Source organism: Sinohyriopsis cumingii, chromosome 8, assembly GCF_028554795.1.
Source record: "Sinohyriopsis cumingii isolate HCF-2022 chromosome 8, ASM2855479v2, whole genome shotgun sequence".
Classification (NCBI taxonomy): domain Eukaryota; kingdom Metazoa; phylum Mollusca; class Bivalvia; order Unionida; family Unionidae; genus Sinohyriopsis; species Sinohyriopsis cumingii.
In genome coordinates, this window is record NC_142968.1 from 21,044,084 (window position 1) to 21,169,062 (window position 124,979).

The window sequence follows — 124,979 nt, forward strand, 5'->3', positions numbered from 1 at the left end:
AAAGTAATTTTGTAAATAACCTTATGCATGTTAGATCATATGAATATATTATTATTTTCAATACAATTGTCACTTATGTGGCCTGCATCAACAAATCGTTTTCAGTGTTATTCATTATGTTCAAATTCTTACTTTCCTCCTTAATTTTGTTATCCTCTCACACACACTTCATCACAAATGGACATATTGAATGTGAGGATCCGGCAGCATCATCAATCCCAGACATTGGAGACAGTAGTGGAGCTTCGGAGCATATAGACATTCAGGAAATACCAGGAACTTACCGTCTTTCCGGGAGAAAACACTAAATGCAGAAGAAATACTCAATATAATTGTGAGTGACATTCCGACTGTGAAACAAATTCCACCTGGAACTAAACAAAATGCCTATGTGGTTCTGGATAATATGAACAATACAGAGAGAAGAAAAGCACACAATTACAAGCCTGCCCAATACTGGGATGACTGTGGTGTATGGGACTCAAAGAAGTCCCGCGTGTGTAAAACTAAATATCTGATTAGAGTAAACGGAGAAGATAAGAAACTGTGTCAAGTTCTTGTCAAAGACGATTTGATTTACACAGAAACACATGAAGCGGGAACAAGGAAAATAAAATTGCTGCAACCGCAGCCACCTAGGTCAGAGCTAATTACATTCGTTAGGTATTGTGCAACACTGAAGAAAAAAACAAATTACAAAAAACGTGTCACATGGATAAACGGTTTAAAGTGTAGAGATGTCGCCATAGTGGAATATACAGGAGACTATGACGTTACGCTGGTTCAACATGGGAATGCAAAAATCTGCTCAGATGGTTATGAAAGAACGAATCCACAGGTTATGGATAAAATTAGAGAACTTGCAGAACACCAGAAACCGACAGATGTGTACGCCAGGATGACTGATCCATCCCATAATATATCGGTAGATTATCCGCGTGATATCAGACAGTGTCAGAATATTAAAGCCGGAATAAAAGCGGAGAAGATAACCAAAGGAAGCTCGCATAATGTCGCCGACGAGTTACTGGATGTTTTGAGAATGATGAGTGAACATCATCCCTATGTAGCTGAAGTTATTCATTCCTGAGACAACGCTGTTCCTGCAATCATATGCTACACAGAAGCACAATTGGCCGACTTTAAATCGTTTTTAGAGTCCGGAGCAGATGTGGTTGGCATTGACAGAACATTTTCCCTCGGGAAATGTTTCGTAACAACCACAGTATACAAATCGCATAAAGTGCTGCGGAAGATAACAGGCGATGCGCCAATTTTGTTGGGGCCATTGATGCTCCATTGGGACGGTCGTCAACAGAACTATTTCCGGTTCTTTTCCCATCTAAGAGGTGTGCAAGGTATTGAACTTAAAAATGTGGAGATACTAATGGGGACTGACGATGAGAAGGCAATGGTCAACGCTATTGATCTGGCTTTCCCTGATTGCAAAAGAAAGCTGTGCACGAAACGCATCAAAGACAATCTTATCCGTCAAATGACAGAAAAGATTCCCAAAAACATTAAGGAGCGGACATGTATCGTTGAAATGATCTTTGGATCAAATGGTGTTGCCACAGCTAACGACTCAGCAACTTTTGACGAACGTAACCAAATCTTGAAAACTAAATTGACTGAAAATAATCACGGAGATTTTTTGGTCTATTACGAAAGATACATTCAAGAGAAAATAGCAAAACATCTTGTATCCGGTGATGACCAACTTTGGACTAATAATAATACGGAAAGCATGAACAACCGGTTAAAGGTCTTACTCAATTGGCAACCAAGGAAAACGAACGAACTCATAGAAAAAATATATGAACTGATCAAGGTCCAGCTCATTGACCTTCGCTGATCTCTTTACGGGACAGGCAACTATATCCTCAACACAAAATTCTCCAGATGTAAAATAATTAAATTATCATGGAATTCCAAATCTGAGGAAGAAAAAGACGATATATTCATGACATTTTTGAAGAAATCACACCTTAAATTAACAACAGCGGTCACGTCCTCTGACGGCATGTATGCTGTGTTGAAAGCCCCAAAATTGGCAAAAAAGCCAAATAAAAAAACACGGTGCCGGGCGACAAGGACTCAGAGAAAGAATTAGAAAATGTTTGCTTTGTCTATGATCGTTATTTCTTATTTATTATCGATTTAACTCAGCGCAAAGGAACAGTTTAAAATATGTAACCAGTTTAGAATCTGTGATTATTCATTGTAGATTTGATTGGCCGTTGCCAAATCCATGTTAAGCATTTTGTACTAAATAAGAAGACATCATAAAAATGGTATTTCATAATTTAAAACAATTTAAATATGACATAAATACGGAAATATATGTTAATTTGGCTTGTTATAAATGCCTTCTTTATTCTAATATACGATTTCTTCTTTTCTTCCTTCTCCTTCCATCCTGATCTCTTCCTGTGCCACTTCTTATGCTATTATTTTCTCAGCTTCCCCTTAAGAGTTTAGTGCCATCTCGACGTGCGCACTGGAAGAGAGAGACATTTGGCGATTTTAAATATTTTCTTTTTTCTTTCTCAAGATAATTAAAATTTTCTACAAATAATAGCAAGGATATAATATTTTGTTTTGGTATACCCATTTACGTAAGTTGTCGCTGTTACCAGCTGTAATTATTATAGTGTTGTTTCTTTGACTATGGGCAATGTCGCGCCCAATAACATTCGTCCCCAAGACGTATCGGTCCTACTAAACACAGCAAAGACGCGCAAATACATATATAATTATTGTGAATTACGTTAAATATTAAATCTTGCATTTTCTCAAATATTTTCTTTTTATTATTTGTACAATATTGTAACATTCTAAAAATATTTTATAATATATAGTGTTGATACATACTTTATGTCAATAAATATAACATAACTAGAAAATGTTTGCTTTGTCTATGATCATTGTTTTTTTTAATTATATATTTAACTCAGTACAAGGAAAGAAACGTTTTTAAACTTACAATAAACATTTTACATACGATTTTCTTATTATTCTAATTCGAACTTTGCCGCCAAATTTTATTGGCTATTTAATTTGGCATAATTATGTTGAAAACTAATCCTTCAGTTTTGTTAATTTATTCATCAATATAATTTACAATATAAATACACTTGTCTAAAATGACTTTTATGACTGTCAGGCTTTGTGAGGATTTGTTACGCTTTGTATGACTTTGTCTGGCTTTGTGTGATTAGTAAACATTGAAAAAATTGCACTTTCTTTCGATAAGTTCAATGAACAATGGATACGGTAATAAACAGTTTACGTAAGATTTTGTCATACTTTGCCATTATTCAATTTTGAATTTGTACTCTGTCTTCCAATTTTCGGTCATATAATTTTGCATAAATATGTTGAAAACTAGTTTTTCGGCTTTGTTAATTTATTCATCAATACAATTAAAAATATAAATACGCATTTTTTATTTCATTTGACATGGCTTTGTATGGCTTTGTTAGGCTTTGTCTGGCTTTGTTAGGCTTTGTCAGGCTTTGTCGGGCTTTGTCAGGCTTTGTCGGGCTTTGTCTGGCTTTGTCGGGCTTAGCAGTATTTAGTAGGACCCGACTGCCTTCATGCAAGGAACGTGTCAAACAAAATCCACTGTGTTTTTAAAAATAATAGTTTTGAGATACAAGGATGTCGATATAGAAAATTTACCATCTGAAATAAAAGCACAGACGTTAGATCAAAAACTGAAAAGGAAACCAAACGCTGAACTGACTAATACCATTACAAAGGCACTTGATGGATAAGAAGGTTGTTAAGCGGAAGTAAGAATCTGGAAAGTTGAAGGGGAAGATGCAAAAACAAAAATCATCAAAATAACTTTGTGTAATGGGTTCTAATGCCAAACGGAAAGAATATTTTAAAACAAGGAAATGCGTGAAAAGAAGAATGTCATTTAGCAAAATTCTCTCTCTCTCTCACACACACAAACACTGGTTACCCTGTTAACTGGTTACAACAATCAGCCGTATTATTTATCAAATTTCAGATAACCGATACAAATGGAGAAAATGTGTTATGATTTTGCCGCTTACTAGATTCAGATTTCTGATTATTAGAATTTTTTTTAAAAAAACGTAATATTTTTAAACAAAGAATGCCACCTGAGATACTGGTTTCAAACTGATACCTGATATGTAAAGTTTACTGAATTGCCTATGACAGTGGTAGTTCAGTCAGTAGTATCTCACTAGTCTCTACAACAGCCTCTTAAAATATTATGACACATCAAGCTCTGCTGAGACTGGAGGCATGGGGAAGAGCTGTGATTGTAGAGACTTGCGTTCCAGTCTCATATATGATTAACAAAGTATCCCCAACATATAAAAAAATATTTGTGAGACAGAAAACGGGAAGTGTGAAAGGTAAAACGTGATCACTGATTCTTTCCTGACACCAGTACTGCAAGGTGTATAATCTGCACAGGTCTGATATTTGCTATCAGTAGTTTACTCAAATCTTGGTGTCAATCTTCACTGACCGAAGAGAAAACATGTTTAGAGACTTACTTAAAAAGAAAGACACCGAAATTGTGAAATTATATAATAATAATAATAATAATAATAATAATAATATTAATATTAATATTAATATTATTATAGAACAGTCCTATAAAGCTGTCTTTTTTAACCCAGGCATTTTATGTCCTGGTCCTTTCTGATGTGTTACCGGCTTTTCTGGACCAGCCTTTTTAACCCCGGCCTTTCCATACTGGGTTTTTCTGACCTGACACCGACAGACAACTAGTATCTTAATTTCTATCTAGATTGGAGTAATCCGTTGTCTTGTTTGTGGTATACTTTCAAATGTCACTGTTACTCTCTGACAAGAAGGGTCATCTATTTTTGACTCTTCCATTTCTTCACAGTCTGAATGCTGAATGAATATGTACTCTTGAGGTCAAAAGCTCTCTGTATATGGGTATAATGTGTGCATAACTAAGACAAATCAAAGTTTGGAATCAACGATTAAACTATTGCATTTTTTCAGTCAAGAAACTATAAGAAGAATCCAAGAGACAATGACGACTTCTGGTGTCGCCTCAAAGCGTTAGTACAAGTGCATGCCAGTGATACCGAACATGACATGACTGTGCCTAAACCAATACCTTCTACCTCTAAAACAAAACCAAGAACGAGTCCAGATCTACCAACAACAAAAAAATAGCACCTTACAATTACTTTCACATTCAAAAAGTCACTTCCAGAAAATTTACAACCACTGCTTATACGTGCACAGTGAATTTTAAGGAGTTCAAGTCTCGTGCCACCAGAAAAAGTAATTGCATTCTTTGCTGATTTGTGAGATTCATTGTTAAGGGACATTAAAAAGACAAAATCAAGCTTAAGATTATGATCGTTTGAGACCCTCCATCAATCACAACAGTTCGAAGTGTCCTGTCTGGATTGAATTTAGTACACCTGCATAATTAACACCTTCCAAATTTATCGAAAAAGTTCAACACATTCAATAATCCAATCAGAGTTTGACGTGACTGAAGGAAAAGCCACTCTTCACACAAACCATGTTTCACCTCACAGAGGTAGCGGACCACACAGACAAGTATTACTGGTAGATTATATTAGTACTATCGAATTAACAACTTTTTCAGTCAAAGTTTGTCTTTATAATTGAAGGGTTGTACATGCAAACGACGCCTGAGGTTAGAAACTGAAGGATGCCAAGTGATAGAAATGTGGGAGCACGATTATCGTCGACATTTTAAAACTGATCCAGAATTAAGATGCATTTCAGATGAGTATCATGTGGTGGATATTACATCATTGAATCCACTCGATCGATTGGCGGACGAAGCAAAGCAACACGCTTGCTGTACGAAGTGGACGAATCTGAAAGAAAAGAAAACAAAGGCATTGATGCGTGTTCCTTGTATCCCTAGGTGTTCAACCATCAGCGATTCCCTATGGGGTAACCTGAATATGCTGACTGAAAAAATCGATGTCGAACACATTCACCAGTATAAAAGGTTGATTAACTGCAAAGAGTTACCCCCTCCCCCAAACTTATATCATCCTGTCCTGCCTCATAATTGCCAAGGACAACTTAGGTTTTTATATGACTTTGATGTGTAACCTTGTAGCCACAAGAATGAAGAACGCGTTTTGACAGAAATTTGGGTGTCTCCGTGTCAAATTGTTCCATGCTCTCAATCGTGTATTCAAACAGTTCAAAGTGCATCACATTTGGCACTTTCCTACCACAGAACATTGCCAAAAGGACGATGACTCCATTGAAGGGATTTTTTTCAGACTATTTCAACTTGGTTCCAAACATGAAAGAAGAAGCATTTGGCTATTCTTCTTTGTGTCAGATTCCAGAAGACAGCATGATATTTAAAGGATGTACCATACAGAACACAAGAAGGAATCACTTTGGAACATTTGAGAAAGAATGAATGAAGACGGTTGTTTGATAAAGTCATCATAAAATGTTTGTGGGAGAAATCAGAGCATTAGGTCTGATACAAAATATTTGGTATTTAAGGTATACAAGATCAAAGATGAAATTATAACTTTGTAGATCCAAGTCGTTACTTTCAATTCATGAACGACAAAGAAAGATAATGAAACACGTAGAAATCCTATGTAAAGAGTAATGGTCTTTTTAAATTATGAAAAAGTGACAGAGTTCCCACCCCTGGCGAGTTTTGAAATGTCATCATTACAGTGTACGTGGCAGCCAATACCTGTTTAAACTTGTTTGATGCCTTGGAACGTCTAACGGTTGGAGTCCTCTACTATGATGCGGACAGTTGTATGTACATTGACCACTTTGGTAGCAATCACCATAAGATTGAAGAGGATTGTTTAGCTCATTGAACAGACAAAAAGCACAGAAGATGCTATCATAAGTTTTGCTAGCGGTATGGATACCTGTCCATAGACTAACATGGACAAATGTATACCAAATGCAAGGTTAAAGGACTGATACTCAACCACTGTTCAGGTCAAGTTGTCAATACTAGTAGTGGCAAGATCAAGACCTTCACATGAAAACATTTAGATCCACACAAAATTGCATACTTATGAAACAACCTTCAAACAAAGTCTGTCAGACTGAATAACAGAAACCAGTGCGACTTCCAGACCGCAACACTTTACCGTACGCACATGCTGAGCTACAGCATAAAAAGAGGAAAGTTCCAAGACAAACAATTAATTCCGAATACAAATGCTGACCTAGAAAGATGAATCATTTAACACATTAAACAAGTAAGGGGCCCACTACAGACTCCAAGTTCAATATTGAACTCGATTGCGATGACGTGACTTGCGACCAGAGCGATGACATATTCTAAAGCTCATCTACTATAAAAAATGATGTCTTTTGTGTGTATTGCTGCTCTGCTAGCGAAAGTGATGCAACATGACCGTTATGCTTTAACGCGACAAGTGACGCCGTGTGCGTACCTATTTATTGATCTCATCCATGCAGTCGCGAGCCAATCTGGATAGCACCAACTCATCGAGATATAGAAATCAAAGCAGAATACATGTTCTATGTGCCTTTGCCTGGCTATTGTGACTTTGAAAGTTGACTCAAGATATTTAAATAATGGCCTAAAGATCTGGATGAAACATCCATTTGCTAGGAGCTTATACAGATGCAAGTGAAACAGAAAGAACAATCGCAAACTTTACAACATCTACTTTGAAATCACCTGTATCTGATTGCAATAGGAGGGTGGAGTACTTTGCAAGTATTCAAATGTGCACCGATCAACTAGCTGCAGCTCAGAAGAGGTTTGATGCCATGGCTTCTGGTAAAATACTACAAAGAATTCTTCCAAAAGGACAAAAACTTTTAGGATTATAAAACACGTTTAAAAGAAGTGTCACTTCAAAGCGAGACTCAACATGTGATGTGTTAGTGACTCAAAACATTATTTTCAACTCTTTGCCAGTAGATAACCTTCATAAATGAGCATGGCTATTTCATCAAATAAAAACATTGCTGTCAAGGACGAATATAAAAGCTTGTCATGACACAACTTTTGTCTTTAATGTTACAACAAATTCCATGTAAGGAAGTTAGTGACAGTGTTCATGACATAGAGGATTACTAATTCCTTTTACAAAAACTTTCTGAATTTTGTACTACGTATGGTGTGTGTGATAGTGGCTACTTTTTCCTGGGTTTTGTTTACCATCATATTTATTGATGACCATGTATTAACAGTACATGCAACAACAATATGACCACGAAATCTTTATATGCGCACGAAATGCAAGCGTGTTATAGGTGCAAAGAACAGCGATGAAGACAAGTTGTATACCTCTGTGTGAACAAGACATTCATCATACTTGGTCCGTGTTATATAATTTGCCAATACGCACATAGAGCTACTTAGCTGCACCAACAAATTTATGATTGGAAAGAAGTACGTGGCTGGATAAGTCTTCAGTGCTTGCATGCAAGAAAGTGGCTCATTATGCCTAAGACATTGTGTGTCATTGATCCAAGAAAGAATTAGAGTTAGTGATAGACAAGACAGAAGAGAAAATGGAATTAAAGACATGTTTGAAAACTATGTTAGAAGAAGAAGACCCCTGTATAGAGTAAGAAATACTAGTAGTGAATGGGGGCGATTGCGGGTCTAGGGGACTTACCATTAAAAACAGGGTCTCGGCACTATAGGGTCTATGTAAATTTAACATGGGGAAAACTAGCCCGGCACTATAGGGTCTATGTAATTTAACATGGGGAAAACCAGCAAGACACTATGGGGTCTATGCAATTTAACATGGGGAAAACCAGCAAGTCATTATAGGGTCAATGGGAATTGAAATTGGGGAATACAGGACCGGCACTATAGCGTGAAGGGGAATTTAACAGGGGGAATACAGGACCGGCACTATAGCGTCAAGGGGAATTTAACATGGGGGAATGGGTCTGTTGAGGGTCAAGGGGAATTGAACATGGGAAAATTGAATAGGGCGGGTCTGTATAGCGTCAAGGGGAATTGAACATGGGAGCACAGGATATCGAATATAGCCTCAAGGGGAATTGAACATGGGGGAATGGGTCTGTTGAGTGTCAAGGGGAATTGAACATGGGAAAATTGAATAGGGCGGGTCTGTATAGCGTCAAGGGGAATTGAACATGGGAGCACAGGATATCGAATATAGCCTCAAGGGGAATTGAACATTTGAATAGATCGTGGGACTGTCTAGCCTCAAGGGAAATTGAACAAGGTGGGACTGTCTAGGGACAATCGGAAATTGTATAGGGCCTGTCTAGGGACAATGATGGTAGAGGGTCAAACACAACAGAGACAGAGACAGACATACAATAGTACAAGCCGGAGATTTATATATAAAGCATTACCAAGACCTGAAATTTGGCTGGGGTGTTCAAAAATGTTCATAATTGTAATGATGCTATAAAATAGCTATAATCAAGGAAAAGCTCAACGACAAAATGGATGTGACTAAAAGTAACGCTAAAATGACGAAATTGTCCCAGAATAAACATATCCCCGAACATTAAGTTACAATAGTTTAGACTAAAATGGATAAATTTAGTAACTACTTACAATATCAACTTGTGTGACGATCGTGGATAAACACCCATGTATCTATTTATAGCTATAATCAGCTGAAATTCCTATGAAATCTCACTATCTATTTATAGCTACAACTTGTGGGTTATTCCTTTGGAAAACCCCACTATCTTTTTATAGCCTCAGCTTGAGTGACGTTCCTGTTTATAAACTCTAGTACATATGAATAGCTACAACCTGTGGAAAACCCCAAGTTCATATTTATAGTCTCAAAATTTCCAGCATCAGTGACGTCACTGTACTGAACACTAGGGGATAAATGGCAACAGTGTTGCAAGTGGCTGACCTGAATACGCGCTACTGTAGGTAGGTAGGTAGAGTGTATTTGATAGGGATAAAGTGAGTTTTATAGGGACAAATAGAGACCAATACATACACACACACATACACACATACGTACTCGCGCAGACATACGCACACACATACTATCCATACAAACGTACGCGAACGCACACAAACCCCAAATATACTATCCACACAACGTCGCTAACGCGTACAAACCCAAAATATACTATTCACACAACGTACCCGAACACACACACACACACACACACACACACACACACAGGGAAGAGGAAAAAAAACAAACCCCCATATATACTATCAACACAGAGGGAAGCGAAAAAAAAACCCAAGATATACTATCCACACGGAAGGGAGGGAAAACAAACCCAAATATACTATCCATACAAACTTACGCGAGCGCATACAAACCCCAAATTTATTATATGCTCATTTTTTCACCCGTTAACTTTACATTGTCTGAATCGTTCAGTATTCCCCGATACTGAACGCGCGCGACAATGCACATATAGCATTCACGTGAATAAAGGAACTACTTTCTATTGTAAACAAACAATGACGCAGACACCAGCACTTTTGATTTGTAAACAAATCATATACACTTGCGTAAGAGGCTCTTTACGTTGTGGTTATTTAAATTTGTTTCTGAATGAACTAAAACATGTTTCGTGGACTGCAAAAAAAACCCCAAAAACAGCTGTTTTGGCACATTCCGCCTTGATACAATGTTACGGATTTAGGCTAGCTACATTATATAAAAGACGGACGAGTATGTCCTTACAACTAACATACAATTGACAAGGAATATACTGTATTCTTTATCTGGTGATAAGAATGGCAAAATAAAATATACTTAGAGTTTTACATCCTGAATTTCCTCAAAATGTTTTTTCTTAATTCTGCAAATCCGAATTACATGAGTCATGTCATAGGTTTTCAATCTGGATTACACATTTCGAAAGTGTGCTGTAATTTCGATGATAAGTGCAATTGCATCCTCCTTACTGCACTCAAAATGAAATACACATTAAATTACATAGCGTCTTTTTGAAAATTGCAATTGAAAAACTTCATATTTTCCCACGTTATGATTTCAAACATTCAATGACAGAAACAGAAACACATTTGCAGACGTAAACACGCTTCTCCCGCGCCACTTCAATCCGATGTATTTCATGTATAATTTGCACAGATGAATCCAGTCCAAAATCACAAACCTTCGTCGAATCGAAACAAAATACCAAAATAGTCCTTGCAATGCGCAATCATTCACAATATGACTGCAAATTTCAGTTTTAACTAGACACGCCATTTTCTTTCGAAAGTTATGTCGACCGCGCGACTAAGTTCAAATTTATCTGGGCGGAGCTATGTGCGCATTAATAATGATGTCATTTTGTAATGTCAAATCTACGCTTGTGTATTTAGTTTGGAATACGGCATTCATTCATTTACATTGTTTCTTGTAGTGTATTCTGTTTATATAATTAAACCTTAGGGAGAATAAAAAAATGAGCATATAATAAAAAGGTTACTGTATTTGTTTGTGAAAATATGAACTCGTTTTGTCGGAAGGATATACTGCACTCACAAGTTCGTGCATTATTCATTCCGAAAATTCGTTCATATTTTCCCATACAAATGCAGTAGCCTATACATACTATCCACACAACGTCGATAACGCGTACAAACCCAAAATATACTATTCACACAACGTACGCGAACACACACACACACACACACGCACGCACACACACACAGGGAAGAGGAATAAAACAAACCCCCAAATATACTATCAACACAGAGGGAAGCGGAAGAAAACCCAAATATACTATCCACACAGAAGGGAGGAAAAACAAACCCAAATATACTATCCACACAACGTAGCTAACGCGTACAAACCCAAAATATACTATTCACACAACGTACGCGGGCAGACATACGCACACACACACACACACACACACACACACACCCTGCAGTGGGTGACAATAGAATGGGTAGTACTTTAGTCTGTAGTGTTTTGAGAAATGGGCAGACTTAACATTATATTGGAGAACGAAAGAAAGAATGGTAAAGAAAAAATCGTAGGACACCATTTTTTGTTTGTTATTTTTTGCGGTATTATAGGACAAAGATAACTAAGACAACCTCACATTCTATGTGAGAAATGTTCATTGTTTTCATTCATTCATCAATTTTATAAAAAGGTATTGTAATATCTATTGTCAACTGACTGCTTAACATTTTGCTGTATATCTCAAATTTAAGAGATGTCCCGTGTTTCGTAGCACACGCGACTAACAATGTTGAAGAGTTTTCGCATATCTAAGGCGGGGAGAAAAGCAGCACCAAAACGCGCCCTGTTCTAGGAATCACGGTACTAATTCAGTCCCCATAGTAAACCTATGCAAACCCCATGATCTTCAAAGTTCAATAACTTACAGCTTTTGAGTACTCATGATCAAACCTATATTAATCAGTATAGATGAAACCTGGATGTCAGCTTCTGTGTAGAGGAAAAGATATGACCCGCGGCATTTTCTGGACCTGCATTTGTTTGAAACACGTGCTTTCAATTCTGCACCAAAGAGTCAGGTGCTAATTTTAGTAATGAGTGATCCAAACTCAAGAATGTTAAAGGACTGAAATTCCATCAATAAAACAATGTCTCTATTTTTTTCACTTACAACTAAGATAACCTCTCAAAAGGTTCTTTTTCCTACAACATAACTTACATTATTAACCAATCCTGTCAGCCTAACCCATATAAATACTTTATTTTAGGCAGGCTGGTTCCCATTTTTCCATACTATTAGTACGTATGTCCTCTATCGACAGTCTAAACTCAGAGAAAATAGGTCGAACATTGGTAAATTTGTTTCTGAACGCATGTTTTGGTTTTAGAATTCAGAGTTAAACATAGGTAGGGTCATACAGTGCATACAGTGGAATCACACTCGCGTTATTCTTTAAAAAGTCATGTGTTTGTTGCCTTTCTGAGAAGAAAAAAAAACGGTAGACCTAATGTTGTAAACTTTTACGTGACACATTGCAGTGCCAAAATAAGGATAAAGATAAGATACATGAATTGTCCAAGCTCGTCAACTTAAGATTTTACTTCATCCAACGATTTACTGACAGAAAAAAAAAATCATCGTTATACAATTGTTAGGGTGTAAGTTTTTGGAAAAAATGACATGACAAATGGAACAGCTCACCTATTTATGGTAACTACTGATTACATTTTTGGAGAGGCATCTTCAAAATGAACAAATACTATTAAGATTTCAATAAAAACTACTACAAGAGAGAGAGAGAGAGAGAGAGAGAGAGTATGTTATTCCTACTTTAAAAAGAATTACGATAATTATGTTTTTTATGGCATATTTTCCCTAAGAAATTTTCACGGAAACACACATTACACTTAGAAAATAAAATCCATCGGAAAAAATCCACCATTGTAAAATATCACCAGAGTGAGCTGCTGACAAATGCGACTAAAACGTACTCACAGAATAGTACAATTAAACATCATTCCTTGGTGTATTTTGCAATAAGACTGATACAATTTCCATGGGATCGCCCATGGTACGATTGTTCGTGTATTAGTTTAGTTTTTTTAAATATTGTTTTATATATAAATAGTCTATAGGTTAGACCCAGTAAAGCATGACCATTCTCGTCACGGTGTGAATAGCTACTCAAGTCAGTTCGAAGTGAACGCGGTAAGAAAATAAGTATAGCCAATGAAATGGCTTACAAGGGGTGATGCATTGTTTTGTTCTAAGGCTGTGTGCCAAAAGTGTGTGCGTGTTTTGGAAAATGGTAACAATCGGATATTCAATTTTCTCGTGACACTTATAAAGTGAAGAGTCTGTGCAAGTGTCAAAAGCCAAAGTCATATAACTTTTGTATTTTGTACGGCTTGTAAAGATTTCCACTTTAGAAAATGTGAAATTTCACAAGTTATTATCACAGACACAAGTGGTACATAGGGGCTTGCAAGAAAAAAAAAACAACTCAGACAGTTGGTGTCATCAAGAGTTCTAGAGACGGTACCCGAACTTGCTTGCTTGCTTACTTGAATTAAAGTGATTTTCGCTCCAATGGAGCATGTATCACTGGTTTAATCACGCACCGCGTGATTTTTAATTACTCCTGGGGAAGGAAAGAGAGCCTCATCCCCCAGGCCTTTATGTACTCACAGAGTACTTTTAAATTTAGCCACTCAGGTGTAAGACTAATTAGTCCTTAACAACCTGACTGAAAGGCTTTAAACATGAGTGGGAATAGTCTCACCACACACTCATTTTTTTAGTTGGATTGAAATGCCTCAGGTGTCAACCCAAGCAGTATGTAACGCCCGCTACGATTGGTCGGCAGCGATGACGTCACATTCCACATTCTGGCACGTGTACGATGTCCGAGCTGGTAAAGGAGGGAAAAGGTGCTCAGCAAGCCAGCCATGGATGTTAAGTACTCCCCAAAACGCCAGCCCGTACTTATTTCAAATCAAGTCGTGTCACCAAAAAAGAAGACGTGTACGACATCGAAAGCATTCTCAAACGCAGAACCCGTAAAGTGGGCAACGACGTGTCAAAGAAGTCAAAGTACGTTGGAAAGGATATCCACCCAGTTTTGATTCTTGGATCGACGCTTCGCAAGTCATCGACTATAAAAAGAAGTGACCATCATGCCCTTTCACACAGATTCAGCTACTGCGACCACTCCTTCACCCAGTTCTTCTCTGCAAGATTTACAGAAACAACCCTTGTGGGTGTGGTGTGGAGAACGTGTGCCTAAAACGCAAATCGTCTTTTTCTGCCAAATCTTCGTGGTGTATTGTGTCATCGGTGCAGCCATTGCCAATTTAAGTTTTCAACAAGGAGACAAACAATTGTGGACCATTTTACTGAGCTGTTGCATCGGTTACCTGCTTCCCAATCCCTGCCTCAAATTCTCCTCGAACGGGAACCCCGGGAACCTTGTGTCCAGTGCCAGTGCCAGTCACCACTCCAACAACAACAACCCCATTTTAGGCGGAGACACTCCTCTGACTTCTAGTAACCCCTCCGACAGCCACAGAACTCTGGAATTATGAGTCACACTAACCAATTTTACTTAACCTTATCCAGTGACAGTTCCATGGAGGTGTTTCCCAATAACACTTTGTGCTGTTACACGGCCAAATTACCTCAGATCATCCAATTAGATCAAGAAGCCCATTGGGAAGTGGCTTTAGTGGAAATAATTCACCCAACACAAATCAAAAACATCACCGAAAAGCAAAACACTTTCCAGGTGGAAATCCTGAATGCACAATTGGAAGAAGAAATCAATAAAATCGGGTTTTTAGGGGACACAGGACCAGCCAGCAATCCAGCCTTCATTATCTACACCTTGAAAATTCCTTCTGGTTATTATTTTAGTGGTGAACATTTGGTGGACACTATTGCGGACAGGTTAAACTTAGCCTTTGGCAAAGCACTGAACAGAGCCTAAAAAAGTGTGAAGAATGAGTACCATAAAGTGGCTCATCGTCTCGTGATCAAATTTCAAGATACGGACACGTTGTCCCTCAGGTTCAATGGTAGTTTGCTTGAAATTTTGGGTGGACATGCAGAAATGGTAGCAAACAATTTGAGCCCCAAGATCAACAGTAATATGGATTTTTATAGAGCTTTTGGAAACCCGGTAGAACTGAACCAAGGACTGAATTTGATCTTTGTGTATTCCGATGTGGTGGAGTACAACGTGGTGGGACACACCTCTGTGCCGTTACTGCGTGTCATTCCTTTCAAAGTGGATAATACCACGAACAATGACTAGGAAGGTGCAAACACCTATCACGTACACCGTGAATTTGTACATCCTCACTATTTGCCTGTCAGTAAGTCGTATTTGGACACTGTCAACATTGCTATAAAAGGAGATCTGGGACAAAATATTCCATTCTTCAAAGGGAAAGTTACAGTGAAACTCCGTTTTCGAAAACGGTTCTCTAACGAATTTTAAGTGAAGACAGCGACGACGGACATTTCCACCCTATAAAATCCAGCCAGATTCGTGTGGAACTTCAGTTTGCTTCAAATCTAACAGAGACGGTGAACGTCATCCTGTATGCAAAATTTGATAATACGATAGAAATCAACAGTTTGAGAGAAGTCATTCTAGACTATTAGAAACCATGGAAGACTGTTATCCCTCTTTACCTAGTGGAGAAACTTTGGACATGGAATGTGAGGAGACCATGAAAGAATAACCTTAAGACAAAGGCGAAGAAGTCTCATGATGAAGTCCCGATGGCCAGAACAAGAAGCCCATTTAGTCTCCTGTTTTGCTATAGTCTTGGCAGAAAAAATGAAGGAATTGATCAAGAAAGAGTGCTATGGATGTCACAACGATCATCCCAGTCAAATTCAACACGACAAATATCTGATGTTGAGTCAAGAAGAAAAATTGGACGAATATCTGGACGAAGCTTGGGGTCTCATCTCGGAAGAAGACGTGTTGCAACAGTGGTATAAAGGTTTGCGTGAACATTCTTGTCCTCCATTAACAACTCAAGAGATCCATCGCATCGAAGCTCTCTTGGATCAGAGTTGGGAGACGAGGCGAAGAAAGGTTACTTGTCAGACATTTTTAAGCAAAATGTCAGGATCGAATTGATCACTTATCATCACCTGTAAAGAAAAAAAACACACAAAACATGGATACCTGGGAACTTTATTACCTTTTGAATCACAGTTCGTACACTGCTTCTTGGAATCCTGTCGTATGTGCTAAAGATGAACTCCCTCATCGCAAACCTCAAGACCATCAAGCTTATGTGATCAACACGGACGACAGTCATCTCCCAGGAACCCACTGGGTAGCCGTCTACTTTCCTCAAGAAAGATGTGTGGAATATTTCGATTCGTATGGATTGCCTCCTCTGGAAGACGATATCACTGACTTTATGAGAAGAAATGCTCATTCAATAATGTGAAATTACAAGGCACAGATTCCTTGGTGTGTGGACAGTACTGTGTGTACTTTCTGCATTATCGCAGTCTGGACTATTCTTTAAAACATTTAGTGACTCATTTTTATCCTCGTTCTTCTTCTACAAACGACGTGAAAGTAGATCGATGGTTTTGTGACCATTATACTTATCTTTTGTTTCAAGCTAGGAAACGTAGTGTCAATCAATGGCCTAATGACTTCCATCAGTGAAAATCACAATTTCATTCACAACGTTGTCAGCCTTGTCCAAAATAATGTGTTAGTTAAAAAATGTTTGTGATTTGAAAAAAATGTTTGATGTTAAATTGAATAGTTATTGTTAAAATGTTATAGTTACTTGTTAGTGTTAAGTAATTTTGAATAAAAAATGTTGTGTTTTGAAGAAAAATGCCTTTGTGGTTTGTTTTGCTATAGGAATCATGATTCATGCTCTTTGACTTCTTACTATCCCTCTCATGACACTCATTGAACGTTCCGACTCGAAAACCGTGGCGGGATGTTTTCCTTCACGTCCGCGCTTTGACAATAAAACCGGGGCAGTCACCAGTCTAACCATCCATTATCGACTCATCCTCCTACGAAGATGTGCTCCAGACTAGCTAAGCTAAACGAAGCCTACGTGAATTTGCATAGGGTCAGACACAGTCTCATACCGAAGCCAGAAGAGGTAGAGAATGTGAGAATGTTAAAAGTCACTGAAGACCTAATAGAAGAGCTCTTCAGAGAAGAAATGAACAGGGAGAAAGAAGAATGGACAGAGAAGTACAGACTTCAGAAACAGCAGAGAGAGCAGCAACAGCAGCAGCAGCAACCTGAACCTGACAGAGGCTTTGTCGACTGTCGTATCGACACCAAAGAGTTCTTCTTCTCTTTCCGAAGAAGCAGACCTTATCCTGTGAGAAAGCCTGTCGTCAGAGGAGGCCGCCATCTTAGAACCTAAAACATCGCCATAGCTTCAAGTTCACAAAAAAAAAAAAAAAAAAAAAAAAAAAATTGGGGTCAGAGTTCACCCCCAATTCTACAGACAAGCCTACAATGGATACCCCCTCAGTCAACTGGTAGAAGCCGCTGCTTACAGTGCCGCCCATCATAGCTACTCATTTCCTGATATCAAGAATCATGAGACTAGGAGTGCGGAAAAGATCGTGAGGGCGAAAGAGAGACGTGGTACCTTCTAGCAGAAAAAATAGTCCTTTTTAGGGCTCCAAAAGATTGCCTTTTATTAAATCGGGAACCATATTTGGCTTGGTATCCCTCCTTGACTAAACTATTCTCGAAACAAACTTGACCCATTGGAACACCGCAATAAACTTTACTTGTTAAACCTAACAGTGACAAAACTTTTATATGTCGCTTAGACATATTAATTTAAATAAGACCAGTATGGCTATATTTATGTACACTAAGTACTAATATTAGATAGATACGTTAGGAAGTAGGAAATTTAACAGAATCGTTAGATGTGAACTAATTGCACAGGTGGCTAACACATTATTGGTACATTTTATTGTCCATTAGCAAAAACTGGACTTGATTTGAAATAAGTACGGGCTGGCGTTTTGGGGAGTACTTAACATCCATGGCTGGCTTGCTGAGCACATTTTCCCTCCTTTACCACGCTCGGACATCGTACACGTGGCAGAATGTGGAACGATTTAATGTGACGTCATCGCTGCCGACCAATCGTAGCGGGCGTTACATACTGCTTGGGTTGACACCTGAGGCATTTCAATCCAACTAAGAAAAATGAGTGTGTGGTGAGACTATTCCCACTCATGTTTAAAGCCTTTCAGTCAGGTTGTTAAGGACTAATTAGTCTTACACCTGAGTGGCTAAATTTAAAAGTACTCTGTGAGTACATAAAGGCCTGGGGGATGAGGCTCTCTTTCCTTCCCCAGGAGTAATTAAAAATCACGCGGTGCGTGATTAAACCAGTGATACATGCTCCATTGGAGCGAAAATCACTTTAATTCAAGTAAGCAAGCAAGCAAGTTCGGGTACCGTCTCTAGCACTCTTGATGACACCAACTGTCTGAGTTGTTTTCTTTCTTGCAAGCCCCTATGTTCCACTTCTGTTTGTGATAATAACTTGTGATACTTCACATTTTCTAAAGTGGAAATCTTTACAAGCCGTACAAAATACAAAAGTTATATGACTTTGGCTTTTGATACTTGCACAGACTCTTCACTTTATAAGTGTCACGAGAAAATTGAATATCCGATTGTTACCATTTTCCAAAACACGCACACACTTTTGGCACACAGCCTTAGAACAAAACAATGCATCACCCCTTGTAAGCCATTTCATTGGCTATACTTATTTTCTTACCGCGTTCACTTCGAATTGACTTGAGTAGCTATTCACACCGTGACGAGAATGGTCATGCTTTACTGGGTCTAACCTATAGACTATTTATATATAAAACAATATTTAAAAAAACTAAACTAATGCACGAACAATCGTACCATGGGCGATCCCATGGAAATTGTATCAGTCTTATTGCAAAATACACCAAGGAATGATGTTTAATTGTACTATTCTGTGAGTACGTTTTAGTAGCATTTGTCAGCAGCTCACTCTGGTGACATTTTACAATGGTGGATTTTTTCCGATGGATTTTATTTTCTAAGTGTAATGTGTGTTTCCGTGAAAATTTCTTAGGGAAAATATGCCATAAAAACAAACGTAATTGTCGTAATTCTTTTTAAAAGTAGGAATAACATACTCTCTCTCTCTCTCTCTCTCTCTCTCTCATAGTAGTTTTTATTGAAACCTTAATAGTATTTGTTCATTTTGAAGATGCCTCTCCAAAAATGTGATCAGTAGTTACCATAAATAGGTGAGCTGTTCCATTTGTCATGTCATTTTTTTCCAAAAACTTACACCCTAACCATTGTATAACGATGATTTTTTTTTCTATCAGTAAATCGTTGGATGAAGTAAAATCTTAAGTTGACGAGCTTGGACAATTCATGTATCTTAGCTTTATCCTTATTTTGGCACTGCAATATGTCACGTAAAAGTTTACAACATTAGGTCTACCGTTTTTTTTTCTTCTCAGAAAGGCAACAAACACATGACTTTTTAAAGAATAACGCGAGTGTCATTGCACTGTATGCACTGTATGACCCTACCTATGTTTAACTCTGAATTCTAAAACCAAAACATGCGTTCAGAAACAAATTTACCAATGTTCGACCTATTTTCTCTGAGTTTAGACTGTCGATAGAGGACACACGTACTAATAGTATGGAAAAATGGGAACCAGCCTGCCTAAAATAGAGTATTTATATGGGTTAGGCTGACCAGGATTGGTTAATAATGTAAGTTATGTTGTAGGAAAAAGAACCTTTTGAGAGGTTATCTTAGTTGTAAGTGAAAAAAATAGAGACATTGTTTTATTGATGGAATTTCAGTCCTTTAACATTCTTGAGTTTGGATCACTCATTACTAAAATTAGCACCTGACTCTTTGGTGCAGAATTGAAAGCACATGTTTCAAACAAATGCAGGTCCAGAAAATGCCGCGGGTCATATCTTTTCCTCTACACAGAAGCTGACATCCAGGTTTCATCTATACTGATAAATATAGGTTTGATCATGAGTACTCAAAAGCTGTAAGTTATTGAACTTTGAAGATCGTGGGGTTTGCATAGGTTTACTATGGGGACTGAATTAGTACCGTGATTCCTAGAACAGGGCGCGTTTTGGTGCTGCTTTTTTCCCCGCCTTAGATATGTGAAAACTCTTCAACATTGTTAGTAGCGTGTGCTACGAAACACAGGATATACAGCAAAATGTTAAGTTGTCAGTTGACAATAGATATTACAATACCTTTTTATAAAATTGATGAATGAATGAAAACAATGAACATTTCTCACATATAATGTGAGGTTGTCTTAGTTATCTTTGTCCTATAATACCGCAAAAAATAACAAACCAAAAATGGTGTCCTACGTTTTTTCTTTACCATTCTTTCTTTCGTTCTCCAATATAATGTTAAGTCTGCCCATTTCTCAAAACACTACAGACTAAAGTACTACCCGTTCTATTGTCACCCAATGCAGTGTGCGTGTGTGTGTGTGTGTGTGTGTGTGTGTGCGTATGTCTGCGCGCGTACGTTGTGTGAATAGTATATGTTGGGTTTGTACGTGTTAGCGACGTTGTGTGGATAGTACATTTGGGGTTTGTATGCGTTCGCGTAAGTTTCTATGGATAGTATATTTGGGTTTGTTTTCCTTCCCTTCCGTGTGGATAGTATATCTTGGGTTTTTTTCCGCTTCCCTCTGTGTTGATAGTATATTTGGGGGTTTGTTTTTTTCCTCTTCCCTCTGTGTGTGTGTGTGTATGTGTGTGTGTGTGTGTGCGTATGTCTGCGCGCGTACGTGTGTGTGTGTGAGTTGGTCTCTGTTTGTCCCTATAAAACTCACTTTATCCCTATCAAATACACTCTACCTACCTACCTACAGTAGCGCGTATTCAGGTCAGCCACTTGCAACACTGTTGCCATTTATCCCCTAGTGTTCAGTACAGTGACGTCACTGATGCTGGAAATTTTGAGATTATAAATATGGACTTGGGGTTTTCCACAGGTTGTAGCTATACATATGTACTAGAGTTCATAAACAGGAACGTCACTCAAGCTGAGGCTATAAAATGATAGTGGGGTTTTCCAAAGGAATAACCCACAAGTTGTAGCTATAAATAGATAGTGAGATTTCATAGGAATTTCAGCTGATTATAGCTATAAATAGATACATGGGTGTTTATCCACGATCGTCACACAAGTTGATATTGTAAGTAGTTACTAAGTTTATCCATTTTAGTCTAAACTATTGTAACTTAATTTTCGGGGATATGTTTATTCTGGGACAATTTCGTCATTTTAGCGTTACTTTTAGTCACATCCATTTTGTCGTTGAGCTTTTCCTTGATTATAGCTATTTATAGCATCATTACAATTATGAACATTTTTGAACACCCCAGCAAAATTTCAGGTCTTGGTAATGCTTTATATATAAATCTCCGGCTTGTACTAGTGTGTGTCTGTCTCTGTCTCTGTTGTGTTTGACCCTCTACCATCAGTGTCCCTAGACAGGCCCTATACAATTTCCCCATTGTCCCTAGACAGTCCCATCCTGTTCAATTTCCCTTGAGGCTAGACAGTCCCACGATCTATTCCCATGTTCAATTCCCCTTGAGGCTATATTCGATATTCTGTGCTCCCATGTTCAATTCCCCTTGACACTATACAGACCCACCCTGTTCAATTTTCCCATGTTCAATTCCCCTTGACCCTCAACAGACCCATTCCCCCATGTTAAATTCCCCTTGACGCTATAGTGCCGGTCCTGTATTCCCCCTGTTAAATTCCCCTTGACGCTATAGTGCCGGTCCTGTATTCCCCAGTTTCAATTCCCATAGACCCTATAATGCCTTGCTGGTTTTCCCCATGTTAAATTGCATAGACCCCATAGTGCCTTGCTGGTTTTCCCCATGTTAAATTACATAGACCATCTAGTACCGGGCTAGTTTTCCCCATGTTAAATTTACATAGACCCTATAGTGCCGAGACCCTGTTTTTAATGGTAAGTCCCCTAGACCCGCAATCGCCCCCATTCACTACTAATACTACAAGTCCACGAGAGGAGTACAGTAGTAGTATTGTACAGAAAAGAATACGGTAGAAATGACATTCCAGGAGAAATCATAGACAATTCCACAGAGACTATAAGGACATCAGAGAGTGTACATAAGTTTAATGACACAGATCGAGAATGTTGTACACTTTTTATATGCAGCTGCAATGATTTTAATTTGTGAAACGCTGATGTATGGAATCATTTATTCCTTGTGCGGTTCTGTGTTTTAATTCTTGTACACAGACAAGTAAACACATTTTTGCTGTTACACGTTTTGAAAAATGTTAAACATGTGTCAAATGTATAAATATTATTTGTGCTGTTGATGGCAATCATAGAATTCTCAATACCATGGCTGTGGCTGCATCATCCTCTGCTTTGTTCTCAAAGTGATTGACAAAAAGGGAGGCATTGTATCTTCACCATCCCTTGAACATGTTGATTGTTGGACCCAGTGGTTCAAGGAAAACTGACTTTGTGGAACGTTTGACTAAACACAAATCCTAGTTTTTGATCGTCAACCACAGTGTATTACAAATAGTGGCAATCGGCATTACACATTACTCTCAGACAGTCAAAGAGAATCCATTTCATTTGCAGAAAGCTTTCTCGGGAACGCGATGGGTTTTTTTCTGATTTGAGTCAAACACATATTGTCATCTTTGATGACATGTTACAAGAATAGGAAAAACAAATTAAACTTTGGTTTACTTGAAAAGAAAAACGTCATAATACTAGTACGTTTTACATTAAAATTTTATTTCAACAAAAGTAAAGCACATTGCACTGGTTGTTTCAGTGCCCATTATGTGGCATTGTTTAAACTTCAAGAGATAAATCTCAGGTACAGGTGTTAACCAACGGTTAGGAAGACCTTGGCTGAACTATGGTTATGAAAATATACATCTCCCAATTTTTTGAGGTTTTAAACCAATGTATTTCAAAATTGGGCCCAAGAAAGAGGTCATGTTATTTTTGCTTTTCTGAAAAAGAAAAATATCGTAAACATCCTTCATTTCTTGCCTTTCAAACATTATTCAGCAGAACTCCCGCCAAATTGATTTGTGCACCGTATGCAGTCAGTAGCGGAAACATAAAGCATATATACGGTCATATTTGTTAGAGGCCAGTCTGACAGAATTGTTGCGATGGTTTACTTTAAAAACACGCCACTAACTCCAGGGTATCATGAAAGAACACTTTTTTAAATAACATAAAGTATTTTTGTAATAACTGGCAGATCCAGGAATCTGTACTCGCACAAATAAAAGGTGGAAAAACAAATTTGAATCCTGGCGGATACGGTTCTCTTGGATGTCATTATCCGTTCGCTTTTAACATGTCATCCTAATGCCGAGCTAAATTAAAAATAAGCTATATCCCCACACAGACAGAGGACCAAAGGAAGAGTGGTGGTGGTGTAGCACGTGTGTGTGTGTGTGTGTGATTTGGATTTTTAACGTAGCTTTAACAATTTTTCAGTCATATCGCTACGATGTCTGCAGTGTGAGTTTATAGTGATGTCTAGCACTTGGGCATCATGCTGCAGACATGTAACATGATGTCTCACCCAGTCACATTATCCTGACACCAGGCCAACTAGTCCTAACACTAACCTCTTAATGCTGAGCGCCAAGCAAGGCAGCTGTTAGTACCATTTTTTTAAAGTCTTTGTTATGACTTGGCCGGGGATCGAACCCACGACCTCCCGCATCCGAGGCGGACGCTTTAACCACTAGGCCACCGGAGCGGTCAGGTGGTGTAGCAGGTTTGCACTATCACAAGAAAAGAAAAACCCTAGAATAAAATCTCTTGCCAGCAGGAGAGGTACCACTGCTAGGACGCTGCTCATAGACAGTGTCTCCTGCTACTTTTATTTCTTATTCACTGTTCCTGATGATGCCTGCCAAACTTGATTTAAGACTAGTGTTTCCTCCTTTGATGAAATTTTGTTTTTAAAACCTATTTCTAACTTGTGTTTCAAATCTTTTTAAACTAAAAGAGAAATAATCAACTACTGCTGCAGCTAAAAAGTGACTTCTCCTACGACACGAGTAAAAGAGAGAACAGATGTGCTAAGACACGAGTACAAGAGAGAACAGATGTGCTAAGACACTAGTACAAGAGAGAACAGATGTGCTAAGACACGAGTACAAGAGAGAACAGATGTGCTAAGACACGAGTACAAGAGAGAACAGATGTGCTAAGACAAGAATACAAGAGAGACCAGATGTGTCACAAAGTTGACTGGATTTATCCAAGCAAGAACTGTTACAATTCAGTCCATTGAAAACACCTGATTGGTGTCCATAGTCAAGTTGATACAACGTGCTGACAATTAGTGGAGATGAGTTCCAGTAAAAAAAATAAGTGCTAGATAAGATTTGCTTCACTGTTATTGAAACAAAAATATCAAGACGCGCACACCACCATCCTCATCATCATAAACACAATCTACCTCTGAGAAAGGGAAATTAAAGGGCTTCCTCCTCATTTAGCTCATTTTTTTGACATTTTTATTAGTACTGACAAAATCCAGTACTGACAAAATCTTTGAAACAGCACCGACAGAAATCACTGATACTGTGTGTGAATGTTGTATGAACAATTTGAAAGGAACGTACTTTTTCTCCAAGATATAGAAACAATAATTAGGAAAATCTTCAGATATCCTAAACATGCTCAGAAAAAGAATAATGAAAGCAGAAGAGCAGGAGCAGTCAGAGAATCAACATTTTTGACAGGTGAGAATTGACATTTTTTGTCAGCTGAGAATCAACATTTCTGACAGCTGAGAATTGACTTTTTTGAAGCTGAGAATCAACATTTTTGACAGCTGAGAATTGATATTTTTGACAGTGAGAACTGACATTTTTGACAGCCTAGAAAACAAAAGGAGAGAATGATGCACAGACTCTTGCCATCTTCCAAGTCTGAACTTCAGCTGATGTAGGTGCAGGAATCAAAATGTGTTGCATTTGTTCGTCCTGTGTTGTCTTTGACTATCGCAACCACTATCGAACTGAATTCAAATTTAGGAAAACCGAAGATTTCATCAATCTGAATAACAGTATGAAAATCAGTTTTCAGCGTGGACAATGGCAACCCACGAGAAGATACATATTAGCTCGTGTCCACAATTTCATGCGATTGCTACTCAGTAAAGTGAACACGCACCAGAATAGCAAACCAGTGTTATATGAGTTTTAATTCTAACATTGATCATCCATAAGTCAATTATATTTGTTTATAAGCTCATTTGGTTGATTAGTGTTGATAGCTTCTTTAAGTTACATGTTCATATTCATTTCAGCTAGTTAGGAATGATATCATGTTCCTTACATTGGTTGTTTAACTCAATACACATCATTTTATTAAATCCATTGTTGGATTTTATGTACAGGAGTTTGGTGTCAGATTTATTCCCTTTTTCAAAGTCAAATTTTACATAAACATATCATTCAAAATCAAATCACAACTCGGATGATCCTTGTGTGATGGATTGTACAGGTGTGTGCTGGATTGTAGATAAGAATTGTAACATTACATTTTCCCTTGTCACCTTAAACTGTCGACCCTTTTAGTTTCGCCACTGTAATATTACATTTGCCCTTGCCGTTGTAAATACTTTTGTCACACAAACACTGTTGTCTCCATAATATCATTCCCATGTTAAACATACAGAAAAATTCAACATACTTTTTCCTTTGTCACTATAAGCCCCGCCCCCACCCCCACCCCCCAAGGTAAACTGCCGTAATATTAATCTCAACTGCACACCCGTACAACTAATGACAACTACTGCCCTAAAATAGTCCCATGTCGCCTTTCTATTTTGACTGGGTTGTTGGGCATCATCAATGAATATTTTCGCCTTTAATTTTTATTTTGTTGACCTTTTTTATTACCTCAGTTCTATATCCGTTTTACGAGATTTTATCCTCTCTGTTCTATTTTGCCTCGTTTTGCATTGTTTGTACCCCACCCCCATTGTTTCCTCTTTACATTTTATTTCAAATTGTTTGTTCCTTTTCACCACATTTAAGTCTTCTCTTAGCCTCTTTCATCTTATTCATGATACAACACCTTAATGTGCTTAGTGTACGTGTCTTTTCGCTCTTTGCACCTCTTTTCGGTATTTAGACATGGCGCTCTCTCCTTGAAAAACATGAACAAACATGCAGACCTAACGTTCAGTTCGAGGCAGTGACCTAAAACGGGTTAATTCAAACTTTGGCGGCGATATTAAATGCTTTTGAGCCAGGTTTCTAAATATCTCATTTGGAAAATATATAGTTTTTAACTATTTTTTGGGGACAGAAACTCTTATAAAACTTTTGTCAATTCATGTTTGTCGGGCAAGTTCTCATGTTGCCAAGGTATCGTAATCAGATAGCCCAGCGCAGGGTGTAAACAAAGGGTATAGAAACACGTCGCAACTTGTCTCGGTATGTTGACACATGACTTAGCGAAAACAAAGGTCAACAATACACCTCCACACACGGCCACAATTGGGTGTTGTTAAGTAGTAAAGTCCACCCGTTATTCTGTTTCATTCAGACCACCTAATTTTAGTAATTTGAGAACACATTCCGCATAGCCGACTCAGAGTAACGGGATTTGAAACATTACTGTGGTTTCTATGAAGGTAGTCAAGTGTGAAAATGACAAGTCTTGGCATGTCTTTTGTTGGCTGTTGCCAAGGAATGTCGACCTTTGTTTATAACAGTACTGGACGTTGATCTTTAACATCTGATTGTTCCATTAAGAATAATATTATGATGACCTTGATCATCATCATCATATTGACTCCCTGGTGAGAGAGCACTACATATTGTGCAGAAAAGAACAAGGACCTATATGCCGTTCATGATTCAATGGGATTCTCTTAATTTTATGTTGAGTGTTCAAGGAGAATTTCATATCTTCAGAGTTTAATCTTTTCAGGATTTATTACTATGGTAAATCCCTAACATTGTTTAATGTAGTGCATATTACAAGCCATCAACAGTGGAACCCATAGATGAATAAATATTTGAGCAAGTGAAGGAAGTAAAAATTACCCTTGGATTTCATGATTGCAGTTAACTCATTCATCACTTCTGAGTTTTGTGTGCCAAAATGGGAGATAAATCAGATGATGACGTTGAACACGAATCAAATGAATCAATTTTTATGCAAATTAAGCATCTAGAAAAGCAAAAAGCTGATTTGGAACGAAGAAATACTGAGAGACAAATGCTAGAAAAGAAATTTAGGGAACTGAGAAATAATGTTAGTGGTCAGCAGCTGAGCCCAATTTATGAGAAAGGAAGAAGTCAGCCATCAACATCGTATGCTGAGGATAGTATTTCCGTTGGTCGCCTCATTCAAGAAGGTCGTGAACAATTACAAGCTTTACAAAGTCAGCTTGCAGCAAAAATTGAGGGGGCAGGCAGTGAGCTGGAGTTAACAGATCATGAGGCAGAAGAGGAGGAACAGAAAACAAGTAAAGAATGTATGTTATCTCTTTGCAGGGGTCAGGCTGAGACTTGAATTTTAAGGACAAGTGACTTCTGCTATAGGACAAAATAGGGAGAAAAGAGAGCTGAAAAGGGAGAAGTGGAAGAAAAGCAAGAAATTATATATGTGTGTGTGTGTGTGTGCATGTGTGTGTGTGCTTTCATGTCAGTAATTTGATTTAAAATTGGTTTTGAACAATAACAATACTTTTTTTCAGGTAGAAAACTTTCTGTGTTGTATGTATATTATAAGCCCACTTTGTACATGTATAAAAATTATCATATTCAAATGCAGTGTATTCATCCACGAATGTATATGTTTGGATGGATAATAAAATAAAACAGACAAACAGTCATACATATAATTATATTGTTATCAAGGATATACAAGATATCAATTTTATTTTTTAAAAATTATACAATTTTATATAGTGCATTGCATTAAGACCATTAGGATACAATGTATCTACTGTATATACTTGTGTATATTAGCCAAATGATTTGGGGATAAATAAAGGCCTGGAAGAAGGGGGGGTCAGCTTATCCATGGGCGAATGTCTCAACTTGAAAGTTTTTAGGTCTTTTTGTTGACTACTGTAATGGTTGTAAATCTTGGGACATGAAACAATTTTTTCTGTGTCCTATGACATAGGCATGTAAAAAAAAGTAACTTTCAGTGACTCATCAATTATTAAACTTTTATAAAATACTATAATTGATCTTGTTATTATTTTGCATGTGCATATTTTCTGATTTCTCCAACATTAAAGTAAATAAAGATAAAAATAGACTTCATAATTCGCTGGCCGGTTGACTATAAAATACAGTACTTACACAGTGCAAAGCGTGCATAACATCATTTAAATCCTTACTTATTTCCAAACATATTAGATGCAGATTTTGCTTTATTCATTGTTTTGACCAAATTGCATTCTTCAAAATAACATTTCAGCCAGTCCATAGCTGTTTCACATATGTTGAATCATGTACTCACGAGTTACTCATTTTCAATGATATAAGCGATCCTACAAATTGAGGCAATATTTTTTTGTACAAGGCACATATCCATCAAAATTTACATGTTCACGAAGAGTGGTAATAATAAAGGTTAAAATTCTCATAGAGATCAACTAAGATCAACATCAATCAATTTTAGTTTTGTGTTTTAGCTGAACAAACATAACTTTCCACACAATGGAAAGCTTGATGTTTCGGCATCTCCTATGTTGGTAGTTGGCAAATTTGTCTTTCATTTTGGAACAACAGTACAGGCCAGCTAATCATTAAAACCCTGAAACTGGCTTGTGATAATAGGGAATTTTGACTGGTAACTGCACCAGTACATTTATGTGTAATTGCCTTTTATTCCATAATATTAGCACAATTACTGTAGTTTTGTAAAATGGGATGTAAGGCATACATATGAACTTTTCAAAAGCCAAGTAGTGAGACTGAATAAAGAAAGAGATTGGGACCTAAAATTGGGAGGTTTTCCGTGGCATTTTTAAAGCCTTGATCTTTCTGGTCTAATATGCTGAAATTCGCAAAAATACTCGCCGTTTCTCCCTGTGACATGCCCTATTTTCCCCCAGGACGTGCCATATTTTCATATTCTGGTCAGCTGTGGTCAAACTGCACAATAGCTAAAGATTAGTCTTAAATAAACAAGCAAGAAACCCAGTGTGACTAATTAAAAGTTAATCCTTATCCATGCAACTATTTTGTGAAACGATTGGCCCTCCATTGTAATTCAAAGAAACCACGTTCTACACTATTGTGTGTTACGTGAGCACCAGCAATTGAGTGGAAAATAAAGGATTCCCAGTTTTGTTGAACTAAAGGTACCAAAATAGCCAGCCTCATAGTGGCAGCTATTTTCCCCTCTTTGTATATCAGACCTTATTCCCGTACAGTCAACTCATAAAGCATTTAGTATTGTTTATTATAAAACATGTATTCTGAATTAGTTTTTTGAGGACACATTTGCAGTCTGGTATGTATTTTCATTCCTTCTTATAATTTAACGATGGTAATATTGGTATATACAGTATAAAAATGCCAGGTGTTCACTTGTGTAAGTTTCTTTCATGGGAATGGCGCTATAGCATATGGAGTTACAGCATTCGTAGTGATCATTCTTGGGATTGAAATTAATTGTGGATGATTTTATTGTTGTGGTGTATTTTTTTGTTGTGGTTTATTTTTTTTATTTTTGCATTATTGTAGAGGTAAAAAAAAATCATTAATTTACGTGAATAATGTTTAAACTTGACATTATATTTAGTGAAGAAGCGAATTCTTTATTGTAAAGTAATTATTTTGTCACAACAATAATTCACAGGTATTATAACAGAACATGTAGGACTTTCCTTGTTTAGAAGAAATGAAAATCGAAGATATAATGTAATAATCGGGAGTTCTCTGCAAAAATCGGAAGATATTATGAGTTGGTGTGGAGTGACCATGATAATTGGCAGTTTTTTTTATCCTCTAGGTATGAAAGTTGACAGGTTAGGTGTAAGGTCGCTTACATCAAAGCAAATGACAACTCAGCTTTTATGGTATTAGCATAATTTTTGAAGAATTATTTCTGAACCATTATTATTGTATTTTGGAGATATCATTAAAGTTTAGCGCAATGGTGCCCATGATTCATCTCCAACGGATGTACTTAATTCAGTGATTAATCAAACCTACAATGTACATGTCATTGCGCCATTATGTAAATACATTCAGTAGGCTAATTGCGAGCATTGAATCAAACTGTATTATTTGTTCATTGTGTTGTCATACTGGGATAATTACATTTTAATGAATTAGGTATTTACAGTTTCAAAGCAAAGTAAAAACGTAATTACTGGTGCATTGATATAACATGTCCAATGCAATAATACATAAACAGTAATCAAGTCAAAAGGAAGAGGTAGTGTTACAGCAACTCGCAATTGCTAAATTTTTGTCATCGTTCTATCAAACTATACACAATTTAAATTAGGCAGAAACAATAAGAAGACAAAAAATTAAATAAATTACTTTATACCATTTCTTTTTAATAATCATGCACACCAACCTTGAGATAAGTATACATGTAGTTTTTTAATATAAGTTTGCCTAAATAAATGCATTTAGAACTTGCCTCATGCATCTTGAGGGGTCTCAGAGTTGTAGGTCGGTTTATACACAGGTCATGCACTTTTTAGTGTTTATACCTGTTCAGTTTGGGGGTTGGCTTATACGCGTATGGGCTTATACATGAGTATATATGGTAACTTATGACTCCATTAAGTTTCTTTTATAAGTCTATTCATGTCACCATGCTCAATATCTATTGGGATGAAAGCAAAATTGAGTAGAGAGTGATTATTGGTGTTAAAGTGTGTTTAAATATTAGGGGAAGACAGGATCTCTATAAAACTTTTTATATGAAAGCGATGATTATTCATTCTCATAGAAACTTGTAGAAGTGTTTGTCCAACATATTGCATGCTACATGTTTTACAGGTTATCAAATAAATCACATCAGTTGATATGTAGTTGGTATTATCACGTAGAGAAAATACCTCTTTTGTATTAGCGCTACTGAAAGAAGTACTTTCTGTTATGTTTGCACATTGAGAGCACCAGTGTGTTACATTTGGATGATGAAAATTGTTTATTTTTTTCTGTCTGTTTAGTTCTAATTAGAAAATCTTGCAAATTCTTGGGTCTTCTATAAGTGAGAATTGATTTATTTTTGTAAAGTGATTTTACACTGGTTTTATTTGATAAATTTAGGAGACTATAATATTTATTAATTATACGACCTATATTAGGTAATGAAGGATTATATTGTATGTGAAGGGAATTATATTTTTCTCTATTTTACATTCTGCTGTGTTTAAAGCCTCATGTTGAGTAAGATTACGGCTTTGTTCAGCGCAGAATCGATTATATGTGTAAGATGGTGTTCTGGTGGATAATAACCTATCATGGACTGAACATATCAAACATACCAGTAGAAAAGTCAATTCAGGTTTATGGCTTCTCAGTAGGATAAGACATTTTCTCCTGAAAGGCACAGAAAACTATTTTATAACAGTTATATACAACCCTATTTAGACTGCTGTAATAGAGTAAGATGAATTCAAATGATAAAAACACAGCAAAGCTGGCACATCTTCAAAAAAGAGCATTAGTGCTAATATCAATCCAGAAAGAAAGCAAGGAAAATTTTGCTGGTAAGTTAAAAATATTACCTATTAAAGACCAAATCTGTTTGAGAAAAGCCAAATTAATGTACAGGATATCCCATAATAGTGCTCCTGAATATTTGCAATCACTATTCCAGTATAAGCTACCTGGTAAAACTCCCAACCTGCGATCCATGTTTACCAAACAGTATACAATTCCCAAACCAAATAAGGAGTTATTTTAAAAAAAGTTTCTAATACTCTGGAACTCTGCTGTGGAATAGTATTCCAGTTGAGATTAGAAATGCCCACTCTATTTCCTTCTTCCAAACCCAGTATATCCAGTGGCTTCAGAAATGCAGCTAAAATAAATAAATTCCTTTGTACGAGGGCCTCAAGGTAGATTAGTTCTTAGCTAAATGTGTTACCCTCTTTAAATAAGGTCATTATAAATCAAAATTAACATTTACATACTCACAGAATGCAGGTTAATTGTGGAAAATAAATGTATGTGTTAGGATTTAAAACACTTGGAATTTGTTGTGATTGTCAAATTTTCCAGTGAAAGGTTGTATAAGCAGATCATTAGGAAACTCTGTAAAGTATGTAAATTTGGCAATTCTATGTGAATACATGAAATTCCAGAACTCTGTAAAGTATGTAAATTTGGCAATTCTATGTGAATACATATAATTCTAGAACTCTGTAAAGCATGTAAATTTGGCAATTCTATGTGAATACATATAATTCCAGAACAATGTAAAGTACGTAAATTTGGCAATTCTACGTGAATACATATAATTCCAGAACTCTGTAAAGTATGTAAATTTGGCAATTCTACGTGAATACATATAATTCCAGAACTCAGTAAAGTATGTAAATTTGGCAATTCTTTGTGAATACATATAATTCCAGAACTCTGTAAAGTATGTAAATTTGGCAATTCTTTGTGAATACATATAATTCCAGAACTCTGTAAAGTATGTAAATTTGGCAATTCTATGTGAATACATATAATTCCAAAACTCTGTAAATTATGTAAATTTGGCAATTTTATGTGAATACATATAATTCCAGAATGTAAAATGAACCTTGCTTTGTCATTGTAGGATGAATCATTCTCAAAACTGTAGTAGTTCAAGGGTTCATTTATCAGACTAGCATTGTCACTGTTTTTTCTCTCCATGAAATACGCTGCCAAAGTGAAGCATAATACAGTGGCCATAGATAGCATAACACTATGGCTATAGATAGCATAATACAATGGCAAATGTAGCATAGTACAATGGTCATGGATGGCATAGTACAATGATCATGGATGGCATAATACAATGGTCATGGATGACATAATACAGTGACCATAGATAGCATAATACTATGGCTATAGATATCATAATACAATGGCAAATATAGCATAGAACAGTGGTCATGGATGGCATAGTACAATGGTCATGGATGGCATAATACAGTGGTCATAGATAACATAGTACAATGGCCATAGATTAGTTAAGTTCATCTGCAAGCAACATAGATCCTAATGTGCCATCACATAATATGCTGGCAGATCTGGTTCTGTGCAGTTTATTCGGAGTAATCAGTAGAACAAACAATACAGAGCTTAATCTACAGGCACATTGGGATCTTTGTTTGCAATTTGACTCGATTTAAAAGTGAGTATATACTATACTCCATCACTATTTGGAAGATTTCCACCAGACTTTGCAGACATATTCGTCCCTTGATATATCTGGTCCTAAATGAAAATTATGGCTCCTGGACATCCAGCATGGCAGCCATTTTGAAAATCTTGTTATCACAAGTATTCCTAAATGAATCATGACACTAAGACTTATTGTAATGTCTTATTGATTGTGAGTGAAAATAGCACCAATCTGACATCCAGTATGGTGTCATTCCTGGAAACCATCTTATCACTACTTCTTCAAAACGGATGGTCTTATCAACATCGGGTTTTCCATAGAACACTTATAAGGTCATGTTATCCCGAACTGAAAATGCTGCAGATCTGTCATCCAGTATCCACGCCATTTTGCAAATATCATTATCACTACTTTTCCTGGATGGATGGTAAGAACAACATGAGGTTTTCACCAAAAGATTAACACTTCTTATGATATCTAGTTGGTCCTAAACTGAAATGGTGCCATTCTTACATCCAACATGGCCACTGTGGTGGCCATCTAATTCTTGAAAATCTCTACTCCTCCTTTTTGGGTGGTCATATCAACATGTGGTTTAGTTGATCTTGAAAGAAAATGATGTTGATCATTTTATCTTATATGGCTGAAAGTTGGTTTCAACACTCAACAGTTTTATTTTGAATCCATGGAAATTCTATTTGACTAGTAGAACATCAGTCCCTTTGAGGAACTCATACTTGATATGAAGCTAAGACAGTTTATTTTTTATGTGCTTTTTGCCTCTTTGATCTTGGAGTCATTGTCAAGGTATAATCATATAAACTTCTTGTTAAGTTTTGGACTAAAAACATTTCATTGCCTTATATTTCTTAAACCACTAGATGGAATTTGTTTATACACTGGATAAATCTTTATGAAGCTAATATACTCGATTCTGTGGAATGCTCACTCTCCACTTTTGGCTCTGGTGTTATAGTCACATGTTTTTTGAATGCTTTGATCATGACCATGACATGCAGGCTGTCTTGTGTTGCAGGTAGTCTTGTGACATGCAGGCTGTCTTGTGTTGCAGGTAGTCTTGTGACATGCAGGTAGTCTTGTGACATGCAGGCTGTCTTGTGACATGCAGGTAGTCTTGTGACATGCAGGCTGTCTTGTGACATGCAGGTAGTCTTGTGACATGCAGGCTGTCTTGTGACATGCAGGTAGTCTTGTGACATGCAGGCTGTCTTGTGTTGCAGCTCTCTTAAATAAACTGAACTAATTTTAGTCTGTTATAAGAGCATTAAGTACAATAATACTGTGATGAGGTTTTATGAGTAGAGGAGACATTGTACAGTCATGTGGAATGTCTGGATCTTGTGTTAAAAATACCATATATACTTGCTTATAAGAGGAATTCAACAGCAAATAATGTAGGTCCTGATGTGCCATTGCATTATGCAATAGCATATCAGGGTCTGTGTTGTTCCACAGACTTGATGTTTTGTCTAATACGAGTGTCAGGTGACATTTGTTAAGTCCAATTTGTCTGCCTTTAATATAAACAATGCCAGTGAATCAGGAAATATCCTTTTTCTTTCTCCTGATAAATAAATACGCTGTTCTTTTTTCTCATATATAATGGTAAAATTCAGCAAATAGCAAAGAATGCTGGGATTTTTTCCACATTTGTAATACTTTCTTTGATTTTTAGCAGCTGCCATGATGAGTGGACAACACAAACAGAAGCTGCAACAAGAACACAGAGCAGCTTTTGTGGAGAACATGATTCCTGATGACATTTTCAATGATCTCATCTCCAAAAAGGTCCTAACTGCATCGGATGTTACACGAATTAAAGAGAAGAACACAAGGGAGGCAATCAATGAGGAACTGTTGGACACTTTGATTCGCCGTCCGGACAGAGCCTTTTATGTGTTTGTTGATTCACTTAAACGAACTCTTCAGGACCACTTAGCCAGTCTGATAGCAGATCCGCCTCTGACCCCAAAAACTCCCTTGAGTGCCAGAATGGGACAGAAGAAACAGAAAAGAAACAAAGGTATTTCTGAAATAGAAAAGTTATGTGCATTTTGACCATTTTTGTTAAAAAAAATTTTTTTGCTTAATGCAGCTTTCTTACTTATATCGGAGCCCGATGAAAGAATTAGTGAATCTCAATCATACACATCATTTGGAGATTTTCTTGATGAATTTTCATATTTTTTTTTTTTTTAATGGCAGTGATGCAAAATATAAAAATGAAAATCAAACAAGAAGACACTAGAAAAAGAAGAAATGACACTCCCCAAAATGTACATAGAGACAATCACTCCATTTTCACACATAGGCTTAAAGTAATCATTTTTAAGTGCCACAAATTTCTTACATGTCTGCATTTTAGTTAATTGCTGTCTTTTAATAATGTGTTCAAATATATCATGTTTTGCAGACATTTTTTATTTAAAAAACACCTTGGTAAAATCCAGTGTGCAGATTTTATCTAAAACTTTCTTTGAGTTGTTTTTCATACTGTTTACAAGCACACGATAAAATGTTTTTCACATATCTGTAGAAATGTTGCCAAAATTATATGTCCATTTTGACTCGGGGTGGGTATGTCAGCAAACTTTTTCCTAATTTAATTTATTAACTTGTTGAAAATTATTTGTAATCTTTTTCTGGTTTGTGATACAGTATAATGTTTCAGGTATATTTTCCTATTGTAATTTATTTAATGTCACAGTTATAAAATTAGTTGTAGTTATTTTCTGTCTATTGTTTAAAATGTTTTAGATATATTTATGAAAATCAATTGATGCATCAACTATCTTGAATTATCTCTTGGTTATATTTGTGTACATATCATTGGGAACTAGTATTATAAGATTCATGTGTATGCCTATTATATACATGTACTCTTACAGTGCTCCTGTCTCTTAATCTCCACACTTCTTTTACTTTTCTTTGTTATTGTATATTTCTTTCTTCAGGCTTACTCCCCTTTTCTTCTCATACATATACCCCATTTTAATAGCTGAAAATATAGCTGTTTGAGGCCTTTAATTACAGAAGACAAAACTTATGTAGAAAATGAATTGTAAGGTATTCTGTGGGATGATTTCCCAGCCCATGGCTACCTATGTTCAGGGAATATTTATATGTAAAAAAAACTATTTCTACATTGATGTGGTATAGCAAAACATAATTTATAACACATGTACGTTAGCATTTGTTTAAAATGTTCAGAAAAATCCATTAAAAGACTAAATTCTTGTCCTTACAAAATATCTCTATCGATCACACTACCAATTTGAAAGCAGTTAATATAGTGTATGAACATTTTTAGTCTTTAGTTGGAATTGTTCCACAATATTTTAGAGTGGACACCTGTCTGTTATAGAATTACAAAGTACACTCACATAATAGTATTCTATTTTTGATTCATATGTATCTTGTAACAGAAAGATAAATTCCTGACTGATGGTTTGTCTCAGGTGAATAAAAGATTTTCTCTTTGATTAGAGACCTTTACCTTTCATGATATCTTGTCGGTTATGTATCGTGTTGCACATAGGTGTTAACCTGCCAGAGGGCACATTTTATTTTACTCAGTATTGCACATTAGTGTTAAGCTGCCAGAGGGGACATTTTGTTTTACTTAGTATTGCACATTGGTGTTAAGCTGCCAGAGGGGACATTTTATTTTACTTAGTTTTGCACATTAGTGTTAAGCTGCCAGAGGGCACATTTTATTTTACTTAGTTTTGCACATTAGTGTTAAACTGCCAGAGGGGACATTTTATTTCACTCAGTATTGCACATTGGTGTTAAGCTGCCAGAGGAGACATTTTATTTTACTCAGTGTTGCATGTTTTGTTTACCTCAGTCTATAAGTTGATAATGATCAAGATATGGAAATTTGTTACATTTTGAAGAATATTGACAGATTGTTGTGGGAGTATACTATTCCATGTACCATGTACTGTATATGCTTGCTTACAAGTTATGTGCTGGCAGATCATGGTCCATGTTGTTTGTTGTACTGATTACTCCTAACAAACTGCATGGTCCCATATCTACTGGTGCACTATGTTCGGACAGCTCAAGGTCTGTGCAGTATGCGGTTGGTTTCAACTTATAAGCAGGTATATATATGGTAATTTGTACTATAAAATTATGATACAATTTTTTAATACCTGATAAAGCTTCCTCATTCTGGTAGGGTTACATGAACTAGTTATAATTTTAATAACAAAAGTGACTTTATAAGGCATAAAAGTATGCATGTTTCCAGTGCAGTAAGAAACACACATATTTATTTGGCCTAATAGAATCTTCACCATTACGGATTTTTAAATAATGTTCTTGAATTAGTCTAATAGAGGAGTCATATTAATTGAAGGGATTTTTGAAGATAGGGTGCAAAAAAATTGCAACTCAGAAGAGCCAGGTTGTATCCCAATTGTAAATAAGTCATTGTTCCATTATTGCAGTCCTAAGTGCAAAATGACAAAGTAGTAATAATAGTGAAGATGAGTATTCATTGCGATTTTTTCAAAAGAAAGTAGAACAACTTTGCTGCATTCTGCTATATGACATTGTTCAGGAACTGTCTTGTAAATCAATCAACTTTAGAACAAAGTTAACCAACTGTATTTTACATTAAAATGAACTGTGCTTAGTTCACCAGTATACATTCTTCAATTTAGAAAATTTCCGGTGTTGCTCATCCACATGCATAATTTCCCAGTTCCAAGAGTCCCAAGAGTCCCATGTCAGAAATGGTAGGCATATTCCTCTTAAGACTTTCACGAAGTTTGAATTCCAAAAACAGACATATTTAAAGAACCTTTTATTTGAGATTTTTTATATACCATTCTCAAAATGGGGCCGAGGATCTACAAAATTTTGAACTTTTATGCTTTAAAGTGTCAAGGTAGAATTTTTTAAATTCTACACAGTTAATTTGCAAAATATTTCAGAGACAAATTCCTGAACATTTAACTGTTTCAATATCTTTGACTCTTTAAATGCCTTGCTACAGTTATAATAATTTTCCTGGAAGATTGCCTTGGTTTTTTTAAAAACATCTGATTGGGAATACTCAGTACACTGAACATGGGAATTTGCCCCCAAACAGCCAGAAAAATCTCTATTTGTTGATTTTTCTCTTGCTAAATTTATATTGGATTTATTCATAGACCCATGTTTGAAGCATTACAACTTTTGAATTTGATCTAGAGTCCATACCTTATTTTGATTTGTCCAAAAGAGTCAATGTAGAATATAAAACCATACTTGATGGTCATGGGAAAAGTTGAATGTCATCAGCAAATTGAACTTAAGAAAACTTTGTATAATAAATATCTATAATTCCAGAAATGTCTTGATGTCTGCTCATGGCTAATGAGAAAATTTTTAAAGATACAGGTAATACAAATAAAAAGAACAGCTTCCAATTTCATTGGTGTTTATCCATTTTATCAAATCTGATATGAACAGAAGACTAATTTGACTTTACCAAAAGTTTACTATCCTTTGAAAATGATTGGTTAGAACCTTTGCTAAAATTTGGCTAAGCTTTAATAATACAGATTCTGAACAAAAGCCAAAATTTGACATAAACCTAATAGTCAGGAACTTTGGCTTAGTCATAAAGGCCAAAAAACTTAGCTAAAATTTGACACTGCTTTCATATTCCAGAACTTAGCTAAGCCTTTATAGTCCAGAACTTAGCTAAGCCTTCATAGTCCAGAACTTAACTAAGCCTTTATAGTCCAGAACTTAGCTAAGCCTTCATAGTCCAGAACTTAGCTAAGCCTTTATAGTCCAGAACTTAGCTAGGCCTTCATAGCCCAGAACATAGCTAATCCTTCATAGTCCAGAACATAGCTAAACCTTCATAGTCCAGAACATAGCTAAGCTTTGATAGTCCAGAACATAGCTAAGCCTTCATAGTCCAGAACTTAGCTAAGCCTTCATAGTCCAGAACTTAAACTAAAATTTGGCCACGTCTGAATAGATTATCATGAAAGAAGCTTCCTTAATTTTTCTTAATACTGTTATGCATTTATGTCAATATCCAACTTTCTTACCACCACCCCCTAATTTTCATTACATAAGTTTTCCCTTTATGGTTTCATAAATGTTCCATCTTAAATATTGTTACAGTACCAGGCCTAAAGGGAGTAGACACTTAAACATTAATGTCATAGGAGGTAAACTAATGTCATAGCTATTTCTAAAGAATCCCCTGACAAAAATATGAAAGCAAATTGCACATCTAACAGATGTAATTTATTTCCTGACTCTTGTAACAGCATGCATAACTTAGGTATAGAGTGATACAGTCCTTTGATTAAGACTGATTGAGATCCATTGTCTGTGATGTCTGGGTTAGAGATTTGTTCTCCTATGCATATGGACTGGAAATTTGGAACTCATTTGCAATATCTGTCAAAAAATGTGAAATGAAGAATTCATACACATTTCTTCGAGTCCGTTTTTCACTCTGTTTAGGTTAGATTTCTAACACCATTGCAGGTAATGCACCCCATAAAACATGGCCTAAATTTTCTTGAATGGCAAGTGTGAAACCTTTTCAAAAGTTTATGAATTATCAAATGTAATGTTCCATTTATGGAAGTATTTCTGCAATTTAAATTGTTTTTGACAAACTGCAGTATCATCTGTTTCTGAGATGCATTCAATTCCTTACCCTTAAGGCAACACATTTTTGTTTACGTCACCAGAAAATTATAAAATTTGCACTTGCAAAAATTATAATTTCAGACAATATTCAATAGCTTAGTTAGTGATTGCATATAAAATCATATGATTGCCAATAGAAGAAGAATTTGTATTTAGGCTGCAACCATTTGAAGTTTTTTTTTCTCATTTAAAAGACATTGACTTTTCTTATGTAGGTGGCTACCAATTACTGTATGAATGAGTGACTTATAGCTGCTGTATCAAATTATATACATTTGTTTTATGCTTGATGTACAAAATATCCTTGGACTGTGTTTTTCACATAATCGTGTCATTCTAGTGTACTTTCAGATACAGTATATTCAAACTACAAGTTCCAGTCAAATTTCAATTTTAAGTTTCTATGAATATAGACCTTTCATTTACATTAATATTGATTTTTTCTGATGTAAGCTCTCCTGACATACCTGTAAAATATGTGTGTAAGTTTAATGTCCTTTAATTAGAATTTCTGACGCTTTTTCCGGGGAAAAATTAAAATAACAGTCAAGGAAATGTGAGAGGCTTTAAGCTGTATAAGTCTAGGTGAATTCAAATTCCAGGTGTATTCAGAATATTAAATATTTTGATGGTATTAATTTCAGTAATATTATATTACACAAACAATATCAACAGATCATTTTGACAAAAACTGTCTACCTCATGATGATATCAGTATTGTATCATAGATGTTTCATTCTCACATCACGTGATCTTTAGTATTCATCAGCCAAAAATAGACTCATAATATATCTTCTCTTGTAGCACATTCAATGTGTTTACTTACACATGATTGTCAGTTTTCAATTTTTTTTAAGCTTCTATCAAAATAAGATCAAATTTTTTACATTTATGCCAGTTTAAATTGTTTCTGTGTTTCTGAAGTCAACTCTCAAGACACACATTTGTCAGATATGCATATCATATTGATTTCTACCCATTTGGAGTTTTGCTGTATTTCAAGGCACAAAAAAAAAGGTGGAGATGGAATGCGACTTTTTTAAGTATACAAGTCCAGGTGAAGTCAAGTTCTGAATATATTCAAAGTTATATTATTTGATGGTAATAATATCAGTATTTGTTTATTCCACCAACAATATCAACAGATTATATTCACAGATGGTGTCTACCTTGAGTTTATTTTAAATATTAGTGATTCACTTTATTAAATCCTTTCAATCCAGTACTTAAAAACAGATCAGCCTTGTACTGTATTCAAAAGGTTCATATACACAGCAGGATCTACCTCCTGATTGGCTGCCACTCATAGTTATAAATACTTCATTAATGCCAAAAGAATGTCAGTAGAGTCACTTTGATTTAAAGCCATGATTCATAGTCAAACACAATGACTGTTTGCTCTGACACGTCATTATTCCTTACTTACGATCCAAATCCTCGAAAGTCAAAGAGTTGTTAACTGCTCAAATGACTGGCATACTTTAGAATACTAGTAAAGAGCTCTTAGATGTTATATATATATATATATATATATATATATATATATATATATATATATATATATATATATATATATATATATATTTTTTTTTTTCTTTCTTCTTTCTCACTCTCTTTCTTTCTTTCTCTCTCTCTCTCTCTCTCTCTCTCTCTCTCTCTCTCTCTCTGTGACCCCCTAGAAAATGCCAGTGTTCAGATTTTTCTCACTGAAGCAGTTTGTGGGTTCTTGTGTGTGTGCCCACCTCACAACAGGATGTTAATTGGGTGTGATCTGGAACAGTCCCAAAAGGATCAGTATCTCCCCCTCCCCATCATTTAATGATTTTAGAACATACAGTATGATCACGTGCAAATAAACATTAACTTAATATATACAAAATTACTGTAGTGGAGAATTTTTCATTCAGCATAACAAGAAAAGTGTTTGTATAATTAACAAGGTAGACACGTCCAATAAGTTGCTTGCAAAAGAAATATTCGAGACTAATTACAGTCTAGACGCTTATTGATTACATGTACTCTTCTGAATGTAATTAATTTTGACAATTTGTGTCCCACAAGAAAAACTTAAAATTTTACACTCATTAAAACTTGATGCTAAATGCATTTATATTTACTGATTCTTGTAGGTACTGTAGCAACATTTTTCTGCAATATGGTACCTTTTTTGGGTGTGCTTCTTTCCAAATTAACAAAAATGATATTTTATATTGTTGATTAAAATATAATTAAACAAGCTATTGAAATAGATTTGCAATAAAATGTTAATATCTTTTAAAAAAGTAGCAAAAATGGGTGTTCTGAAAAGGTAGGTTTGAAGAGGAGACTTTGTATTGTAGTCCTTCTGAGATACAGAAAAACTTGTTGACCTAATTTGTTTTGCAGGTGTGCAATAAAGATATTTTCCTGTGTCTCGTTTATAAATAAATTTCTGGACAAGAATATTAAAAATACATATTTTTTTTAAACATTTGGAAGAATTTAATGTAATGTTTATAGGCTGAATCAGTATTTATGAAGATACTGTATGCTTAATGGGTTTTCCTTTTACCTGTGGCTTTGTTATTTGTCACATTTCAATAACAATTCTAAATTAAACTTTCAGCTAGATGATTTTGTCATACCTATTTATAGATTACATGGCCAATTGCACTGAAGGGCTTCAGGTTACATTGCAGTGTAAAACAACAGATAATTTTAATCCTTGAAACTCTCTGGAATGTTAACCAATAAGAAGTTATTATTAGTTCGCTTAGCTAGTTGATTGATTCTCAGTTTGTCATTGTAGTTCTTTTTGACTTGGACAGTGTATCATGTAAATGGATGAATATTTTACTATGAGACATATGTTACAACAAAAACTCAATTCCCCAAATTTTCATTGATTTCTTTCAAATAAAACTTAACTGTCAAAAATAAATAGTTCTGACTCTGGAACAGAAATTAGGTGCAATTAAATTAAATATTTTCACCTACCACAAACCAAATTTTTAACCATATGATAATGTAGTGGGTTAGCATGCCTGACAAGGATTTTACCATTGTGAATGTCAATTGTTATCTACTTGTTTATAATTCACCATGCCTGACAAGGATTTTACCATTGTGAATGTCAATTGTTATCTACTTGTTTATAATTCACCATGCCTGACGAGGATTTTACCATTGTGAATGTCAATTGTTATCTACTTGTTTATAAGTCACCATGCCTGACGAGGATTTTACCATTGTGAATGTCAGTTGTTATCTACTTGTTTATAAGTCACCATGCCTGACGAGGATTTTACTATTGGGAATGTCAATTGTTATCTACTTGTTTATAAGTCACCATGCTTGATGAGGATTTTACCATTGTGAATGTCAATTGTTATCTACTTGTTTATAAGTCACGTCCAGTTGCAAACTGCCTTGACCCAGATCTGCCATCTGTCAGTTTGTTAGGAGTAATTGGCATAAACATAAACCCTGATCAGCTGATGGGTTATGTCACAACAGATCAAGGTTGCAGTTTAACTTGACTTAAAAGGAAGTGTATTCTATTTCACAATCAACAATATAAATATTGAAATCTAATGCTGTCATCATGATAAAATATTCTGCTTGACAAAGAAAAGGTTTGGTATTAAATTGGAAAATGGCTGCATGGTGTGTTTTGCTATATGTCACAAAGACCATTTTTCTGAAGAAAATGAATCACTACAGTTAGAGATAAAGAAATAGGGTCTGTTTATTCTCCACATTCTGTAAAATTCATTGTTCAAAACAGACATTCTAATCACCTCCTCCAGTCATTCTGTATTATTTGAAGTATTTTTTTAAACATTTTTTATGGCTCATAAATAAAGGGAAAGATAAACAGCCAATAGGTATTTTTTTTAAATTGAAACTCTTCCTTATTCATATTGTAAATCTAATCTGCTTTTAAATAGAATACAAACAGGCATAGAATGTTATTTCATGTGAGTAGGAAGAGATGATAGTCCCATTCTTTCTACCATATTTTCTTCATTTCAACAGTATTATTTCTCTTGTAGAAAATAAATGTTAAATTTTTGTTCCTTAACCACAGAAATATATTTTTTTTCAGTTATTGACATCACATATTCATTTATCTCTAAAATTTAATGATGCAAAATTCAGTGTCGTTTTATGAGGAGGTGAGGTGTTACACATTTTGCCGTAATCCCTCTGTTACATAAGAATGAGGCAGTAGAAATCAGGTCTTATCAGTAAAATCAAATGTTAGTGACATTTCTTTGAGCAGCCACCTGTCATTTATGACCACAGTTGTCAATGGATCAATTTTACTGGTGTGGCCTGGCAGTCACTTCCTGAACTTGAGCAATGGCCCTGAATTTTGGGCAAAATATGTACTAAAACACTGCTGAAATCAACCATTTCACTCTCCCCAATATATGCACTACCAACATTTATTTAATCGTTTGTAGCCATATTTGCTGAGTAGAGTCTGCATGTAAAGTGTAGATTGTTGTGAACCTTGAAGGGACAAAAACTGAAGGGAAATGTTAAGTCTGGTTACATTTGGTTTTATTAAATGTGTCAGGTCAAGTTGTAGCCTACAAACCATGAACCAGACAGAAGTACATGTCACAAACTACAATTGTATAATACAATAGCTATTAGAATCTCTATTACCTTTACCGCATATACTTGCTTATAAGTCAAGTCAAACTGCAACCAACAATGATCCTGATCTGCCACAACATAATGTGCTTGCAGACCAGGGTACATATTGTTTGTTATACTAATTACTCCTAACAAACTGCACAGACCCAAATCTGCCAATGCATTATGCGTGGCAGATCTGGGTCTGTGCAGTTTGCAATTGGACTAATAAATGAGATAATACAGCTGTAGTCCATCTTTATGTGGAACAACACATACATAGTTCACGAATTCCTATTGTTTGTCTGTTGTGAAAACCCATACAGCAGTGTCTAGTGGATGATCTTTCTCATCCTGCTTTCACTGTAGCATGCTACAGTGTACATGCAAACTGTAACAGTAAAATAATTTGTCTTTGAAATTTATATATGTAATGACAGGTGTGAATATGATATTTATATTTTGTCTCTTAACAAGTTATTTGCAGCTTACTGCTAAGTTGACTCTATAGTTATTGTAGAAGTTTGTATTTTTGTTGTTATTGATGTTATTATTATTAAAACCAACACAAACCGCTCCAGTGGCCTTGTGGTTAGAGTATTTGCCTCAGATGTGGGAGGTCGTGGGTTTGATCCGTAGTCAAGTCATACCAAAGACTTATAAAAATAGTGCTGACAGCTACCTCGCTTGGCGCTAAGCAATAAGAGGTTAGTGTTAGGACTGGTCAGCCTGGTATCAGGATTATGTGACTGGGTGGGACATCATGCTACATGTCTGCAGCATGATGCCCCAGTGCTCGACATCACTATAAACTGCCACATAACAGACATTGTAGCGATATGACTGAAAAATTGTTAAAACAATGTTAAAATCCAAATCACACACACACACACACAAACCAACACACACAGCCAAAAATGCTATGGTCCGATATCTCGTCATTTGTTTACCTTAGAACATCAGTTAACATAATTTTATTTATCATTTTATTGAGTTGATTCATTTGCTATTCAGGTCTTTAACTTGTGTCCCAAAAAAATTTGAAGGAAGTGTATTTTTTCAGCAGCTTTACAATCTTTGGACGTGATAAGTACAGTAGTTGTCACCTTAGGTAACTTTGCAGTTTATGTGCTCTTGGAACTTTAAAGAAACATATTAATGATTTTCATTGATGTCCCTGTAACTTTACAATCTCCGGACAGGATAAATAGATGTTACCTTAGATAACTTTGTTCTTCATATGCTAATATGCTACAAATGAACTTCAGAAAAAAATGTTAATGTTTTTGATCAATGTATTTTTTTACATCTGTTTACATTTCTATAAAAATGAAAGCATATAGTATTTTAATAAGAACTATGAACACAGAATAAAATATATATGCAGTAATTATTGGTATTTTCCCTCTTTAACACTCTTTAAAAAAATAAATTGGACTTCAAAAGCTGTCTTCCATACACAGAATGGTTTCAAGAAACCATGTTTGTTTGCAGAAGGAGGTGGTCCCCCATCAAGACAGGTTTCATTGCATTTACCATGCTAAAAAATTCCTTGCTGTGGTACATGTATCAACAGTAGCTTTGTGGAAAGCAAATATGTTACTGAAACCCATCATTATAAAATCAGGAAGTCATGAATTTCTTTTGATATCGGATGAAATATTGATTGACATTTACACAAGATATGTATAAAAAAACACATGATGAAGCACAAATCAATTGCTGGCAGAATCGTCCCTAAAAAGAATAAAAGCTCAAATAATGACATCTAAAATCCAGAAGATGTGGATTTTAAGATCTATCACATTTCCAAAAATACAAATAAAGCAGCTTTAATATCAGCAAACATTTGAGTAGTTTTTTCTCAACTTAAAAGTTCATAATTTTGAATTTTGAAAACTTAATATATCACTCAACCTCAACTCATTATATACATGTTCATACCTATTGCACAAACCTAAGTAGACAAAAACAAATAACAGTGCATACCTGTAGAGAATGCTACATCATTCAGTATACACCTTATGCTTCGAATCAAGCGAAGGTTCATATACCATACATACTTGTTTATAAGTCAAGTCAAACTGAAAATAACAAAGATCCTGATATGCATTAGCATACTGCACCTGCAGATCACGATCTGTCATATTTGTTCTACTGATTATTCCTAACAAACTGTGCTGATCCTGATCTGCTGGCATCCAAAGGCAGATTTGGGTCTGTGCAGTTTGCAGTTGGACTGGTCTTATAAGCGAGTATATACAGTACATATCACAGCCAAACTATCAAATTTAGGAATGTGCATCATGGAAAGGACTAAAACAAGGCATAGATAAATTGAAGTAGGTGTTTAACATAAGAAAAGAAAAAAGAGAGGAGAACAACATTTATTGATATATTTCATAAGCAGGTATGAAATTTGTGATGATTTTCTAGCACAATGCCAAAACCTTTACCATGATTGTCCGGACTGGTCAAAGTCAGCTAATACACCAGTTTCAGATTGTGTGGCTTGTAGGTGGTATAATCACTTGTAGCTGGGTTTGGACCCAGGTTCAATCCTACATGTGTATTTAATGTAAACTGGCAGGCCCCATGGGTTGACAAAATAACAACTAGAATTTGGAAAACAGATTTTCTCAGACCAAGAATATTGGAGGTAACATATCTGAAATACATTGTTTCCACGTTTTTTTTATTATTTTTAAATTCACTGTTAGCCAAGAACATAACTCATTTGTTATCCACCCAATTCAGAAATTTGGCATGGATTAGTCTTTGGGTTGGAGAAAATATCTGGTTTGGTATGCATTGTAGGGTGTGTTGTGCTTTTTATGTAATCATAGGTTTACTGTATTTGCATGGTCTTTTAATGTTCTATACACAAGAGCAACACAATCTGTTTCTCCATCATCATCTTTATTAAAGTAATTGGATTCATTATTAAAAAATGAGCATATTCATCACTATGAAACCTATTTTCAAAGTCTTTGCAGTTAGAAACTGGATGATCATATTTGGTTTAGATCCAGAGTTACTTTGTTGACTTGCAACTTGTATTTTCAGTTCAGATACATCTTTCTTAAAACCATGCACACCTTATTAGCATATAGCGTGCCTTCTCTAGACACTTCACATTTCTCGGGGAAGGTAATTTGGCATGTACTTCTTTAAAATTCAAATTTATTCAAAAGCAAGGTTAGTTTATCATTTAACTGGCAAATTTTCTCACATACCCATATTGGCCAGGATCTTTGTGTAGTTTACTGAGAGAGAAAAAAAAATATTTTAGTTGTTGGGGTCTTAAATGAGGCAACATTTTCACTTATTGTCACATGCCAGGTGCATCTGATAAGAAAAATACGATTAAAAAAGTGTATTTTTAAATGATTTTAGTGTAATGTGTCTGATCAGTGTTCATTGAACATTTAACACAACAAAAGAAGATGAAAACACCTTTTCATTCATTGCTGAAATGTAGCAGGTCCTTCAAATGATATAATATAGCATATCCTACAGTTGACATAATATAGCATATCCTATAATTGATATAATATAGCATGTCCTACAATTGATATAAAATAGCATGTCCTACAATGGATATAATGTAGCATGTCCTACAATTGACGTAATATAACATGTCCTACAATGGATGTAATATAACATGTCCTACAATCGATATAATATAGCATGTCCTACAATTGATATAAAATAGCATGTCCTACAATTGACATAATATAGCATGTCCTACAATGGATGTAATATAGCATGTCCTACAATTGATGTAATATAGCATGTCATATAATCGATATAATATAGCATGTCCTACAATTGATATAAAATAGCATGTCCTACAATTGACATAATATAGCATGTCCTACAATTGATATAAAATAGCATGTCCCACAATGGATATAATATAGAATGTCCTACAATTGAAATAATATAACATGTCCTACAATGGATGTAATATAGCATGTCCTACAATTGACGTAATATAACATGTCATACAATCGATATAATATAGCATACAATTGATGTAATATAGCATGTCATACAATCGATATAATATAGCATGTCCTACAATTGATATAAAATAGCATGTCCTACAATTGACATAATATAGCATGTCCTACAATTGATATAAAATAGAATGTCCCACAATGGACATAATATAGCATGTCCTACAATTGACATAATATAGCATGTCCTACAATTGATGTAATATAACATGTCCTACAATCGATATAATATAGCATGTCCTGCAATTGATATAAAATAGCATGTCCTACAATTGACATAATATAGCATGTCCTACAATTGATATAAAATAGAATGTCCCACAATGGACATAATATAGAATGTCCTACAATTGAAATAATATAGCATGTCCTACAATTGGTATAATATAGCATGTCCTACAATGGATATAATGTAGCATGTCCTACAATTGACATAATATAGCATGTCCTACAATTGATATAAAATAGAATGTCCTACAATTGACATAATATAGCATGTCCTACAATGGATATAATGTAGCATGTCCTACAATTGACATAATATAGCATGTCCTACAATTGATGTAATATAGCATGTCCTACAATCGATATAATATAGCATACAATTGATGTAATATAGCATGTCATACAATCGATATAATATAGCATGTCCTACAATTGATATAAAATAGCATGTCCTACAATTGACATAATATAGCATGTCCTACAATTGATATAAAATAGAATGTCCCACAATGGACATAATATAGAATGTCCTACAATTGAAATAATATAGCATGTCCTACAATTGGTATAATATAGCATGTCCTACAATGGATATAATGTAGCATGTCCTACAATTGACATAATATAGCATGTCCTACATTTGATGTAATATAGCATGTCCTACAATCGATATAATATAGCATACAATTGATGTAATATAGCATGTCCTACAATCAATATAATATAGCATGTCCTACAATTGATGTAATATAGCATATCCTACAATTATGTAATATAACATGTCCTACAATGTACATAATATAGCATGTCCTACAATTGATATAATATAACGTCCTACAATTGATGTAATATATCTTGTCCTACAATGGATATAATATAGCATGTCCTACAACTGATGTAATATAGCATGTCCTACAATTGACATAATATAGCATGTCCTACAATGGACATAATATAGCATGTCCTACAATTGACATAATATAGCATATCCTACAATTGATGTAATATAGCTTGCCCTATAATGGATATAATATAGCATGTCCTACAATTGATGTAATATAGCTTGTCCTACAATTGACATAATATAGCATGTCCTACAATGGATGTAATATAGCACGTCCTACAATTGATATAATATAGCATGCCCTACAATGGATGTAATATAACATGTCCTACAATGGACATAATATAGCATGTCCTACAATTGATATAATATAGCATGTCCGACAATGGATGTAATATAGTATGTCCTACAATTGACATAATATAGCATGTCCTACAATGGATGTAATATAGCATGTCCCACAATGGATATAATGTAGCATGTCCTACAATTGATATAACATAGCATGTCCTACAATGGATGTAATATAGCATGTCCTACAATTGACATAATATAGCATGTCCTATAATTGATGTAAAATAGCATGTCCTACAATTGATGTAATATAGCATGTCCTACAATTGATGTACTTATAGCATGTCCTACAATTGACATAATATGGCATGTCCTACATTTGATATAATATAGCATGTCCTACAATGGATATAATTTAGCATGTCCTACAATTGACATAATATAGCATGTCCTACATTTGATATAATATAGCATGTCCTACAGTTGATATAATATAGCATGTCCTACAATTGACATAATATAGCATGTCCTACAATTCATGCAGTATATCCTTTCAATTGATATAATATAGCATGTCCTAAAATGCATTTGTGCAATGATTCTACTGATGTTTGGTTTGCAGTCATGTTGTCACTTGTATATTTTTAGTCTGCCTATGTATGCATTGCCACTGTGATACATATATCAAAGTTAGCTATCATGATACAGATATACGGCTCTAGTGGATGCACATTTACATGTACAAAGCAGATTTTATGGGAAAAATGTTGGCACATAAAATAATTGCCAACATTGAACAGAAATAAAAGAATTCTTATTTATAAAAAAAGTAAAATTTAAATGAAACCAAATCATAGTGATAATTTCTATTAAGATCTACTACAGCAGAGTTTGTTTTTAGGGATACACTGTAATGATTTTGCACCCACTACTGATTTTTAATTTAATCAGTCAACATCAAAAGCATTACTGTGTGACTTGTCGAAAATGTGTCACCCTTTGAAATGGACAGTACACTGTACTGGGCAGTCACTGCAAACCAAATTTTATACCTGGCTAGTGTCAGGAAACTGACATACTGACATTTAAAGTTTTGCTGTATCTTTACATAGTAGGCTGATACATTATTAGTTGCAAGTTGGTTTAGTGAGGTGTATGAAATGTTACAAGATTTTTACACTCCATACACTAACCAACAGTAAACTTAGATGTAATAAATTTATTGTCTCATAAAAATTACATAAACTTGTTTTCTTTAAAGAATCAAAAACAAGTTGCCATTTCTGGCTTTCCAGACACTTGTTTAAGGCCAATGTATTCGGTGCAGCAATTAACTCCCTTGGGCTGAATAAATCCTTTTTTAATGGTCGTAATTTTCACTGATGATCAACCCAGTAGCAACTCATTTCTGTATTTAATTAAGTAATATATCTGGATCATAAATCAAATCCTAGCATTTTCTGCTCTTTATTTTTACCCAGTTGTGTATTGCCAGTTAAATTGTAACATAAGTCACATTTTCTAGCAATGACTTTGTTGTAGTTTTTACACCCTGATAGTATAATTTTTAACAAATACTGGAGTTGATGATTGACCAATCATATTCCTTGAACTTTGTTTATGAGGTAATAATTAGTATTACTTTAGGTACATGTATTAAACTTCAAAATTCAAAGTCAGGGTAAATAAGGGCTGCTAGAGAGTGACAATTGTTTATTTAAGATGTTTGGTCGTATAAATATAAAGCACTTTCAGGGTTTTAAATTGGCAGTATTTTGCTTGCACTAGGCTGGTAGATTTCATTTCAGACTAGTAATTTTAATAATTTCAGCTGTCTTGTGGAAAGTTAAGTTTCATTTTTTGCCACTCATCGCTTAATTATGCTGTAATTTTCAGCAATCTGAATGATCAGATGATGTACTAGTTCCATCAGAGCTATTTCTGTAAATTCCCAAGATTCATTTGCTCCCTAGAGTGTTAGAGCAGTTTGTAATAGACGTGAGGAGGTACTATTTCTTGCCTTTCAAAATGAGGCAGTTGTGTAATAAATGAAAGATGGGAAAAGCGGATTCTTGATGAGAAGAATATTGTGCAGTGTACAGAGTTTACAAAAATGGACACAGGGAAAACATCTTGTGACTATAGTTCATTCCACTTAGCATCGCAAATTTTATCCTATCATTAACACAGTAAATGTTCAGGTCAGTGTCATTGAGTGTAGCTAAAGGTACCTAATTGCGATTAAATATGTCACGTGAAACAAATTAGACACTTTTAGCTTCATTTAATGATGCTGACCTAAAAACGTACCAAGTTACATATAGGATAAAATTCACAGTGTTGTGCAGTACAAATTATAGTGTAGATTCAGCAAGGCAAGTAAATTTCTACTAATCCTTCTGGTTACATATAAAGTTCTATTAAAATTCTAAGTCTGCAGTCTACAATTAAAATTTTCAAAATTGTGCAAGTTGTGTCTTGAGTTACTTTTTTTGTTTTTTCAGGGGAGCTAAACCTGAGTCTTGATGTTGAAGATATTGTGGGTATCAGCAAAGGAAAGTCAGCTTGTACATGTCGTGAGGTTGAAGAGCAGCTTTTACTTATGGCAAAGCATGCGTATCACAACATTCGACGTAGAGATGAGACCCCCGCAGCTTTTGAACAGTTTCGTAAAGAGCTGTCCCAAACTAATGAAATTGTACGAGATTCAATGGAAATAATGAACACATTGAAAATTTTATGCAATCATGGTCGATCAATAAATGACATTTCCTCAGGGAGTATACTTTTTAATCTGCAATGTTCTACGCAGGATGGTTTAAAGGATATATGGGATATGTACCAGACGGGTAGCCTGCAAGAACAGTTCCAAAAAAGTTTTGTGACAGAAAACTTGAAAAAACAATATCATGCCAATGATATTAAGTTAAAAGTTACTATTCCTGAAGAAGAGTTCCAACAGTGCCAGAATGATCTTGGTAAGACAATATCTGTAGGTGAGCATGTATGCATGTGTGATTTGGATTTCTAATGTAGCATTAATATCTTTTCAGTCATTTTTCTACAATGTCTGCAGTATGACATTTTATATTGATGCCTAGCACAGACATGTAGTAGACATGGAGTTCTAACCCGTGACCTCCCTCATCCTAGGTGGATGCTTTAACCACTTAGGCCACCAGAGCAGTCATTGTGTTTTTATACTCTTGTGTACTCCATACATTTATGGGAATTCATCTCCATTTATCGCATATGAAGTTTGCTGCTATAAATGCAATGTTTTGCATAATAATTTGGAAAAGAATGCTGTGTTCTGCTTATGGCATTATAAGTTTGTCTAGAGTGTGAAGTTGTGTGAATCCAGCTAAAATTGAAACTTTTGTGCAAATTATTTTCATCGTTGCAGACATAGGCACACACATCTTCGCTAGCCAAGGTTGCAATATGATAACCCTATCTACACCTTGGCGTATCAAGCAAATATTTCTGAGCTTCAGGTCTGTGAATTTCATTGGATGCAGTGGCAAGCCACCATATCCAATCAAAATTAAGTTATTTAAATTTAAACACTGTTCTTACACGATTGAGACAAGTGGAGCATACAGCTTGAATGGACTGATAAATAAGTAATTTTCTACTGCCTGTCCATGTTTGTACAAATACCTTTCACTCAAATACACCTGTAATGGTTTCCCTCTGGTATGTAGTCATACTTTCGATGCTAAATTTACAAAGTATCCATTTGAGGTCAGTTGCTTCCACCATTTTCAGCTGATGCACCACTGTTACATGCTATTGGTTAGTTGGCATTACATACTAAGGGAGGCAACTCATGAAATCCAGTAGATGTTGCTAGGACAAAGCACTAAAGTATCTGTTCAGTCTGCCAAGGTGTAGATAGGGTTATCATATCGAAATCTTGGCTAGCAAAGATGAAGGACCAAAAAAAAATAAGGATTGGGTGCACATTTTCATGACCTGTGCATATTTATTTTCCCCCAAAATGTAGAAATTACTCAATTTGTTGCTGTAAAATGCTGCTATTTTGGACTGCCATTTCAGTTGTTTGAAGAGCGATGGTCAAAAAATGCTAGTTTGATTGAAAAAGGCCCTAGTGATGAATAATTTCATCTGGAAGGTTTTAGATGACAGCTGAGGTATAGTAGATTTAAAAAACATGATTGAATCGACGATAATATTAGGTTGTGTTGATGGAGATTCTTCATAGCCTTTGTACATTCATATCACAGCGAAGATCAAGCATTCAGTGTTGTTTCAAAACTTACGAGTGACTAACTCTCTGGTGGAAATGCAGCCTGATTACGATGTTTTCCTTGCAAAAAAAAAGAAAGAAAAAAAACAAAACTTTAAAACATGAACTAATGAAGGGGGATATTGATTTTCATTTTTCTTATTTTTAACACCCTTTAAAAAAGAAAAACATTATAACACTTTTCCTCTATTTTCATTATTAGTTACTTTATGATGTATTGGGAGGCCAGAATTATCCTTCTCCTTAAGCTTTAAGGACAGACAATGCCAAAATTTACAAACTCCTAGTTGCAGTGATACAGTTCATAATTTCATAAAGGCAGTTAACAGCAAATCTAGCATGTAGGAGTATGTTGTTGTTGTTGTGGGGTTTAACGCCATTTTTCAGCACACAATAGGCTATACATGGCGGCCAGTATTAATGGTGGAGGAAGAACCTGGGAAAACACCGGAAAGAACCACCGACCCACGAGAAGCTACTGGCAAGCTTTCTCACATACCCACATTGGCTGAATCCTAGACTTGAACCGCTGCAGGCAGAGGTGAGATGGCAGTGATCTGTAATGAAGAGCGCTTTAGACCACTCGGCCACTCGGGGTCCCTGTAGGAGTATAGGAGGGCAAATAATATGTCTGTACCATACAAGATGAAGTAGTGGTGATTTGAAGATTAATAGGTAGTTGATTTTTTTATAGATAATGTTTTACTGGGGAAAATGAGTGTCTTTCACTAGGACACACCAAAAGTGATTTAAGAGTACCAAAAAAAAGTAGCATGGATACAGTATTTCTGAAGGTCCCATCTTAAGTCTTAAATATTATTTTGATGGAAGTAGAGACTTTTGAAGGCAATCAGTTTGTCCTTTTTATGATACATTTAGGTTTGAAATATGCAAAATGATTGGTCAAATAGTTTCACATGTACAAGATACATTTAGGTTTGAAATATGCAAAATGATTGGTCAAATAGTTTCACATGTACAAGATACATTTAGGTTTGAAATATGCAAAATGATTGGTCAAATAGTTTCACATGTACAAGATACATTTAGGTTTGAAATGCGCAAAATGATTGGTCAAATAGTTTCACATGTACAAGATACATTTAGGTTTGAAATATGCAGAATGATTGGTCAAATAGTTTCACATGTACAAGATACATTTAGGTTTGAAATGCGCAAAATGATTGGTTAAATAGTTTCTTATGTACAAGATACATTTAGGTTTGAAATATGCAAAATGATTTGGTTAAATAGTTTCACTTGTACAAGATAGATTTAGGTTTGAAATATGCAAAATGGTTAGTTAAATAGTTTTCACATGTAAAAGATACATTTAGGTTTGAAATATGCAAAATGATTGGTCAGATAGTTTCACTTCTACAAGATAGATTTAGGTTAGAAATATGCAAAATGATTGGTTAAATAGTTTCACTTCTACAAGATAGATTTAGGTTTGAAATATGCAAAATGATTGGTTAAATAGTTTCACATGTACAAGATTCCTCATCATGGCAAGCAGCAATTTATTCTTTGTGCAAATAGAAGTTGTACTTGTAGCAAGAAAAACAATAATTTTGTAGGCTTGAGCAATAAATGGAAACTGAATTACCTTGTAAGCATGGAAATTATTATTTGCTAAACCATTCAGTAGCATATTTGTATATAATAATATCTTGTTTAAATTCCTGTGTAAAACCTGGTCATAATTTGTGTTTATGAAAAATATTTAAACTTGTGGCATTGCCCAATCTGATTAAAATCAGATCTCTGTCCTACATGAAGGTCTGACAGTGACCATATAGGGGTCTTGTTCTGGTAACCTATGTTATTACCATAATCACTAATTTTATCAACCAATCAGATGAAGCCTTTGGAGACTGAGCATTGTGGATGAAGAGCATGAATGTGTACCAAATGATTTGATTCACTTTTGGATTTTTGAAAGCTGCATTTCTATTGGCTTAATTCTAAGGTCACAGAACATGACCTTTAAGCTGTCATCATCAGATCTTCACTTAGGACAGTGGAGATTTGATTTTAATCAGATTGGGCTTTGTCACATATTAAAATGCTGCTTTATTTAACGAAATGGTGAAATATATTGGCATAAGTGTAGGAAAAGAAAATATCCTCCATTTAAAAAAAATACAGTTCTCCAGTAATTGAAAGGGAATTAAAAACTTTTTCACTCATGAAATGGCTTTAGATTATAAACTTTGAAAAATGCAGAAGATTAAAATGCCGAAGAAAAATATGGGTAAATGACTGTTAACTTGGTATTTTCAGTCCTGAATGTATAAATATGGTGTATGTTGGGTCTCTAACATTTGAACATTAAAACTGGATTATGATTTATGCATGATTTTTTTAAATTTGTCTCAAAAAGTCTCTTTTATATTTCAGTAGAGATGGAGCTTGAGAAGTCAAAGATGGCCATCACCGAAAGAAATTTAAATCTGGTACTATATTCTATTTACAACTTCCGTATTGCCTGACATTTTTAAATCTGGTACTGTATTCTATTTACAACTTCTGTATTGCCTGACATTTTTAAATCTGGTACTATATTCTATTTACAACTTCTGTATTGCCTGACATTTTTAAATCTGGTACTATATTCTGTTTACAACTTCTGTATTGCCTGACATTTTTGTACACATTTGATTCATTGCAGCTTAAGATGTATTAATAAACATAGGTACAAGTATTGGTGATAATTTGATGTAGATTTGTACCAAGGAAACATGGCAGATTTCAACAAGAATAAAAAAGTTATCAGTAATTAAAATGAATGTACCAAAATGTGTGTTTTAAATTTATGGATTGTAATAAAAAAAATTGGAGAAAATCTTGCATGATACCTATTTATGTTCATCTATACAGTCTACATCCATTATAATGCCATTCTTTTTACTGCCACTGATACATGTTGCCTACAAAACTGCCCACAATTGATTGCCCTGTAACTGTATCATAGTGCCATTTATCAGTCTAATATTTGGAACAAAATGCCTTTGCTGCCTTAATTTCCTTCAGTATAACAACTGTTAATTTTGTCAGACATAAACTTTCTTATAACTTTCAAACAATAATTGTATATATAGTGTAATTTTTAAAAATTTGCATTCCTGTTGCTGTAAAGATAATTATGGAAATCTTGAAATGGTAACACCCCCCTGTGAAGCTTGGCAAGCTTGGCTTTCTGTAGAAAGAGGACTCATTAAATACATGTTTGCATCTAACATCCATATTACAAACTCACCAGCTGTTGCCTTACCCACCCCTCTTCTCAGTGCTCTATGAGGCAACTAAAGGAGGCATGAGGCATGATGATGCAGTGTCGTGTCTCAAAGGGTCCAAGATCATGAAAACTCCTTAAATTGCAAAGACCTTGAATTTTTCCCAGAACTCTTTGATTTTATTTGAGGGAATACAGAACATTAAAACACTAAAATATATCCCCTTTAAATTTGGGATTTTTGTTATTGGCCTTTTTTTGGAAAAAAATAAATTGATTAATGCATTTATTGGGATTGAATGGGTTCAAAAAATCAAATCACATGGGTAGTAACTAGGTTGCTAAAAAATTAAAAGTCTAAAATCTCTTTGGTGTAAATACAAGGGGTCAGATTGAGTAAAAACCAAACTATGGGGTCAAAACTGGGGGTCAAAAACGTTAAAATTTGGAGGTCTCTGATGTACCAATGAGGGTAAAAGGAACAACTGCTGACCATTGTATTATGTAGACCTTTTAGTTCTTTTCATTTATATACATGTACTCCAAAAGCTTAACAGTTTATATATGTATAATCTCCATCAATTCTTGCAGCACGGCGGCTGTAATAGGACATCAGGGAACTGCCTTATTCCTCCTACTGTGCAAGTCATCAACCCTCAGCCTGAAAGAGTCTTCAGAGAAATGTAAGTCATCACTCAAAGTTCGTCTTTAAATTTTAGCACTGACAGTTCCCTTGGGATGTATTGCCATATTTATGTGCACTTTTGAAAAAACGGGGGAGACCCAAGCAGGTATTTTGAAAATTTTTAGAGTCACATAAAGTCCATATGGAGTTCAAGAGAAAATTATAACCTTATGAGAAAAGATGCAGTACATTTATGCTAAAAATGATAATTGGAAGTTAGGATTTGCTGATGGAAAAATAAACAGATTTACCTTAATTTTTCTGATAATCTGGTAATGACTTAGAAGTAGAAAACAGTCCTCTCATCATACCGCTCCAGTAGCCTAGTGGTTAGAGCATCTGCCTCAGATGCAGGAGGTCATGGGTTCAATCCCCAGCCGAGTCATATCAAAGACTTACAAAAATGGTACTAACAGCTGCCTCACTTGGTGCTCAGCATTAAGAAGTTAGTATTAGGACTGTTTGGCTTGGTGTCAGGATAATGTGACTGGGTGGGACATTATGCTACATGTCTGCGGCATGATGCCCCACTGCTAGACATCACTATAAACTGTCACACTGCAGACATCATAGCGATATGACTGAATTTATTTTAAAGCTACGTTAAAAATCCAAATAACACACACGTGCAATTGCTGTATCTGCATAATTTGTAACAGCCAATGAAAATGGAGACTGCATGGGATATGCATTTAGGGACTGTTCTCAAAATATTTTTTTTGCATCATTGAAACATATATATATAGCCTGCATATGCCATGCCCAGATTTTGCAAAACATCTCAATTTGTGTACATATTCATCTATTCTAGTTGGAATCTTCTATCTGTTTTGACCTGCAAATATATGGACAATTGTTTATAAAACTAGGCAGTTAAAAAATATGTTGCAATTTTCAAATAACAGCTGTTAATTAAAGTTGAGTTCACACTCAAGTTTGAGCAGTATATGGATGCTGGGCCTGATCTGGTGAATTGCTCAAAATTTTGAAAGATGTGTTTTTAACCAATTACAGTCTTATTTTTTTTAGAAGTATTATTAAAGTAGTGATTACAAAAGCACTGAATGGCTGAATAGTTTATTTAAATTACTATAGTATTCATGGTGTTGCAACTCTAGGTCTTAAACTGTGTAATAGTAAGAAAGTGAAACCAATAAGTTAAGTAAAGTAAACAAGTTATTTATTTCTCTAAGTTACAGAGTGTAAATTTAAGGGTTCCTGTGCCCTTCTGATTTTTAAGGAGGTTCTGGAATCCAACTGGAATTTGAATTGAATGAAAATATCCTGGAGATCTCTTTGAAAGCTACTTTTTTAAATAAAATATCCTGGAATTTTTAATATTAAGAAAGCTAAATATGTTATTTTCCCACTGCAACTATGCCTTGCACAGTTTGGCAAAGCTCATCGTGTTTTGTCAGCAGCCATTGTTGAGTCCGTCAACTAAGAGATTTTTGTACACATGCCTTCAACTGCTGTATTGTCTTATCAGACTCTAAAAATGATTCCTGAAATTTGTGATTTTCTCTTTAAAACCTCCCAGAAAACAGAAATCATTTTGGGGCAGGAATGTATTGTGAATAAAATCCTATCACAAGACCAAAAGTCTAGAATGTTCTTTTAGAATTCCAGTAGTCTTGAATGTCCTGATGTACCATAATGCTGTAATCCAGAATGTCTGAATGATTTCTGTATGGTTAGTCAGTGGCACCTGTCAAATCACCATCATTACAGGACTACAGTTAGTATATAATTATGTAATATAACATGGACATTTACTTTGAAATGCAAAGGGAAGTAATTTAGTGTATAAACTAAGTCCTAAGAATCTTTGTCTTAATCTGAGAATCATCAATAACTGAACAAGGCAAGAAAACAACAGGCATGTTTCAGGTAGTTGGAATGTATGGTTACAGGTAGTTGCAATGTATGGAGGATTATTTAATTTATGGATACAATTTTATGATTGTTCATCAGGTTTTTTTTCTTCTGACCAATCCATAATAAATTTATAATCAGGTAATTTATTTACACAATACCCTGCCTGAATAAATATGTACATGTATTTTAGTCTATTTTAACCCATGTACTTGTAAAGAAGTGCTAGGATAGTATTACACAGTCAGTCACTCCACAACACCAACAAAAAGATCTTGATCTGGCATGGCATAATGTGCCAGCATATCAGCTAGTCCTACATTGTTTGTTCTGCTAATTACTCCTAACATACTGCATAGACCCAGATCTGTCGGCATATTATGTAATGTCAGATCTGGGTCTGTGCAGTTTGCAGTTGGACTCAACTTATAAGCAAGTAAATATGGTAATTGTAGCAAGTAGTGTACTTTGCAGTGAACCCAGCACTAAAAGCTCAATTTTGTATCAAAGCACATCTAATATTGCTGATTCTAAGATATAATAAGTAAAATGAAATTTCAAAAGGTCTTTTGATGCATTGATAATGAAATTAGTGTCTTTTAGCTTTTGCTTAAAATATGTTTTGCTCTTCTGGTGCAGATTCGGTTTATTGTTACATTTATCTTAGGGGTATTATTGCAAACAGAATTTCTTGTGAGTATTGAATATTACCCATCTCTGTTCTTTTGTACTTTTTTTCTACTACTCACTTTTAATGGCTGCATCATTATTATGGATACTTTTGATTTCTTTTTTTTTTTCTTTAGCATTATGGCTGCTAGAATATGTTTGTTAAGTTTTCATTGATAGTTTCTTTTATTTTTATTTTATTTTTCAGAGACAAAAATTGTCCTTATCATCATAACAATAGCTCACCTTCAAAAAGGAAGATGCTGTGGCCTCCATCAATGGACAACAGCATCACAGCCAAAAGGAGAACACCACCACTTGCTGAAACAGATGCTAGACCAGTCCAGAACTTTAATCAAAGGCTGCATACAGGCTGTTGATATTATTTGAAATGTGTTGTTTGGTTTATTTTAGTGCATTTAGTAATGTATTCATGTGATTACACTACTTTTCAAAATTTATGTTGTTGCTTTAATTCCCATCTTAAGAAAGCATCATGAATGTGATGGACACGTGTATTTTTAGTTGTAAATAGTTTGAAATGACCACAGCAAAGAAGTACATGTTTGTTCAACACCTTGATTTATTCTAGAATAATTTATTTATTTATTTATTTAATGTATTAAAAGATGATTTCACAGGCAGAAATCTTGATGACATTACTCAGGGGCACCATTGTCTATACACCCAAATGTATTAGCTGGAGTTGCTTCCCCTGTTCAGCATTGTATGTATGTATGTATGTATGTATGTATGTATGTATGTATGTATGTATGTATGTATGTATGATGATTTTGTTAGCTTATGCATGTAATTAATCAAACTTTCAAAATTATCAATATATGAATATGTATCTGAGATACATTTATGTCGTTTTAACTGGTGAAGTCTATGAAAATTATCTTCAACCGAATAATATCCCACATTCTTGAAACCCATTTGATTATCTTGGTTTTTGAAAATATTTAAAATTGGGAGATTTTGGATAGTAAAATTGGATCCATGCCATTACAGTTGGTTTCCCATGAAATCTGGTTATTATATGGATATTTGGAAAATTACTGACCAGTGTCTTACATAACATGCAATGATTAGTGAACAAATACAAATTTTAGGTTGACGATTACTTATGAAACCCATACAAATAGCAAATGATGCTTAAAATTTGGAATCGATGATTATATTGAAATATGTTTTATCTTCAGCTTGTATGAAAAGATTATAGTAATAATAATAATAATGAAAGCATAAATAGCTCATAGTCCTTGGAATGGATCTAAGTAATTGCTTCTCTCACTTGTACATTCTTTTAACTTAGAGGGATTTCAATTTTTCTATGCATATGGCACAGTGTTTCTTTCTCTTTTACTAAATGTAGTTTGTATCACTTAAAACAGTATCATACTTTATGGTATTACTCAAATTAGTAACGAAAGTATGGAATTGACATTTTCAAGTAGTCTGTTATGTCAGGGGAGACAACTGAAATTTTGGTAACATAGCAGCCAAAATAGTTGAATCCTATGAATATTGTTCCACTGATGCTTAGAGTTGAAGGTAAAAAAAATTCGAAAAATACATTTGAAAGGAATTGACAATAATTTCTCAAATAATATTTGAAATTTTAATATAAAATTCTTGAGTAATGTAATAAGAAAAATTATTTAAAAAATATAAACATTATTATGGGCTGTATGTTCATGATAGTACAAAGGATCAGAATAGCAGGAGTTGTATTCTTCAATCCAATTTTATATAAAATACAACCACTAACACTGTCCAAACCATCAGCATTCTAAGCATTTTGATTCTCCAGATTTCACTTTATGGTGTTCACAGGAACCATTAAGTGTACCACATTATGTCTAAGTCTTCCTGTACTGAAGTATATATTCAACCTTAAAAACTTGCTGAATTTTCATAACAGTGGCCTTATCTGTGAAAATTCCATAAAACTCCTTGATTTTCCCCAAAATTTCTGCATTCATCATAAAGAAAAAGAAACATTAAAACTGAAAAATAAGTATCATTGTTTAAATGTATCTTAGATATTTTCCTGAGACATTGAATAGATATGTACAAAAATTGGGTCAAAATTGGATGGATTAAATAACACATGACACGGGTAGTTACCACATGCTATAGTGGCATGTAGATTAGTTTGGGCTGTTTCATGTAAACATAAATGATGCCCAGGGAAGGCACTTTTTAAAATAAAATATGCCAGGGTATTCTGGTTACTATATAAAAATGATGTAAAATTATAAATTGCATCAATTGCTGACTACTCCACATTAAAAGTGTCTTCCCTTTGTCCCAAGTATATTTACTTGAACAGGCTTTAGGCATTTTCTTTTTCTGCTTTTGTATATAGTGCAGTGATAAATAAATGTCCATATACATAAGTACTCCTCAAAAGCTTTTGAAAGTCCTTGAAATCTTGAAGAGTCCTTGAAAAATAACTTTTTTAGACTATTCAAACCATGGGAGATTTTTTTAGTGAAACTTCATTGTTAGAATTATGTAAAAGTGACTTTATAGTGGGTTATAACCTGCTAATGAGCTAAAAAGTAAGTAAATTGAATTATATATTCTTTGTTTTCTTTGGCTCTCATTATTTGAATGAAATTGTCTCAACTATACAAGTTCAAACCAACTGCATAGACACAGCCAACCCTTACAATCTGACTTTAAGTCTTATGGAAATAACCCTATGAACATTCTGAATAATAGCAAATATTACAAAAATAAGATTATTACAGTGAAATCCAGATAATGGTTTGTCCATGTTTGATTCAAATCTGTGTTTAATGTGAGAATCAGTTGGGGTAGTGAAGGAAAAAGACACTTTAAACAGCACATATATTTTCATGCAAAACGTCTGCATGATCAGGCTGCTTATAGAATTGTTTAAAAATGGCATCCAGCAAACAATACATGTTCAAAATGAAATGGACAATAAATCACTTAAAAAGTCTAAATTGCAGAAAGATTTAAAAGGAATCTTCAGAATTATTGGGAGAAAAGCCAGAAGGGCAACAATTCTGTTAATTGGACATCTTATGTTGATTTGATTATGTCTTGTGGAAGGAGAGATGATTGCTGCTGCGATATGAAATTGAAAAAGAAAGTAAAGGATTACATCAAATTGACAGCAAGAGGCCATTGTGCTCTATAGGGTTTGGAACTGCAATTTATGAAACTGTACTGGAGGTAACTAAGATGTTGGTGTTCTTTACAGTCATTTTAGTTGAACATATTTACCATTGCTGCATCAGTCTCTGATTGCACTCCTGAACTTTTTAAATACATATTTTCCAACTTAACAATATCAATTGCATTATTTATTACATATTGCTGATAATTGGTCTGATTTAGAGAAAAATATTGACTGTCTTACTGAGATCTTGTTAGGGTTGGCAGTCCTGAGATCCAGACTTACCATCACATAGTTTGCCAGAAGATCAGGGTCTATGTTGTTTGCTGTCATTGACCGAAAGTGTTATATGAAACACTACATTATACTTAAATTTCTAGTTATCAACATTTCTAACAGTAATTCATTCTGTTGTGCATTGGTTTTGTGTAGATTGGGTAGAACAAATTGTTTTAGTAAAGATGGTACAGTAAAACCTGTTTTGAGAGACCACTGCTATGAGAGACCACCTGTTTTGGGAGACCAGAATCGCCATGCACAGATTTATTGATTATATAGTGTTATGGCCTGTTATGAGAGACCACATGTCTTGAGAGACCATTATTTGTTGGCAGAAGGGGTGGTCTTTCAAGACAGGTTCTACCGTAGTAATTGGGAGTTTGGTTTCTAAGTCATCTTGCTCTCATAAGTCCATAGTGAAAACTTCTTGTGGGTTTTATTGCCATTTTTCAGAACATGTTTGGCTATGCATGCCATCTGGTTTAACTGGTGGTGCAACACTCCAGTGAAAACCCCCCATTAGAACCAACAACCCATGGAAAGCTACTGGCAAGCTTTTTCACATACCCACATTGGTCAAGCCCAAGACTGAAACCCACATGGACAGAGGTGAGATAGCAGTGATCAGTGAAGGTGACCATTTTAAAACTCTCAGACAACAGGGGCAACAGGAAAACTTGTAATATTTGTCATTCTCATATGTTCTCAATAGTAAGGAAAGTTCTCAGTACATCCTCTCTTGTCCCTTAACATGAAGTTGCTATTCTTGCAACATTTTATGTTTTTTGTTTCATTTCTTTAGAAAGCTAATTGAAAATGTTGATCATTTCCCTTGTTCACATGTTTATAGTAGGTTAGTTTGTTTATATTGATTATTATTTATTTTTATAATTGATAATTGTTATTGATACAATATTAATATATTTTGGGAAATATATTCCTGCAGATTTTTGTGTGATAGTGAATGTATATAGGATTTGTAAGATTTTTGTAGTGAGCAGATTTTATTTATTACATTTTTTTTGTTTTACTAGCTTAATATAGTGGGTCTTTAAAAGGTCTGAATATAAGTGTACTATACAACAAAGTAATGTAATAACATACAGTACATCAGGACATCACATCAACATACTCCCCATGGATCCCAACAGACTACAGGACATCCCATCAACATACTCCCCATGGACTTGAACATCCCATCAACATACTCCCCATGGACTCCAACAGACTATCTCATTCCAATTATCCAGTTTTGAAATGTCATTTTCTGTTCCATTTTTGGAAAACTGCACTTCCAACCATGAATCTGTGATAATGGGATTCAGCCAAAAATAGCTTGGAGCTAAATCAGGTCTGTATTGTGCATGCTGAAATGTTTGTATGCTGAGTTCGTTCAGGAAGTCTGTCAGGACATCAGATTTATGTGCCAGTGAGCTGTCATAGAATAGATGGATTATGCCTTTCAGTACCAGATTAACCATTAAGCACACTAAGCATGTGCTAAGGCACCAGCCCAACAGGAGCACCAGAAAAAATTCAAATTAATTGTTGATGATAAAATTGAATGACTTATATACGACCATTTCAATCTGCATGTATGAATCTTTTGATTTGAAACGATGGCAAACACTGGTATTTTCCCACCGTTTTAGCTTTTAATATTGATTTTTTTGAGTTTCACATTTTGTAGGTAGGGGGAGGGTGCACAATATTGTCAGTGCTACTGCTTAGGGCCCTGTAAGGCCATAATCCATCACTGATACCTAAGCTATAGGTGTCAGAATGGGTGGTGACCCTACCTGAGTCAGGTACTGGTATCTTAAGCTATAGGTGTGAGAATGGGTAGTGACCCTTCCTGAGTCAGGTACTGGTACCTAAGCTATAGGTGTGAGAATGGGTGGTGACCCTACCTGAGTCAGGCACTGGTACCTAAGCTATAGGTGTGAGAATGGGTAGTGACCCTACCAGATACCTGGATGATCAGGTCTTTTGCATATAATGCGTATAAAACTCTCTTGACATATCAGATGTGTTGTACAGATTGTGGACGCTGCTTAACAGAATAGTAAATCCATCTTGCATCACCCCTGACAGTCTGATTCAAATATTCCTGGTCATTCTTTCAATACATTGGTGAGTAGGTATTTGGCAATATCAGCCCATATCTGTATTTGATCAGCTGTCATCAAATGTGGGACCCATATTTACAAACCTGTGTGTTTCACATATTCTTCAGTATATTAAAAGCATCTGATGAATTAATGCCCATGATAGTAGAAATATTTACTGCTGTATTGAGCATCTCTTTCAGTTGCCCCTTTCACAGTAACTCCTTACCTTTTACCAATTGCAATCTTCCAGAACTTTTGTAATCTTCCATGGATTTGTGACTATCTTTAAAACAATGAAACCATCTCAGAATTGTGATATTAAAGAACTGCATCCATAAATATTATCCAAGTTGACCTTGTTAATCAAGTTGGAGAATACACTAAGAGTGCCTGGACTTTATGCTCTTTGCTCAGTAGCTGAATTATCCTCTAATGATATTTTTATGTCACATTTGCCCTGCGCTACATTACACACAATTATCTGCAGCTCTCAGGCAAGCTGCATGCACAAGTGCAGATCATTTTGTAGAACATTATTTTGTCTAGTGATCAGTGTTCAGAGTACTGACAGATCATGTTTTGGAACATTATCTGTCTAGTGATCAGTGTTCATTTTATTGACAGATCATTTTATAGAACATTATTTTGTCTAGTGATCAGTGTTCATTTTATTGATGGGTCACTTAGAGAAAATTATTTTGTCTAGTGATCAGTGTTCAGTTATTGACAGATCATGTTATAGAACATTATTTTGTCTAGTGATCAGTGTTCAATTTATTGACATCACTTACAGAAAATTATTTTTTCTGGTGATCGGTATTTATTGACACTTTTTTTATAGAACATTATTTTCTCTTGTTATCAGTGTTAAATATTTTGTCAGGTTCAAAGGAATAAAAAAAAGTTGTAACAAAATATTCAGAACTTTTCAAAGACCCCTCATTCATTTAATTTAGGGTGTTTTATGAGATTATGGTTTTATAATGGTGGGTGATATTTTGAATTAATTGGTTATGTGATTGACTTTGTTGTTCTTCTCTTGAGGAAACTATTTCAGAATTATTTTGTTTGCTTCCTGGCAAAATTCAAATTTGTTTGTGTTTTTGTATGTCAAGCCATAAAGCACCATGGATACATTATAGAACAGTTATTGTTCTGACAAGACAAATTTGTCTTCTATTATTGATAAATACCATCTGCATGATCCTGTCTCTGAATCAAGACATCAGAGCACATTGTAGAGTTGTTCCATGTTGGAGCTCATTCATCACTTAGGTCACCATCACGTGTTTCAAAAAGTTGTGTTGTGTAATTTTTTCTTTATTGTCACTATTTTCTCAGAAACTTGCGGTTGATTAAACTAGGTTTGAATATTGACTTTGCTTGTTCAATCTGTTATGTGTACGTCAGATATAAAGCTAATACAGACTTAAGGTCTGGCTTCAGGCTTGATTCTTATCTCTTACTTTACTCAAAATTTCAAATAATGCAAAATGCACAAGTGTAAATATTTTTACTGAAAAGTTATTTACATTATGTTTTTAATAATGGCAATAGATTTTTCATGTTAATCATTTTTTAAATAGAGATTAATATCTTTAGGATGCAGGCTTAATTGCAGATTAGATGTTAAACTTGAGAATGATTCTGGTTGAATCTGTTCCAAAAGGATCCTTGTGGAATCCTGTTATAAAAGTAGTTCAGTTGACTCAAACTAAGCTTGCTTCTTACACAGCTGATTCTATTCAGTTATCATCACCATGTCAAATAGATTACACAGTCCTGTAAATCAAAACATATTTCTCTATCAGTACTTTAACTAGATTCTTCAACACATGAGTATTGAAGCTTTTGCTTGTTACCAATTTTTGGGAATTAAAAACAGAGCCAGAACCTAAAATTACATATGTCCACATAATAATCATTCCAAGCTTTGTTTTTTTATTTTTTTATTTTTATATTTTGTATTAATGGTTGATAGATTTGGCTGCCAAATAGTTCTTGATCCATGGAGAAGCATATACCAATGTTACTAAATTTTGCTCCTCAGTATATGGAGAAGAATTCATAGAGACAAAACAAAACGTACTTTGAGGGGTATAAAAACCGAGGAAGGACTAAGTTATTTTCGTTTTTGCGAGAAAACTTAAAAATATTGAATGTTTGGCACTTTAAGACAAGAAAATTCGTACCTTTCAATGGATCATCGTGATTATGAATAACAAGAGTGACAGGTTCATTTTGATATTGGTACCTTATACTGCAAGAGCTTTTCTTAAGTTAGAAAAAATACTGTTAGCAAATTGTATTTTATAAATTTATAATTACTTGGACAGATTCTATTCAAATTTTTGACATTTTTTAATACCACTTATGGGGAGGAAAGAAAGGTTAAAGTTAGGAACATATAGGTGATATTAAGCATTATACACATTCCATCAGAGAGTGTAAGAAGAAAATAAAACAGTAAAAATAATTTTAAGAAGATAGTGATATTATCGGTATAAGGAACAAGAATATTCACATGCCTCTTTATCTTCTGGCTTGAGTGGGAAACAAATCTCAGAAAAAAATGTATGCAATGCATATACATAATGTATGTGCTGTTCAGATATGCTGAGAATGTGGAGAACTGAATGAATAAAGAGTCATGATAGAAATGTAACCTTATTCATTATATGCATCTTGTTGCAGAACCGGTGGAGACAGAAATGTTTTGATAAGCAAACTGTAATCTATCTGACAAGGTGAGGAGTGGGCTTGTCTGTGGAAGCAGCTTGCACAGTTTGAGTCATTTGAACCACTTTTAAGATAGGAAATGAAATAAGGGAAAAAATGTCATTCTTGCATATGGAGACAACGTGCTCAGTTTGAGACATTTAGTCTAGCTTTGTGATAGCAATTAAAAGGAGGAAAAAATGCCGTTCTTGCGTATAGAGACAGTATGCTCAGTTTGAGACAGTTGAACTAGTTTTGTGATAGCAATTGAAATGAGAGAAGAAATGCACAGCTTGCCTGTGGAAGCAGCCAGCACAGTTTGATTCAGCTGAGCATCCTTTGTAAAGGGACTGAAATGAAACGCATGGCTTGACAGTGGAATCAGCATGCTCATTTTTAGTCTTCAGAACTTCCTTTGTAATGGGACTGAAATGAAATGCATGGCTTGACAGTGGAATCAGCATGCTCATTTTTAGTCATCAGAACTTCCTTTGTAATGGGACTGAAATGAAATGCATGGCTTGACAGTGGAATCAGCATGCTCATTTTTAGTCATCAGAACTTCCTTTGTAATGGGACTGAAATGAAATGCATGGCTTGACAGTGGAATCAGCATGCTCATTTTTAGCAATCAGAACTTCCTTTGTAATGGGACTGAAATGAAATGCTTGGCTTGACAGTGGAATTAGCATGCTCATTTTTAGCAATCAGAACTTCCTTTGTAATGGGACTGAAATGAAATGCATGGCTTGACAGTGGAATCAGCATGCTCATTTTTAGTCATCAGAACTTCCTTTGTAATGGGACTGTAGTGAGAGAAGAAGTGCAGGGCATGGCTGTGAAAGCAGCTTGCACAGTTTGAGTCATTGGAACTACCTTTGTGAAAGAACAGGAATACAGAAAGAATGCATAACTCAATTTTGAACATGAAACACTTCTTAAAGCAGCCAAATTTATTGATGATAATTAAGGTCAAGCATACATTGTGAACATAATCTCTTCATACTACTCAGCTTTTCTATGCAGAGTTGAAATTGATACTTTAAGCAATATATATATATATATATATATATATATATATATATATATATATATATATATATATATATGTATGAAGAGATTTTAGATGTTCATTTTTGTGAGCTCTAAACATGATCAGGACATTTACAGGCTGGACAGCCATCTGACATAATAACGACGCCAACGTTACACGGTGACACACAGCGGATGGGCATGCAGGTTACTGGGGAAGCAGTAGTTGTTGTAATGGCAGTGGGCTGCACATGTACCTGCTGTAGGACTGAAAAGAAAGAGTGAATTGATATTTCAAAAATGTGAAATATTCATTACATTATACATGTATATAGATCACCAACTCTGCTCATGTGTAACTTAAACCTTCACGTATTGTAAGTAACAATTGACTGCTTACCATTGCTATTGCTAGGTGTATTTCATTTGGTAGGTAGATGATACTTTCTGGCTAGTATAGTGTAAATCTGAATAAGTTATTGTTACCATATTGAGAATTGCCAATAACACCAGTCCGATTTTGTTTGTTTATTTGTTGTTGTAAAATTTGATTTTGAATATTTAAGCAAACCAGTTGAATAGATGTAGAAATCAGTGTAGAATTAAGTTTCTAATATGTACAAAGAGTTTAGTTCTTTGTGTAGTAGGTAGGTTCAGAATTGTATAAATATTTTTAAGCAAACATTTTTAAAGGTTGGTGGGTAAATGATGGCCGATCTATCCTTCAAAGACTGCTCTAGGGCTGTATTTGTTATTGCTCACTCGATGTGCAGATTTCTTGGCATGGTTGGTGAATGATGGCTGATCTATTCTTCACAGACTGCTCTATTAGGACTGTATTTGTTTTTACTCACTCCATATGCAGATTTCTCGGCATGGTTGGTAAATGAAGGCTGATCTATCCTTCACAGACTGCTCTATTAAGACTGATTTTGTTATTACTCACTCGATGTGCATATTTCTCAGCATGGTTGGTAAATGATGGCCGATCTACCCTTCACAGACTGCTCTATTAAGGCTGTATTTGTTATTACTCACTCGGTGTACAGATTTCTCGGCATGGTTGGTAAATGATGGCCAATCTATCCTTCACAGGCTGCTCTATTAAGGCTATATTTGTTATTACTCACTCGGTGTACAGATTTCTCGGCATGGTTGGTAAATGATGGCCAATCTATCCTTCACAGGCTGCTCTATTAAGGCTGTATTTGTTATTACTTACTCGGTGTACAGATTTCTTGGCATGGTTGGTGGCCTGATCGATCCTTCACAGACTGCTCCATTAGAGCTATACTTGTTATTACACACTCATGTAGATTTCTCTTCTTGGTGGAAAAAGTTGGGTAAAATGTATATTTTTGCAAATTTATGTTGACATCATTTTCCTCTTCAGTTGATCAAAATATAATGTGTTAAAGTTTTCTTTTTTTCAAAACAAACATTGCTTCTGAATATTGGGCTTTTGGAATCTATGCATCTGCCCTTTAGTAATGAGTTTGAGAGACAAAAATGGTTAAGGCCCTGCATTCAGCCTTTTTGCCTTTTACATTTGTCCATCCACCCATCTGTCAGTATTTCTTGTAACCAGTAAAGCTATGCAAGGCTTAGACATAAGTGGTGCTTGACGGTTAACTTTGCATTTTCACATGGAATTTTGATTGTAGCTTTGCATGGCCTGTAAAGATTTCCAGTTTTTGACAGAGTTATTGAACATTACATATCAGCATTACATTGCTACGGCAGGGCCTTGTACCCAGCATACTTATCGTTCAACTTAATTCTGATGCATTTTGTTGTGTACCTTGTATCGAAGGCCTGAAATGTTCCCCCCGTTGCTCATCCTTCTAGCTTTTGGTTTCCACAGCATAACATTACTAAACTGTGTTTGATTTCAGATAAACTTTCCATTCAGTTGTATGTTGATGAGATCTGCAGCAAGGTTCATCGCTAACGTTCCACAGTATTAGTCGGAAGAGTTATGGCCCCTGATTACCCTTTCTCCTAACGTTGCTTTCTGCAGCATACTTTTGCTAAAGAGCATTGCGTTTCAGCCACAGTTATTATACACCTTTATATTGAGGAGACCTTGAATGAGATCGATTTTGTAACGTACATATTGCTACTAGCTCTAGTTTTTTCATCAATTTTATTTGGCAAATTACCAATACATTTCATGAAGGCCAAACGGAGATCCTGTAAAGAAAAGGGCAAATTACTTACTTGTGCAAACGAGACATCCATTTTCGAACTTTATGTAGTTTTGTGGACAATTTGGCGGGAATTGTGGGCATCCAGTAGAAGGAGCTGAAATGAGATCAATCATCTCTGCGAATGAATAGTGCTTTTTATAAGGATTTTAAATTAGTAGAGGCAATCCATTCTGTAGGCTTTTGTGGAAAATTAGTAGTATGGTGAGTAAGATGGGGTACTGTAGAAAATCAGTTGAGCTGAAACTCGGTGTATATATTAATATTACGCTGATAGGTAAATGTAACTACGAAAAAAAGTTTTTTTATCACGTACGTACATAGTGTGTGCTAATTGTCAGATACAGACAATAATTGCACTTACGTGATCGTAATACGTATATATGATAATTTTCCAGTACCTTCTTGACTGTTTTTGTTTATGACTAAATGTCAGATCCTTTATTAACGAAACTCCTCGTGTTGAGACCATATGCTAACTCTGTATAGTTTTGATTATTGATTACATCAATTTTGTTAAATTTCATAAAATTCTTTTCTCCTCCCCCCACCCATAAACCTCTTCCACAACTCAACGCCATTCTCAAACAAGACGACTCTAAACCATTAATTTTGTAAGTCATTTTTTCCTCACCGCAAAAACTACAAGGCATGGCCCAGCATTCACGAGATCTAGTAAACCTCAAATAACTATTATTCATGTCATTCTTCACTAAGAAATAACAGGATTAAAAAAAAAAAAATTTGATTCTTTCAAGCAATATAGTTGGAATGATAGGAGTTATGGACAACGAAATGACAAAAGAAATTTACGCATAATGTACACCGCGGTTATTCTCCCATGAGCTACAGCCGGTTTTTTTTTTTTTTCGAACTAAAATTTAAAATCGTGATAACTGCCTTGAAAATACTTAAACATATATACATTTAGTTGAAAAGCGTAGAAAGGCTATATTTTACATACATCCACATCTTTTAGAATATGCTGATGTATATGATGGCAGTTTGACTGAAAACTCTTTAATTCGAACAAAAAATGTTCAGTTATTAGCAGCAAAATTTGTGACTCGATTTACTAGAAGTGTTTCGTGTTGTAAGATTTTTCAAGAAACTGGTTATTCTTCCTTAAAATACAGACGAACATTTCGTAAACTATGTTACTTTCACAAATTTATATACGGTGCCTCTCCTTATCTTGCTGACCTTCTACCACCACTGGTTTGTCAGACAAACTGGTGTAATCTTAGAGATAGGACTACTGTTAATCGAGTTGATGCCAGACACGAAACAAGTAAAACCTCATCCCTATAGTATTCTGGTCATGTTTGGATTTGACTCCCAGATGCAATAAAAGGTGAACTAATTAATCTATCTTATGAGGTAAACAGCAGCTAAGACAACACAGGTGCCTGGCCATTGTTTAGCTGCTAACAGGAAATTATCTGTTTTGCATACCAGAGTGAGAAATAACGTGTGATTTTCATAATGACATAAGACCGCTCCAGTGGTCTAAGTGGTTAGAGCGCCCACCTTGGACGCGGGAGGTATCGGGTTCGAACTCCGGCCGAATATTACCAAAGATTTATAAAGATGGTACTTGCAGTAGCCTCGCTTGGTGCTCAGAATTAAGAGGTTAGTGTCAGGACTGGTCGGTCTGGTGTCTGGATAATGTGACTGGGTGGGACATGATGCTACATGTATGCTGCATGATGCCCCAGTGCTTGACATCACAGTAAATTGCCACATTGCAGACATCGTAGCGATATGAATAAAAATTGTTAAAGCTACATTCAAAATCCAAATCACAGACACACAATCAATCATATTACGTTCACTTGAGAGATATTCCATTGAGTGTTTGTGGTGGTGATAGAGAAAATTAATATAATTACATATTTACCTGCAAATACTATATTGAACAACGTAGGAATATGGTTCAAAATCTAAATCATCTCTTTATACCAGCGATTACGATGATATTTTTTTTATATACGGATTAAATCTGTTTTACCGGGAATGTTAATATTCGCTTATCCGATTTGTGCTAAGCGTATACTATGGCCACGAATCTCTATGTGATTAAGGAACATTCAAAATCCGATTTGTGCTAAGCATATACTATGGCCACGAATCTCTATGTGATTAAGGAACATTCAAAATCCGATCTGTGCTAAGCATATACTATGGCCACGAATCTCTATGTGATTAAGGAACATTCAAAATCCGATTTGTGCTAAGCATATACTATGGCCACGAATCTCTATGTGATTAAAGAACATTCAAAATCCGATTTGTGCTAAGCATATACTATGGCCACGAATCTCTTTGTGATTAAGGAACATTCAAAATCCGATTTGTGCTAAGCATATACTATGGCCACGAATCTCTATGTGATTAAGGAACATTCAAAATCCGATCTGTGCTAAGCATATACTATGGCCACGAATCTCTATGTGATTAAGGAACATTCAAAATCCGATTTGTGCTAAGCATATACTATGGCCACGAATCTCTATGTGATTAAAGAACATTCAAAATCCGATTTGTGCTAAGCATATACTATGGCCACGAATCTCTTTGTGATTAAGGAACATTCAAAATCCGATTTGTGCTAAGCATATACTATGGCCACGAATCTCTATGTGATTAAGGAACATTCAAAATCCGATTTGTGCTAAGCATATACTATGGCCACGAATCTATGTGATTAAGGAACATTCAAAATCTGATTTCTCGGCTCGATTAATTACTGCCGATTTGATAAAGAAAGAGATTATGTTCTTAGCTATTATCTATTGCATTCATTTTTGATGTACGTATTCTTGTCCAATTTATGTTACGATCATTAATTTATTCTCTCTCTCTCTCTCTCTCTCTCTCTCATATGTGCATATTTTCTTTGAAACATGTATGTTTACATGTAACTGTATCAAATAATAATAATTTAGTGCCGCTATCCATGTACATTTCTTATCGGTTGTAGGGAAAGGGCTTAATCGAAGTTGTGAGAACTTGTAGCCCGACCCTATTTGTTAAACAGGGCAATATCATAAGTTTAAACAAGCTTGACAGCACTTTCCAGGATCCCGAGACTGTTGTTTGTAGTGGAGGATTGGGCATAAAATTCGGGGAGAGATTTATAATCTGGACTTTTTGTTATTTTTTATTCTTGCTAACCTAGGCTCTGTGAGATGTTAGATAATACATTTATAAAATTGCCAATCAAATTTCTCAAGCCGACAATGAAGTGTACGTTAAACGTTACCTTGGGTAGTCTTAGTTTCCACATGATAGCCGCTGGACGGTGCGCTAGTTGGTAGATTTGAACCTGTATGGTAAGATAACATCATTGTTAACGTAATAATGATTTTGAACATAAGCAAACACTTTTTTAAAATCTGATACATAAAGTAACAATTTGATCAGTGTCATTCAAACCGGTGAGATTTCTAGACATGTATGCGAAGGATTAGAGTCTGAATGACATGATACGTGCCTTTTTTGTGAAATTATGCTGATTTTAGCCACCGTTTCTTGTGATTTTTAAAATCCACCTTAGCTAACTTTAGAATTCACCCTTTGTCAGTTTAACGTATGATCAGTTTCATTTTCAGCTTGTCTACTTCATAGTAGAAGCTGCCTGCAGAAGTGTATTGGTTATATTGGGTTACCAATTTATTGACATTTTTCCTTTTCTTGTGACAAAAAGGAGTCTTGCTTGTACAGTATTGGTTTGTTCCTTTTGTGGTTTTGCCCGAAGCATAAATGTAGCCAACGTGTCTTTAGTTTTTTTTATAAAGATTTGATACAGTAGATTGGTCAACAGTAAATATGATCTAAATTTCAATTAACTGGAGTTTAGAGCAAGTCCAGCATCAAACTCTGTTAATGGAACCTTGGACTTAAGTTCATTAATCGCTTTAAAGTTGAATTTCGATGATGAATTTGAATTTTAAAATTACATGTTACCGGCGGTATGAGCACAGTCTTTCCTGCAGATCGTACAGCCTGTTTGTTGTTCCAGGTTTATGCACTCAGTGGGGCAGGTTATCATAACATCCATGTCGCATGTCCAGGGCTGAGACCCAGAACCAGATATATGACCTGTACCGGAACCTTGACCGCCTGATGGTTGTGTGTGGACCTGGTGGGAAGCCGACTCTTGTCAAAGAAAAGAGGCGGGAAATGGAGATTATTGGTCATGGATTAGTGACAGTTCTAGCAATGGTTTCAATTACATTGTCGCAATTTTAATGGAATAATCTGATTTCATTTACTGTTTTTAAATTCATTGTGTCACATTTCTGGAATTTTAGTACTTCATAAAATGTGGAGATTATCATCGTCTTTAATAACTTTCTTTCGTTTTCACTACTGACGATGTTGAATGATTTCTTGATCGTAATTTCGATACATAGATTGACTCACGACAGCCACTCTTGCAGAAGGGACATCCGGACTGGGGATCCACCACAATGCAGTTTGTAGGGCACGTGGTAATTATCAAGGAATCACAAGAAAAATCGCCGCCCAGGACTAATCCGGAAACTGGTAGGACTACTCTGGAAACTGGTTATATATATATATATATATATATATATATATATATATATATATATATATATATATATATATATATATATATATATATATATATATATATGACGCATTCGGAGTAATTCATTTCTTTCTCTAAGATTTGCAGGAACACACACCAGAACACACGCGCTCTAAAGGGCTTGGAAATCTAGTTCATCATTTCCTTTGTTAAGAAAGGTTGTAATATAAATATAAAAGTAATGAACAGTACCCCAAAATAAACTTTTAGGCAATTAGTGTACTTAATCTAGTAAATTGTTAGGATATTGGAAACATCCAAGGACCAGATTTCATATTCTGAACCGCTCAAAATAACACACCATCAAGCTGATACGAATATATTCATATATATATCCTGATTAGAATTCTTTTCAAAATATTTGCAACGATTTTACTCTTTTGATTTATTGAATAAAATTTTAAGAAATAAAAAAATAAAAACAAAAGTCTACAAGTATGAGGATGGAGCTGTATTATTCAGTCGTGAAAACATGACCTTCATTGCGAAGAACCATGCTATATATTTTATTTCTTCACTTTAATATCCAAACCTATACTTATATGCACATTGTTATATGTGCATTGCAGTCATCATTGCCATTGGTTTAGTTGTATTTTAAAAGCTACATAGTAACAATAAAATTAAATTTAGTAACATTAACAGAGAAGAAGCTTAATGTGAAACAGATAAGATTAGACACAGAAACTGGGTCAAACAAATATTTAAGATTTAATTTGTCATTTGAAAACGTAGCAGTTTTAGAAGATACAATTTGAATTAAGCATGCTTAAATTCATAAACTCATAAACATAACTTACTTATGGAAACGTGTAGTATGAGTTGCAGATAGGAATGTCCCAAGAATGCCATTTTGCCTTGTTGTATTAGCTGACGTTGTGTCTTGGGCCACTTCACCGTGCATGACCTACACTCCCCAGACTGACTCGAAGATGTACCGTATATAATTTATACGTATATCGGAAGTACCCAACTGCGAAAAGGCTAGACAAAGATTTCCTTCGCATAATCTGACGGCAGATGTGGGTCTAGGCTGTTTCGTTGTTAGTGTGATTTCAAGCGAACAGCACGTTTCCTGGTATGCAGTCTTGGTCAACTCTAATCGCACGTAAGATACGGGTTATACACGGGTATATAGGGTTTATGTAAATGCCTTGCTATCTTTGTCTTCTTCCTGAAAGATAGGTGCAAGCCTCAGTATGATTACGTTCCTAAACATGGCAGACACTTGTCGTTCTACATTATGTAAAGAAGGACAGTCGATTTACTGATTCATTTGTGACTGGTCTGTACTGATCAGAGCTGTTTATATGACTAAGTATTTATTTAGCCATCCTTTTTATTGAACATTTACAATATAAAGAATGCATACCAATCTAAGCATTCATGCAATGTGTATGTACCACTTCACTCTGAATAATCCCGTCTTGTCCCCATCTCGTGTTGCAATAGCACGAAACAGTGGTCAATTTTTCTTTGGCTATTTTCACATGCTTTGAAGGCTTGAAACACGTTTTCTTTGGCTATTTTCACATGCTTCGAGGCTTGAAACACGTTTTCTTTGGCTATTTTCACATGCTTCGAGGCTTGAAACACGTTTTCTTCTGATTCATCTGTTTCTTCATACATAATTAAAGGAGACTAGAAATCAAAATTTTCCTTTTACGTATGTAATTCTCTACAGATTTTAATTCGACTGTAATGTTTATAAATGAAATATCGTAAGCGGGTAGTGATTATATTGCGTGGAAGATACCACGATTCCGTAAATTGCCGAGTTTTTCCGAGTTTTAATGAGACGACTGATCACGTGGTACCTTGACGCTATACTATCGAGTCCTCGAATACAAACATAAACATTGGCGAGCGAGGCAGACAGGAGACCACATTTGGGTTGCACATTCAAAAGTTGAATCTGCAGTCTGATATAATAGTTTATGTACTGTACTGGTAAGTATTAAAAGAAATTTGTTAGGCACAGGCCCCGGGCTGGTGATTTAAATAAACTAAAGTCCTGAATGAAATTCCACAAGCCCGGACAGTTCATACCTGTCAACTCTCAAGCCGGGAGAAAAACCTCCCGATTTTGGGGGTATTTCCTCATCTACCTCCCGATCTCGTAATATCTCTCAATTTTGCGCAGCGAAGTCCAGATTATTACATTATGTCTGTCAATTTTCATTTGAGCAGCAGAGAGGGTGAACAGACCACTTAGGGGAACGGTCACCCTTGTGTTTTACCAAAAAAATAGTGACCACTCATAGAGGTCAATTACCACGTCTACGATTATTGTTTGTCCCAAACAGAACCGTAGACGCCCCTCTCTGCTGCTATCAATATTGGGAATCATCATCTGAATCATGGGAATCTTCATCTGTTTCATCTTTATTTGTTTCATCTTTATTTGTTCTATGTTTCAAGTAATATTCAAGTTCTGATGGTGGTTTTTCTATTTTTGGATTTATGTTCTTTCTGTGTTTATAATATATCATCAAACTTCGATATCGATCTCCACCGCAATTTTTACAAATCTGATATAATCCTCTAACGCCGTTGTTACATCCAACACATCTTCGTGGACCAGCATGAGGATTTTTCTTTATAAGATAATTATGTTTCTTGCAATATTCTCCACGGCATTTTTTATTACAATTGTTAGTGGTTCCTTGACGCAGCCACGCACAGTTGTTCATTATATTAATGATATCTATTTAATTAAATTTAATTTTATCATCACCACTGTTACCCAAATATTTTATCAATACCCACACGATATCTTGTTCTTGGATCATGTAAATTTATTGTTATAAATCCATGCGGGGTAGCTTGCGCTCGTGAGAAGAAATTTTTGAATTTAATTATATCCATGTCACCACCACACCAGGTTTGATGAATATTTCGCAACGTGTGTGTGTCTACGCCATTAAACACAACTAAAATGTTGCAGTTGTCTCTGATCACCTTCGGAATTTGTGTATATCGTTGAGGAACATAGATCACGTCTGTATTTTTATGTCTACCTCGGGAAAATATTCTGGCTGGATTTGATTGTTTATCTAGCATCACATCGTCGTATACAACTAAATTATTAATAAATCCATCTATGGAATCTACGGATGGTGCTTCATCAATATCGGTTATAAACTCTATAACATCATTATCTTCATCCAGTAATCGCGCGTTTTCATTGAAATCTTTAAGTACACCATAACATCGCTGATCATCAACGGATGGTGCTACTAAATATAATTTATCCCATTTCAACCATCTCATTATCAGATTAAGTAATAATTGCGTCTTACCCGATCCAGATGGTCCTATGATAATCATTCTGATGGAGTTCGGTAGTGCAGGATGATGCTTAACTGGCTCTCGCTGCCGAGTTGCTGAGAAATCAATTATATCCATATATATTATAACATGAATTTATATTGTTTACGCTGTAAAGTTAAAACTCCAACTATTGATTTAGCTACAGTTACAACAAAAAATAAAAAAATAGCGTACGGTGGAAAATGTTCTGTATGCTGTAGAAAGAAATTTTCATTTTTACCTAATAAGCGCGGTGGTGATATTGCTAATTTGATGTCAAAGTTTCCAGGTGCTCCATGGGCTAAATACAGCGGAGAAAAACATCTACCAGGATATAATTATTGCGGTCCTGGTACTCGACTCGATATCAGGCTCGATAATCAAGATCAACCAAAACCAGGCGAGGAACCAATAAATGCTATTGATCGAGCTTGTCATGCTCATGATGTAGCTTATAAAAGTCAAAATCTACAAGATAGACATATTGCAGATGTAAAATTAATTCATTCATTAAATTCTATAAAAAATAAAAATATTAGAGAATCATTAGCTAATTGGTTAGTAAGATCCTCGATGAAAGGTAAATTAGCGATTGGGGCTGGTAATTAATAATGGAATCAATTTATTATTCACCGAGAGGATACTGGAGAGGCAAAGCAGCAATTGGTAAACTCGCTGATGCAGCATCGGTTAAACATTCTACTGCTAAAGCGTGGTTATCCAAACAAGCAATATGGCAAATTTATCTACCACGTCCTAAACAAATTCAGTACTCGTATTTCGATGTCAGTGTTCCTAATGAAGTTCATCAAGCTGATATTCTGTTTTTACCGCATGATACTGTACGTGGAAAAACGTACAAATACGCGTTAACCGTAGTTGATGTTGCAAGTAGATATAAAGAAGCAGAGCCGCTATCGGCGAAAACATCATCTGAAGTAGCTGATGCGTTTGAACGAATTTATCAACGAGGTGGTCTACGATGGCCGCAGCTACTACAGGTTGATCCTGGTAAGGAATTTCTTGGTCCAGTATCATCGCTGATGAAACAACATAATACCAAAATACGACGAGGTCATACTGCAATTCACCGTGATCAAGCAATTGTTGAGCGATTTAATCGAACACTTGCTGAACGGTTATTTGGATATCAATACGCGAGGGAATTTATTCAGGATAAAAGATCTCGCGAATGGGTTGCAAGATTACCAATCGTGATAGCTGCATTAAATAATGAAATCACACGAACAACCAACATGAAACCCATTAGCGCGGTCACAAAAAAAAATATACCAACACAACGAAAAGATGCTGGAAAACAAAAAATATTAGGTGATGTTACAGTCAGATATTTATATGAGCCTGGTGAACTTGAAGGTGGTAGCGCGAGAGCAACTGATCCTATTTGGAGTGTTACCACACACAAAATATCTACCGTGACAAGATCCACTGGAAGAAATGTAGGTGTTTCCAGACCTGCAATCTACAGATTAGATTCTGCTGCTCCTCAACGTGGATTTACACGTGAACAACTACAAATAATTCCCGCGGATACACAACTACCGCCGCGATCACTCCGGTGATTTCGATCACTTAACTAGCGCCAAGGGTGCCAGCACCCAAGGCGCTAGCGCCTCTACGTCGATTACATTCGAGACAGGTTAACATGATATTGTCTCGTGTATGACCGCGACTATTATCTTTTCTATCTACGGTAAATTGTCTTGAATCATTACTCGAATACCGCCATAACATTATACAATTACAACTGGTGCAATGATTGTTCTGCTGCTGTTTTAACTCAATAATAAATTCAACATCAAGATCAAAGTCACGTTTATTTTTTTTGTCAGATTGTTTGTATCCGATTAATTTTTTTCTTATTATATCATCATCGATGATGTTAAATTTATCAACGATTTCAGGAATTATAATTCTACGTAATTGAGATATATTTCTGACCCTCGATACCGCTAAATAAACTAAATTTGACCACTCGATGCGATCGTCTATAATCCAGACTCGTGTATCAGAAATAGTTAATCCCTGAGATGAGTGGATTGTCATGGCGTATCCCAACACCCATGGAGATTTGTCAGCGTGTATTGCATCTTCGACTACACTGATATCAACGGCGACAATATCATTTAATACGAGATTCTGTTTCCTTGACTCTGTCAAGGGTCCTGGAATATCAACATTAATATTCTGTTTTCGTGTATCTGATGGTCTATAACACAACGGTACGGGTAATTCTGAGTATTTTTCTTTATGTAGTTGAAATAACTGCTGTTGTAAAGCGTCTCTGATTATCTTTCTACTTGCTACGATCAAATCGTTGGGTCTCCATGAGTTCAAAAAATCACTCATTGATGTCTCTGAGATCACTCCACGTATTATTTCACACTGAATTTTGTTTGATTGTAATCTGATTAATTTTTTAAACTCCTTCAAATTTTGCATCAAGAGCTCTATGATCATCATCTATTTCCTCGTAATAATCAACGAAATTTTTTAACCAATCATGTGGAGATGGTCCAACAAAGGGCGGCGGTTGACCATGATCGCCACACATTATTATGGCGGTATTTTTCGTCAACAACCAATCAAGAAACATTTTTAATGTATCCAATGAGACCGTGCATATCTCATCCCAAATAATTATTTTAGGTATATATTTTTCTCCCATCCGTTCAGGAGTCCATGTATCCCCGCGCCACCGAAAGAAACTATGATACGTGCACGATTGTACTTGCCGCTGTTTCATCTCACGTGCAAGTCTATGTGTGGGTGTCAGCACGATCATATCTGAATTTCTAAAAACATTAATCGTTCGAGTTGTTTTGCCGCATCCACCAGGTCCATTGAGATATACTGTCTTATATCTGGTTATTGGATCACTCAACGATGGTGCTTTCGACATTTCTGATATTTTATTACCCTTACGATAAACATCTCTCACTGGAACATCTGCTGATTCTACATAATTGTGTAATAGTTCCTTTTTTATTCTCCACGAACCCCATCGTTCATCATTACTTGTAAATTTCATAACAAGTTCTAAATATTTACTTGAAATATAAAACGAATCTGTTGCGACTCTGACTGCGGTCTCAGGAAATCTATTAATCATCGATAATAAATTTATAGAAACATAAGCCAACATGGAAGATCTTAGATGAGTATATTGCGGGGATACGTCATTTATGTAACTAACGATCGTACCTAATTTTGTTCCGTCGGATAAATAAACACTCTCTCGATTTACAAATGTATTTTTCGCCGTTGTATCAGCGATTATAAAATCGTACTCGGCATCATCTAAAATTAATCGTGCGTGATGTCTTTTATAATCATATGCACCACCTTGAGTAAATTTACCTATAATTTTTCTACCGAGATCTTTTGCGGTTTTGAGTTTAATCTCGAGAATTTTAGGAATATCATCTTCGGAAACTTCAGGATATTTTTCCTTAAACTCGCTGATAACTTCAGAATCTGACATGGGCAACCAAACTTTGGTCTGTGCATGATATGATATAATTGCCTCACTGACCACCAACGATGTCAGTATCGCACAATCTAGCATATATCGCAACAGAACTATAGGTGCCCAACGTTTTTCACAAAAATGTCTGCCAAACCAAACATAACAAATCTTGTGAAGATTTTCGTTAAACTCGAACGACTCAATACAGGCGAATCCAGTCAGATCAAAATCAGGTAATGGTCCATTAATTGCCACTCGCGTCATCTCGTTTGTAGGGTGACCAAATCTTTCAAAGTACGTAGAACAATCTCCGTATCCCAGAAAACTTCCTGGATAACATGCAACCATATCAACCGAAATAACATCATTGTAATTGTATTTGGTATTCCATAATCCGCCATGTCCATATTCGACGCAACTTGCGCGTACGTCCTCGAGTAAATCAAATCGTGTTGGTTTCCATGAATTTCGTTCCCTGGCAAAATGAGCCGCAACAGATGGAACGGTAAAACAATTAGTTAGTAATTTGTCAGTATTTTCCGCGTGCTTGCACTGTAAAAACGTCGCAAGATTTTTCATCTCGTCATGGAGGGATTCTGTGCGATATATTTCACCGTTCGGTTTGACAAACTGATCAAATTCACCCTCCTCATTACTTTTGAATAACCATACCGATACAGGATCGGTTTTACTTATTTCGTTGATAAAATCAAACATATCTGCCACAGAATTATCTGTGGGGTAAAATCTAACAGTTCGATCACGTGGAAATATTGTTACTGCGTTAGTCCATGCGTGCGCGTTATGATCGATAATATTTATTGGAGCTCCTTTCGATTTATATTTCGACTGGTACAGTACTTCTCCCGTTATTGTTGCTACGGTTATTGGAAATTTTAATATTTTTCCTAACTCAGCAACATCTTTTATTGTAGCACCTTTATCCTTAACTGAATCAGCCCACGAGTTTATTTTTTCACGCCTTAAATCAGTTAATCCATTTCCACGCATCGCGTTTGTAAAGTGTTCTATTACTCGTTCAGCCACACAATTTAACCTTGACAAGGTCAAGGATGATAATTTCATCGGCGCTAGTTTATCAACGTTGGGTTTTTTATTTATCTCATAAATTCCATAAATAACTGCTGTTACAGGATACGCTCGCTCATAATACGGTTTATCAATACCAGTCAATAGACCCGGTCTGGAATTTTTACTTAATATGATAGTTTTATTATTGCCAAGAACAGGATCATATTTGTCACGGATAATCCAACTACCTGTTTCTGTTAATACAATAAATTTTACTCTGAAGAAATATTTTTGATTGCCCTCGTATTCAGCGATGTAGTTAATGATAGTTGCTGCTCGCTTGTCATTCATTGTAGCGTCCGTGACAAAGTCAGTGTCCTTGACTCCGTTAAGGCGTATAATCTTGAACGTTGACCATGTATGAGATGCACCATCCGTGTAAAATTCTTTCTTAGCGTCATGAATTTTCGAGATCAAACTTTTATTTTTCGGATCAACCAGATCTCGTACTGGCAAGTCAGAAGATAATCTGTCAAGGTTGAATTTATACTTAACAGGCCTAGTTTGGGATAATCTCTCAAACTCGTTCATATAATTAAAACAAATATTTAAATAAAGAAAATTATATATATATATATACAATGTCCCAATGCAGATGGTTGATGATCGGCTCAGTAAATCGATGCAACAAATCCTGTAGAAAGGAATTTTGTTGGATGCACTCTCAAAACATACGACGAGGAAGTCTAGGACCAATACCATGTCTACGGTGTGGTATTGGAGTACGTGGAAAGACAAAATTATGTGGGAAGTGTGGCGGGAAACGGTTCAGAGAACTTAAAAGATATTATGACAAAAAAAATAATAGCGGTGAAAACGCTATAAAATCCGTGGAGGATTATATATCAAGATTTCAGACAAACAATGATTTAAACATATAATATTATTATAATGGAGCAAAATATATTTGTCCCACATCCTGTCATAACAAACTATGAATCAAATATTAATGGTATCATCAGACACTGTAGGTTAAAAAAACCAGTTGGTAATGTTTCTAATACTGGCTATCTTAGATTTACAGTTGGAAAGAGAAGATATCTATGTCATAGATTTACATACGAGTGTCACAAGGGTTTGATCAATGACGGTCTTGTTATTGATCATATTGATGGAAATCCTCAAAACAATAATTTATCCAACCTTCGTGTTGTCACTCGAAGCGTGAACTCTGCATGTGGTAATACAGGAAGATATAAGACAATCGGAAAGAGGGGGGTAATTTCTACAAACATAGAAACCGGTAAAGTAATTATGTTTCAGTCTATGAACGCGGCTGCGACATATTTTGATATTAACTCGCGTTCAGTACAAAATGTAGCAGATAATATAACCAGATCTGCTTTCTCGAAAAAATATAAACAGAAAATTACATTTCAGTATCAATAACTATCATCACCACATTATTAACTATCATCACCACATTGAATTAATTTTTTTAATTTATGTCACAGTAGGTCCTCCATACACTACTGAATTTTTGATTTAAGGGGAGATTACTTTGTAATATATAGTTTTCTTCGTAGATGGTTGGTTTTTTATGATCGTAATTAGTCAGTTTAACTAATTACATCGTAACTAATTACATCGTAACTAATTACTCGTAGAAGTATTATTTATGGTTTTTAAATATTTTCCCATCATACAAAAGATAATATTATTGATCCGTAGGAAGCTGTGTGTAAACAGAAACCGTTACTCATTGTAATTGACCTGCAGTTGTGTGTTCACTGAACTTACAATTCTGGAAAGTTCTTTGACTGGTGCATTAATGATACTGTTATTATTGATTTTCGGTCTGCTACAAATACAGAAACTATTATTCAGAAACTGTTATTATTCAGAAACTGTTATAAATACAGAAACTGTTATAAATACAGAAACCGCTACAAATACAGAAACCGTTATTATTCAGAAACTGTTATAAATACAGAAACTATTATTCAGAAACCGTTATTATTCAGAAACTGTTATAAATACAGAAACCGCTACAAATACAGAAACCGTTATTATTCAGAAACTGTTATAAATACAGAAACCGCTACAAATACAGAAACCGTTATTATTCAGAAACCGCTGTTTAGTGTAAATATTGGTTCCTTAGCTATATATTAACTTCCGAAACATATGTTCGTAACAATGTTTGATAGCTCGATCAGTATGGTATTGGACTGTGGCGCTCGCGGTCCAGGATCGAATCCCCATGGCTGACAATTTGTCGGTGGTGCGCATAATTGCGATTTTTATAATAGTGGGGGGAACCGCAATAACCCCTCCGCTCAGCAAATTCACAAACCACAATATTGACTTGTGGTTGATACATATTTTCGTATCACCCACTGGATTAATTATTGTGGGTGTGATTTTGCTGAGCGTACATGTTTGTACTGTCCTTAGTTAAGTTATATGTTTGTACTTCATTCATAATCTGAGCTCGCTAATACACTCGATAGGGGCTCTTCATTCATTGTATATAACCATTTCATTGTATATATGTATATCCTCTAAACTTGGTAGATTGCGGTGGCAAGCTACAAGTTTAATGAGGACTGTGCTGTCCTTGTGCCGTCCTTAGTTAGTTATATGTTATATGTATACCTCTAAACTTGGTAGATTGCGGTGGCAAGCTACGAGTTTAATGAGGACTGTGCTGTCCTTAGTTAGTTATATGTATATCCTCTAAACTTGGTAGATTGCGGTGGCAAGCTACGAGTTTAATGAGGACTGTGCTGTCCTTAGTTAGTTATATGTTATATGTATATCCTCTAAACTTGGTAGATTGCGGTGGCAAGCTACGAGTTTATGAGGGTTGTGCCGTCCTCCCTCTTGGGCCTCTAGACCGTTGTTTGGCGGGTTAGGGGCTCTCGTAGAGGGAATAATTTGCCTAATGAACTTGGTAGATTGCGGTGGCAAGCTACAAGTTCTTGGCTGTGCTGTCCCTGAAACATCCCGACGAACTCGCTAATACACTCGATAGGGGTTCTGGGATATTTTTTTTATTTTAAAGATTTATATATTATATAATGAACCATGAAAATATCAATGATGTAATTGTCGCTATTAAAAAATTAAAAAAAGATGGAATTAATATATCTGATGAACTTAATCCTGAAAAAATAGTTTCTGACTTTGAGATTTTACAAGAACGTAAAACCATGGGGACACACACACTATCATCTGAATACAGGCTCATGAAACGGATTCAATCGGCAATGTTTCAGTCGCTAGCTACCGTAGAAGATGATCATGTGAAGGAGTTCGTTCCTCTTTCTACCGCCGTAGAAAGAATTAAGTCGTTATTATCCCACGAGTATGAGGCAAAGAAAACGATTAGTACCCGCATAAGACAATTAAGAAAAATAATGTTAGATCGTGAAACGATCCAGAGTAACTTCGTTACTGATGAAACGATCCAGAGTAACTTCGTTACTGATGAAACGATCCAAGGTAACTTCGTTACTGATGAAACGATCCAGAGTAACCTCGTTACTGATGATAATGAAAATGAAAGTTTTGGTAACTGGGGTCCATGTCAACGCTGACCACGTGTATTGGTAGTCAAAATCAAGAAAGTTCTAACTTTGTCAAATTGTTCCTAATAAATTTTATTTATTATAAATTTTATTTATTATAAATTTTATTTATTATAAATTTTATTTTTACTGAGGATTTATTTTTTTTTTACTAAAATCAAGAAAAATGCACAAATTACTTGATTCTGACGGGGTAGTTGGTAGTCAAAATCAAAGAAAAATGCACGAATTACTTGATTTCTGATGGGGTAGTTGGTAGTCAAAATCAGGAAAATTGAGCAATTTCGTTAAAAAAAAATAAAAATCTCAGTAAATAAATAAATAAAATTTGTTAGGAACAGTTTGACAAGGTTAGAACTTTCTTGATTTTGACGGGGTAGTTGGTAGTCAAAATCAAGTAGTTCGTGCATTTTTATGTTTCTGAGGGGGTAGTTGGTAGTCAAAATCAAGTAATTCGTGCATTTTTATGTTTCTGAGGGGGTAGTTGGTAGTCAAAATCAAGTAATTTGTACAATTTCAGTAAAATTAATAAATATTATTTTTTTTTAGTTGATCGAATTTGATTCTGATCTCTGTTACAAATGTTCTTCTAACTGTTAAGAAATCCTCGTGTGTAAAAACCTCCTCCACATGAAGATCTACGACAGAAATCCTTAAGACAAAAGTCTTTACGACAAAAGTCTTTACGACTTTACATACAGATTTATTACAAGTTCTTCTCCACGTATGTCAATTAAGCGATTAAGGTGGTCTGTGAGTTTAAAATTGATTCGTGTTAACATATTATTGTGACACCGCAAATACACGGGATTAGTTGGTTCTTGCACGATTAAATTTCCAGGGGGAACTTGTGGTGTGAACGTGTACAGGATGTATCCTTGTTGAGCCTGATTTGATCTTCCGAGATCTATTTGATAGCTGCCATCGATTACGTCACAAACCAGATTGACCGCGACCGTCGATGTTATATTAACGATCCGCGGAGATACGTGCCTTCCGCCGCCATGTGGATCATTATCATATCTGAGAACGGTTGGATATGGTGCTAGTTTTCTCCACGCATCGAGTATTTTAGGAAAAAACTCATCAATGACATCACTGACAGATTTTCTCAACTCGGTTACACTATACCCGGGGAATTTATAATTCGGTACATCGGCTTCTGTTAATTTATATTTTTCTAACCATGTATATGCCTCAAATTTTTTAAATGATGGCCCTAAACTAACCATCGCTTGAACTATTCGGTTATTAAAATATTCCATATCTGATATAAGCTGATTTAATATTTCCACACGCGTGATGATTTTTTCACGCGATAACGCTGATATGTCAAACATATGTTCGTTAAAATATTGATTCAGTTGATCTAGTTGTTTTTTACATTTTTGATTGATTTCCTGAAAATATATAATAATATCACTCCGATCAAAAGCCAAAACATATCCTGTTTCCCCCTCCCGACTTAGAAAAGTCCATGTCTCTATGGGGGGGGGAGAGGTGTGAAAGATAAAATGGCTAAATATTAATTTATTTTTAAAATCACGTAGTTTCCCCCCGTATGTTGGATTAATTTCATGATATGATTGTCTATCCGTGACATAATCAGACTTTTTCGGTTCTGGTGGTCCTTCATGCACCGGGGGAACATCCGGCCATCCTAGTACGGATCTGATTGAAGATTGATAAATATCAACGGCATAATCAGGCGAGTTTATTTCAACCGTCGAGGACAACGTCGGCTCATGAACGTTTATTGATATTTTTGATTCCTTTCCCGTTATTGATTTTATTCTACGCGCAAATTCCTCACTGATCTCTTCAATCTGGTAACTGCCAGTTGGTATTCCAACAACAACCCAGTCAGGTGTTCCATCGGATTTGTTCTTGTTAGCAAATACAAGCGAATTATTTGCTGGTGTACCATGAAACGATTTTGATCTGATATTGGGCCAGCTGTAATATACCCGTAATTGAGCTAGTGCTATTTCTTTTACTGGAATTGCAGTAGGAAAATTAACACTAAATTCAGGATTAGTTGAACTTACCGAGATCATCGTTATCTTTGGCGGAGTTGTGTTGGTCACGATCTGCTGGAGTAATTCTGTCATTATTAATACTTGTATCTTTAATACCTTCATCGTATATTTTGGTCATCATTGAAAATTCGAAATCAGATATAATTCCATCACTGAGACTCGCTGATAACAACGAGGATAATTTCGAGTATGCTACCGTCACTGTATGTAATTTTATTTTGTAATCGGATAACTTTTCGTTCGTACAAGTACATATTTTTTTTGTGATGATACCAAGCACACCTGCAATAGTTGTTGCTGCTGAAATACAAATAGTTACAGCTACTGGTGCCATCGTTGTCAACGCTGATAATATTACACCGGTTCCAGCAACAACAGCGGATACTGAATAAACAATCACATCAACGATAACCAATCGTCGTCGATATTTTTTTACTTTTACTGTATATTGATCGACTTGATCTTTTAGCGCAGCCTGCCATTCACGCGCTTGATTGTATCTGTATTGCGCACCGTCCATATATATTTATGCAGTAACCAATTGAGGTGTTTCAGCTACAAATTCCAAACACCACCAGAAGGATGTTGCGGTTAATGTCTTATCATCTGCTTCCAGGATAAATATTTCTTTGAATCCGATATTTAATATAACAGATACAACCCCGGAAAACCTGTCGGTGGAATGACGCCATGGAAACGTTGTAAATATTTCAAATTTTGCAGCACTGAACACAGACAGCCTGTACACGCCAGTGGTTGTTGCGGTATATTCGATAGTATTATTCTGTTTTGACCATGTTGCGAATCCCGATGATACCGTGTATACGATGTTTGTGATATGCCCGGGAGATATTTCAGCTGGAATTTTAATCAGATTGATTTTATTGATAATCTCAGGAATTCCCGCTACGATGTCTAGTTGTGTTCGTTTGATCGTGTCTAGGTTACTTTTGATATCAGAAAGTTTCATGTCAATGACGGGAGGATTTCCAAAGAACTTATTTGTGGCATCATCGGTTTTCTGAAAATTTCTTCGAAGCCTTGTAAACGCGCCCGTGTGAACGTCATACTCGGCCCGTAGCGTGGATAATTTACCGTCTACGGTGCCATAGTTGACATCAACGTATTTTTTTGTTGCTGCGTCTTCGTCAGATGTTGGATCTTTTAAAACTACTATTTTGTTTCCGTTCATGCTGAGTTCACCCATCATTGTGTCACCGGTGTTTCTCACGCGATTAGCAACACTTTTTACAATTTCATCTCTGATGGTTTTAAGTGACATACTTGAATCTCTGATTTTGCCGCTATCAGTAAACACGGGAATATTATCCGTAACTGCACCGAGTACTCGCCGGACTATATCATTCCATCTGATATTGCTGGTTTTTAGTTTACCGTATCGATCTTGAAAAATAACAACTTCATCTGGGTCAACTCCAGCAAGGTTCATAATATCAGCGAGGTCATCTTTAGTCGCATACTTTGACAGATCAACGTCGGATTTTATTTTCTTACCAGTAGAAGATCTTCCGTAAATGTCAACCATTATAATAAGATCCGTTGTTTAAAATGCTTTACGCGCAACATATCGGTTGCTTGTATAATCGTGCACGACTTTATGTGGCGGCTTGGATGATTTTGATATTGCGTCGAGTACATTAATTACTTCACGGCCGCATATTGGCGGATCTGTTATTGTTTGTGTGGGTAGCGTTGAATACCAAACTTTATAACCGCTAGTTGTTGCGTGGAGTGGTGCGACATACTTGATAAATTCAACAGGTGGAGCTAACCCGTACGAGTCAAAATAAACAATTCCACGCGGATCAATCGCGTATGATACCCAATGAGTACCAGGTCCGGAACGTTTGTCGAGATTAATAATACCTGTTTCTAGTTTGTTTGGTTGTTTCGGTAATTGATCTCGCATAAAAACACCTCTAAAGGCGGATATTTTTAATTTTTTAGCAGCATCAAGTAAATCAAAATTTGATGATGGAACATTTAACGAAATGACCCTGGAAGCCTTAGGCCTCTCCCCCAACGAGATCCCGGTAATCTTAGACCGCGCCCCTTTTTTTTGTACCCCCGCCCTGTTGCTTTCTTTAGTGCCATTCCAGCGGCTGTTCCAACAGCACCTAACGCGGCCGCTTTTGCTACGGCTGGAGCAGCTGCAGCTATTAATGCCGGAATGGCCGCAAGAAGTGGAAATATACCACCTGTTTTAACCATGTCTTTGATGGCGCTCGAGGAGAGATGGAATTGAACTCCAGTTTTTGATTCTAGGGCTTTATTGAAATGTTTAATCTGATTATTTGTCAACGATAATTTGTTTGGACCACCACCAATCTGATCTCGTTTTAGTGATATTTTAGTTCCGCATTTGTTGGCGGTTTTTGATTGAAGCTTTTTTACCTGACCCGGGGTCAGAGTAACATTAACATGACTATACGACATTTTTATATAAAATATATTTTTCTAAATAGCACGATTAAAGATTTTCCACCGGTGCATCAACGACCCTCATTCGACCACTGCCACCTTCAAGTAGCATGGCCTTGTCGCTAAGTATGACCGCGATCGCTCTGTAGAAGCCGGGAACAACTGGTGGACCGGGTATATCAGGAGGAGGGTTAGTAACATGGGCTCGAAAGTGTATATCAACAACAGATTGTTTGGATAAATCAAGATGTTCTAATGAAAAATAATAAATCGGATATAGACCTGTAAAATCTAATTGTGATATTTGCAAACCAGTATCTATATTTTGATCACGTCCCATGAATGACATTAAACGATGATATGCGCGCGCTACATGATTTTGAACAAAATTTAGTTGTATATCCTCGGCTGGTTCTTGATGTCCATTTATCCGTAAAGAAACTTCATTAACTCCAAGGTTGTCAAATATCATATGTGAACGTTGTTGATTATTTATCCGGTTAATATTTTGTAATGCAATAAAAATATGTCGTGGTGCAGAAACACCCTGTTGTGATGCTATATGCCATGTAAATAAACCATTAATATTGCTTTGAGCAGCATCTGTGGTTACTGTTAACCATGATAGCAATGATTTACCGCCTTGATCCATAAAAGATAGTAATTTTTGTTCCTCAGTAATAGATGGAGTCATTACTGGCATCCACAATGAAAGTTTTGATATATTTACTTTACCATCGGCAATACCAGCACCTCGCCAGATTGCATCATTATCATCACCTTTTCTTACGAGCACAATTGTGTGTTTAGCTCCAAAGATGACTTTTCTAACATTTCTGCAGAATCCAAAGATGTGAGATAATGGAATTGCACACGAAAAATTTCTATTATCTCCTGACAGCGCCGCTTGGCGTGTTGCAAATCCTAAGTTGAAAGTCGCGCTATCACCTTTTACAATATCAAAAGCAGCAGCTGGTCTGGTTGCGTGTTCAAAGTCAACTGGTTGTGGATCAACTGCAGTATCTTGCGGTGTCCGTATTTTAGCATACCTGATATGATCAGCGTTGTCGGTGATATCCTTAGCAAACATCATTGTTGGACCAGCTGATCTTGTAAAGTCGTCAGAATATCTGGCTAGACCAATTATTGTTGTAGCAACGTCGACATCCTTCTGAATTGATTCAATATTTTTTCCATCAATCATGTATGTGGCGCTATCAAACAGTGCCATAATCCCGTTGTTGACAAAACCAACACGCAAATTAGCATCATATGGCGTATTAGCTACAACATTCGTTACAAGTCTACCTTCCACTTCAATAAACGCTTCAGCGGGCAAGAAATATCTACTTGTATCATGAACCTGTAATTCGATTCTCCCCCGCTGATTTGGTAGTCTTGCGTCATAGGAATAAAATTGATAATCACGTACTGACTCGTACTTAAGGACAGGTGCCTCCATATCAAATGCTGGGTCTGATTCGCGCCTGAACATTTTTATTATAGTTACCATTTTTCCAAATGATGATCATCGTCGACGAAGACCACTTCCTGCTATTAAATTTGATGTTATATTTTTTTCTGCTTCTTCAGATATCGCCGCTAGTTTTTGATTTGCAGCCTGATTTATTATTTTACTAACATCTGCAGGCATCACCTCAGTACTTGCCAGTTTCACCGGTGGTTGTTGTTTTCGTCGCAATAATCGTGCTAGTCTTTCTTTGATCGCCGAGAACGCCTTACCAGCAACATTGACAATTGCACCAGGAGCTTTATCACGAACAATATCAACAGCCTTCATCGATAATTGTTTTGCAACAGGTGCTACTTTGGGAGCTATCCTCGTGAATAATCCTCGAATGACATCACCAAGTCCATTTCCGTAAATTGCTTCATAGATTGGTAATCGTGAGTTTACCGCTCTAACCTGTGTGGGTTTACGATGATTATCATGCACGATCATCTTATTTTATTTACCATTTATCTAACAACTAGTCATCAACGAGCTCATCAATAAGTTCTCGGTAAACGCCAATATCCATGATACCACCTTGAAATAGTCGCCGACAAATATCAGCTGCTTCATTGGTTATTTCTGGTGAATTATTTCCAGCTCGTTTTCCTCCTATGAGAACTTCTAACCGTGACACGTCATTGATGATATTATCAGGACATAAACCAGATCCTGTTTTAGGTTCATCTTGGGGTGGTGGTTGCATTACCGAAGTAAGTACTTCAGTGGTGTCCGGGGGTGAACCTTCTCGAAATCCATGTGGTGAATCTGTCGGTGTAAATGTCATTTTCGGTGCAGGAATTTTCTTCGAGGAGGGTGATTTAAGTGACTCTTTAGCCTTTTTAATTTCCGACATCAACCTTTGCTGCGGCGAAGAAGATTGTTGTTGTTCTATTTGTTGCAGAGGTGGAGGAAGCTGATACTGGGAGGACTCTCGTTGTTCCCGTCTCCCTCTAAGTCTTTTTACTTCTTCTTTAAGTCTTTTAAATTCTTGACCTCTAGCTTGTTTTTTGTTGTAATATACGCGATATATCCATTTAATGAAATTATCATCATTTGTTTTTTCATGACCGGGTTTTAAAATACTAGATTTATTAGATATATTTTTTGATATCATCTCAGGTAATCTCTCTCTTTCAGTGTTTCTAATTTCCTCAACAACTCCTTCGTTAAATCTTGCAATTAATCTTAAGCTCTCTTCTGCTGTTTTGGGTTCAGATGCAAGTTTTTTTCTCACATCGGCGACTTCAGCACGAAGTTCTTCAATACCTTCAAGTATTTCCTCATCAACAGGTGGAGGCTGAGCTGCGGCTATGTCAGTTGAAAGGTCTCGTAAAATCTTTTTTGTTTGTTTGGTTCTTCTTGCTGTTTTTTCAGCCTGCACTGCAGTTTGTTCTAATACCGGAAAAATACCCCTTTTCCTCTTCTCATCTTCCTCCGCAATATCTCCCCATATAGTTTTTTCAACAGCCGCTGTAGCTTTCTTAGCAGCTGCAGTGACGGGCTTAAACAGTTTTTTAGTGTCTTCTTCATACTCAACTTTTGCTTCTTGTTGCGCTTGTAGATTTTTTCTAAATGAGTCTCTGACAGGAAGAAATTTTTTAATTGTTTCTAATCGTTCTCGAGCTGTTCTTGCAGTATGAGATTCTGGATGTACCATTTTTATTATAACATAATAATTTAATTAATATCAGCAAAAAGAGGAGCAGCAGAGGGGGGTGATGATAAAATTAAATTTAATTAAATAGATATCATTAATATAATGAACAACTGTGCGTGGCTGCGTCAAGGAACCACTAACAATTGTAATAAAAAATGCCGTGGAGAATATTGCAAGAAACATAATTATCTTATAAAGAAAAATCCTCATGCTGGTCCACGAAGATGTGTTGGATGTAACAACGGCGTTAGAGGATTATATCAGATTTGTAAAAATTGCGGTGGAGATCGATATCGAAGTTTGATGATATATTATAAACACAGAAAGAACATAAATCCAAAAATAGAAAAACCACCATCAGAACTTGAATATTACTTGAAACATAGAACAAATAAAGATGAAACAAATAAAGATGAAACAGATGAAGATTCCCATGATTCAGATGATGATTCCCAATATTGATAGCAGCAGAGAGGGGCGTCTACGGTTCTGTTTGGGACAAACAATAATCGTAGACGTGGTAATTGACCTCTATGAGTGGTCACTATTTTTTTGGTAAAACACAAGGGTGACCGTTCCCCTAAGTGGTCTGTTCACCCTCTCTGCTGCTATTTGTCAGAAGAAAAAACCCAACCCCAAACCATTTTTAAATATAACGTATGCAATCCACAGTCTAAACTGCCACACTGCTGACATCGTAGCGATATGACTGAAAAATTGTTAAAGCTACGTTAAAAATTCAAATCACACGCACACACGTCTAAACCCGGCACTGGACGAAATAATTAATATCATACAACAGTTTTTTTCTTCTTTTTTTCTTCTTCAGTAAATAGAACGTGAAGATTGAACATTATTCAAGTAAATTTCAGATTTTTTAAACAACTACAACAGTACTATAGTAAAAAAAAAATAATTAAAAGAATAAAATTGTCACCAATTAGCTTAAATGAATGATCACGTGGAAATTTTCTCTGCAAACAAAATTGCATCTCCATTTCCGCCAAAGAAACTCGGCCAGTTAACACCTGACATTCCTCTACCGTATATGAAAAGTTTAATTACCATGATTAAATTACAAGGAATAAAACAAAATATACCATGCAGTATATGTGGCCCTAAAGAACTAATTCTGAATAAATATTTTAATCAGCAAACAGTGTTACATGCATTAAGACTTAAACCTAAGAAAATAAGGTGGGGCATAAAACTTGAGAAAAACAGTTGCCAGATGTACGGTAATTTGTGACTGCAGATTTGAACTGTTAAAATGAAGTCCATGGCATCGTAAGTAACAACAAAATAGGCATCGTTTATTTGGTAATCAATTGCTGGTGCTTATACATACACACACTGTCGAACATGGTTTCTTGGAAGTATGTCCGAAGGGCAGTCCTTTTCACAAGATCAATGTAAGGATAAGGATTCTGTTCATTAGTCACACAGGCTTTATTGTTTGCGTACTTAAATCAAAACTTTAGCTATTTTGCAATTTAGCCAGAACTGACCAGAATATGCAAAAGGGGCTTGTCATGGGGGAATAATAAGGCGTATCACAGCGAGAAAAGGCACGTCAAATGGGCGGTCGCACATTGGGGCAAGGGGGGGGGGTCAATAGTCCCTCCCCCGTTCCATTGTCAGACAGTTAATGTGAAACTTTGACCTTTTTTTTTAATCGCTCCTTTTTAAATTGCCCAAGGAATAGTTTTATATCAGTTCCAATTAATACAGATTACCGTTTATGCATACTACATGTATACAATGCATTTTTTTTAAATTTAATTTTTATAAGATTACTGAAAATTGTGTTTTCTTGAAACACGACAGGTTCAGAATCTTATTTTTAGCAAAGCTTCGATTTGATTAAAATCAAATCTAAATTTCACCTACGACAGTGGTGATTTGATTTAGATTGTGCCGTGTTAAGGCATGTATGTCAACATCTTGAAAATACATTTACTCATTTCACCAGCGCGATCAAAGTTTCCTCAGGCAAACACTTTTTGTTTCGACAAGCCTGACGGGCACCTCACTTTGAATACAGGATGGGCCGGAACTAAAACCAGAAGGGGCCCAGGGTGTCGGGCTATCAGATTTGCTTTTAGCACTGCTGTTTTAGATAAAAGATATGTGGATTGATTGTTGCATTTTGTGGTCACTTACTCGTCCTTCTGCCCATTTTCGTAACTCACACGTTTAACTCTTTTCCCAGGATTTAAAATGTTCAAAGGTATGTCTGGAACAGCGCCAACTTTTAGTCTAGGCCTAGCATTTGCGTATCTTTGAGCTGCTATTTTTTCATGATCCCTCTCGTAACATTCCTTTGAGAAATGTAACGAGCACATGGTGCTGTATGGTGTTGCTTTGAAATCGACTCGTTTGTAATAATGTACCCATTCTTTTATGATGCCTTTATCTTTCGGAAAAGAAAAAAAAAATATGTTCACAGGCTTTTCTTAATGTTCTATTACACCCGTAAGCAACGCAAAACGGTATTGTCTTTTACTCTGGCAACTCCCACTTGGGTTGCTGGAGTCGCTACTATGACGTTACATCCCGAAAGTAACCGAATAGGCGCGGAAATTTTGCATACGAGGTCACGGAAATTCAGCTCCTAGAAGATAGGCCAATATTTAAATATTGGCATTACGGTCGCAGATGATACTTCAGAATAAGGTTTTCTGCTATAGTACTTTTATTATTATTCTATATTTCCATTGGTTTCTGGTCTCCTTTAAGAGTGTTTCATGAGAATTAAGTCTCGGAATGGTTTTGTTTGCCACGACTCTCTGTCTCTGTCTTTCTCTCTGGCTTACAGCAGAGGACGAGTTTTTAATGTAATCCAATAAGAGGTATTCATGGTTCATACATAGGGCGAGCTGCACGCTTATTCCTCATTCACACTTTATAATTGAGTTTCTCAGATAGCTTCTTTATATTATGTTGGATTTTTAAGATAAAAAACAAACTTTTTTAAAACACTTCTCAAAATCAAGCAACCTATTGGCTAACTGAAATGGAAATTATGATTTAACAAACGTTACAGTATAGGCGATTTCAGCAATGTAGTTTCAATGTAAGTTTTCGGTATACATTTTGTTGTAAATACTGTAACTGTCTTAGATCATAGGATTTGTGTTGCCCAAAAGAAAGTTAGTAAACTCGTTTATAAATCAGTATTCTTACTAATTGCAATTTATTTGTTGTTTTTTTTTTAAAATTTCTTAGAGTTTTGGAAAAGCTTTTTGTTTCTTCTTTTCAACTTTCGATTTCTTGTTATGATAGACAGTTTTAAGATTTCAAACTGTTTCACGATGTTCTACGTTTTCTTGGCAAAATTTGTATGAATGATATTTAGGATGTACGATATTAAGATTTATTTTGTGGAATTTTGTTTTGAATACACGAGTAGCTAATTTTGAACTTTATATTTTATATTGCTTTTTTTTCAACAACAATTTCTTTGTTAATTTCACCGTTGAAAAGGCAAAATAAGCTATGCAAGGTCAACATATTATGCATGGTGGATGTCAAAGTTTTCACCATTTTGAGCTTCTTTTAAATTTTTCGACTAAATTTGATCAGACACGTATGTAGTGTTTCAAGAGAACACATATGTAGTAAAGGACAAAGTTACTTACGTACACAGATCCACACCTGATTGTGTTAAAATTTCAAATATCTGATGCTAGTAAAATTTCAGATTTATGGACAGGGAAATAATGAGGAAAACGGGTTCTTTGTGAAAAGATATTAAATATCAACATGAGTGAACATTACCCAAAATAGATCGGTGTTTAGTGTAAAAAGTTGATCTTTGTTATGTAGAGTTAGAGAAACAACGTCAGAAAATGTAGGATTGTTTATGACAAATTCTGTGTTGATGGATACATATATTGTTACGAGTTTAGGCTCGAATAAACAGTAACACAAGAAAGAGTGAAAACAACAAGCTTTGAAAAATATAACAAATAATTTATTTCCCTGGAAAAATACTGTAAAAATAAAAATACATGAGAACTTACGGTTTCCAGAATCAAATCCAAAATTAATACAAGAATAATCCACGAATAAATTTTTTTGAAGTCCTAATATTAAAATGTTCTAATGATTCCAAGTTCGAGTCTCGACGAAGAATCCAAGATGGAAGGTAATGACGTATGATACAGCCTGTATTGTTTTGACGTCTATAGTTCCTTATAGAAACATAATAATTTATCATCCGATCTTGGAAATCCAAACAGAATTTTCAATAAATGTCCTTGTTCAAGAATTCTGTATGAATACAATAATATTTCCAGAGAAACTTTAATTTATAAGAGTCCGAAAAATTTGGAAAAAAAATTAACTAATAACCCAAAAACTCAAAAGTTCATTTCTGGTCACAACAGGGGAAAACAACTTGACCTCAAGTGTTTAAAAGCCCTTGACTCTGAGATCTTTCTAAACATCATTATTAATAGTATGCATTTCGCAATTTCGGAAATGCCTAATTGCGAAATATATTGCGAAATAGAGGATGACATGATCATTTTTACGTGTAAAAGTCACATAGTTCCTGTATGTCCTTGATAAGAACCAATCGTTTTACTACTAGAAAAAGTTGTTTACTAGACCCTCAATCAAGGCCAGGAACTATGTCAAAAATAGAAACAAGTGTTTCTATTATTAGATATCTACAAAAACTCAGGTCAAACTGAATTTCCTGGAAAATATCAAATTCCTGGTAAACAAAATTACATTATATTGACATGTAAAGAAAATAAAAAGACTCCAAAACCCACAAACAATCAAATCAAACCAAACACAACTTAAATCAAATATAAATTAAATCAAATTTATGTAACAATATAAAGAGGATATACGTGAGGGCCAATTGATGGTTTTCGTGTAATTATATCTTTTCTTATGGCTTTGTATTATACATGTATTTTTATGCACATTCAGCATTAGTCTTTTGGACCACTGTGTAAAGAAGCGTACATATGCATTCATTTTTTTTATCTCCATCTTACACTACTACTACTACTACTACTAATGATAATAATAATTTATTATTGTTATTTCTATTTTATTATTTCCATTTTTATTATTTCTATTATTATTATTATTATTATTATTATTTTCAGCCTACTTTCATTCATAGATGTACGCCAGACAAACTAGATGCATTTTGCTAATTAATTCGGAAGTTCGATCGATTGCCAATGATAGTTAAAACAATTAAAATGAAAAACTTTTGCGGTAGCGGTCAATAAAGGGGTCGCAGTAAAAGGACCAACTCATGTACATAGATATCAACGACGGCAGACTAGATTATCAACAGCTATCAGACGGAATAACAGTCCGAGGTCTACTATGTTAGTGGTAAATAGGACAGCGTTCCTACCAGGGGATGTAGGAGAATTAAAAAGGAAATGATGATGCTTTTATTTTGTTTGTTTTTGTTAGAAAGAGACTTAGGAAAATACGACAGATACGTCATATATTTAGATCCCTTGCTGCAGTGATATATATACAGATACATAAAAATGTAAAAATAGTGACGGTATACGTTTTTATATTCAAAAAATGACTCTTTGCAAAGAGAAATTAAATTATTTTCTCCAAAGTTTTGGGGCAAAAAAGGGATACGTTATCCTCCAATTTAAGAGAAGATAGTTTCCCTATGTCTTTGACATTTCACATTATGGTTCTAATCTATTTTACAGGGAAATGTGGTTTCTTTCTAATCGGAGAACTAAATTGGAAGATAACGATCTTTCTGCAGACTGTACATAATCTTATTTAGAGACTTGACAGAGAAGAACACACTTTCGATTTTATACCAAAGGACAATATATTTAGAAACCCAAAAATATCCGAGTTGCAAACGGCCCTGGACTAGGCATGGCTGGGATGATAGAGAATCCCGGGATATACCGTTGCAAGCTTCCGTTGACCAGGCATTGCTGGGATGATAGAGAAGCCCAGGATAGCAAACCATCCCGGACCACGCACAACTGAAACGATATAGAGTATGAGGCGCCGTAGCGGACAAAAGCTGGTCCAATCAGAACGTTGCCGTTGAAATTTTAATGTCATTTGTCCAGAGTTCCAATTTCACGTGTTGTATCAGTAAAACTTGTCATTAAAATTCCATTTTCTAGGTCGAGATTTTAGATTGTATCTGTTGAATTAAACTGTAGTGGTTGAAAGTTATATTTTCTATGTCGAGGTTTTAGATTGTATCGTTTGAATTACACGGCGGTGGTTGAAATTACAATGTCATGCGTCGAGAATTCCGAAATTACGTATTGGTTTAACAAGCTTATGTTGAAAGTTCCATTTCATATTTTGAGAATTTAGGTTTCATCTGTTGAATTACACAGCGCTGGTTGAAATTTCGATGTCCAATGTCGAGGTTTTAGATCTGTATCTTCTGAATTACACGGCGGTTGTTGAAATTTGAATGTCATATGTCGAGAGTTTTAATTTAACATGCTGGCTCACATTGATTGTGCTGAAAGCTCCTTTGTTTCAGTTGAATTACACGGCGGTTGTTGGACATTTCATTGTGCTTGTCAGAACTGTTATTTTATATGGTGAAATGATGTGTTGGAGTTAAAAGTAACACTACACAATGTCCACTTTAACAGTTCAAAATAATATCGAGTATTAAGATACATCATTCGTGTATTCAATTATGAGGCGCCATTACATTTCACGCATTTACAGTTTGAAAGTTACCATTTACAGATCGAGAATTACTATGAATTTTTTCGCTAGAGTTCGCTCTCGTGAGCGGACCACGTTATTTTTAAACAAGGAGGCTGCTTCTCGTGGCTGTGAAATTCAACAGATGAAATCGAAATAGTCAACATATGAAATAGAACTTTCATCACATATAGTTATTTACAATGTGTGATTTAGGGATTCTCGACAAATGATATTTAAGTTTCAGCTACTGCTGTGTAATTCAAAATATACACTGTAAAACGTCGACATAGGAAACTTTAAACCACCACTGCATAATTAAACTTATAAGATCTAAAATCTCGATCTAGAAAATGGAACTTTAAGGACAATGCAATTTGATCCAACACGTGATATTGGATTTCTCGACATATGACATCGAAATTTCAACTGCAACTTTCTCATTGGACCAGCTTTTGTCCCCTACGGTGCCTAATAATAGAGTTATAGCATACTAAAGCGTTCAAAATGGATGAGCTGGAGCGATCTTGGTGTGAGCTGGAGAGATCGTAGGGTGAGCTGGAGAGGGCGAACTGGAAAGATCATAGTTTCATCAGGTGACTGGAGTAATCGTAGGGTGAACTTGTAGAGATCATAGGCCGAACTGGCGTAATCGTACAGTTAGAGACGATGAGCAGGAGGGGAGGACGATCTGGAGTAATCGATCATTATTTGTCGTGAGAAATGAAATAATGGATAATTTGATCAGGAAACTGTTAAGTAAGGTCTTTCAAAATATCGGAAACTTGCCTTTCCTGAACTTCGGTAACTTTCACTGACTATTATTTCGTATAAACGCCCTAAAACGGGTGACTAAAAAAATCTGATTGCAGTAAAGCTCTGCGTACAGGAGGAGTATGTATGTATGTAGGCCTGCCTATCTATCTATCTATCTATCTATCATCTTTACCCTGAGGTTATTTCCAACATAATTGTTTATAAATAAATAAATAAATAAATATATATATGTATGTATGTTTGTATGTGTGTTGTTGTTTTTAATACAAGCGCTATAAATGAACTTCTTTGCCAATTCATCGGGTCTTTTAACCAAAATGAAAAAGAACTTTGATGGATAGTTATTGCAAATGCACATGCTTATTATGTATTACCTGTTTGTTTATCACAGGTTTTGAAGGAAAACGGAAAGTATTAATTGGAACTTTTTTGTTGTGCGTTCTTCCGTTTTCCAAGATTCCGTTTGTGTGTGTTTATTTGTCTCTGTGTGTGTGATTTGGAATTTTAACGTAGCTTTAAAAAGTAATCCAGTCATATCGCATAGCGATGTCTGCAGTGTGACAGTTTATAGTGATGTATAGCACTGGTCCTAAACACTAACCTCTTAATGCTGAGCGCCAAACGAGGCAGCTGTTAGTACCATTTTTGTAAGTCTTGCATATGACTCGGCAGGGATTCGAGCCCGTGACCTCCCGTATCCGAAGCTGACGCTCTCACCACTAGGACACCGGAGCGGTCCGAAATTCCGTATGTAGTTGCACTATGATACTTTGATTGCGCATGTTCAGGAAGCTTGGCTGTTTTTCTGAGTGACATTATCATTAAGTTTACTGCTACACAAGCATCAATTAAACTAACAGATTCTCTTTGCTCTTCCAGATTTGAAACGAAACATTATTGGAGATGAAAGGAGTAAGCTATAACCTGCAGCTCTATATTACGAATAAGTATTCCAAATAGTGCATTCATGGTTTAGTTAAGATACCTTGCACACACATTCACACACAGACACACACGAGTTGATCGCATACCAAACAAAGCGTGATGTAATGATTTTCGTGTACTCCTACACTAATTATTTACATTCCAAATAGATGTTGTCCAGTGATTTTCTGGTACTTCTATACGAGTTGCCTACATTACAAAACTGCGTATGATCTCTACAATGAGAAAAGCTGCTTTGCAACAACTCTTGTACCAAAGGTGCAACAAGAATATAGAATAATCTGTCTGGCAAAAAACCTGTACTATTTCGGTAGTTCCTGGTTAGATCAGTAAAATATACATATACAATTAATATACATGTACAATATACATATACAATTATTATACATATGCAATTATTATACATATTCAATTAATATACATATACAATTAGTTTCATGAATTCTTCTGGAGTTAGTAAATAGGGTGGTCCAATCTTGAAATAAGAAAATTGTTTTAGCAACATACTGTATGACAAGATGAAGTTTGTTTCAATTGTTGCGTGATATAAGTCGTTAATGATCAATTTATTACTTTAAATTGTTTAACAGTTCACAACATCTTGAAGATATCGCTATGAAGTTAATTGCTTTAAAATTTTAGTCAACATCCCTAATGACATGGAAGATCATGAAAATTATATTGATATATGTTAACCATGAGTTCGATTTAAAATCTTCTAATCTTCTTTTGATAATGTCTTTTTACCGCCCATCAATTTGTTTTCTTCCTATTAGGCATTTTTTTGACTCCCTTACTAACACATCGTGTATCTCTTATTAAATAACTAATTGCCTCAAGTTTCCTAATCAAACTTTTTGTAGAATAATTCTTGCTTTTCAATAACAATTCGAGGGTCTTTCGAGATCAAACTGCAGGCTTTCTTTTTCGAAATATTCTTATCTGCTTTTGGTAAAGTTTCCTCAGCTTTATTTTGAATTTGAATTTTTCTTTTTTATGTTGTTGCTGTAGCGTTAAATAAAGATTTATTCCCGCTTTATATGCTTAAGGCTTTCACATATAATTTGATTCCTCTAAATTTTCACAGGTCTTTCTCTTTCTTGATATGTATTGTTAAATCATTCATATCTCTTGATGTGTAAGAGCAATTTGGACATGTAATGTTAAATCCACATGTCTTGATCTGTGAGTGCACTTTGGACATGTAATGTTAAATCCAAAATATCTCGAAAACTTAATTTTACTTTAAAAAAAGTTCATAATGTCAGGATGCACCAAGCACCCACATGGCCTCGTATTCGGGCTTGTAACCTTAAGTATGACAGGTTCCACCAATATTGTTTTTTTTTGTATCTTTGTCATTTGTTCTTTTTCCGCATCAACTTTTCTGTTTAGTGCCGCATTGTACATTTTAGTACGCGGAGTAAATGTTCTTTATTCTATGTTAATAACCAGTATCTTTACCGAATGTTTATTTCCATTGCGATAGATATGTGTGGCGTTCTATGACGTTCTGCTATGAGTTGGGGTGGGGTGTTCCCAATTTTTTAATTTAAATTACTATGGAATTCCCAACCTGGCTCGTTTTTGTAGGAAGTGAAATTAGTGATGGAGAGAAGTAAATCTCCGAGTCCCCAGTCAGTAATGCCGACAATTAAATTATTAAGAACACAAAGGTGAAATTCAAAAGAATAACAATTTAATACGATTTAAACCATATTAATTTTTCAACCAGTCTTCTTCCTCTCGACCATGTAACAACCTATTTCATCACGTGATTATAGTGCGAGATGGCTTTCCCATGTACTTGGTTTCTACTCATTTGTGTTCTACTCTGCCAATTCCTTTCCTCCTTCCGGCGTTCTCCGTACTACGATTCTTCCTATACTCTTCCCCTTCTTGTCTACTTTTCTCCTCCTCTTCCTCCTTCTCTCTCTCTCTCTCTCTCTCTCTCTCTCTCTCTCTCTCTCTCTCTCTCTCTCTCTCTCTCTCTCTCTCGTGACTAGGCTTGTTCTCTGCTTACTGCCTTGTTCTATCCTGTCTCCCCTCTCTGAGACTCAGGACTTAACTACCCGGTAGTTCTGTCCCCAAAAGCTTCCTTTACGAAGCTTTCTGTCCCTAAAATATACTAAGGGTTTTCCCGCCAGTTCGCGAGTGGCTTCCTCGGAGTAATTGCTGCTTGACCAGTACGATGGCTTACAATCACTAATTCGTTCCCACCCCAAATGACTGTTAAACTCTGGTTCTAATTGATGGCCCCACCCTTCCTCAGTTCCGATTGGATATCAATTCTACCCCAGTCGGTTCAGTTTAACAGACGAGCCTGAGGCCATCTGTCAACGCGGGGAGATTTACAACAGCAACAGGGGTCCTTTGTTCTAGAACAAAGCTTCCAGCGTCTACATGTGAGTTTTGACACCCAACGAAGCGGGGCTCTTGTACAAACACGAATCGCTACGATAGCCGCAGGGTCTACATATACACATGGCTGCTAACCCATTCCTTTGCTCCTGACTTAGGTATTCGCGGGCAGGCAAACGTGACAATATGAAGATAAACTATGGTCACTATCTACAGGGCTGTTCAGTTTTCATCAAACGTTTGTACACATGTTCCTTCTGCCATTTTTTAGGAGCGATCTTTTATGACATCTTAGAAAAATATATGTTGCCTGCTACAATAGGTTTTTAAATTACATATTCGTTTTCTTTTTCCGAACCCAGTTAAGCTGTAATTAAATATAGTTCCCGATTGCCTAATGGGTTTTTGGGCTTCAGTATCTTCTTATGGCAAACTAGTATTTGATTTGTTGCCTATGCTGAGAGAGAGAGAGAGAGAGAGAGAGAGAGAGAGAGAATACCTGTAAAAACTGAGAATTGTTTGTTTAGATTCTTGCAAATATAGTGTTTTTAGACGAAATAGCCTCTAATAAAATGATTTAGACGAAATAGCCTCTAATAAAATGAGTTAGATCAACAACAAAGTGTTCTTGAATGTGTAAGATAAATCTATGAATAACTACTTCGTGTAAGTTCAGTTTGATATGCTCTAAGTAAGTCCAAAAAGAAAGAAATAATAACAGTTGGTAACGGTGCTTCATTTATTGACAATAATTACATAATCGTCATTTCAGTCGTTATACAATTTTTTCACAATAATTCCTAGCATTTATCATCATAAGTAGTCAAAGTAGGAATTTTTGGCAACAAAGAGATAAACATTAAATCTTCAGTTAGGTTTTATATGTTTCCTTGTGATGACTACACATGATCAGGGCATTTACAAGCCAAGCAACCGTTAGACAAGACAATGCCGACATTGCATGGTACTAAACAGCGCACTGGGGCGCATGTTGTCGGAGCTGCGGTGGTTGTTGTCATGACACCAGGTTTATCTGAAACAACGGGGTGAGCATTCACCTGTTGTAGGACTGAAACGAAACAGGAAATGAACAGTGAAAAGAAAATATCATCTATGACATGGACAGTTATATTTTCAATCGTCTTTGTGCCGCTACCTTTGACCTTTCTTAGGGAAAGCTTAAATAATATCAAAGATTTATCGGTTTAGATTAAAATATACTTACTCTAAATAAAATCTCAACCTACATCGAGGACTACAATTCTATCGATAATTTCGATTAGTTGGGAAATTACTATAAATGAAAAACATCGCTATGGCTTATAAAGAAATGTAAATATGGATTCCTTCAGAGAACACTTATAAAGGTACCATTCCAACAGCTGAATTGCGAGTTGTTGTTGTTGCTGTTGTTGTTGTTGTTGTTGATGTTGTTGTTTTGGGTTTAATGCCATTTTTCAGCGCATGTTAGACCATACATGGCGGACCGTGTATCTGGCGGAGGAATAACCCGAGAAAACCCCAGGTAGAATCACTGACCCATGGGAAGCTACTGGCAAGTTTTCTAACATACCCACATTGGCAGAGCCTGAGACAGAGGTGAGATAGCAGTGGTAGGTAAAGAGGAGCTCTTTAGACCACCCGACCACCCACGGCCTCAGGCCACTCAGCCCTCGGGGCTCCTAAATACAAGATGAAACTTAACATTCGTCTTAATACGATATGAAAAGGAAGTGTTAGTAATTACATGTAGCCAACGTGACTGTTTAAATGTTTTGTTCTTTAAAACACATTTCCAGCTTTCATGACAGATCGAAGAGAAATAATAAATAGGGGGAATAATTTAGACACAAAAGACCCATGTTCCTCATATGGGCAGAAACTATATAAGGTTAATTCAAATACGAGAATTATTATGTGATGATACAAATTATTTTCTGTTGGTGTTAATCCACCATTGGTCAACACATTATTTGCTGATCATGGTCTAGGCTTGGGACAAAAGGTTAATTAGGTGTCGTCTGCCTTTTACGCCGAATTATTCAGCCCATAGTAGTATGGTTTTCCTATACATGTATTGAGATCTTGAGAAGGCCTATCTGAACGCACAAACATGACTTGCGTGCTTATATTTACTTGCATTAGTTTCGCAAAAATGTGCACCAATAGTTTGCATTGTTTCGAAACGACACACACATATATATATATATATATATATATATATATATATATATATATATATATATATATATATATATATATATATTAATTTTCATCTATTTACACAGTCATTCCTGATAATAATTCTCTATAATTAATTATATATACCTTGATTTCTTTCATAGGAATCCGGAATGGCTGTGTAGATACATGAGAATTAATTACTAGGTCGTCATGCGAATGCGTCTGCTACACACGAGTGCAAATAATACCGATTGAGTAACATCACTTTTTGATGATCGTTGCTTACTCCTGACGGAATATGTGCTAGTGTGTGCAGACAAGGCGATGGGTGCCGTTTACCCGCTGACCTGGGTTCGGATCTCCGTAGAGTACGAATTAAAAATTCTCTCTCTTTATATATATATATATATATATATATATATATATATATATATATATATATATATATATATATATATATATATATATATATATTAGTCATGCAGTAATTACCAATAAACGAATATTATTTTTTTTATCATTCTGTCCACTTTTGCTTTCTTTTCGCTATGTGTCAATACAGAATAGTTAAAGAAACCATAGCTTACAATAACTTTGCAAACTTCAGATAGATGGCCAGAACCCAGTCACATGTTTAAAAATGTGAAACATACTTGAATCTAGTTTTCTGGGTATTACGTCACATTCATCGACTTTTGTTTAACTACATGTATTGTTTGAAAAATATCTTGAGGAAACAAAATTCGCATTTCAAGGGCAAACTTCTTGGTAATGGCCATACCTTAGCTCAGATTTCATGTAAAGAAAAATGAAAATAGAATATGACGTACTATATAAACTGGCGTAATACATATGATCATAATATACATCATTCATATACTTTCGCATAATGCGCTGGTAGATCTGGGTCTATACAGTTTGTTGAGACTAATAATTAGAAACAAAATGAATAGACACTGGTCTGCCAGCGCATTATGTGACGGTAGATTAGAGTCTATGTTGTTTGCAGTTTGACGAGACTTATGCGCGAGAAACAGGCGGTGTGTATTCTTAATGTTTACTCTCCTATAAATGTAATTTCCAAGCACAAATTTCTTCAAAGGTTAACGATAAGAAAAAAATTCATGAGAACATAGTACGAACTCCCTACCAACGATTTAGGTATAAAAAGTTCCAAATCACTTATTTGTGCAGACGAGGCATGAATTTTCAATCTTGACGAAACTCTGCGGGCAATTCGGCGGGAAGAAGGGACACTCTGTCGATGGTGCTGGAAAAAAAGAAATAGAAACGATAATTTGTCTGCACGTGATATCACTTTATATGCGAGGACAGTAGCATCTTACAAAATATGAATGCTATTAAAAAGTGTTATCCAAAACTGCGTCCGAAGTTTGACACTTTAAAACGAACATACTATGTAATAATTCATGAACTGCATGACTAGAAATTTCAAAAAGACTGGTCCAAAAAATAAAACCGGTCCAAAAACAGTTATCAGGAACACTTTGCTAATGATTATTTGATTTAAATTTACGCTGTGTTGCAAATCATGGGGTCTAGGATCCAATACTAAATTTGGCATCGAATTTATTCCTCTTTCATTTTTTCGAGACAGTACATTTATAATTGGAATATATCCAACTTTTCAAATGCTGAAAATTTAAATCTTACTTGAATTTACATCTAGATGTGTTAAGTCCGCTTTGTCTCAAATCTTATATTGCAAATATTTTTTTAAAACCCCAACAATTTTGGTTATGTGCATATTTTCTCTCTATCCACCAAAACAGGAACAACTGGGCGATGCTAAAACAAATGCGTGAGGTTTTCAGGATCTTTAAGGAACAATAGCAGGTAGTGTATGGTCATCCCAAAGGGTAAAAGGAACTTCTGATTGTGTTCTGGCATTGAGACAATATGTATCAGGGGCTGCTTTGGAATATCAAAATGATCCGTGTGTTATCCATCTGGAACATACTGACAGCTCTGGCTTGCGTCCTACGTTCCTGGAGTATAGATGGTTCATCAGGCTTTAACACTGCTACTTATCCGGTAGTCACCGAAAACAAACCGTGCTGACTAGCGTTGGAATATTTTCACTTTCAAATGCTATTTTTAATGTATGCGCCCCAAACAAAGTCATCATGTTCTATGATTTGTCGCACTAAGATACTTTCTTTTTGCATTCCTGGGGTACTGAGCCATGGTTTTCTTTATAAAGACCATGAACTTTTTGAATTAATCAACAAATAGCATAGTTTCTGTAAAGTCGACGGCAAAACAAAAGCGTAGTAAGTCAATGAAACCTAAGCTCTGTTCATGGCAATACTCCAAATTATACACGATGAGAAGCTGCAGGCCATCCGGATGTTTCTTGCTGACATAAAGCAAGTTCAACTGGCTTGATGTAAAAGTAGTTGCCCCAGAGCGCCATCTGACATATGGCTTTAATGGAGCTGTTCTTGATGACGAGCCTTTCGGTATAACAGGTGTAGAATTACGCAGGAATCTCTTGTGTAGGGTTACACAGGACACTCTTGTGTAGGGTTACGCAAGAAACTCTTGTGTAGTGTTACACAGGAAACTTGTTTACGTGAAAATCTTGTGTAGGGTTACACAGGAAACTCTTGTATAATGTGAAACTCTTGTGTAGGGTTACACAGTGTCACATAATTCTATAAATCCTTATATTTATTAAATACATGTAGTTTGGTTTCGTTTTTTGTGTAGAACGATACCCGAGGATGATTATGTATATTCTAAAAAGATTTTGAAATAGTGAGTTCGGTTCATCTTATGCCGCACATGTGAAGTGCTTTTGATGGGAAGAACCGAATACTTTCAGCGCACAGACGATGTATTGCGGCATCGTCTGTGTATAAATGCCTCACCGTAAGACTAAATCTTTACATTACGGAACGTCTTGTCAGTGAGCGGTCTACTTTAAGGACATGCACATCTTCAGATGTACAGCTGACCAAAGTGATCGGAGTGGTGATCAGTGTGATCAGAGTTATCTGAGTCGACTTGGTACCAGCTGCAGAACAAACCATAGAAGTTGATCATAGCAGCTGTGAAGCTGAACCATAGCAGCCGTAGAGCTGAGTAAACTGTTGCTGGACGAGTATCAGGTGAGCGGGCGTTGCTGACCGAGATTGGTGGGCGCTGATTGCTTGATTGACCAACCTGGAATACTGACTGCTTGATTGACCAGCGTGACTGGTAGCTAGGTGTGCTGGTGACGAAGTCTGTAACTCCATACATGTAATCTTTTAGCCGTGGGCTGATCTTTGGGGTTTGTAATACTCAGTGTGTTTTGGGACTGTAAACATTTTCTGTGCATCTTTCCCTTTGTTTTCATCATTTTCACTATTTGAGTGAATACATTTTTACTATATGAGTAAAATACCACAGTTTTACTATTTGAATAAAACACGTCATTCTTTGTGAAATCAACGTGAATCATTCACCCCTTGTCCTTATACTGTGTAAGGTCATTTATTTGTATTTTCATTATTCAGTTCGTGCGGATTATGTTAATTGATCCAATAGTTGGATATTATATGCAAGTATTAGTCATAATCCTTTTCTCATTTAAGTCGTTCGTCATTAAACATTGTATTTGTATCACCATCAAAAGTGTTCTGTTGTAAATCGAAATCCCACCAGGTTATGTTGTTACACACAGGAAACTCTTGTGTAGGTTTACGCAGGAAACTACAAATCAAGCAGTGGATATTGCCGTAGTTTTTTACCTTATACAAAACTGAAATGTGGGGTCATGTCTCACACCTTAGAAAAATCAGACAGAATGGCATCACTTGTATTTGCAGTACTATGCAGTGTGAGGAAAAATTTCTGACGCCAAATGTCTCTCTCAAACGCGTGGAGGCTAAATTCTTAATGAAGAACATTTGTGAAACGATAACGCATTGAACATTCTGAAAAATTGATCATTTTACATTTGTGAAATGATAAAGCATTGAACATTCTGAAAAAAATTGTCATTTTACATAGCAGTCCAAGAGATGCAAAATTAATTAAAATGTGTTAGTTGGTATAAGTTTGGTTCTGTTTTGGCGGAATATTTTCTCAATCGGATCGTGCGTACGACTGACTATATGATGTGGACAATGACTTTAACTCATGTATTGTTTAAAATGGAGATATATAGTGAAAACTTGACCTAATTACCATTGGTAGTCCTTGATTGTACAGGGGTACTTGTAGGTGCATCAGTTGGAGAAGGTCCACCAGCTTGCTGTGAGCCTGCAAGGTATAGAATATTTGTGTGCAGAACAACAATTATCTTCGACATAATGGCATTCAGAAAGGATCAGCGTTCTTCCCTAAGTTATCTGAAGAAACCTAACGGGAACGATATAACGACATATTCATCTGAGAGATTATATACGCCGTCTACAAGTATACATGCAAATGTTCATAGATCTGCAAATCATTTCCCTTTTAATTTTCAACACCTTTTTTTTAAGCTATCTTTTCCATGACTATTTGCCTTATTTTTAGCTTCTCGACCAGACCATTAAACTTGTAGACGACAAAAATATTCCTCACTTCCATTACCTCACCGATCTTTTTTTACATGCTTCTTCTCCCTGTGGTGTTCACGGAAGTGTTTACCTTGGAGTGGATAAAACGAAACCATTTTAATTAATTCGTCACGAACAAGATCATTTGACAGAACATGTGTGAAACCTTAGAAATATGGCGCAGAATGTAAGATAAATATAAATATATATATATATATATATATATATATATATATATATATATATATATATATATATATATATATATATATATATATATATATATATATATATATATATTACACTGTCGTGTCTGTTCTCAGTGAATTATTATTATTAATCGTTTGACTCATGTCACATGCGTATAACGTATAAAGAAACTTGTATCATCAGTTGAAAAGGTCATGACCTTATGCCGATCTTTTCTGGCATGTGGTTCGCCCACACGTAAATAACTACATCGACAAACTACGAGGTATTCCAATTCCAGTTTCTTCCATTACACTTACTACTCTTGCTCAGCTACATATATCCTTTTATCACGCTATTGCATATCTAACCAAACGAAATGGAGATGATAGAATCACCAACCTTTTAAAGTTAATGATCATGCATGTATACCTTCTGTGCAATTTCTATGGCAGCTGCTAAGTACCGACAGAAGCCTAGCCAACACTACTTTGAAATTTCAGATGCGAGAAGTCGCGGGTTCGAACCCCGGCCGAGTCATACCAAAGACTTACCAAAATGGTACATACTAACAGCTGCCTCGCTTAGCGCTCATCAGTAAGAGGTTAGTGTTAGGACTGGCTGGCCTGGTGTCAGGATAATATGACTGGGTGGGACATCATGCTACATGTCTGCGGTATGATGCCCCAGTGCTAGACATCACTATAAACTGTCGCACTGCAGACATCGTAGCGATATGACTGAAAAATTGTTAAAGCTACGTTAAAAATCTCAATCACACACACACACACACACACACACACACACACACATATATAATATATATATATATATATATATATATATATATATATATATATATATATATATATATATATATATATATATATATATCGTGAGCTGCGAAAATTGATCACCTAACTAGGATGCGCACTGTGACTTTGCTCAAATGCCAACCAACAAAGGAGAATAATAATAATAATAATAATAATAATATTATTATTATTATTATTATTATCATCCTATTTTGCTCCTCTTCTTGTTTCTCTGCATACATTAGCATGTGCTAGTGTGTTTTCTTCGAGTACATATTTCTTCGATGATAAAGGCCTTAAAGTCCTTGTAGATATTTTAACAACTACGCGACACATTTAAATTTGGATATTTAAAAAAAAAATCAAATGCTCAAAAGCTATTCTAAGATACATACGTTTTATTAAAGCATTGCAGTGTTACAGCCATGTTAACAGACTGACGGGAAAAAGAGATTTACATAACATTACATGCGTGAAATAAAAACTTTGTGAGTGTGTATCCCATAAATATGTTTAAAATTAAAATTAGAAAGACTTGCATTCAACATAGTTGAACTACATACTATACCTATGAGCAACACATATCCGTGGTTATTATCATTTTAAAACAATAAAGTGAAGACACTGTATGAAAAATGTTCAAAATTTGAAAATGTACTCAAAATAAATCCATACAAAACGCGGTTAAAGCGAAAGAAGTTCTTGCACATCTCTTGAAAGCAAACCCAAATTACGGATTATCAACTTTGAATCCAGTCTTTTGCGTGCTATTAACATAATTAGAACATTTTCTTGTCCGAGTCACAAGACCTTGTTAATATTTTCTTACACACTCCACGTTGAAATGCCTCAACTGTAGCTAAGGTGATCAAGGATTAAGTTATCAACTGAAGTTGAAGCCGAAATCAAATGCAAGAAATCAAAAAATTATGTGGAGATATGTCCCATAGAAAAGGATGTTTCAACAGTTATTCAAATCAGCACATATAGGATTTTCAGTATTCTAAAATACATACCCAGTAGCACACAATGGCATTATATAGACAAAAAATACAAGTGATAACAATTGATTTTTCAATTGTAATTTCTCGAAAATAGGAGCTTTATTTACTATGACCGGCATGTACCATCTATACCCACTTTCACAGTGTTCATCCTGTTTAACATACGCATAAAAAGGCCAAAATAGTCAATGGATGACTGGTATTTTGCGTCGATATACCTTCATAAACGTAAATTAAGTATAAGTTATAATACCACAAAATCTTCGCAATTTTTTTGCTGACAATTCTCGAAGTTGACATACATTATATATAGTATTACAAGAAATATAGTAGTAGATATAGTGTTTAGATATTTTTGATCCTTATTTCAATATTTCAATGCAATTGCTATTTTGTTATCAATGTTACGCTTTGTTTATGATCTAAGTGGGCAAAATGACATTCAGGTTATCTCGTTTGTATAGGAACCATATGCATGACGATAAAATGTATCGTTACTGAAAATTAACACAATTTGATCGGTAGTATTATTTGTACGAGTGGGCATTAAAAGTACTGAATATTAGTGCGATGTAAAATAGAGTTCTATATTAGTGAACAGTAAGTCAATGCATCCCCTTAAAGGACTCGCCATGCACCTGTACACATGTTCTCAGTCTATTATTATCCAGTTATTAAATGCCAGTTGGTATTAACCTTTTGGTATGTTGTTCATAAACTCAAAACTAATTAAAACCCCATGACGGCATTCAAATCGTCTATCCTTCAGCGAATCTTTGATGATGACATGAAGCCGAAAATCAATTAAAACTACATCACAGCTGCATGGAGAATATGGCAAAGTTTGGATGTTGTGCTCCTTCAGAAAGTCTTTTACGACGGAAGATTTATGCGCAAATGCGTTGATAAACATGGATACCACGCGAACGATGTGTATACGGTGGTTGTATGGATTTGCATAACTTTTTGCAACACTCAGAAGACAGTCTAGTGGCACTAGAAAAAACGTGTATAAAGTTCTCTTGAAAAGTCCAACTACTTCGAGCGATTTGTGGTCTCTGATAGTTTTTTCCGTTCAAAACTTCTCTTGAGCAGGGTTCAAACAAGTAAAGACATGTCTCATCGCCTGTGACAATCTCATTCAAATCTCGTCTCTGGCTACTCTTTTCATTGTTGGTGACTATTTGTTTAGCAATTTTAATTGACATCTAGTTTTGATCAGCCGTCAACAAATACAGGACACCTTTTTAACAAACCTTTCGGAGGTTCAAGTGAATTTTCATGAAGATTAAAAAATAAATATATTAAAAATAGCTGAGTAATTAATGTCTGTGATAATATAAATATCCCCTACAGTGTATAATGAGTCTTCTTCAGTGACTACCTTGACAGGAACGACTTTTCGTCAGCTCACCAATTGCAGACAACGATCATCCAGAACGTGGTAAATCTTCCATGGTTTCACGACGATCCATAAAACTATGCAACCAGCCCAATATTGTAGACTGTGACAGAATTTGCTGCATGTCCATCTGCAGGGTCAATTTATAGAACATTATTTTGTCTATCGATCGGCATTGCTCTTATTTATAGGTTCAAGGAAACGAAATGTTTTAACATAATATTCAGAACTTTTCTAACACTCCACTTATTAAAATGCCATATTGTAATCTTTATAAGAGTGATAAAATTCACTCATGCATGGAATTCAAGTCCTAGCTTTGGCTGAGATGGCATTGTTTACGTTTTCAATACCGGAGTTTTGCGTCTAAATTCAGTTTCGAGTTGGAAACCATTAGGATTAAGTCATTGCCTTAAGCGTTGAATGTTCAAATAGACCATACAATTCTCAAGCGAGACCTTACCGACGGACTGGGAGCAGCCCTTCATGCAGATCATACAGCCTGTTTTCTGCTCCATTACGATGCACTCAGAGGGGCAGGACACAGTAACTGTCAGGTCACATGACCAGGGGCTAGACCATACTGAGTGCTCCGAGGACCCGGAGGTTTGATCCGTGCCTGAACCATGATTACCAGCTGGTTGTGTCTGCTGGCCAGTATGGGATGTAGAATCTGTATGGAAAAAAGACCACTATGAATTGAGGAAGAAAATCTCTCCAGAAATATCAGTCGGAAGAATAATTATAACTGGATTTACAAGTCTTCAGCGGTTTCGGTGTTTTATTCCTCCAATTCTCTTAATGAAGTACGCTTAACTAATTTCGACTATTAACTGGCATCACTTTATCTCTTCTGCAAGCGAAGTTTATTAATTGTTGTCTGCTTAAATCAGCTGTTGAATCATACGTCAAGTTCACTCATAAAAGTCAACGTTTCTTAAATTAAGAATATCCTTTTAAACTTGCATCATCTCATGAATGATGAGAAAAATAACTTGTGATGCTTTATTCACCCTTAAATTACACTGCGAGAGATAATTTAAGAGTAATATCACTCAGTTTAATACAGTTTAAATTCCTCAAGAGATTTTTTTCTTAAAATTTGGAGATGTCCTATCGAATAGGAATTGCTTTTTTCAGAGATGATCAATGAAGGGTCAAGTTGGAAGGATACAACACTAAGTCACTTTTAATTTGAAAGCACACCCCTTGTTTGCCAGCTATTTTCACGTGCTACCTTGCAATTCATTTCTTTTGTTTTACATACCAAGCATTAAAAGAGCATGGCTGCTGATGCCTTTGTCACACGTCAAATATACATATCCGGATGATAAATGAATCTCAATGCCACCATAATCCACGGTTTCACAACGAGTGTGGGTTGCTTGGTAACATGAGCAAAGGTCAATGGAGAGAGAGGTAGTCAAACCCACCAAGATCATACTACTTATTGTTACCATGTTTTCGGTATATTGTTTGCATTGGGTTAAGAACACATTTTATACTAACAAGGGACTTTAATCAAAGGTCGCGGAACGTTTTGATATATTTTTGTGTTTCTCCATTTTGAAAGATCAATATCTAGAATTGTAACGGATTGAATATAGTTGTGTTATGATTTATATTCATGGTACCTTTAATAGTTTTGTACCCTTTTGCGTGTGTTTGAAGGGTTTTAAAATGAAATCTCAACTTTACAAACATGCATGCTGTTAAAATAAACTTGATGCATTACATTATACTTATTTGGAACTTTCTTATAACATGCAGATTGAAGGAAACCTCGGAATAATAGGTTTGTAACCTTTTAAGCCAAGGATGTATAGCGTACAATTTCGAGTCGAACTTAACCTAAGTTTACAGCTGGTCAGTAGTTATTGGGGTCAATATGGAAAATTTTCCTACATAAAGGTTGCCATGGGTCGATGTCTTATGGGTCCCTTTTGGAATTTAATATGGACGCTATTATAGAGGAGCATGGGGATTTAACATTACGTTTGGGTAACTACTGTCCCTAATAGGCATTTAATATTGTATCTGGGTCACTAAAAGACACCGATGGAAATTTAACATGACGGTTATTATAGAGTAGCATGGGAATTTAACATTATCTTTAAATCACTACTGACTCTAATAGGCATTTAATATTGTATCTGGGTCACTAAAAGACACAAATAGAAATGTAACATGACGGCTTAAATTACATTCAAGAGCGTGAAAACACGGTATATTAAAAGCACAGTAGTAGTTTCAAATGCACTTTTTATAATTTAGAAAGTACCGTTAAAATTCGAACTTTATTTTATTAATCAAAGAGAAGAATGACCTTCCTCCAAGAGCTCAACAGCAACATTGTATCAGCTTTGTCATAAAACAAGGTCATCAGCTGTAATGTTGACATAATGTTTGTATGTGGCATGATACCGAGAGAGAGAGAGAGAGAGAGACAGAGACAGAGAGAGAATTTAAACAATAAAAGTAATGAAAAACTATTGATGTCATTGCAGTATTTTCAATAATTGAGACGAAGATTGTTTGTACTTGTACAAAACGAAATAATGCATTCGTAGCTGGGTAAAAAGGGAATGAACAGTAAATATATTCCACGCAATGTCTCTTTAGCACTGATGTTTAAACTTTTCGAGGAATCAAGGCTATTGTCTTCGTACATGCAAGCACACACGCACATAGTGGTACACATTGTTTCCATACAAATACTCAAATTTAATTGTTAATCGTTTAGTGCTCAATGAAAATCAAATTACCACTTCTTGGAAACAATTGTCGTCTAACACTAGAACACACTAGAACAATGTTAGCACAGGGACATCACATTCATTACGATGATGCACTGACTAATTCACATGCATCAAAAGCACATACATCACCACTACCATCACCACGACAAGAGAGTCAAGATCGTCAAAGAGTGAAAACGGACACGTTTATTGCAGACTTGTTTGATTCTATATCGTACGAGTTGAAAAGGCAGTGTTACTTGTAACATTCCATCGCCTATGGCAACTTGAAATCATTCGTAAGGATCGAAACCAGCAGACCTCCGGTATTAACGACTTCTAAGGTCATCGATAAAATTCAAAACGTAAGAAACCCTAAGGACTAGTTTGACATTACGGACGGTAAAGCATTTGTGTATATGACTCAAGTTTCGCCACTTTAGGGCAGTGGTACGGGTGCGTCTTGCTGATTACAACACGGTACCTTACGGCTACCATCATGTGTAAAAAAAGATCGAATCTAAGTTTGAAGACTGTTTTGACCAGAGACGTGGACAAGAAAGAATGTCCCCATTCCTCTAAAAGTTGTTTTTTTGTTCAGTAAATAAGACAGTATGATGACGTACCACACTAAAATTAGATGTAGACGAGTGTGATGCTGGGCCCTACGATACGACAAATGTAGGGTCTTCTCCCACCATAGAGAGCGATGCGGTAACAGCGCCATCGTCACCATCATCACCACTGTTAAAACTCACATTTCACATCACAAGAAAAAGCAAAACTCATCGTTCCAAAAGTATCATGGGCTTGATACATATAATTGTTGATGTAGAGAGAATACACCTTTTACGTTGCTCTGCAGGACTATTTCAACACTGCCAGCTGACTAAACACGTTCAACGGGAAATGGCCTACATATCTAGAAAGACCCAAGCCAGAGCCTTAGCTAGAGTATGTTTTTGCACTTGGGAGAAGGCGACAAAGTAGTGTTTCGGTTATGGCGTGAACCTCTATGAATGGAAACATTTTCATGCAACTTAAAAAGACCGTTTGTCTCAATGCTGCAAATACCATTCATTGGTCCAAATAACGTTTATTCCGCGGTTGCTGCTGTTGTGACACTAGGATCATATCTTTTCTATTTTATCCAAATTTAAACCCTATTCGAATCTTGTATAGACGGCTTATTTAATATGTTTACCCTCAGAATTTAAAAAAGTCTATAGTGAAGGTTGTATCGTATGTTTTCAAAGTGATTGACTAAAAATCACATTGTCAAAGTTGGGTGCTTTGTATCCTGGCGAATCCTTCCGCTTGCCTGTTGCAGGACATATCAGTTCTGTTAAAACCGAAACTGTTAAACGTTTGATCGAATACAGCTAACGTATATTTGATCGTCGTCCACATAGCACCATGTGCATTTACAAAACGTGGCAGTCTGTTTCTTCATTATTAAAAAAAGATCAAGGAGTAAACATTTCGTTTCTAGATGGTATCCCTCGCAAAGACGGATCGTCGTTTTCGATGGCATGCCAGGTGAAGATGGAGAAAAAAATTGCTTTACCAAAAAAAAAAAAAAAAAATGAAAAAAAATTGCGTCATCGCAATGTTAGTATAATTTAATGTTTTTATACAACGCAATGTTAATATAATTTAATGTTTTTATACAGCGCAATGTTAGTATAATTTAATGTTTTTATACATCGCAAAGCGCATATCACCATCTGTCTCAGTGTCCGATGTGTAATGTTGTTCAAGATTTGTAGAGACTCGTCCTTACTAACTTGACAACTTTACTCTTTTATCATCATTACTGACTTGACAACTTTACTCCCTTGTCATAATTACTACCTCGACAATTTTACTCCCTTATCATCATCATTGCCATGACAACTTTACTTCGTTATGATCATTACTACCTTGACAGCTTTACTCCCTTATCATCATTACTACCTTGACAACTTTACTCCCTTATCATCATTGCTACCTTGACAATTTTACTCCCCTATCATCATCACTGCCATGACAACTTTACTTCTTTATAATCATTACTACCTTGACAACCTTACTCCCTCATCATCATTATTACCTTGACAACTTTACTCCCTTATCATCATCACTGCCATGACAACTTTACTTCGTTATGATCATTACTACCTTGACAGCTTTACTCCCTTATCATCATTACTGCCTTGACAACTTCACTCTTTTATCATCATTACTGCCTTGACAAATTTACTCCGTTATCATCATTACTACCTTGACAACTTTACTTCGTTATGATCATTACTACCTTGACAACTTTATTCCTTTATCATCATTACTTACCATTGTGCACCCCTCGGAATTTTGTCCTATCATTTTGTTGTACCATGAATTAGACAAGATCAGAGCTTAATCGCCTTTCATTCTCTAGGAAAATTGCAAAACAAATGTTATGAAATATAGAACATCGTCGGCGCTTGACACGAGCTGCTCGCTCGTGTCAAGCGCCGACGATGTGGGTAGATCTTGGATAATTAGAAATGGACTATCTGTTCAGACTGACCCTTGTCATTCGATATGTCGGACCTTGAAAACCAAACTATACTAAACAAACTTTTTCTTATATATATTAGAAAATGAGAAACTGAAATATAGAAATATATTGGACATGGAAGTTTCTTTTAAATCTTGTGACCTGGACATCGTCCATATAGACCTATTTCCTGTAGTATAGGCATGACTTACGACAGTTGCTCTTGCAGTAAAGACATCCAGACTGGGAATCAACTAGAATGCAAGCAGTGGGGCAAGTCGTAGCTATGGACGAGTCACATGACCAGTCGCCCAGGACAAGACAGGAAGCTGAAAATGCGACGTGTTTCTTTTTAATACAAATGATTTTCTTAACGCAAACATACAAGGTAAAAAAATATTCAACTGTCCATCCAAACTTATGGAAAAATTGTGCTTTCATTTAAGTTGTTTGCTGAAGATATTTATTCAACCTTCCATATTGTTCATCTTAGCAAATATTTGAATTAGATGTGAAAGTTTGACCCATCATTTATCATATAACACACACATATACACATAAGTGTATATATATATATATATATATATATATATATATATATATATATATATATATATATATATATCCACGCACATTTTCCATTAATTCTGGAGAGAGAGAGAGAGAGAGAAGCAAATGGGATTTTGATGAAATAGTACAACGTGATTATTGATTTAGAAACCTACAGTAAACGGTGTATGTTCCTTTATTTGTAAACACTAACCACTGGAATTCCATCCCAAAGAAGCAATAGTCGAGACAGAGTATGCATATCACAGACTAAGTCGTTTCTAAGTTCGCTTCAGTGACTGTTTAATCAGAAGCTAAATAAGTTTGGATGTCGAGCTACAAGTTCATAAGGTAAGTTATATTTTAGGAAAAAGATTCTTTTGAGAGATTATCCTACTTGTAACTGAATATTTTTAGAGACGTTGTTTTATTGGTCGAATTTTAGTCCTTTAACAGTCTTGAGTTGACACATACATTACTAAAATTAGCACATGACTCAAAGCTTGCCAGTAGCTTCTCGTGGGTCGGTTGTTCTTCCCTGTTTTTTTTTCCGGGTTCTTCCTCCACCATTAATACTGGCCGCTATGCATAGCCTATCGTGTGCTGAAAAATGGTGTTAAACCCAACAACAAAAACTCCACATGAATCTTTGGCGCGGAACTGAAACCCCATGTTTCAAACACATGCAGGTTCAGAAAATTCCGCGGCTCATATTATTTCCTCTACACAGAAGCTGACATCCAGGTTTCATCTATACTGATAAAAAAAAGTTTGATCATGCGCACTCAGAAATTTAAAATTATTGAATTTTTAATATCATGGTGTTTGCCTAGGTTTACTATGGGAGCTGAATTAGTACCGTGAGTCCTTGAGATGCTACCGACTGAGTCTAAACCCAGGGTTGACCTATATAGAACTTACTAGAAAGAGACGATACTTGATTCTACAACTGAGAACTTGTGGGGAATTTTATTTCAACGACAAATGTTAACCTTCCCAATACAGTCTTGACAGCAGTTTAGCCAGGTAAAAATGCGTGACTCGTATGCATGTCTTGGTTATTATCTGCTGATTCCACTCATCCTCTTTTTCATCATCATCATCATCATCATCATCATCATCTTCTTCTTCTTGTTATTGTTATTATTATTATTATTATTATTATTTGCTTGTTTTCAATATTCCTGTGCAACATTATCACGAATCATTTCCTTTACTATCTTCTCCACGGATACTTTTACCGGGATGTACATTTAATAGATATTGGTTTTTCTATTCTTTGATGGCGTTTTTTTTTCTCTATGCATTGTTCCATTTCATCCGTTGTTTTTATCATGAAGTAGGTTCAATGAAATTTGATTCTCCGTACGGATTATTCACATTTATGCGGACCACACCACCTTTGATTATTTCTGATATTCATTTGCTACTCCGACCTCAAAATAAAACAGACATGGATGCAGTTTCAACATTTGATAATGTTTTTCCTGTGAATTATAAAACATTGTATTTAACTATTATTTTGTAAATGTTTCTTTCATTCCTGTCATTAAAACATGCAAATATGTTTTCTCTCCGTGTTTGTATTACGTATTTTTGTTTTGTTCATTGTCACTTCCTTATAGAAGAGCCTTTTAGCTGGAAACGTTGAAACACTGTTTTGAAACTGTGCCATTAGCAATTTTCTGTGTTAAT

The 124,979-nt window shown here is 35.5% G+C and overlaps 2 protein-coding genes across 4 annotated transcripts; one reads left to right on the forward strand and one right to left on the reverse strand.

Moving 5' to 3' along the window:
- Nucleotides 1–26,795: 26,795 nt before the first annotated feature.
- On the forward strand, nt 26,796–68,271 carry LOC149793111 (uncharacterized). Of its 2 annotated transcripts, none has more exons than XM_089967020.1 (6): nt 26,796–28,066; nt 35,597–35,944; nt 53,112–53,585; nt 57,284–57,339; nt 58,710–58,801; nt 61,556–68,271. In XM_089967020.1, exons 1-6 carry the CDS (start codon nt 27,691–27,693, stop codon nt 61,725–61,727), a joined length of 1,518 nt encoding a protein of 505 aa, XP_089823146.1. In that variant the 5' UTR covers nt 26,796–27,690; the 3' UTR covers nt 61,728–68,271. The 2 variants fall into 2 exon arrangements, with proteins under 2 accessions (XP_089823146.1, XP_089823147.1); XM_089967021.1 differs by having other exon boundaries at nt 57,287–57,339.
- A 2,044-nt stretch (nt 68,272–70,315) lies between these two features.
- LOC149793112 (uncharacterized) lies at nt 70,316–78,495 on the reverse strand. Of its 2 annotated transcripts, XM_089966292.1 has the most exons (6): nt 78,270–78,481; nt 77,280–77,420; nt 76,821–77,012; nt 76,117–76,179; nt 72,865–72,948; nt 70,319–70,912 (listed from the first exon to the last, which is right to left on the reverse strand). In XM_089966292.1, exons 1-6 carry the CDS (start codon nt 78,319–78,321, stop codon nt 70,758–70,760), a joined length of 687 nt encoding a protein of 228 aa, XP_089822418.1. In that variant the 5' UTR covers nt 78,322–78,481; the 3' UTR covers nt 70,319–70,757. The 2 variants fall into 2 exon arrangements, with proteins under 2 accessions (XP_089822420.1, XP_089822418.1); XM_089966294.1 differs by lacking the exon at nt 77,280–77,420 and having other exon boundaries at nt 70,316–70,912; nt 78,270–78,495.
- Between the last annotated feature and the right edge of the window lie 46,484 nt (nt 78,496–124,979).

What these genes read in the sequence shown, in the direction of transcription:
- LOC149793111 (XM_089967020.1), top strand. Translation starts at nt 27,691, where the DNA reads ATGGGAGATAAATCAGATGATGACGTTGAACACGAATCAAATGAATCA. An exon ending in ACAGAAAACAAGTAAAGAAT is followed by an intron (nt 28,067 to 35,596) that starts GTATGTTATCTC and finishes TTTGATTTTTAG; the next exon opens with CAGCTGCCATGATGAGTGGA. An exon ending in ACAGTGCCAGAATGATCTTG is followed by an intron (nt 53,586 to 57,283) that starts GTAAGACAATAT and finishes TTTATATTTCAG; the next exon opens with TAGAGATGGAGCTTGAGAAG.
- LOC149793112 (XM_089966292.1), bottom strand. Translation starts at nt 78,321, where the DNA reads ATGGCATTCTTGGGACATTCCTATCTGCAACTCATACTACACGTTTCC. An exon ending in CTTCTGCAAGAGTGGCTGTC is followed by an intron (nt 77,013 to 77,279) that starts GTGAGTCAATCT and finishes TTCTTTGACAAG; the next exon opens with AGTCGGCTTCCCACCAGGTC. An exon ending in GGAAACTAAGACTACCCAAG is followed by an intron (nt 72,949 to 76,116) that starts GTAACGTTTAAC and finishes ATCTCATTTCAG; the next exon opens with CTCCTTCTACTGGATGCCCA.